The sequence below is a fragment of the Acartia tonsa genome, chromosome 11 (genome assembly GCF_053477335.1).
Source record: "Acartia tonsa isolate MP-2025a chromosome 11, ASM5347733v1, whole genome shotgun sequence".
NCBI lineage: Eukaryota > Metazoa > Arthropoda > Copepoda > Calanoida > Acartiidae > Acartia > Acartia tonsa.
In genome coordinates, this window is record NC_137270.1 from 19,020,990 (window position 1) to 19,142,885 (window position 121,896).

The following is a 121,896-nucleotide window of genomic DNA, read 5'->3' on the forward strand; positions in this document are numbered from 1 at the left end:
GTTGGACAAATATTACCAACATAGTGCAAGCCATGGTATTGTCTCTTTAATTGTTAGTGGGACAAATATTACCAACATAGTGCAAGCCACGATATTGTCTCTTTAATTGTTAGTGGGACAAATATTACCAACATAGTGCAAGCCACGGTAGTGTATCTATAATTGTTAGTGGGACAAATATTACTAATATAGTGCCAGCCACGGTATTGTCTCTATAATTGTTAGTGGGACAAATATTATCAATATAGTGCAAGCCATGGTATTGTCTATATAATTGTTAGTGGGACAAATATTACCAATATAGTGGAAGCCATGGTATTGTCTATATAATTGTTAGTGTGACAAATATTACTAATATAGTGCAAGCCACGGTATTGTCTATATAATTGTTAGGGGGACAAATATTACTAATATAGTGCAAGCCATGGTATTGTCTTTATAATTGTTAGTGGGACAAATATTACCAACATAGTGCAAGCCATGGTATTGTCTTTATAATTGTTAGTGGGACAAATATTACCAACATAGTGCAAGCCATGGTATTGTCTCTATAATTGTTAGTGGAACAAATATTACCAACATAGTGCAAGCCATAGTATTGTCTCTATAATTGTTAGTGGGACAAATATTACTAACATAGTGCAAGCCACGGTATTGTCTCTATAATTGATAGTGGGGCAAATATTACCAACATAGTGCAAGCCACGGTATTGTCTCTATAATTGTTAGTGGGACAAATATTATCAATATAGTGCAAGCCATGGTATTGTCTATATAATTGTTAGTGGGACAAATATTACCAATATAGTGGAAGCCATGGTATTGTCTATATAATTGTTAGTGTGACAAATATTACTAATATAGTGCAAGCCACGGTATTGTCTATATAATTGTTAGGGGGACAAATATTACTAATATAGTGCAAGCCATGGTATTGTCTCTATAATTGTTAGTGGGACAAATATTATCAATATAGTGCAAGCCACGGTATTGTCTCTATAATTGTTAGTGGGACAAATATTATCAATATAGTGCAAGCCATGGTATTGTCTCTATAATTGCTAGTGGGACAAATATTATCAATATAGTGCAAGCCACGGTATTGTCTCTATAATTGTTAGTGGGACAAATATTATCAATATAGTGCAAGCCATGGTATTGTCTATATAATTGTTAGTGGGACAAATATTACCAATATAGTGGAAGCCATGGTATTGTCTATATAATTGTTAGGGGGACAAATATTACTAATATAGTGCAAGCCATGGTATTGTCTCTATAATTGTTAGTTGGACAAATATTTCAAACCTCTTTTCTAGCATTTTAATTAATTGTGATGCTCAACCGTCTTTGGGAGGGGGGGGGGGGGGACTTTAGGGATTTTTCTCATTTTTTAATGAAGTGGGAGGGTTGTAATTAATTGACTTTTAAATTGGTTATTATACATTACTGATAGTTGAATTTTTCTGATGTCTTTATCCTGGCGGGCACAATATGCCAGCAAACATGGCATCGTCACGTAATCTAGGTAAAAAGCAAAAGTTGATTTTTGACAAAAATCTACCTTACATCTGGAATTTTTAAGTGAAAGAAAAGTATTTAGGCGGTTTAAGCTTTTTCTCGACCCACCTTTGAAAAAAAAGTAAGATAATAAAGTAACAAGGGGGGGGGGCAGGAGTGGAAGTTAATTTTAGTGATTCTGCCAAGCAACTACATCATTCACACAAACTAACACAGAAAATATAAAAAAGTGTTTTTGCATTTTAAAAATAAAAGTTTTTGATGTGTTATTATTTTGAAAAAAATATTTATATAAATGTGTTCTGTTAAAAGTGTCTTCGGCATTATCTGTGTTCAAATTGGTAGGAAGGTGGCAGAAAATAGCACAACAAAAGATCCAGACTTAAATTTAGCCCAAAACCATTTCAGAAGCTAGGTGTAGCTTCCCAAAAAACAAAAATTAGAAATTTTATTAATTTTATATATTTATCTTAGATTAGTAAATTTTTCTTTTTAAGGACTAAAAGAGAACTTTAAAAATGTATTATTAATTGGTATTTATTAAAGACCTCAGATATTTTTTTTAACTTAAATATTTTTTAATGGTTTCTAACCTTGATTTTACTTTTCCCATCTCTCTTTAATTTTCTTTAATTTTTCATCAATGTTCTTTTGGTGATAAAGAGGGGGGGGGGGGTGTGGTGATGGTGTAATTCATGGTCCAATTTTATACAATACTTAATTTGTATCTCGTGTTTTAAAAAATATCATAAGATTTATTTCATGTAAAAATACAAAAAAACAAGGATGACAACATCCATAAAAGCGAAGCACTGAAATGGTAGGACAAACGGACATTAACACTTGTATAGTGTCAGAACTGAATAATAATAATATAAATGTATAAGAGTCAAAGCAAAATTGTAAGTAAATTTGTTGAAAAACTGCTTGATTCAGGATAATGTTTATAGACATACTTACATTTTTAGGACTGATTATAGAGTTACTTCGCTTATCACATTATACTTTGTTGTCCCAGGAATCAACATACCAAAAATCAGATAAATCGGATGATTATATCACATAAAAATTAGTTGTTAAAAAATTTTAAAAATCAACATGTTTAAAATAGATGTACGGACATTTTGGTGATGATTATAGAGTTACGCTTTCTAAATCGTACCTAACTATTAAAGGAATCACCATGCAAAATTTGAAATCGATAGGACAATTCTAACATGCCTAAATTAACGAAAAGAGCTATCCGTTACGGACGGACGTACGGACGGACGGACATACGGACGTACGGACGGACCGATCCTAATTATAGAAAAGCTTCGCTTTTAAAAAATAAAATTAACTATTAAGAAAAAAAAATTATAAGCTGTATTTCAGGGGTTATAATGTTGTGTACTTTATAAACTTGCGTATATTCTTAGTCTACTGTGTACCTGTCATCCTTTTTAATATCAGCCCGTCTTTACCAGGAAGGAAGGGGACAATGGGCTGATTATTACACTACTCACCAAAGTTTTATTATAACGTTTTTATATTCGTTGGCTTAACAATTTAGGGGACTTTTATTTGAATTTTGTTTGTTCATTAAATTGAGTGTCAAAAAAGAGAAGTTAAGAGAGAATTTGGTGTATCATCATTGGGGATGTACATCAATTTATCGGTCATTGTCTTATCCCTTTAGAACCTTGCTGTCTTTATTATCCCGGAATTTTCTAAATAGGTTGAGAAATATAATTTTCAAAGTATTTACAAGTGTTGTGTTGAACGTACAAGAATGTCAAAATCCATAAAACCAAAACTCATCAAATAAGGCCGTCACACGAACATTGATATTTGAAATCAGATAATTTTTATATCTTAAATATAGAAAAAAAAGTACGGCATAAAACATAACATTTATTCGATAACATGGTTATATACATAAATAAAAAGAAATCACATTATCAGCTAAGTCTAAGAAGGTAGGACAAACGAACATTAAAACTTGATCTCTCCGGTTTTTTCTTTAAAATTTTAAGAAATATAATTTTCAAAGTATTTACAGGTGTTTTTTATCATTTAACAAGGTGGTCAACATCCATAATACCGAAACTCATCAAATACTGCTGTCATACGAACTTTAATATTTAACAAGGTTGTCAACATCCATAAAATTGAACCTCAACAAATAATTCAGACAAATCAAGCTTTGAATTTAGATGGTAGGACAAACGAACATTAAAATTTGTGTCAGACCTTAATAAGGAGGATATTAATCTAAAGATATACACAGTAATGCATATAAACTGCTGCAAAATTACAGAAATTTCGGATTATGTTTAATTAATTTGATTATAGGGATGCTTTGCTTTAAATATTGTACCTTGTTGTTATAGAATTTATTGTTTCAAACGTGAGATAAATAGGATTATTATACCACATTTTTGTTGCAAAATCAGAATGTTTTAAATGGCTGTACAGACTTTATGTTAGCAATTAAGAAGTTGTTACGCTTTTTAAATCGTACCTAACTGTTATAGCATTCATCTGCAAAGTTTGAAATCTATAGGTCAATTCTAAATTAATCATAAGAGCTGTCCCTTATGTATTAATTATGGAAAAGCTTTGCTTAAAATGGACAAACATAAAATAATACAATATTGAGTTTGCACGTTTCATAAATCATATCTAAACTTTTCAAGAATCATCACCCAAGGTTTGGAATTTATTATTTATCATGCCAATTACGGACAGTTGGACGGTTGGAATTTGATAGAGTGGCTGCGCTGTGTTAATAAGTATCTTTTATAAGCCTTAATGTTAACATTGGCAATACTTGGGTTTTGGCTTCCCCCAACTTTCTTGCACATTCTTGGTAGTCTTACATTCTCGCCAATATTTTCATATTCGAATAGCTATTCAATATAAAAAAAAAGTTTTAAAAAAAGCAACATGATGTACGTTTGTGCATGTAGCGAAGGATTTTGCTTATCGCTTAACCGATAAAGTTCTCCTTTAAGGCTAGGTTTTTCTAGGGGTGAAGCCGCTAGAAACCAATAATATATCGAAAATATAATGCCTCGGAAATTGCTGATAAAGTTATGTTATATACTAGTTTTATCGTATTCATTCGAATCCGGTGGATAGGAACCGGTTCTCATCCTTACGAAAAAACTATGTCTAGCATCGTATTATATCCAGCTTTCTACGAATATGTTTATAATACGATGCGAGATAACTATTATCATATTCATTGGCTCTGTTCCTACAAGTTGTTTTATTTTGTTAAACTCTTTGATTTTACGACTATAGCCTGGATGTTCTATCTATTAGGGTAAGTACATTTATTGAATTTTGACCAGGACATTCGAATTGTCCTATCGATTTTAAACTTTGCATGGTGATTCCTTTAGTAGTTAGGTACAATTTAGAAAGCGTAGCAACTCTATAATCATTACCAGAATGTCCATACGTCCATTTTTTTTTACTTTTTTAACAACAAATTTTTATGTGATCTAATTATCCGTTTGATCTGATTTTTGGTATATTGATTCCTGGGACAACAAAGAACAATATTATAAGCGAAGCAACTCTATAATCAAGTCCTAAAAATGTAAGTATGTCCATAAACATTATCCTGTATTAAGCAGTTTTTCAACAAATTTATTTACAATTTTGCTTTAACTCTTATACTTTTATATTCTGATTATTCAATTCTGACATTATACAAGGGCTAATGTCCGTTTGTCCTACCGTTTCAGTGCTGCGCTTTTATGGATGTTGTCATCCTTGTTACTATAAATATCTAGCATATAAGTAGTTTAACGAAACTTTGGTTTAAATGGGACCTCAAAGGATAAGATAATGGCATGAAATTATGTAAATCCCAATGATGATTAACAGTATGAACCATTCAAATCATTTATTGAAAATATTTTAATATGAATCCACCTACTAAGTTTTTAAGCTAATAAATTTGGGAACTTTTTCCAAAAAGACTTTGTATAAAAGATTTTTGAAAGTCTCTTCCTCCCTGGCTAAAAAGAAGATAAATATGTTTTATAAAAGTACCAGTACGTCAGTCTGTCTGTTAATATTAATTGATGACTCAAAACACTGGACCGATATGGTCCTCTACGGTCCTCCTTTTCTGTTTAACATCTTATAGTTCAAAGAAAGATTTATAATTTTTTTTGTGGAGGGTACCTCGACCTTGTAAGAAACATCACCCCTGGGAAAAAAATAACCCCACCCCCAAAATAAAGAAAAAAATCTTTTTAATTAACTTTAAATTTTTAATTTTAGAGTCGAATTATATCCCTAGAGACATCTAGGGTTCGTATCCGCTAGTAAAGGAAAATTACAATTTTGTGGGAGCTTTGACATTGGCCTGGTGCGCTGTAATTACCACATTTTTCACACAAATTATACAACATTAAACCTTTAATTAAACAAAGTAAGATACAGATGAGATAATAGAACCAGAGAGTAAGGGGACATTGGGCTGTTTAATCCACGTATCCACAAAGTTAAATAATAACGTTTTCTTATTAGTTTGCTTGACAACTTTGGGGAGTTTTATTGAATTTGTATTGGATGGTTCATTTAGCAGAGTGTAGACCAAGCATTTCAAATTCTAGTTGTAATCAACAGAAGGGGTAATTTTGTGTAACATCACTAGGATGTATATCAATTTATCGGCCATTGTCTTATCCCTTTAGATCTCTGGATGATATTAGCACAATACCTCTGAAAAAATCAAATAATTTAAACAAATTTTCAACATAAGGTATTTTAAAGTCTAAACAAAATTTTGATAAAAATTATCCCAAGATTACTTTAATACGATACTTAATATTGCTTTTATTTTAAGAATTTATATGAGACCTATGAAAGGCTATATTGTAAAGGAGAACCATATCAAATCAGCGATTAGCAAGACCCTTCGGTACAGACAAACACACACACACACTTTCACAGCCATTCTGTTACTTTTATATAAGGAAAATGAAATCTAACAATTTGCTATAACTAAATATTCTCTACATTTCAAAAACTTACCAAAGGAAGAAAAGTATAATAAAGAGAGGGGGGGGGGGGGGAGGAAAAACAATTAGACTGTTCCAAAAAATTGTTTTTATCTTTATAAAAATGTGGCAGGATGTGTTTCTGTTTCTGATTTCTGTAACTATTTTTGCACCGTAAGATCTCGCTATCTGCATTACACTTATGGTTCTCCTAAATTTTCCTTCCTTAGAATACAGAGCTCCTAAATGCTAGGGGCGTAGCTACTAGTATGTATTGTCAGGTTAGAAAAAAGATAGAAAAATTAGCAAGAAAATTAAAATATTAGTAGTAGATTAAGTAACCCTATATTTAACAAGGATGACAACATCCTTTCAATCGAAGCTCAGATGCGGGTGGACATATGAACATGAACACTTGTAGAGTGTCAAAGCTAGATATCTAGGTATGAATTTGTTGCGAAATTGCGTAAATCCTTATACTAAAGTAACGGGATCTTTGTTTGGTTATGTGTTTGTGTGTCTGTGTGTTTGTACCGAAGGATCTCGCTAACCGCTGAACCGATCGGGTTCTCCAAAACAGGGTAGCTTCTCATAGGTCCCGGGAAGGTTTATAACTATTTTCTTGGAGGGTGGGACACCCCCAAACCCCCCCCCCCCAAAAAAAAAAAAAAAAAAAATACCCCCCCCCCAAAATAAACAAAAAAAACTCAACCCCCCAAAAATTTTTTTTTACTTTTTCTTTTAAAATCTAAAATAAGAAATTAGGTTATCAAATTCGACTACCCCCTCCACAAGTGCCCCTAGAAGCCTCTAAGTGCGTAGCCGCTAGTACAGGATAAAGTAAAAAGACATACTTTCTTTTTAAGATTTTGATTGTTGTCCTAAAAATTATTATTCTACAAATCAAATGAACAAAATATTTTTATGATATAAAAAGTTGTTGCCAAAAAAGGTAAAATCAGCATGTTTTAAATGTGAGTACATACTTTCAAGTGACGATTATAGAGTTCCTAGAAAAAAATTAGTATAAGCAAAAATGCAATGAATTATTTAGAAGTTTTATTTATAACACATTGAAAACAGTATAATCTAGAGTCCAATGTCCCATCCCTTCCTGCGTTTGTAATATGTGACATATATGTATGCTGATGTAAATATAATGAGTTGGAATCGATAGATTATTACTTGGATTACTTTAATAAAGTGATACTATCAGCTGGCAAAAGTAACTATACCCTTTACCCCATCCCTTTCTCTCCTACTGGGTGAACGAACTGACCAATAAATCAAGTCTATATTAGCAAATTAACCAAAAACATTTCCGCTGTCAATATATCCATGTATATCATATCCATTAGAGTTTGTGTCTGCTGACACAATATTAATGAATTTATACCAATATCTTATTTATTATCTTACAAGATAACAATAGATATGCAATGTCTAGATGATCAAACTCTGATTTGAATCAACCAATAGGAACAATCTGACCATGTTATTGGTTAGAACATTAACATAGTGGACTTTGTCGTGCAAAGCACATTGTCTAGGAAAGGGGGGAGGGTTCGCATTTTGGACATTTTAACTTATTTAACCCCCCCCCCCTTACATTTTGATTATCTACAGAGATTTTTAAATGAGGAGGGGCATTTGCCCCAAATGCCCCCTTCGGTTCGCATGCCACTGATATTGGAATATGTGTCGTTCAAAATGTCAAAGCTCGTATAATTGGGTTAAATGATATATGACTAATATAGACAAAAAATCATCGTCTCCTTTAAAATATTTATTTTCTCTAACCCGTGTTTTGTTTGCTTTAAATGACCGTTTAAGTTGGACGAATTATTGTGTAATGATCTGAACATCTAGGGTTATAAATCTATTAAGAAAATAGAAAACCATCTTCATCTAATATTTATAACATCGTTGTTATCATTGTTCTTTATACAAATGTACAAAATATCTTATTATAAAGTAACAGGCAGTTTTTCTGTGTGTCTTTTTGTAGCTCAAGATCCTGCTAACCACAGAACCGATATGGTTCTTCTTTACAGTGAAGCTTATTTTATTTAAAGAATATTGTTTTGGCGACAATTGTTGGATTAAAAGCTTTTGGTTGGCTTTAACTTAAAACTATTTTAAGGAAAATTTGATTACAGAGAAGGGGGTAATTTGTTTATTATAATTTGGGATATACATCTGAATTTATCATCCATTGTCTTATCCCTTAAGATCAATAATTTTGAAAGGAAACAAAGAGCATGCTGTAAAATTCTGACAATAGCAAACAATATATAACATAATATGCAATAACAATCGACATATTACTACTTGGATGTTGCACTAGATTTTCTCCGATCAAGTATTACTCGCAGCTGACTCTCTGTCCACTCCCTTTACCCCATCCCCTTCCCTTCTATTAGATGACCAATAAATGAGGTACCTATTAGCATCCTATATTGACGCCAAATTTTCCCCTTTCAATATATCCACGTATATCCTATATCCATTGCATTAACATTAATATTTCTCCTGTCAATACTATATCCACGTATATCCTACATCCATTCGATAACATTAATATTTCCACACTTTTACATGATAAGACAATACCACATACGATTATAACACAGGGAGTAAGGGAGGGGTCAATGGATCGAATATTCAATTTTTAGGAGTCTCAGACTTTGGGTATCATTGCCGCTAACTCACTGAGTTAATTTTAAATATAGCAGACGAGTATCAATAAACTTAAATTCTAGCAGACGATGGGGTTTTTTCTTCCAAAAATATCATTTCATTGATAAAACTTTACTGTGATATTTGTTTAATAATGGGAGATAATTAATTACAGAATGGTTACGTCAGTCTGAAAACTGATGTAATCTAATTTTCAAATGAATGCTTTTTTTCTTATAACGTTTTCTTATTTTATAGTTTTTCTAGGTTTGATTAACATACCTTTTACAATTTTTTAAAAAATTTTCTGGATAAATCTGGATTTCATGGCCTTTCAGCGAAAACTATAAAATTGAATTAATTGCCCATTTTCCCCTCCCTTACTGCCTTATTTCATGATTAAAACAAGTATTACAATAATAACCAATAACATTTTGTATATAAGTAGCGCATCTATAATAATTTCTAATGGGTAAGTTGTAGTGATATGTTAGCTTGTCAAATAATCTTTAGTATTTGCTACTTATCCATGGATTTTTAGGGATAAATCAATTTTGGGAAAGTTAGAAAATTACTAATCTGTAACTACTAATTAATATTTCATTTTATCCCAGGGTTTTTAAACTATAAAACTACAATAGGTACAATTTACAGTCCTTGCTTTTCAAAAGACTTTTTTTCACTTTTCACATAGTGTGTCTGATGTCATTCATTTTGATTTATTCTCCTTCATTATATAGATTAAAAATATCATAGGTACTTAATATATCGACGTACTAAAGTATTTTGAACTTTATTTAGAAATACTTCATTTTTCCTAATCGACTTAGAATTCCCCATTAAAAAATCATTTAAATATGAAAACTTAAATACCAACCACATCGATTAAAAATCTTGTAATCATGTTCAAAATAGAATTACAGGCTTTATGACAAAGATTTTAGAGTTTCTACTTTGTCCTAAAAGTTTACCTAAGTATTTGAGGAATCATCCTAAAAAGTTTGAAATTGATTAGCCCATTCTAACATGCCTAAGTTCATATTCTGGTTATACGTTCCGGACGGTTGAATGTAAGTGCTTGTCCTAAATTTTGGTTAGCATCGTCATAAAAAATATATGGTTTATGTGTATATATTTTTAATATAAAACAATATTATCATAAACATTCATATTGAGACAAAAAATATAAGAAATGTGTTAACACAGACTGAGATATTTAATAAGGAAATTATTTTTTTTGTTTGTATATTGTTACTTCTTAGATATCAAAATAATTAGTTCAAATGTTTCTACACCACTAGGTGGAACCAATCAATAACAATTCATTAATTTTTTTGAGCCAATTAATAAGATAACGTTGCAATAAAAGTTTGGGTGCCAGTGTAATTAACAGTCCATTTCCCCCCTTCTCTTTGGATCTTAGTAGTTGTTTTCTAGATTGAAGAAAAAACATCGAAGAAATACCCAAAATTGAAGGTTGGGTAGAAACGGTCACTGGATTGTAAATTACACCAGTACCCAAGATTTATAAACACCCTCTCTTAGTCCTTGGCTTAACAAGGATGACAACATCCATAAAAGCGAAGCACTGAAACAATAGGACAAACGGACATTATCACGTGTATACTTTCAGAACTGAATAATCAGAATACAAATGTATAAGAATCGAAGCAAAATTGTAAGTAATTTTTTTGAAAAACTGCTTGATACAGGATAATGTTTATGGACATACTTACATTTTTAGGACTTGATTATAGAGTTGCTTCGCTTATAATATTATACTTTGTTGTCCCAGGAATCGATATACTAAAAATCAGATCAATCGGATGATTAGATCACATAAAAATTATTGAAAAGTAAAAAAATCAACATGTTTAAAGTGGACGTACGGACATTCTGGTAATGATTATAGAGTTGCTACACTTTCTAAATCTTACCTAACTACTAAAGGACAATGCAAAGTTTGATATCGATAGGACAATTCTAACATGCCTAAATTAACGAAAAAAGCTATCCGTTACGGACGGACGGACGGACCGACCGACCATAATTATAGAAAAGCTTCGCTTTTAAAAAACTTTACCAACTCTTTTCAAATCTTGATTGGTTGGTACAAATTGACAATGTAAAAACTTTTCAACCAATATTTTAATATTCCAAACGGTTAGTTGTTTATTGTTTCAATAGTGTAGAATATTTGTATATATATTGACAGGGGAAAAATTGTATTTAATTTAGCTTGCTAATGTGGCCCTCATTATTGGTCATTTTATATATCCAGTAGGAGGGGAGAGGATATGGTAATGGGGGTGGATGGTGGGTATCATTTTTTAGCCAGCTGCGATATAATAATATATCTATTGGTTTTCCGAAACTCTATTTATTTCCCTGGAACGTAAGAAAGCAATATTATTTTGCTGACAGATAATAGTTTTCATATGCTTATAATGTCTAGAGGTATTATAAGGATACATTTATATCCACTAGAACATATACTAGAGAGATAATGAGAAAGAGCGATAGATAGATAAAATAAGAGTGAGAGAAATAGATAATTTAAAGGGGAAATTATTTTAAATATTAGGTAATATCCTCTTAGAAATATTTTTTTAAATTTTGAAAATTATATACCCCCCCCCCCCCACACAGAACTAGGAACTCTGGCCGCGGCGCTCTACATCCTTGCCTGCTTAGCCGCAGCGCTCGGTTCCTAGCCTAAAACCTAACCTAAAATAAAATAGTTGTTCTGTCGGGGGGGGGGGGGGGGGGGGGGTATAGAAATTTTGAAAATTGAAAAAAAACGGAGAACGCCGAGTTTTATAGTTTTTACATTTATTTTAACTACATCGTAATACTTATATAAAAGTAATAAGATGTCGTCTATCTTTTAGTATCCAAAATTTTAATTAATTATTTTATTTATCGAAATTGAGGGTGAAAATACATTAATTTATCACCCATTGTCTTACCCCTTATAATATCTGGTATTTTTTTTATCATTGTTATCATACAAATGATAGCTGCATTTTTTCTTATAGAATCAAAATCAGCCACAAAAAATCCCTAAATGCCTATATATTAAGATCTCAGAACGACTGTAATAATGTTATTATTGTTTATTGTTTATTATTGTTTGTTTAAAAAAAAAATTCCTAGAAACCAGTTCAGCTCTTGTTAATTTCAATTGCGAATGATAGATAAAGATTTACTTAAATTTTTGGGTGGCTCCTGTGTCTGCAAGCATGTATTAAAATTTTGTTGTTGTTGTTGGGGGTGTTGGTTTAATAGAGACCCCCCCCTTCCAAACATGAATAGGGTACATCTGACTCTGTTCCTGCATGGTATGCCAATGGATTTATTATTACCTGGATCTTACACCAGATTATTATTGACTCTTATAAAGTGAAACTAGTAGCTGGCGAAAATAACTATCAGTACCCCCTTTACCTCATTCCCTCAGCACTGACCAGTAAATGATGTCCATGTTAGCAACCAAATTCGACCAAAATTTTCCCCCTGACATAATATCCAAGTATATTCAATATCTATTGATATGCCATGAATACTAGTATTATACATTTCTAGATGTAGCTTTACTCAGAGACAATAACCAGTTGAGAGCTTGAAAAGGGTTTTAAAGTCATTTTATTGCAAGAAAACTATTTCGGTCATTTATACTAGAAGCGGCTGTGTTCCTAGTGTCTAGGTGCAGGGGCGTCCAAACTTTTTATTTTGAAGGGGGGTAAACATTTTTTAAGGGGGGGGTAATTTGTTTTTCGCGCCGCAAATTCCCCCCCCCCCTCCAAAAAAAAAAGTTTTACTCCGGGGGTAAAATTTGCTTGGGGGGGGGGGGGTAATTACCCCCCCTGAAATCTGTTGGCAGGGGTAAATTTTGGTTACCCCCAGGGTAAAATATTTTGGGGGGGTTATTTACCTCCCTCAAATTGTTTTTTGGGGGAAAATACCCCCCCCAAAATCGTTTTGGGGGGGTAAATCGCCCCTCCTAAATGTTTGGGGTTGCCTATGATGATAAGACACAGTGTTATACGTTGAGAAAATGTATTTAGACATATAAAGAATAATTTTTAACCCTTAGTGGTCGGGTGGGGGGTCGTTGAAGGTTTTTTTTATCTCATTTTCTTTGTGTGAAAGATAGAGGGCTATAACTGAGTGACTTTTTAAATATAGGTATGACACATAACTGATAAATATATTTTTTTTAATATCTCCATCCTGGCGGGCACAGGATGCCAGCATACCTGGCTGAACATGCAGACATACAAAAACAAAAGCATTTTTCAACTATCATGAGTTGTCATTTCCCCAACTGTTTAAGACAATTATCAAGGAGGAAGGAGACGTTGGGCTGTTTATTTCACAAGTCTCCAAAGTTTTATAATAATGATTTCTAATTCGTTGGCTTAACAACTTTGGGGACTTTGATTGTATTTTGTGTGTTAAAACGGTTCAACCGTAATCTACTTTAGGGGCAAATTTTGTGTATCATCATGGGGGATGAACATCAATTTATCGGTCATTGTCCTATCCCTTTGGATCCCAGGACAATTAACCTTGCTATTGTACTAAAAGAACAAAAAAAAGAGGTACATAATTTTTTCTGACCACTTTTATAAAGGACAGACGAAGGCATTTTTAAAAGCGAAGCCTTACAATAATTAGTGTTGGTCCGTCTGTCCATTACGGACTGACGGATGGACAGGTAAAGTGAATTATAGAAAATTATTGCAAACAATAAATTTTATTTCGCCTATAGTTCAAAGCACTAAAGTTAAAACTTTATAAATATGTCAAATGTTTTGTTAAAGTCTAACCAACACAAATTATGTAAATTTTTTTATGAATTATTTAACGCTAAATTTCTACTTTTAGTATATCTTCGAAACCGATTAATATTCGCTGGATTATAAGCAGTTCTCAGACATACTGAAAAATCACGTATCGCATTACAGACAAATTTTCAGGAAGGATAAAATAAAAATTATAAAAATAATGTTAATTTTGGCCTTCGGCCCCTGAGGGTCAACAAAACTGATTCGAATCTTATAATTATTTGATATCCGCGGAAAAAAAAAAAACATTGCGAAAATCCTGATTATTCTTTTAAAAATACAGAAAATACAAAAATCAACCAAAAGGAAAATGTTCCAAAGAAAATGATAATATCCATGTTTTGTAGACATTAATTTATTTATATATTTATTATCCCAAAATAGAAACAATAAAAAACAAACATATTTTCTTTTGTGTCTGTCGCCAGGGATATAAAGAGATAAGACAAGAAGCATGCTTTTAAAACTTTTTAAAATATGAAATTGTGTACAATAACATTGTTTTATGAATCGATACATAATAACTTGGATGTTGCACCAGACTTTCATGTACCCTAATGAAGTAATACTCCAAGCTGGTTAAAATAACTATAACCCTCAGTCATCCACTTTACCTATCCACCCCCTTCTACTGAACGAACTGACAGATACATGAGGTCCATATTAGTCCATTTTTACTACAAATTTTCTCTTGTTAATATATCCACCTATTATATATCCATTACTGTAAGACTGTTATGCAATTCTTTCAACATAAATTATATATACAAACATACATACACACACAAACACACAACCACAAACATACTCACACACACAAACACACACTAACATTTTTTCAGGTAGAAAGGTAACAATGATTGTTAGTTTATAGTCTAGAAAATTGACCTATTACTATAATTTATTGCTAATAACGTCAGAATTTTTGAACACTTATTGGTTCCCTCCCCACCCACCTCTTATCTTTTAAATAAGTGGTTAAATTGTTTTTTTTTGACAAGATCCTATCGCTGTATCCTTGAACTTAAGACACAAATACCTCGGAGAAACAAGAGATAAAAGATATAAATGGAGGTGTAGTAGATAGTTGTGGTAAATGGGAGGTCTTCCAAGGGTTCACAATGAAAAAAAACCATATGAAGTAATAATGCTTATACACAAAATGTTAATAGTATGGAAAATTTTTGGAGAGCTCAATAGTAGTTGAGTATTACGTGGATATTCAACTACAATTGGGGTCATTTTTGGATATTCAACCACTACTGGGAAAATATGTGGATATTCAACCACTATTGGGAAAAACAAAATTTTAAAACATTTCTTTTGGATTTTGTAACAAAAGTTAAATATTTCCTATAAAATGTTCGTACCTTACATATTAAATAATCATGCCTATGTTAACATTTAGTTGTAAATCTCTATAAAGGCTAAATGATATGGATGCATTGCTTGCATAAGTATGCTTTATTGTCTTGGTATTCAGCGGATTAGCATTGCGAAAGGGGAAAAAGAAAGTAAAAAAAATATTCAAATTATGGGGTCACAAATCCTAACACATCAAAGAGTTTTAAAAAAACCTGATGAGAGCGATGTTTGCTTATAACACTATACTTAATCGTTTTAGAATCTATATTTTAAAAATTATAATCTACAAAAGTTTTAAATCTATAGGACACATCTAACACTTTCAATGCCTAATCCCAAAATTTTATTTCCATTGTGAATTTTGAAATGTAAGAAAAGATTAAAGCAGAGTGAGAAATATTATCAAAAATATGGATACAGATTCTTAGAAATACAATGTACATTGTTTTTAAATAATCAGGGATCTAAAGGGATAAGACAATGGCTGATGAATCGATGTACATCCCTAATTGTGATACTCAAAATTACAACTTCTGTAGACTTCAATTACTGGTTGAAACGTTTTGACGCTCAATTAAATGAACCAACCCATCAAAATTTAATAAAGGTCCACAAGGTTGACAAGCCAACGAACAAGGAAACCTTAATATAAGATTTTGGGACAAGTGTAATAAAAAGCCCAATGTCCCCTCCTTCACTGATTAATAATGTCTACCATTCTCTGGCTTAAAATCTTTAATTTTATTTTAGTTTAAAAAAATATATCATCTAGTTTTCGAACATTTTTACTAAAATTTTGGAAGATTTGAATTTTATAATCTTTTAGGAGGTTTAATCAAAGAGATGTCGCATTAGGACGTTTGTCCTTTAGGGGGTTTGTCGCATTAGATCCCCTAAATCTAAAACTCCCACAGTTTTTTTTACTAGTTATAGTTATTTATCACATAGTATTTTAAACTGTTTTTCGTGGATATTAAAATAAAAAAAAATTTTAATTTATTATTCAAAGAAAATTGTCTGTAATACATATTTATACATGATTTTAAAAAATGGCTGAGAACCAATTCTAATCCTGCAGATATTGATCAGTTTTGAAGCCAAACTAGAAATTATTCTGGTAATGTGAATACCTGTCCATATGTTTGTGGTGCTGTCTGCTACACCAGAATAAATTGATAGTTTCAGGTAAACATATAGATAACACATGCTATATCATACAACTTATAGATAGATAGATAGATAGATAGATAGATAGATAGATAGATAGATAGATAGATAGATAGATAGATAGATAGACAGATAGATAGATAGATAGATAGATAGATAGATAGATATATAGATAGATAGATAGATATATAGATAGATAGAGAGATTGATAGATAGATAGATAGATATATAGATAGATAGATAGATAGATAGATAGATAGATAGATAGATAGATAGATAGATAGATAGATAGATAGATAGATAGATAGATAGATAGATAGATAGATAGATAGATAGATATATAGATAGATAGATAGATAGATAGATAGATAGATAGATAGATAGATAGATAGATAGATATATAGATAGATAGATAGATAGATAGATAGATAGATAGATAGATAGATAGATAGATAGATAGATAGATAGATAGATAGATAGATAGATAGATATATAGATATATAGATAGATAGATAAAAAGATAGATAAAAAGATAGATAGAAAGATAGATGGAATGATATATAGATGATTTTGTTTATCATAATTGAGTAAATATATTACATTTATATCTGATATCAAATTTTATTCAGTAAAGTTATTCATCTTGATAAATATTTGTTTTAGAATGAAAAACAGTACTTATTTACTTTATTAGAAAAAGTCCATTTTAGTAATGCAAATAGACGACAAATTTGCCACTGTCAATATATCCGCGTTTACTATTTCCATTACTATCTAGGTAATTATAAGGAATGAATAAATAACACATAGATAGCAACAATTAAGAAAAAACATCAATAACAATTGGTAATAGGAAAGTAAAACTAAGAGCGATAATTACAGTTTCTAAATGACTGTTTTCTTCTGTTTTTTTTTATGGCTGGTTGATGTTCCATCCCTTGGACGTCCTTAATGAAATTTGATTATCCAATGACTTTTTTGTTGTTGAAATTTTATTCCTGTAACGATTAGACACAATATTATAGGCTTGGCTTATCCATAATTACTTAAAGATATGGTTATATCTATACGTTCTAACTGACGGACCAAGTGATATTAGATTTTCTGAATAGACACAAATTCATAGGTACAGGGTGTTTTTTTAATAGGACAAAAGTAGTAGAAAAATTTTACGCATACCGTTCAAATTAACAAAAACTCTAGTTTTTGGAAATATATGTATCATATTCATGCTATTTGTAGTATAGAAGCTACATTGGAAAATGTGAGAAAGGTTGAAAAGTCTGAAGTAAGTTGGGACATTTCACCACAAAGTTCCTAAACTATACGTAGCACAGGAATATTTCTTAAACACCCAAAAAATAGAGTTTATGACGATTCTAACGATATGCATAACATTTTTCTACTATTAACACAAGCCGCGAAATTTGAATTTTAAAAATATACGCATTTTTGCTCTTTCTTTAAAATGGTCATGATCCAAAAATTTCTAAAAATAGGTACTTTGGAAAACCGGTTTTTAAGGCATAATTTATTGAAAATCACTAAATATTTTTTTCTTATACAAATTGCCCCAACCCAATAAAGAAATTAAGATATAGATTTTTAATTTCTGTCAATGGCAAGTGGGTTATATTAAGCAATACTTTTGTCCTATTAAAAAAACACCCTGTACCTATGAATTTGTGTCTATTGAGAAAATCTAAATATTGATAGATTTGACATTTATGATTTTGACAATATTGTGTTGCAATATAATACTTACAATTATTGGAATATTGACTCAAAATTACAGGGACCTAAAGGGATCTTTGAAAAAATGAAGACAACAACCCTCTACTATTTTTCTGAAATCGAAATTTTGATATAAATAAAATCCATATACATCTCCACCCCCCCCTCTCTGAATGAAATAAAAAAATATAATTGTCTAACAACCACCCCAGGAACTTTATATAATAGGATACTGACAGAACGAATAAATAAATTAAGATTACCTTAACAAAATCCTAAAATAAAAATATGATTGTTGTTGTTACAATAAATACAAAGTTGTAAATATATAAGCACAATAAAATACTTAGCTTTTCTTACCCAACTAGTCTTACAGCGGATATTTTGAACAAAATGAAACTTTTTTATTGTGTTTTGAATTCATTTCCAACAATAGTTTAATATAGAAAAGAGTTTTACAGAATTTTATTCAATTTAATTAATTGGGTTGAAAAAAGATGATATCTAAAAAAAGATTTTCTTTGGTATTTAAGATTTATAAACTTATTTTAAATTCTTATCATCAAAGAAGAGTAGATACAAAAATCATTGGGGGGAAGGGGGCATCCCCCCACCCCTGCCTGTTATATTTCTGAAACTATGAGAGATATCAAGACACACTTAGCAAAGTTGTTCATTTTTAGAATTCAGGAAGATTTAAATTGATTTTAACGCCAAGGCACAGTTACTTAATGGCGGAAGGGGGGTTAAAGTGTTAAACATACTAACCCCCCCTAAAAAAAAGGGTTAAAGTTCTTTGTTTCCCGAAATAATCAATGACAGCAACATTTTACTGTGAACTGAACCAATGGATGTAGTAACGTGGATATATTATACAGACACTGGAAAATTTGTTGTCAATATATGTTGAAGGGTATCGATGCAAATATCACAATATTGGAGTATATGAAAATCTGATGCAACAATCAAGTAATAATATATCAAATTCTAAACCAGATCAGAAAACCTGGCACAAGCCTACTGGCGGCCATTAAGAATAGCATTACTCGAGGAAGTGGAAAGAAATATGATGAATTATAATATGATTATATAATAATAATACATACACCACAATATTGCAATAATTTTATATTGAACCATCCCTATATAATACAGGAATAAAAATGGAAAAGACAATGGCCGATGAATTGATGTACACAGAATTACCCACCTTCTGTAGATTATAATTAGTAGCCTTGAAACGTTTGGACGCTCAACTTAATAAACCAACCAATCAAAATTAAAAAAAAAATCCCAATTTTTTAGGCGAATAAGAAAGCGTTATTATAAAACTTTGGGGACTAGTGTAATCATCACATGATAGATTTAGCTGCTACACCCCTAGCGTCTAGTGGATCTGCATTCAAAGGGAAGAGAAAAAAGCTTAAAACCTCACCAAGACTTAAAATAATATAGCCTAAACACCATATATAACCTATATGAAGCTTCACTAAAGACTAAGGCCTTACTACTTTAAATAGGATAGATATATAGTAATCTATCTATCTTCATGGAGATGGGGGGGGGGGGGATAAGACCAATGTAAAAAAAATTGGGAAATGAGAAAAATAATACATCTATATATTGTTGGTGAATTGTAAATAAATATAATATAAAACTATGTAACAATATATAATCATCATATTATATCAACAAATAACACAATGCTAAATGCCACAATGTGCTAATAATATTGGCAATAGGCTAATCACTACATTAACAACAAAATGTGATAAAAGTTAAATTGATTGTTCAGATTATTTTTCGAATAATGTGAAAAACTGGAATCATTTTTTGAGGGTGTGTGTGGGGGGGGGGGGGGTAACTGCCCTCCTCCAAAATTGGTTTCAAAATAACTTATCCAGGGCAAATCAAAAACATTTTATTTAAGGACCTTTGGCTTCGTCCCTAGAGGCTTCTAGGAGAAAATTAAAGAGTTACAGGGTGCGTTACATATCCTCGGACTTTCTTTAAACGGCCATAGCGTCAAAACTACTTGATCAATCAGGACGTTTGACCCCACTATAAAAACCTTAGGTAATGACCTTTGAGCAGAAACAAATCTTTGGACGAAGATGGGCTTGTACTCCGATGTGGCCGTGCTTATGTTCAACAAGGCAGATTCGAATTGCGCCGATGGTATAATCTGGATTCTCGACTAGGACCCAATAAATCAGTCCATCTGTAGATGAGGTAGAGTTATGCAACTTGCTGGGGATACTGTTAGATACATAAGTAAGACACTAGAAAAGACTAGAGCTCTCTATCTAAAATGGCTTGGCTGTAGTACTCCGGCAAAGTGAAACGTGACAGATTTAGAAATGTCAAAAACGTCAAAAATTGTGTAATATCGTGAAAATTTCTCGGTTCTCGACTTTAGAGACCCATATGGAACTTAAAAACTCATTTTAGACTATGGATTGCGCTATTTGAATCTTCATGCCATTTCTAAAAAGGTATAGAACGTCGTTCTAGCTAAACTGTGGTCTATATAAAGGCCTTCGTGTCAAATGGTAGCTTGAAAGTTGGGTGAATTAGGATCCTGCGGTTACTCACATTCCTAAGAAAATGGGGCCTCCCAGCAGCCCGATTTTAATTCAATGGACTTTTGGGCCTAGGTCTACTTTGAAGCATGCACCAATAGACGTGCCCATGCCACAAAGACCTCCCCCATTGCCACTATCAAGGAGAACTTCGCCATTTTGGACAGGTACATTTTGACCTGGGCCTGCCGGCGGTTGTGGAGGCGGGTAAAGGCGGTGATTGAGGCGGTAAAGTAAGGGAGTAAATTAATTTAATCCCTCTTTCCCTATCCCTTCCTGAATTAGTATGAATCTATATGCACCTATTCAAATATAATTTCTTAGCCAAGCAAAACATTCAAAAGGTTTTTACAAGTATGCCAAAAAAAACCTGTAACCCTTTTTTTTTATATATTTCGGAATAATAGAATAGCCCTGCAGAGGGGATAGGATTATATAATTTATAATTTAAATATTGGGGGAGGGGGGGGGGAGGTAGAATTTTCAGAAATAACTTTATATCATGCAAAAGTAAAAAAACTATATTTATAATACAAAGTAGAACCATGTCTGTCTGTCTATTTGTTTGTCTGTCTGTTTCTTTGTAGGATTTCGCTAACCGCTGAACCGATCGGGTTCTCCTTTACAGGGTAGCTTCTCATAGGTCCCGGGAAGGTTTATAACTATTTTCTTGGGGGTGGGACACCCCCAACCCCCCTAAAAAATAACCCCCCCCCCAAAAAAAAATGATTTTTTTAAAAACTAAAATTAAAATAGTGGGGTGGACTACCTCCCCCCCCCAAATTTTACATTCTTATTTTAAATACGAAAATTTGGTTTGATCAAACTTCTTGGGGCCAAGCCCCTAGAGGCTAGGGGCGAAACCGCTAGTTTATATAAAAGTAACAAAGATGTATGTTGGTTTGTCTGTTTGTAACATGCAAAAGTAAAAATTCCCCTCTTATAAAAGTAACAGGTTGATTGTGGGCTTGGCTGTTTGTTCCAAAGGATCTTGTTAACTGCTCACATAGCGATTCTAGAGCAAGAAACTTTAACTTTCAGCAATCAACAAACGAAAACTTCAGTCCTATGTAATTTTGGGTCCAGAATCATAATCTGTTAAAACTAAAATCCTATGTCTTCCTATTTGCAATAAAATCGCATTAACATTGCAACAAATATTTGCGATACCTTATTTTCATCTTATAAGAAACAATAATCCATTTTGCTAAAATAAAAATTAAAGTTAACCATTTATTAAATACTTTCATATCTTTAAATTTGCAAAAAAGATATTTTTTTGCAGAATAATGCCATTTATGTCAGCGATATAAAAAGTCTCCTTAAAAACAGATTGTTAGAAAAAAAAGTAAATGTAAGTATTATAATATGTTTTTCTGAAGTCATTTAATAAATTTATACAGTAAAAACCAGAATTGTGCAACTTATTTCAATGAAAAGCCAAAAAACGTAATTTGCAAAAAAATTGCAACCCCTAAATCACCTAGAAAAATAAACTTTTAACCAAACTAAAGTAATATGTTTTAAAAAACATTAAAAAATATTAATCTTTTATAAAAGAAAGTTTGTTAGAAAAGTTCTAATCAAATAGAACAGGGCAAAATTATTTTTTCAAAATGTAAACAAACACTTAACTTTGAATATTTCTATACTTTTTCTAAAACTTAAAAATCAAATCGTACTTAAAATCAATGTTTTGTTTGTTAAATCTTCTTGTGGCGAGATTTTTAAATGTTATTTTTTCATATGTATTGAATAATCATAAAAAAAAGAAAAAAAATGCATTAAGCCGATTCAAATATATTAAATATTTCCTTATAAAGGCAGCAAAATAAAAAAAGGTGTTAAATAAAAATTATTTATATTTATTTCTTAAGCTGTATAACTTTTAAAAAAATTTTAAAACATGATTTTTGCTAAAATAGATATTTTTTCATTAAAAGGAAATATTGTTTAATAAATCAGCTGTTATCAAAGAATATATCGTTTTCTTATGTTGGGCTACGAATAGTAATTTCAAGGGATCGACAGCCGCGCACAAGCCTAAAATTCCGCAGGTGTGCAAAATAAGATTTTAATAAGGAGAATTGTCTGTTAAGAAACAAGTTTAGATTTCCAGCTTAATTTTAAAGATATAATATGACGATTTAACTGAGGCTTACCCGCGGCTGTTGAACCCTGTTAATTTAAATTAAAAACTATATATCTTTAACAGTCTTTAACCCTCAAAAGTAGGACCCCTTTCCGCATCTTAACCAGTTGTACTTAGCAGCTCCGCCGCAGATGGTGGTTGGCGGGAAAACTTTTTCATGAAATTTTTTTCATGAAGCTTTAGTTTAAAATTTTTAGTTTCCAGCCTAAAATATAAGAAGTAGGATGTCCTCCTTATTGAACAAAACTCAAATAAAAGTTGGGTACGATTTAGGAAGCGAAAAAGCTATTCTAACAGCTTTTGTTGATATAATTATCATATTCATCTGATTTTTAGATTACTCACAACAATTTTATAAGCGAAGCATCTCTATATTCAAATGTATGTTCTTCAACAGTATTTACGTAATTTTGCAACTTTATGTACAATTTTGTTTAATAACTACAAATTAATTGCCTGCTTATAAAGTTCTCACATTCTACTTTTGCACGCATCTGGGCCCTATTTTTTCATTTGCAAATTGAATACATGTTTGCGGGAGATAATTTAAATTTCGTCTTGGTTACCGCAAAATAATGCGGCACTGCTTTGATTGTAATAAAAAAAACTCCAATGCTAATTGCCTAATAACACGTTTTTTTATAGTATTATTTCTTATAAAATCAAATATGAACGCTAATGCATTAAAAATCTGTTATAAATTACAACAAATTAATATTATTATTTTTTACCACTGGGAGTTATTTATATGAACATTTATGTTATGTTGTGAACATTTTAGCAGACAATTATTTATTTTAAATTTATAAAGGTAAAATTTTCAGGGATATAAAAAAAAGTTTAGATTTTTTTTCATTTTAAAAGATAATTTAATTAATTGTCAATAATCGTATTTCAATATAATATATTTTTGATAGGCAATATATTAGTCCTAAAAATTGAAAGTCGTCGTACTGATTTTATGATAAGGTTTTTAATTTAAAAAAAAAAACTTAAATATCTCTGAAGAAGGGGAAAGAAGGATTTAACTGTAAATGAAAACATGAAATATAGGCCTTAATTTTATCGCCACACTTTGCGGATTCTTGCGGAGAGGTGTGGATAGTATAATTCGCCTCTGACTCGATGTGTGCTGGTTCTCCTTTACAATATAGCTTCTCAAAGGTCCTGGTAAGGTTTATAACTATTTTGATGTAGATAAATCATATATAAAAAAACATGACCCAGCCCCCCACCAAGAAAAAATTGAGCAGCTGAGCTGCTTTGGATTAACTAATTCCTTAAAGAATTAATTTAAGGTTATAAAAGGTACTAGAGCTAACAGTCTCTCTCCAATATTGGTATACGGAGATCATACTAAAAAGTGTCCATCCAAAACAGGGAATATTTTGCCAATGGATATAGAATATACGTGGATATATTGAAAGGGAAAAATTTGTTGTCAATTATTGGTCAGTTCGTTAATCTAGTAGGATGGGAGGTGATGGGGTAAAAGAGGTGGATGGGAGGGTATCTCCACCCACTAAAGAGAAATCAACCCTAGAAAAAATGAATCCCTTTCCCCCACAAAAACAAAACAAAATAGTTTTATTTTTTAAAACTAAAATTTTAAGTAGAGTGCCAACTTCCAAATTACCTCAAGTATCCCTAGAGGCCTCTAAAGGCCTAGCTGCTAGTTATCTGAAAGCTAATTTTCTAAAATATTGTATGCCCACTAATACTATAGAATTGGCACTCTGCGTAGGTAAAATCCAGGAAAAATATAAAATTCAACATTTTAATTAAAAGGTTTATGTAAATTAAGTAGGTTTAACCTACATTTATATATATTTTTATACACTTGTAAAAATAAATTACTTTTCTTGATAAATAATGCAATTTGCAAATTTTAGTTCATTATTATCATTTTCATTTTTTAAAAGCGAAGCTTTTCTATATTTAGTGTCGGTCCGTCCGTCCGTCCGTCCGTAACGGATAGCTTTTTTCGTTGATTTAGGCATGTTAGAATTGTCCTATCGACTTCAAACTTTGAATGATTATTCCTGTAGTAGTTAGGTACGATTTAGAAAGCGTAGCAACTCTATAATCATTACCAGAATGTCCGTTAATCCATTTTAAACATGTTGATTTTTCTACTTTTTTAACAACAAATTTTTATGTGATCTAATTATCCTTTTGATCTGATTTTTGGTTTATTGATTCACGGTACAACAAAGAACAACATTATAAGCGAAGCAACTCTATAATCAAGTCCTAAAAATGTAAGTATGTCCATAAACATTATCCTGTATCAAGCAGTTCAATTAGAGTTTAATGTTTGAACCAACCAATCAAGATTAAACAAAAAGTTCCAAACGGTTATAAGCTAAAGAATTTTTTAAAATATTTAGTCAGACTTGTACTTATTACTTTATTATAGGCTAGCGGCTTTGCCCCAAGAGGTTTGATCAAACCAATTTTTCGTATTTTAGATTTAAAGGAAAATTAAAAAAAAATTGGAGGGGGGAGAATTTTTTTTTCAATTTTAGTTTTAAAAAGAAAAGAAAAAATATTTTTTTTTTTTTGGGGGGGGTTTGGGGTTGGGGGGTTGGGGGTATCTCACCCCCCAAGAAAATAGTTATAAACCTTCCAGGGACCTATGAGAAGCTACCCTGTAAAGGAGAACCCGATCGGTTCAGCGGTTAGCGAGATCCTTTGCTACAAACAAACAGACAGACAAACAAACAGACAGACAAACAGACAGACAGACAAACAGACAGACATCGTTCTACTTTGCATTATAGATAATGATTTTCCCCTCAATAAATCATCTCCGTCATAATTAGATAAAGCTCCAGAGTACAATTAATAATGTCCAAATGTTTGGTACAATACAGGGAGGGAGGGGACATTATTACACTAGTCCCCAAAGTTTTATAAAAATGTTTTCTTATTCTTCGTTCGCTTAACAACTTTGGGGACTTTTAATGAATTTTGATTAGTTGGTTCATTAAGTTAGTGTTGAAACGTTTCAACCATTAATTGTAATCTACAGAAGAAAAAATTTTGAGCATCAATTTATCGGCCATTGTCTTATACCATTAGATCCCTGGGTAAGAGCAAGCAAGGAAGAATGCATTATAAGGTGGAATGAGGATAACTTTTTCTCACAAACTTTACTGTTAGCACAATTAACCATAAAACTACTTAATTCCATCGAATTAAATTACAGTTTAGTAACTAATTTTATAGATTTTGTTTTAGGATATAATGACAATACAATATATTTTAGTTGTTAGATAACGTCCGATCTCCATTCTTTAAAAAAAAGTAATATGATATCAATATAAATCAAAATATAACATTATGTTTTAACATGTATATATATAAATATATAAATATGTTTATAATATGTAATATTATCATGTTTAATTTATCTATGATTTGTTGAATAAGAAGAATAAATCATTTAAACACACAATTACTACCTGTTAAAATTTTTCCTAGCGGCTGCGTCTATAAATTTCTGCGGAGGTCACATATGAAATAGCCTTAAACCATACGAGAGCCTATGTGAAGCTTCCTTAATGTTGAAAATATAATGTTAAGTTTTAGCAAGATCTTAAAGAACAAAAATTATGTGATGGGATTTACTTTTATTTTGTCATATACTTACAACTGATAAACATAAATATAAATGATCATTTTTTAATTTTTATAATGTATAGATTAAAATTAATATTGAAATTGTTACTGTATTACAATCTTTTGTCTTTTGTAATAATCTTGAATTTGTTAATATATGATTACTGCGATACTTATCAGCAAAATTATTCTTGTTTCTTTATTTTATGGGTTTTGTGTTAATAGTCTGAATGTATAATTATAAAAGGCACACAAAAAAATCATCAAAAACAGAATAGAAATAATAAGCTATACAAATTTGAAAGAATTTTAATGAATATAATAGATTTGAAATCTGCATAAAATTTAAAGGAATTTTTATAAAATACGTTTTTTGTATAATTCTTTATCTATAAGCGCAAATACAAATTAAGTTAAATAATTTTGACATCTGTGATTGGTAAATTGAAAACTATCTACGCCCTGATTGGAGAAGCTTAAGTGACGTACATCATTCAACCAATTAGAGCGCAGGTAGTTTCCAATCTACCTATCCTATTGGTCAAAATTTATGAACTTAAATTGGATTTGCGCTTTTAAATAATGAGTTATATAAAAACGAATTAAAAAAAAAATCCCGTGCCCGCCAGGATGGAGATATTCAAAAAATTCCAACTTTCAGTTACGTGTAATACCCATACTTAAAAAGTCACACAGTTTGGCCTATTATCTTTCACACACAGAAAATGAGATAGAAAACTCCGGAGGAGGGCGTTCAACGTCCCCCCCCCCTCCCCTCCGACCGTTAAGGGTTAAGTGTCACCCCTTTAGGATTGACATAGTAGATTAAAGGATATAAAATTCGTGGATATATTGATAGGGGAAATAAATTTGTCGTCAATTTAAGTTCCTAATATGGACTTCATTTAATGGTCAGTTGATCATCCAGTAAGAGGGAGTATTACTGGTGCAACATCCAAGTAATAATATATCGATTAGTGGACTTAAAAAAGAAAGAATTAAGCAATTTAAAAAAGATAAGATAAAGTATTGGAATAAAATACGTAAAATATTATAAAAAAAGGTCAGTGAAAGTAAAAATTGTTCCTATAGAGTATTTAAAGTTAATGGTGTAAGAAGTAAATGGAGAAAAAAAGTGTTTTAACGAAGAGCTTCAAACAAAATAGCAAATGAAATATTTAAAACGTACTCTAGCGGGAAAAATACAGTTAACAACCCTTTCTTGGTCAAAGACCGCGTCATAACTAAAGACAGTAAATGATGTACCTACTGCTGCTATGTCAGATGCATGACAATTATAGTGAGAGGAGTATAACCATGCAAATTTAGAACTTTCAAACAAAGGTCATGCAGTCAAAATATTGTCTGCAAAAATGTTGCGGGGTCTTTACCTGCTGTGTCTTAATAATTCAGTGCCGAATGTAACATACAGTTTGAAACAGTTATTTATCACATTGTATTATGGACAGCTTGTTGCGGATATAAAAAAAAAATATGTTCTACGTAAGATTGAATCATATTTGAGAAAAATATTGGTCTACTAGAAAGTTACACAAATAATTTTGTTTGATTAACCATATATGGTAATAGATCTATACTATATTCATACTAAAGTCTTTTTTTTGTTTAATTGTATTAATACCCGTATAGAGCCAGGCCCCAGAGAGGAAATGAACATTGGACTGCTTATTACATGCATTAGTCCCCAAAGTTTTATAATTACCTTTTCGTATTCGATAGGCTTAACAACGTTAAAGACTTTAATTGAATTTTAGTTGATTGGTTCATTAATTTGAGTGCCCAACCACCAATTGTAATCTACAGAAGTGGTATGTACAACAATTTATCGGTCATTGTCTTATCCCTTTATATCCCTTGCTAGGCTCTGAACATTGGGGCAAAAATTATGCGGTTCAATTCTCCAACAATTTTAGTCTCACAACATAAATCAAGAAATTATATTTTTTTTACACAAAATGGAAATTTCTTTTTAGATGGAGAATTTTCATCCTCCAAATTTCTTGTTTTTTTACTGGATGGGAGGGCCAATTGACTTTAAATTTTTAAGCATTGTAAAGAAAATAAACTATACCCAACCCTCTTTAAGCCTTTATATACGACGAACTCCCTTCTCCAATTAAAAAAGTTTCTAGTTTCTTCAGCAAGCTCGTGGCTTATAAGACATTTTTAATTAAACTAATCCAAACCAAAATTAAGCATTAGAAAAAAAATCTTTATGATGTCATTAAAATAGCCTCAATTTTGTTACGTCTTTAGCACAGTTTTAAAAAGGTCATGATTTGAGGGACCCATGTTTTTAAAAAGGCCAAGATTTAAGTAAAGCTTTGCCTTTATGATGAAAATTGATGTTAATGTTTAATAGGGCAGTTATGCAAATGTTACGCTGAGAGGAGCCATGATAAACGACGTGCAATACAGAAAAATTTAAATATTTCCACAAAAACTGCAACAAAAATAAGTTCCTCATGAATATATATATTGTTGACAGAGATACATAATCTCAAGATTAAATATTATGTATATTAATCTGTTACATCTGTTACCCAAATTTCCCTGTCATCCATTGGCTCTGTCTTAACCTCTTTTCGAGGAAGCTTTGTGTTTATCAAGTGCAAATTAATATTCTATCCATTCCTTATTCTAACTCAGAAAGAATGTCGTCTTTGTGAGTGTACACTTGAGAGCTTGATTGGAGACGGTTTGGTGCGGTCTGTTTACAAGCCACTTCTGTTGATATATTGAGAGAATGAAGATATGCGGAGACAAAAGTAGGGCCTAACATTGATCATAGAGCGCGGATTGATACCACTAGTGTATTGGGGGCTTTACCTTATAGCACATCAGGTACATTTAGGTTCCTTTTGTATGAAAGTGCGTGGTATGATAAGGAATTAAGTAGGTTTCTTAAGGCATTAGCCAGCTAAATAAAGGATTTAATTATGGTTCCAGAAAATTGTGTTTCTATTTTCATATGCTTATTTTGATACATTTTTACCTGACTTATTAATCCAATTTATTTTCCTTTATCGCAAAGTACCCAAAGATTCTTTCTTTTAAATAGTCAAGATTCACAGAAGTGCTCAAACAAAGTTATTTAAACTATAAATGATATTGATACTATAAATATTAATGTTTCTAATTATTAATTGATTTTGTATTTTCAGGACAGTAGAAATAGACTAAAGTCAATAAATCTATATTCGCATCCTGCTGTTGATTGGTCCCAATACTGAGTGGTTGCCTCGAAACTTAAGATCTCTAGAACTTCCCTCGATTTTGGAAGTCATACTTAACCTAAATGCTATATGGTCAAGACAGGCTCAAAACACTTTAAGTACTTTTATTAAATCTTGATTGATTAGTTCAAAAAAAGCCGTGTCCAAACTTTTAAAACAATTATATCAAGATGCAGAAGGGATGATTTTTTTCTTTCTCCATTTTAGGGATATACATCAATTCATTGTCTTTTGTCTTATCCTATAAGATCCTTGGGTAAAATCTGTCTTTAACCAGCCAAATAGAATGTCGGATGAAGTAAATTGCAAGGTAGATTTCTATTAATATATTTTTTATTCACAAGTAATTTTGGACATCTACCCATAAAGCCAGCTGATAAAATAAAATTAATTCTGTAAAATTATCTTTTTTTTGGATGGAAAAAGCCCCCATAGCCATTGGTTTTAGGTCCTCTCCCTCCTGATATGAATACTAGAAGCTAGGGATGCAGGTGGTAGTAGTCTCATATTCTTTAAAAAAATATATATGTAGAATAAGCAGATATATTGACAGGGGTAAATTTGTCGACAATTTGGTTTGCTAATATGGACATTATTTATTGGTTAGTTCGTTCATCTATTAGGAGGGAAGGGGACAGGGTTAAGGAGTTGGATGAGAAAAATCATAATTTTAGCCAGCTGCAAGTGTCACTTTATTAGAGTACATGAAAATCTGGCACAACATTCAAGTAATAATATATTAATTTTTAGGATTCTTTTCTCAGTTACTTATTCAAATACAGCAAAAAATACACACACACACACACACAAACACACACACACACACACACACACACCCATACATGCATGTATAACAAATCCATAAAACTGAAACTTTATAGCCATTTTCCTTCTCGTATTTCATGTTAAATAATGGACAAATTTTTGAAGAAAAAAAATATTTTTGGTTTAGATAATTAACAAGTTTGCAAAAACAAAAAAAAAACTTAAAGCATATATAGATATAAACGCATCATTTAAAGGAAATATTTGACAGGGCTCGGCAGCAGCGTGTCAGCCGAAATTATGCCTCCAATTTAAGCCCGTTTGGGTGAATTGGATTTTTTTAAATGAGGGATTCCCATATTTTGTCAGGTTTAGACTTCCAGCTGATTTTTATGATTGTAAAAGATAGATTTCCCTGTGGCTTACAGGCGGCTGACGCGCGGCTGCCGAGACCTGATATTTAACTTTTTTTGTACAAACATTCAGCTTCGCCTCTAACTTGTAGTAGCTATGTATGCGAAGTGCAGGGATGAGAAGAAAAATAGCCTAAAACTATCCCGAGAAAAGTAAAAAAATATTAAACCATCCCACATATATGAAGCTTTCCTAACATGTAGTACTCAATTGATTTTGTGGTTAAAAGATCTTATTACAAACACCAAAAAAATGTATAATTGATATTTTAAAGTAAAGTCATCACATGTGGAGTAGCTTTGCTTTACAAGTATAATTTATTTTGTATATTTCATCTACATGCATACATCAAGGTCTGAGATAGAATTAGTTTTATATTATAACAAGAACAATCAGATTAAAAATAAGCTTAGCTTTTTTCCACATGTAAAAAAGCACTCATTTATTACGAAGGTTTAATAGAAGGCTGGAAAAGTAATGGGATCTTATATATTTGAAAATGGATGGAGATTGCATAAAGATTTTTCTCGTATTCATTCGAATCCGTTGGATAGGAACCGGTTCTCATCCATACGAAAAAACTATGTTTAGCATCGTATTATATCCAGCTTTCTACGAATATAAAAATGTACAATCATAAGATTAAAACCAGTTTTTGAGCCCGTGCCTTTGGCATCTCGTGCTAAGAAAACTGGTTTTAATCTTATAATTTTATTTTCTATATCCGAGGAAAGCTGTTTATAATACAATGCGAGAAATAACTATTAAAAATGTTTGAGGTATGCTTATGATGGGAAACTTTTCGAAATTATTAAGATATGCATAAAATAGAAAGGCTATAATGTCTGTCCACAAAGATTTAACCAACTTCTGAACCGATTAAGTTCTCCTTCATATTGGTCCTTGGGAGTTTTTCATATTTTCTTCAATACTCTAGAGGCTAAGCAGCCACTAGCAAGTTTAAAAGTAGCTAGGTTATTGTAATAATACTAGAATTACAGCAGGCTTTAAGGTCCTGTATAATAAATGTATTTCATTACCTAGCAAAACTTCTCTCGAAAATTATTTGTCTGGTTGTCTACTAGTCGCTTTCCAAAGTATCTTAACTAATAATGTACATGATTCTAATTTTTACTACCTTATCAAAATTTTATAAAAGTAACTTTTTTAAGCCAACAAATGAGACAATGAGTTTTTCCATCTCCGAAACCGATTAATATCAGCTGCTTTAGAACTGGTTCTTAACTTCTTAGCCATGCTAAAAATCATGTATAGCATCGTATTACAAAATTTTTTCACGAATATTCTAAAAAAATCATAAAAAGGTATTAATTCTATGATTTTTCATTTTATTATCCGAGGAAATTATTCTGCATGTAATTCAATTAGATAATAAATAGCAAAAACGTTCATACAATAGTAAAGTTAAAGGTGTGTTTTCCCTCCTCAAACATTGGAACCCCTCAATTTAGCCATCTCAAAATTTAAGAAAAAAACATTAGATTATCCCCCTCAAACATTTGAAATCCCACATTCAACCCCTCCTCAAAAAAAGCTTGGGCGTCCTTGGTTGCTTTGAAAACAGTAAAAGTGTCTAACTATGACGTCAGAAAAAATTAACAATTAACCAATGAGAGGCCGCTATATATTTTACCATTTTGTGAATACTGGCTTCTCATTATTTATTTGTTAATTTTTTCTGACGTCATAGTTCGACACTTTTACTGTTTTCGTTGCTTGTAAAGTAAACACTCTTGTTTTTTTCCCCAAAAAAGGTTGTGACTAATGTAAAGAAGCACAATGCAGATGTAAAATGATATCTCTTACTCATCTATAAGAAACTCAGGGAGGGAGGGTACATTGGACTGTAAATTATACTGGTGCCCTAAGATTTATAAACATTATCTGTTTTTCATTGTCTTAGACACTATGGACACTTTTATTAAATCTCAATTGGTTGATATAAACCACAAGTGTTCAAATTTATCAACCAATAATTTGAATTCACGAATTAGTTATATATCAATTTTGGGGTTGTACATAAATTTTCATTCATTGCATTGCCTTATCCCTGTAGATTCCTGAAGAAACAAGATAGCTACACAGTAATGGTATAAATATACTTTTGGTAGGGAGCTTTTTTACATGCCTTTTAATGAACGAACAAACAATAAAAAGCTACAAACTATAACAATAAAAACTACACTTTTGTATGAAAAAATACCTCAATTTAATATTTTAAAAGCTTTGCTATATAATTACGCTTGTCCTTAACGGATAGCTCTTATCGTTACTTTAGGCATGTTAGAATTTTCCTATCAATTTCAAACTTGGCATGGGGATTCCTTTTAACGGCAAGGTAAAAGGTAGAAAAGGGCGATTTTCTTGAGAGGATAGCTGTATCCTCAATCAAAATGATTATAAACCTTCTGAGAATCTGTATTGTAAAGGAGAACCATATTGGTTCAGCGGTTAGCGAGATCCTTCAGTACACACAGACACAGATCCTCTTACTTTAATATATCATATAATTCTGAATTTTGGAATAGGTATTTATCGCAACGTATTATAGACAGCTTTCCACGTATATTAAAATTATATAAAAAAGTATAAGATTAGAAGTAGTTTTGTTAGCGCCGAGGGGCTGAAGGCCCGGGTTAACAAAACTGGTATCAGTTCTATGATTTCTATCTTGGTATTTGTTAATTATGTCTGTAATATAATGGTATACGTGATATTTTTAGAACCGGTTCAAATCCAGCTAATCGGTTTGGAAGCTATACTGGAATAGTTATTTCTCGTATCGTATTATAAACGGCTTTCCGCGGATATAGAATGTACAATTATTAGATTAAAACTAGTTTTTTTAGCCCCATGGTGCCGGAGGCTAAAAAACTGGTTTTAATCTCATAATTGTACATTCTATATCCGCGGAAAGCTGTTTATAATACGATGCGAGAAATAACTATTCTTGTATTGGAAAATAAAAATAAGGATTAATCCTGTTTTTTTTATATATATTCTTCAAAGAGGCTAAGAACCGGTTTTGAACCAGTTAAAATTAGTCGAATTCGGAGCAAAACCGGTCCATGAGAAAAGTATATAAATAATCTATAAAAGGAAAAGACTAAATAAAAGTAAGATAATTTTTGACTGGCGATTTATATTCTCACTTTCTTTTACATTTATTTCAAACATAGAAAAAGAAATAGAAAAAGGGAAAGGTAGGTTGCGGGTAAAATCCGTAAAAGTGTGTGTTTTAGGGCCTAAAAATGGTATTAGAACGATAATATTCACTAAATATGTATATTTGTTATTGAAAAGGACTATAGACAACAGTTTTTTTTAAAGTTAACATAAATTTTTATCTTTCTACTACTGTTTTTAACTTAAAACACACAACGTTTACGGATTTTACCCGCAACCTATTTTTTAGGGAGCCTATACAGAAATGACTTTGTACTGGGCTACCATTGGTCAATTAAAATGTATACTGACCTGCCATTGGTAAATTGGTATGTGTATCGGCCAATTATATTGGTAAATTGAATGACGTCATTTTTTAGAGGGAAGTCCATTCAGCTTCATTTGTCTTTTCTTTCGTTTCTTTTGTATAAAATTGTTGTGCTTTCCCTCGAAGTACCTGTTGACCACTAAAACCCCTCCCTTATTTTCTTTATAAAGAATTTTTTTGGTTTCTTGGGAAGGACCACAGCAAAGGTTAGGCTACCACTTGTTATTTACAATTTATAAAAAAAAATAGAAAAGAGGGCAGGGGGGTGCTGAAAGCACCAGTTTTTGGACAATTTTCGATCTATATGAATTAAATCTAAAGACATAGTTTTCCAGTAAGTCATGTTTAGCATCATAATGCAAAAAAATTCCAATGATATTAAAATATAAATCATAAATTAATACTATTTTTGTTAGCCAAAGGATAGCAAAACTGTTTTAAAGCTCCTAAAACTGTCATCGATGTACATCAATTTATTATCCATTGTATTATCCCTTAACAACCCTTGATAATTATACATTATCTTATCTTAGGAAACTTAACAACTAAAAATCTAAATCCATTATTCTATGTAAATCCTAAAAAAAATACAAATGCATTGCAATCAGGGAGGGAGGGGACATTGGGCTGTTTATTACACTAGTCCCAAAAGTTTTAGAATACAGATTTATATTCGTTAGCTTTACAAGTTTGGGGACTTTTCTTTAATTTTAATTTGTTTGTTCTTTAAGATGAGTGTCCCACTGTTTCTACCACTAGTTGCAATCTACAAAAGTGGTAATATTGTATATCATCTTTGGGGAATTACATAAATTATTCGTTGGGTTTGTTACTTTGGGGACTTTTATTGATTGGTTGGTTCAGAGAAAGCCCAATCTGTCCCGATTTTGTATCACTTTGAAAAGTGCTATTCCAGTTACGTCATATACGTTTCGGGAAAGAAAAAGGGAAGGGGGGAAGAAAATCTCTTCAAAAGAGATGGGAGAAAAGGGAAGAGATTTTCTTCCCCCCTTCCCTTTTTATATGACGTCACAGGTTTCGCACTTTTCAAAAGTGATACAAAATTGGGACAGATTGGGCTTTCTCATTGGTTCATTAAGCTTAGTTCCAAACTTTTCAACCACTAATTGTAATCTCCTAAAGGGGTAATTTTGTATATCATCATTTGGAATTTACATAAATTTATCAGCCATTGTCTTATCCCTTTGGTTTCCTGTACTGCAATAGACTTTCCGTTTAGCTTCGCTTTGCACCAATCAAAAAAAGAAAGATGTAAACTCAAATTTGATGCAGAGCTATATATACGTGTGTAGAGGGGTGTAGGCAGGGATATAAAGGGATAAGACAATGGACGATAACTTGTTGTGCATCCCCAAAAATGTAAAAGTAGAATGGTTTTTAAGCCAACAAACAAGATAACGTGTTTACAAAACTTGGATTGTAGGGTAGCCCAGAAGTTAAATATTTGATCCTTATATAAAAGTAACAGAATATATGTCTGTCTCTCGCTAACTGGTGAACCGATATGGTTCTCCTTTACAATGTATCCTCTCTTATGTCATAATAAAGATTTTTGTCAATTTTGAGGCAGGGTACCGTGTCACCCTTCCAAGATAAATCGCCCGTAGAAAAATAACCTCATCCCAAAAATCTGTTTTACTTTTTTCTGTTTAAAAGCTAAATGGTGGGGGGGGGGGGGTGGTTGGTTGGTAGCTTCCTAAACACCCTCTCCCTCACCCTCAATTGCCCCTAGAGACTCTATAATTACATGGTAGGATTATTAAAAATAAATCACCAAATCTAACCTTCACTTTCTCAAAAAAAGTAAAAATAAAAAAAAGGAAGAATGAATAAATTAATCCCATATTATTTTTATTATAAAAAGCTGTCTGGAAATATTTTTCCATTATGGCTTAGTATCCGATTGATATCCGCTGGATTAGAGCCAGCTCTCAGCCATACTAAAAACTCATGTATAGCATCGTATAACATAATATTGAAAGGGAAATCATAAGATTAATGCAAGTTTTGATAGCCTGAGGCTTTGACCTTTCGGGTTAACAAAACTGGTTTTAATTCTATAACCATAAATTTTAATATCCGCGGAAAGCTGTCTATAATACGATGCAATGAATGATTTTTATTGTGGTGTGAAGGAATCCCCCCAGCCTTAAGTTATTCATAATTGATTAAATATTATAGATTACTATTTTTACCCCACTACATTGTAATGTGCCGAGAATGGATATAATAAGTATAGATGTATAACCCAGAGACCTTTTTGCGTCTGCTAGCAATTAGCTGTATGCTCTTTTGTAGCGACTTGGCTGTGTTGATATTTACGATGTTATTTGCTGATGTTCAAATTGAAAGTCGGCACAGGGTCCACGGGGTGGGGACATACAGATTCAATGCCAGCTGCTTCACCATACGTAATAATTCAAAAGTTTATTATTTTGTCAATGTTCTATATTCTTGTCTTACAACAAATTAATGTTACATTATAAGAAATAATATTGAAGTTAAAAATCAATCTTGCCCAAGAGCAATAGGATTAAACCAAACAATGTATATCTTTTTGTTTTTATATCTATTATTATTTATGAAATGTTGTGATTATTGGAATAATTCTTACAGGCAAAGTGGTCTCGGCTAGGAAAACAACCCACTAAAATATATTTTTTTTGATGGGCTCAGAGAAAATGCAGGATCTCACTAAACACTTGTAGAGTATCAGAACTTGATAAGCAGAATATTAGATTAAAAGTATAAGCAAATTTGTATATGAATGTGTTGCAAAATTAATTAAATGAAGGATTCTGTTTTAAGAAATTTTGTGCCTTGATTTCTTAAATGCTTTGCTTAATATATCTTGTTGTCCTAGGAATCATTGCTCCAAAAATCAGTAAAAGATAAACATGTTTTAAATGTGGAAAAAGGGATTTTCGGGTAACGTTTATATAGTTGATATGCTTTATAAATCGTATCTAATTGTTACAGAAATCAACCTTCAAAGTTTGAAATCGACAGGACAGATATGCAATTTATATGTATAAACATAACATCCTTATATAAAAGTAACATAATCTCACTAACCGCCAAACCAATGTGGTTCTCCTGTACAATAAAGCGTCTCAATAAAGGTCCTGGGAATAATTATTTTGGGAGAAAGTACCAATACTCTCCAAAAGAAATCGCCATTAGAAAAAAAAACGAACAACACCCACCCCCCCAAAGAATCTTTTTATAAATTATAAAATTGTAGCATTGACTTCCCCTCCCCGTCCCACCCACTTCCAGGGTTCTAGAGGCCTCTTGTGTAGTAGCCGGCTAATAAAACTGCCATTTTCACAACAATATATATTTTTTAATTGTATATTTAGCCGCAACAAAGGCGGAATATTGGAATTATTATCCTTTTATTGACAGAATCTTTCATATATCATAAACCATACTATACCATGGATAAGCAAAAGGGATTTATCATTACTTGGATCTTACAACAGACTATCCAAACCAAACGTGCATTGCTATATTACTGAGGTATAGGTCTTTTGTAGGATTAGGTCTTTTGTAGGATCAGGTCTTTTGTAAGATTAGGTATTTTGTAATATTAGATCTTTTGTAGGATTAGGTCTTTTGTCTGATTAGGTCTTTTGTAGGATCAGGTTTTTTGTCTAATTAGATCTCTTGTAGGATTAGGTCCTTTGTCTGATTAGGTCTTTTGTATGATTAGGTTTTTTGTAGGATCAGGTCTTTTGTAGGATTAGGTCTTTTGTAGGATTAGGTCTTTTGTAGCACTAGGTCTTTTGTCTGATTAGGTCTTTTTTAGGATCTTTTTTTTGTCTGATTAAATCTCTTGCAGGATTAGGTCCTTTGTCTGATTAGGTGTTTTATAGCATCAGGTTTTTTGTCTGATTAGGTCTTTTATAGGATCAGGTTTTTTGTCTGATTAGATCTCTTGTAGGATTAGGTCCTTTGTCTGATTAGGTCTTTGTAGGATTAGGTGTTTTGTAGGATCAGGTTTTTTGTCTGATTATAATAATAATAATATTTATTTGGAAATCAACAAATGAGATACAATATTGCATTGATTAGATCTCTTGTAGGATTAGGTCCTTTGTCTGATTAGGTCTTTTGTAGGATTAGGTCTTTTGTAGGATCAGATCTTTTGAGGGATTAGGTATTTTGTAGGATTAGGTCTTTTGTAGGATTAGGTCTTTTGTCAGATAAGGTCTTTTGTAGGATCAGGTTTTTTGTCTGATTAGATCTATTGTAGGATTAGGTCTTTTGTCTGATTAAGTCTTTTGTATGATTAGGTCTTTTGTAGGATTAGGTATGTTGTAGGATTAGGTATTTTGTAGGATTAGGTGTATTGTCTTTAGTAGCAACGCTGTTAATAAGGGGATACATATATATTTTATGCTTGACAATAAAGATGTGCCGCATATTTTTTGTCTTCTTTTTAAAGCGAAGCTTTTCTATAATTAGGGTAGGTCCGTCCGTCCGTTCGTCTGTAACGGATAGCTTTTTTCGTTAATTCAGGCAAGTTAGAATTGTCCTATTGATTTCAAACTTTGCATGGTGATTCCTGTAGTAGTTAGGTACGATTTAAAAAGCGTAGCAACTCTATAATCGGTACCAGAATGTCCATACGTCCATTTTAAACATGTTGATTTTTCTTACTTTTTTAACAACAAATTTTTTGTGAAGCATCTCTATAATCAAGTCCTAAGAACGTAAGTATGTTCTGAAAAATTATCCTGTATTTAAGCAGTTTTTCAACCACTTTAATTAAAATTTTAATTCGACATTTATACATTTATGTTCTGATTTTTTCAGTTCTGACACACTACAAGTATTAATGTTCGTTTGTCCTACCGTTTCAGAGCTTCGCTTTTATGGATGTTGTCATCCTTGTTCTTCCTAGAAATCATCATTGTAAAACTCAAGATACTTGGATAATCATATTGTGTTTACAGATTCTGTGAAATGGATAAAAATCAAGTTGTTGAAAATTGATCTACTAACATTTTATTATAAAGTTGTTACGCTCTATGAAATATATTATCATAAAAATCATCAAGTTTGAATCTGTTGGAATTGACAGATAGATGATCTACCCTTTAATTGTAACTCTTTTCAATTAATTTCGAAAAAATAGATTTCCATTCATCTAGGGCCTAACATTTGAATGCTAAAGAAATGATATATATATTAAATCAGAGGCGTGCGAAAGAAGGGTGCAGTAATAAAAAGGTTTCTCCGTTTTATGGAAGCTTCAAATTGATTATGGGATAGTTTTTAGGCCATTTCAGAATAAGATTTAAGTCTCTGGGTGGTTTCAGGCTATTCTTCTTAGAATACAAATTCAAATGGGAGAAGATGCTAGTTTTATATATTAAAGGAATTAATGAATCTTTAATAGTATAGGATGAAAATAGGTTTTAGGAGGGTGGGGGGGGGACCTTGATCCAAAATCCATTGTATGCTCCTGTGTTAAATATTTTTGTGTATTGATATCCTCACATTGATATTTATTTATTGGACAAAATATAATATATTGCTTCTCAGATAACTCAGAGTTCTAAAGGGATAAGACAATGGCCGATAAATTGATGTACATAGCCAATGATGATATACAAAATTACCCCGTTAGTTCATTACAATTAGTTTTGAAATGCTTAGACAGTAAGCTTAATTAGCCAACCAATCAAAATTCAATAAAAGTCCCTAAAAACGTTAAGCAAACGAAAGAGTGATCGTCATTATAAACTTTGGGGAATAGTTCAATAAACAGACCAATGTCATCTTCCTCCCTGCAGAAAACTACTTTTTTTTCTTTTTCAAGATGCAAGAAGGAAAATTTTATAAGCTTATATTCTATTTAAGTTAATCAAAACTTGACATTGCCTGATTGAAGATAGACACCAAGTAGATTAAATATTCACACAATTTCAAAAAGTAAAAGAAGAAATATGTAACTACTGAAATACTTTCCAACATGGCTCGGAACCGATTAATATCCGCTATACAAATATACCAAAAATAAAGATAAACTTGGTCAGTTGGTCAAACTTACAAGCAGTGTTTTAGTGTTTCTTTGATCTTGTACTTTGAAAATCTGTGTACATTTTCTGTCTACTTGGTGTCATTTATCCTATTTTCTTCAAGACTTCTCTGTGTGTCTTTGACGGTATTCCTGTAAACCAGTAAATTAAACCAGTGTATCCCCCCTCGAACTTTAAAACCGCTAATTGTACCCCCCCCCCTCTCCACAAAATTGTGTAAATACAGGATACAGTAAAAAGGACATTTTTATGATTTGATTATAAAGATACCTCGCTTAAAACATTGTTTTCTTAGGAATCATTAAAAAAAAGTTAAAAATTAAAAATGTTTTAAATGGACGAACGGACATTCTGGTAAATATTGACGAGTTGCTACGTTTAATAAATCATACCTAACTTTTATGAGAATCATCATGCAAAGTTTAAATTCAGTATGACGATTCTAACAAGTCTAAATTAACGATCTTATGGACGTACAGATGTACCGAACATAATTCTAGAAAAGCTCAGTTTTAAAAAAAGTTTAGCTGTTTTGTGAGTGTATATTATTTGGCAGAGAAAGTAATTAAACTCCAAGTTTGACACATCCATGAAACTTTTTATACTAAAGCATACTAGAAGCCTGAGTGTTACATCACTTACACTCATTTTAATCTATGGCGTGAACAGTGTTTTGCTAGGGGTGTGCGCGAAGCACACCAAAAATTATGCGTCTTCCCCCAAACCAAAATTAATGGGTGTGCACTGGGTATTACAGAGAACAAGTATAGGTGTTATTTGGTTCCAGGACAAACGCAAAGGTCCCAAAAGTCGGAGTGGACAAACGCAGAAGTGTTAAAATATTAATTTATGAAGTATTTCTATACAGATTAGGTTAGGTTTAGATATGAATGAACAAATAAGCCCCCCGCAGGGGTTAGGAATTTAAAAAACCTATAAGATGGTCTAAAATAGGTAAGGTTAGGTTAAGTGTCCACTCGACGTTTGGGATTCCTGCGTTTGTCGTAGGACCTGTTATTTTTTTTCAGGTGGATTTATATACCCCGCAAGGTGTCTACTCCCCTAGATAATCAATGTACTCAAAAGTCTTCTTGTTGGCCAATTTGGAGTGCGAATTTAAAAGGTGTGTGTCGTTTTATACATCCCTCTTAAAACTTTGTTTTGCTTTTAATAGCTTTTCTAATGTATTGCATTTTAGAAAACATTAAAAGTTATCTTTGAAAAAAGGTTTTATAAGTTATTTTTATTTGTTTCAGAATTTTCATAAATTGAGCTAAAACTTCCCTCAGTAATTTTATTATGTCTCTGTTGAAACCATACATTGTAAAGATATTTATTATCGATGTCCTCTAGGTGGAAGTTATATCACACCTTTTAGAAGCTGGTCCTAATTCTATTGGATTCACGGAATCACAATTGTATTTCCTGCGTTAAACCCATGTTATTTATTGTGATTGTAATGTTTAAAAATATTTTTAGAAACAGCATTGAAATCAAAGTCAAGTAATGATACAAAAGTACATCCTATACTATAATGCAAAGTAGTAAGTTTTTTTTAAGTCTGTAGCTTAAAAACTTCTGGACCTATTGACTTCTCCATTTTAGGGAAACTCCACATAGGTGCTCAAAATGGTTTTAGGCTATTCTATTTTTAGTTCTCTGTCATGTGATAGTTTTAGGCTATTTTTCTTTACTTCCCTACCCTAAAAATACATATTCCTTAGATGCTAGGAGCGCAGCTGTTAGTTGCATGTAAAGTTGTAAGGATTTATGTTTGTCAGTAAGGATCTTATTTAACACTGAACTGGAAGAGGTATTAATGTTAGGAAAGCTTTAAATATGCCCAAGGATGGTTTTATACTATTTTATTTTGAATTCAAGGTGGTTTTATGCTATTTTTATACCATCTCTACATCCCTTTGAGTACTAGATGCTAGAAGTACAGCTGTTTTTTCTTAAATATAGGGAGGTATATTTTGAATACAAAATTTTGTCAATAATTAGGTTATGTCTGTGTCCGTCCGTGTGATTCCTGAAACAATATGGTATTATCTTACACGTTATATTGGTCAAGTCAATATTGTATATTTTGTAACCCACCCAATAAAAGAGCGAAGCACAAATATATATTTGCACTTTTACTTTTCATTCACAGAATCAATATTTGGGAGCCAACTTTGAAATTTCACCAAGGATATAAAGGGATAAGACAATGGTTGATAAATTGATGATTATCCCTAATTATGATACACAAAATTGTCCCTTCTGTTGAATACAATTCGTGGTTGAAACGTTTGGACATCAACTTAATGTACCAATCAATAAAAAATAAAAATTAAATAAAAGTCCCCAAAGTTGGTAAGCCAACGAATAAGAAAACGTCATTATAATACTTTTTGAAATATTGTATTAAAAAACAGCACAATGTCCCATCCCTCCCAAAATTAGGGGTTTATTATAATTCATTATACATTTTTTGTTCATTGTCTTATCCCTTAAGATCCCTGATTTCCATAAACTTTGAATGTTGAAATCACATGGCTATTTAGTGTGTGATTGGATTTCTTTACAAAATTTATTACATATTGTAAACCTAAAGCAAGTTTTTTTTAGGAAACGGGCATTGTTTCATATCAAACCTTTCTAGAGACGTTGCAAAATTGTCTAAAACCTTACTAACGCATCTTATAATTTTTATATATTGGATTTTTAATGATTTATGTGAAAAAAAATCATTCCAACAACACTATTATACACATATTATACAATTTGATAAGCGTTCATAAAAAAAACATCATCATAAAACAGTTACTATTTCACACGATATTATACGCGGGAAAATAGAAGATTATTTTTACTTAAGTTGTCCTATCCATAAAATTATAATTTGGTACTAAAATTAAAAATTTGAAATACCTAGGTCCAAATTAGTATTGTACATATTTTTCAACCACTTTTTTCAATCAACAATTCATCCATCATTGTTCGTGAACAAGGATGACAATATCCATAAAAGTGAAGCTCTGAAATTGAATGACAAACGAACATTAACACTTGTAGGGTGTCAGAACTGATAAGCAGATCATTATTGCATAAGTACAAAATTGTAAGTAAATTTGTTACAAAACTGCATAAATACATAATACCATTTAAGGACATACTTACAATTTTAGGATTTAATTATAAAGATGCTTCGCTTATAACATTTTACCTTGTTGTAATAGGAATCAGTATTCCAAAAATCTGATGGATCGCATAATTCTAACATACAAAAATTTGATGTCAAAAAAGAAAAAAAATCAACATGTTTAAAATGGACATACGGACATTTTGGTAATGACTATAGAGTTGCTACGCTTTCTAAATAGTACCTAACTACTCAGGAATCACCATGCAAAGTTTGAAATCGATAGGATAATTCTAACATGCCTAAATTAACGAAAAGAGCTAACCGTGACGGACTGACGGTCGATCTGACGGACGGATGGACGGACCGACCCTAATTATAGAAAAGCTTTGCTTTTAAAAGTAACAAATCATAATTATTTAAAAATCAGTTTGACGTTATTAAGTTTAAATAAGTCAAAATATATTTTTATCTTATTTACCCAGGCTTAAGTTTGTCTACTCATCATTCATCCTTCGCCAGGGATTTCAAGGGATAAGACAATGGGAGGAAAATTTATGTATATCCCCAATTATGATAATCAAAATAACTCCTTCTTAAGATTGAAATGATTGTCAGAAAACTTTTGTACCACCTTATAAAAATCTATTAAAAGTCTTCAAACTTTTTAATGCCAGTGAATAAGCAAACGTGATCATAAAACTTTGGGGACCTTTATAATTTACAGTTTAATGTCCCCTTCCTCTCTGACACTTACCTAAATATAAAGTAAAAGTAAGCAAAGTGTTCTATTAAAATTGAAGAAATATAAATTCAGAAATGTTGAAGATTTTAATAAAAAGACATTTTAAAAAGACTTTATGCTGTTTTAACAAATACTCTTTTTTGCTTTGAATATTTGAAAATTGGATAGTGTAAACTTTTTTGCCCTTCTACTTTTGGAATAATAGTCATTTTAGGTCCAAATTTGAAATGAAATAATTTTCTGTAAATTCGTGCATTTTAATCATCAGTGCTCAGAAGCCACTAGTCAGCCGCTAATAAGAATCACATTTCAAATCGTTTAGAAACTTCAAAAAATAAAAAAAGAATGATTGCTATATTTTTGTCTGACTAAGACTTCAGCTGGATATGTCGCTATGATTACACGCGGCTGACGCGCAGCTGCCGTGCCTTGCTTATTATATACGTAAGATATGAGTATATGCACTGATAGTTATTTCTCGCATCGTATTATAAACAGCTTTCCGCGAATATAGAATTTACAATTATAAGATTAAAACCAGCTTTTTTAGCACCGAGGTTCCGAAGGCACGGGCTAAAAAAAACTGGTTTTAATCTTATGATTGTACATTTTTATATTCGTAGAAAGCTGGATATAATTCGATGCTAGACATAATTTTTTTTGTATGGATGTGAACCGGTTTCTATCCACCGGATTCGAATTAATACGAGAAATAAAATTACCTCTTCTAAAGTACTTTGGGAACCAATATGATATCTAGCTCTCTCATCAATGTATGAACACCATTTATTTCCTAACCAGGAAAGAAGGGGACACTAGTCCCCAAAGTATTGTAATAATGTTTTCTTATTCGTTGGCTTAATAACTTTGAGGACTTTTGTTCAATTTTGGTTTTACGTTGAGTGTCCAAACATTTTAACCATTAATTGTAATCTACAGAAGGTGTAATTTAGTGCATCATCATTGGGGTTGTATGTAAATATATCTGCCATTGTCTTATCCCTTTAGATTACTGCTTACTAACACCTTCTTTGATAGTTCCTTTTTAGAGAAACAAAAACTGACATTTAACCAAATCATTTATTTAAGATAAAGTTGAGACCGTCACCTTGGGGATGGAGGATAGATTTACCAAAAATTTATTTTAAGAACAGTTCTTAATCTCATCGTATTATAGACAGCTTTCCAAGGATATTAAAATACAAAAGTATAAGATTAACACAAGTTTTGTTTGCCCCGAAGAGCTGATAGCCCGTCAAAGATGATTTTATATTTCTTATTTTAATGATCATATTTTTTTTGTAATTCGATGCTATACATGATCTTTTAGTATGGTTGAGAACCGCTTCTAATACAGTGCAGTGGATATTAATCGGTTTCGAAGCCATACTGGAAAATAAATATCTCGCCATGACTCTCATAATCTTTTCTTAACCTAAACTAACTTAAAATAGTTAAAAAAGCTTTTTTTCTGTGACATCTCTAATAGTTTTGATTTGTTATTGCTGTGCTATTTACTAAGTATATTAGCGATTACTTTTATTTAATGAAATCTTCCAATTTTTAACATTTACAAAACAGCCTGCTTTATTGCATCAAGATCCATGACAGATCTATATAGGAAATAAACGTCTATAAACAAGCTCGAATCTTCCAAACGTATATCGTTCAAAACTCATAGTGCTTCAATGATCACTATTAAACTCTCATTGCCCAGAACGATAATACCAATTATTCTACTTTTTGCATCATAAATGCATTTTTTATATTCATGTTGCTATTTAATTAACAGAAAACTTAAGTTAATAATATAGTAAACATAGGAAAACTTAGTTTTATAATGAATTGATTCGTGCGACACTCCCCGTAATGCGGTCAGATATTAAACTAATCATTTTAACCCTTTCAGGACGAAAATTTTAAATGAAAAATATTACAATTTTAATCTTTAAAAAAATATATAAATATGAAGCAAAACGTTAAATCGTGTATTGTTACATTGGGTGTAAATATAAAACAAATTACTGAATAAATAAGTTAACAGATATTCGAAGACGTTAAAGTTGTAAATTATTATTTTGTTGAGTATGAAGAGAGGGTAGTGAGAGTGAGAAGCAAGAGAAAGAGAGAGAGAGCGAAAGAGAGAGATTGGGGGAAGGAGAGAAAGAGAACGGAAGGAGAAAGAGGGACAGAGCGAGAGAGACAGAGAGAGAAAGGGGGGGGAAAGAGAACGGGGGGGAGAGAAAGAGAGACAGAGAGAGAGAGAGAGAGAGAATGGGGAGTGGGAGAAAGAAAGAAGTAGAGAGACAGAGAGAGGAGGGGAGGTTATATCGCTCGATCATTTATTTCCTTGAGATTTAAATATTCATTTATGCTAAATTTTGTTTGATTAAATTAAATAACTCATTTAATTGAAGAAAAAGAGAATAAAATTTGTAAGGCAAAGAGCGAGAGTAATTATTAATTATTAATTAAAAAGAGTAATTATCTCTGATAATTAATAAGAATAACAAGAATGACAAAATCCTTAAAAGAGAAACTCGATCAATTCTATATAAGAAAATAATAAGTAACTACACTTAAGATGAAATATCTAGATTTACCAAAAATAGTAACTATATCATTTAATAGCTTAATTACAAGATATTTTATTTGGACATTGTCATGGTGATAGCGCAACTATGTAAAGCAATGGTAAAAAAAAAATTTTACTTTGACTTCGAAGCAGGACATAACAGTTTCAAGAATTTTATTGTCGAGTTTGAATTCAATAGGACAATTCTAATATGCCTAAATTAACAATCAGAACTATCTGTTAGAGACGTACGGATGGACAGACAAACCCCCACTGTAAAAAAGTTTTGCTTTTAATAAGAAATAGATCATTAACAACATTATACAACCCTTTTACCCCATTTCCTTCCCTCTTACTGGATGAATGAACTGACCAATAAATGAGGCCCATACTGGAAAGCTATGTAGGGAGTATTTACACAACTTTTCAGCCATTGAATAGCAAATGAGAAAATCACATTTTCCTCTAATCATAGCAAACAGACGAACGGAAGGACATTTTGAATTAAAGATAATCTTTGCTACTAAATGAAAATGAATTTTGCAAATGTGTCATTATAATCTTGATTAAAAATTTAAACCATCTAATTTTGATAGCAGCTGAGAAAACAAATATTTTAGCTATTAAAATATGAAATCTCGATCCAAGAGACTAATGGACCATGTGAATTATAGAGTAAGAAGGATAGTGTCAATTCCAGAATTTCTTTTGCTCAGGGAAGGAGGGAACATTTGACTGTAAATTACACTGTAAACCGAAGTTTAGTAACCACTTTGACTAAAAAACTTGATCTGTGTTTCGTCAGTTCTAAACAAGAAGTGTCCAAACTTTTTTAATCAACAGAAGGCTTACCTTTATTTATCATCATGGGGGATGTAAAATAAATATAGTACATTATCTCCTAAGATCCATGAGTTTAAAAATCATCAACAAGGATGATAATATATCCACATGTAGCAACGTTCCTAATTGTAAAAGTAAAAACACAAAAGCAAAAAGAAGGAAAAGGGGCATAACTGACAGAATGACGAACAATGATCAGTGCAGTGGTCATACAAATCTTCAAACAAAATATTAGCGGTCTTTGACATCAGAAAAAAAAGTTGTGTTTATGCAGTACTGATTGATCGACGGTTATGCGGGCAGAAGTGCATTGGTCTCAAAAAAATAAATCTTCTATGTTAAATAGCAGAGGGGAAAATAAACATTTTCCCTACAGTAATTTTAATAATTTCAAAGCACTATAGACAGAATAACGAAGAAGGTGAGAAATAAAACTTTTAACAAATAAATAAGGATGACAACATCCATAACTATAGAAGCTCTTGAATTTAAAAAAATAAAAGGCAAAGCAAATGAACGCAAAAACAGACAGACATAGTAAGTAATGATGCTTAGTGGTATTTGAATATTTACACAACATTTAAAAAGATTATCATTGATAAAAGCTGAAAAAAAATATTTTAGAGCATTAACGATAAATCGCCGGACAATGTTATTCATAGAGTAGAGGTGCATGGGTCAGCAAACATAAAAATGCCTTCTGTCTTATCCCTGAAAGATCAGGCCCTAAACGAATTCTTAATTACCGGATTTTATACTCTTATAATTACATCAGCATTATACCCTTTCCCTACAGATATTTAATGTTCTCAATAGCATTACAGACCAGCGAACAACGTGAGCTGTAGGCTAGTATGTATATGTACTTTGGGTTATATAAGTTTACTTTATATTATACTAGCGACTAACCCCCTATAGGCCTCTAAAATTTTAAAATTAAAAAAAATATTTGTGTGAGAGGGATTTTTGTTCTAGGGGCGATTTCTCTTGGGATAGTGGCGGTACCCTCAACCAAAATATTTATAAACCTTCCCGGGACCTCTGAGAAGCTACCCTGTTACAGACAAACAGGCAGACAGACAAAGACAGACAAACATCCTGTTACTTTATAATGAGGATTTTATTTTTTGTAGCTAGTAAACATAAGGATCTTAGAGAACAAGACAATAAATGATAAACTTATGTAAATCCACAATTATAATAAACAAAATTATCCCTTTTGTATAATACAACATACTCCTCATACTTTCTAACTATGATAATTTAGTGTTTCGCTTTTTTTTAGTATTTTGCACGTAATAATTATTGATTATAATGAATTAATTATGAAGAAAACAAAGTACTTAAAATTTGGCATAGAAACAATTATCTAATATTTATTTTGCAATGTAATTATTTACTAAGTATATTTGCGATAACTTTTATTTAATGAAATCTTCCAATTTTTAACATTTACAAAACAACCTGCTTTATTGCATCAAGATCCATGACAGATCTATATAGGAAATAAATGTCTATATATAAGCTCAAGTTTTCCAAGCGATAAATGTTTAAAACTCATAATGCTCCAATAATCTGTAATAAACTCTCATTGCCCAGAACGATAAGACCCATTATTTTACTGTATGAAGAAGAAATTCATTTTTTTATTTCATGTTGCTATTTGAATTATATTGAAGTATTAAATTTCTATCCATAAAACAGAAAATTTCAATTTATAATATAGTAAATAAAAGAAAACTTAGTTTTAAAATAATTTGATACGAGCAATACGTGCGTAATGTGGTCAGATATTGAACTAAAATTTAACAGTTAACTAAATATTTTAACCCTTTCAGGACGATAATTTGAAATAAAAAATATTAAGATCCTAAAATAGTTTAAAGAAAGAAATCGTCAGGGAGAAGATAATGGAAGAATAGGGTTAATAGTCAGAATTCAGATAACCAAAAGAAAGTAAATAAAACATTGAATTAACCTAGCCATTTGCGAGATAATTATATCGAGCCAAACTCTAGTACTGTATATAATTTGTGCTTTAAATAGCAGAAACTGTTTTTGCATAAACTTTATTTAGATATCCAACAATTCTTTTTAAATCTTCTAAATTTTAATTTTAAAATCCGCTAAATCAAATTTAGTAATTAAAAAATCATTGTAATTTACAAAATAAAATTTTCTAATTTATTTTAATCAAAGTTATAAAATGTCTATTTGTATTAAGAACTTTTGATTTATTAATTTAGTTATATAAAAATGAATTTATAGAATACATGGATATACAGACAGGGGAAAATTTGTCGTCAATTTAGGTTGCTAACATGGAACTCGTTTAATTATCAGTTCTTTCATCCTGTAGGAGGGAAGAAAATGGATTAATGAATAAAGATTTTAGCCAGTTGGAATTGCCACTTTAATAAAGTACGTGAAGATCTAGTGCAATATCCAAGTAATTATATATTTATATATATAAACAAGGATGACAACATCCATAAAAGCGAAGTTCTAAAGCGGTAGACGAACATTAAAGATTTTCAGAATTGATTAATCAGAATATAAATGTATGAAAGACGATACAAAATTATCAGGATTAAATACAGGATGATGTTTAAGGACATTGTACTTTGTTGTCCTAAGAATTAGTATTTCAAAAATGAAATCAATAGAATAATTATATCATATAAAAACTTGTTGTTAAAAAAATCTGCTTGTTTAAAATGGATGTACAGACATTCTGGTAACGATTATAGAGTAGCTACGCTTTCTATATGGTACCTAACTACTACAGGAATCACCATGCAAAGTTTGAAATCCTTAACATGCCTAAATTAACGAAAAAAGACGGACCTACCCTAATTATAGAAAAGCTTTGCTTTTAAAAACAAACAAAAATCGTGTAAATCATTTTTTATCTTTTCCATGGCTAAACAACAAACAAACAAACGTGATCGTTATGCAAGTTTAAGTAAATTTCTGAAGAACAAGGAAGACATCATCCAAAAGAAAACAGGTTACTAGTATTTTTCAAATGTACTAAATTTCTAAAAGTTTAAGAGAATCATTTAAATACTTTTGGAGTACAAAGTTTTATAATAATGTTTTCTTGTATTCATTCGAATCCGGTGGATAGGAACCGGTTCTCATCCATACGAAAAAACTATGTCTAGCATCGTATTATATCCAGCTTTCTACGAATATAAAAATGTACAATCATAAGATTAAAACCAGTTCTTTTAGCCGGTGCCTTATAATTGTACATTCTATATCCGCGGAAAGCCGTTTATAATACGATGCGAGAAATAACTATTATTATAATGTTTGCTGAACAATTTTTGGGACCTTTATTGAATTTGGATTGGTTGGCTCATTAAGTTGAGAGTCTAAACGTTTCAACCTCTGATTGCAATCAACAAAAAGGGTAATTTTGTATATCGGCCATAGTCTTATCCCTCTAAATCCTTGAAAAAACTACTTCTCAAATTGAATTAATGTTTAGTTTAAAAATAAACTCTTTTTTTCAACAATATCTTGCTAAAAATTAGGTGGGGATAATTTTGCATCACTGCGAGCCTCACTAATTATAGTGAGGCAGTGAGCCAAAAAGTTTTTTAGGAATTCACCTCAGGTCTTGAATTTAAGTTTTCCTGGCGCAAATCTATTAAAATAAAGCTTGACAAATAAGCCAAAGAACAAACAAGAAATAAAAATTACACAATGGAATACCTTTTAAAATTTTTGAAAATTAGAATTAATATAAAAGAAGGTTAACAATTGTCAAAGATAAATAATAGAATTTCTCGTATTCATTCGAATCCGGTGGATAGGAACCGGTTCTCATCCATAAGAAAAAACTTCGTCTAGCATCGTATTATATCCAGCTTTCTACGAATTTAAAAATGTACAATCATAAGATTAAAACCAGTTTTTTAGCCCCAAGGTGCCGAAGGAAAGCCGTTTATAATACGACGCGAGAAATAACTATTCTGTTGATTATGTTGACGATAACAAAATACATAGATAGTTATAGTAGAGAAAATACCATGGCCAAAAACAGGCGCAATTCATTACAATTCAGAGTCAGGACTTCCAAACAAAGGTTGTGCAATCAAAAGGCTTGTTCTCTGAAGGCCGTTTGACAGCATAATCATGCACTAAATATTACATTATAAATTAAGCAGATAACAAATGAACCTAGTAATAGTGTCTGACTGATTATGACGTAAGAAAAAAAAATAGCCAATGAGAGGTCATTATTGACCAATGGTAAAATTTATAGTGGTCTCTCATTGGCTAATTTTTTTTCTTACGTCATAATCAGTCAGACACTATTACTAGGTTCAAACAAATCATAAACATTAATTTTAGACTGCTAGATTTTCTGAGAAATATTTAAGTACAATTGTAAGTGTTTTTATTAGAACAAATAAAATATTTACACAAAATTGTTATATCATTGGTCAATGTTCATTTTTATTGTTATTTGTATATTGTTAATCTTTTTTTGTCCCTTGAAATGACGAGTTGATAAAAAAAAACTCAATCTTTTTAAACCTAAAAAAATAATAGTGTCAAAGAAGCAATGCCCTGCGAGCTTATACTTTATGGGAGCATCTAACCCTTTCTTTAGCCAACCTAACCTTAATTAAGTGCAATATTTTTTTTCAATATGTTTGTTTATTGTTCACTTTCAGTTTTAAGGAAATTGTCTACTGCAGTGGCGTGTACAGAGTTTTGCTAAGGAGGTGCGCGAAGTGCATCTGGAAAATGTGAAAGGTTTAGACAGCTTTTGAGGGGTATTATAGTATCTCCAAGGAGAGGGAAAGGGGGGTACAATGAAAATATTCATCATAAACAAGAATAGCCAGTATGTTAACGAAAGAATTTTTTTGAAGGATTTTACCTGTAGGCATGTTTAGAATATTGTTTAGGTGTTGGAAGGGGGGGGGGATGTTGGTGACTTTATGTGAACACCCCCCTTCTGCACGCTTCTTGTCTTCTTATTTAACATTTATTTATCAAAGATAAGGAAGTATTTAAAAGCTGAGATTAACTTATTTGTTTGTTAGTATAATCAGGACAGGATGCTGCTACATACTCTTCTACTTTTTGGAGGGGTTGGCCTTCTCAATGCACAGGTATTTTTTTTAAAAGCGAAGCTTTTCTATAATTAGGGTCGGTCCGTACTTCCGTCCACCGTCACAGATGGATTGCTTTTTTTTGTTGATTTATATATTTATTTGAATTGATATATCAATTTCAAACTTTGCATGATGATTCCTATAACGGTTAGGTAGGATTTAGGAAGCGTAGCAGCTCTTTTGTCGTTACCAGAAAGTTCATACGTCCATTTAAAACAAGCTCATTTGTTTACTTTTTGAAAACAACTTTTTGTATGATATTAAAATTTTGGCATTTAAGGCAAAGATAATTTTACTTTGTTAATCATTTTTTTGTTGATATTCTGAAATGTGTAGGGTACCTGTGATGTGGCCAACTCAGACAAGTTAGACTGTGGCTACAGTGGTATTGATCAGTCCAAGTGTGAAGCTGATGGTTGCTGCTGGCAACCTGTGCAGGCCAGGTAAACAAGAAACAAAGACAATTATAAATGACTTTTAGTTCTGGTATGTCAGATAAATGTCAGATTTATTGGAATGCTTTCATCTATAAACAGGCCAAACTCATTTCCATGAACATTAGGACTTCCAGTCTAAGATCTGATAAATGATCTGAGTAAACAGGATATCTGGCAATGTGAGCATATGTTTTTCATAATGCTGGTTCTGGTATACTAATTAAGACTGTATTAACAAAGAATATATTTGACTAGGAATGGATCCTTGAGGGACACCCCATGGTGTTTCTACAAGAGTGATCATCCTAACCCCTGCACTGGAGTCAACTGGGCTGGTTCTGGTCCTGGATTTACTCAGGTAAAAAACCTCAATTAAAAAAATACGTATATTGTATAATTCATCTGATTTCTAATTTAATCAACAATAGTTTTACGTCCAGAGTATTTATTGCATAATAGTAAATTATAGCCAAGAGGAAAAACTTAAATATTAAGACTAGCTTTAAGAACAGGGGGGATACATACACATATTTATTTGATCTCTTATTTAGGAGTACTATAACACTATGTACAGCAACTACGAGGCTAACCTGAACATTGATGGCTCTGGAGCTGTGGTGGCTGCACCTGACCAGAACACACCTGGTGGCTCATACTACTATCACTGGATGAGAGATGCTGGTCTCAGTATCAAGGCCTGGATGGATATCAATGATAATGATTATGGCAAGGTAAGTTGTTAAAGTCACTGGTCATCATACTATTTGTTACTACTGCTGCCATTTTTGGTAGGAGTAGGAATTTTACATTGACCTATGACCAGTCAAAACTCATAACTGCACAATTACATTAACTTAAATTTTCAGACAAACTTAAAGAAATTATGTGAAAAATAAATTTCAGTTTCAAATTATCTTATAGAAGAATTTAACCTTCCGGAATGCTTTATATACATATACTAAATAACTGTAAATAAACCTAGTAAACTTTGAACAGGTAGCCCCTGCAGTAGGTGCTTATGCTGACTGGGTGAAGAAGGTACAACACAAGACAGATCCCAATGGTATTGATGTCAGGATTGAGCCCAAGTTTGAGATTCCCAGTGGAGAGCCTTACTCTGGAGGTTGGTGCAGACCTCAGACTGATGGACCTGCCCTTAGGTGATAGTAATTTTCTTGAATATTTTAACATTTTTGCTTTTTTTGATTGATCAATAAGCAATTGTTTCTTAACCTAATTCATAATGGGGTAGTCTGGAAATATCTACTTGGGTAATTTCATGCCTCATGTCCATGACCATTTGACTTAACTAGCTCCTTGTTATGACTTGTATCATACCTCCATCTATCTTCCATCCTAATACCACCATGAAACTCAAAGATCTATTTCTTAGAGCCATGGCCTTGTCCAAGTGGGGTATGCTGTTGAAGAACACCGGTAATGGAGACCCAAATGCCATCTGGGAGATTGTCTCCTACGACATGGCCTGGGTGCAGGAGCACTGGACAGAGAATGGTTGTGACCTGTGGGAGGAGGTCAGGTCTGAGGACTTCTACTTCAACAGGATGGCCTATATCTACTCTCTGAATGTGGCTGCTGACTTTGCTGATGCCATTGGACAGAGTGGGTCTGCTTACAGGTACATAATTAAAATTATGTAGTGTAGAATCTAACACTCTTAATCTAATATTGTGGCTGTACTAAATTTGACAGGGCCTGTACTAATCCAGTATATGATTTACATGGTCCATGGACCATTGGTCTGTTAGTCATGTTAGAAAAAAAATATTTGTATTCTTATATATAAAGGTTTTTTTTAAATTTTGATATTCTATATATTTTTTATGACTGACTTTGTTTGTCTACCCTCTATTTTTTGCTTTGCAAGTTATGGATTTTTTCATTCCTGTTTAAATTATATAATGATTAAAAAATATTTGTAGGTCTCTTGCTGAAGAAATCAAGACTGCTACTCAAGGTCACTGGAAAGATGGTTTCCTCTATGAATCTACAAACAGGTAGAAAATATTTCTTCTTGTAGAAGTCAATCTCAAATTAGCTGTAAATATTACATTTCCCATAATGCAGTAAAGACAAAGCAATCTAAAATGCTCTTGTGTAATTTTAAGTAATAATTGCATTGACTATTCCAGACTTTTTGAAGGCCAGCCTCTGCTGTTTAAAACAACTATTGCCTCGCCCCTAGCTTTCAGGGAAGGGTAGGAGAGAAAATAAATTAGCTAAATATCGTCCTAAAACAGGTATAGAGCAAGAGCTGCCCTGTAAAGTACAACCAATTCGAACCTGCAATTTTTGAGTTATTAAGCTTCAGACAAAAAAACCTTAATACTTTATATAATAGGATATACCAATATATCATGTATCTTCATGTTCAACCATTTATCCTTTAAAGTACAATTCAATTTTATAATAAATAATCAACACAAGATAAACTATGCTAAATTACTCATTTGCAATGGCTATATGGTCAAACATGGTAAAATAAATAGTAGGTAGGGGGAGAATGTCACTCCAAAATCAGCCACACAAAGTCATAAAAATGAGGGATTATCCATCTATTTTTTAAGGGGTTTCTTTCCCACTTCTCCTCTCATCTCCCTCATTTTTATGACGTCACGTGGCTAATTTTGAGTGACTTTCTTCCCCTACATTAATGTAAAGAGAATACATTTTTATAAATGTGTGTCTATAAAGATATAATAATAGAATAATAGTTTTTATTTATTGTCAATTAGGATTTACTTGCATCATTCTTCATTCTTTTCATAATCAAATATTTCTCTAGAATAGTTTTATATTTTGGTTGCCTTTTAAAGTGAACCTTAAGTCGAATGCTTTAGATTATGAAGATTATTAAATTTATGAATAAAGTTGTATTTTAATCAATTTTATACTAAATGCTTTAGTGGCCAACTAGCAAAATTTCAGATGTTTAATCCCTTGATTTACCAATAGCAAAACAGTGTTAGAAACAATCAAATCCCATTAATGTTTACACCTTTTTTGTACCAAAGGATAGTTATTTTTTCGTAACTAATCATAAAATATTTAAGCTACAGGTAGTTAAATATCTAAGGAGAAATTTACATCAATTAAAAAGCCATTGCTTTTCTAAAGGACTGAATTAAATCGAAACAGGTTATAATGCCTTCAAAAAAGACTTCATTCAATACAAATGACTAATGCTAGGCCAGTATACATTTTGCCATTGGCCAATTAAAATGTATACTGTCCTATCATTGTTATTTTGTATTGTATGACGTCATTTTTTATAGGCACTAGAAGCTGCTAGTCTATTAAATCTTACTAAATTAATACAAAAATATCAATTCCTTTTGAATTAAAAGGACAATTATTGTATGATTGACTATCTAGTGTAATATACCTTTTTTCTTCTTTATTTAGACCTTATGATGGAGCTGTGATCCATTCAATTGCCACCTTTGGTGAATTCCTGTATCCTCCAGAATCTCAAGAGGCTGCCTCCACAATTAATGTCCTGACCAAGGCTTTCTGCCAGGTAAGATAATTCAATCAAATGTTAATTACTTGGATGTTGCACCAGATTTTCATGTACTCTAATTAAGTGGTACTAATTAAGCTAGCTAAAATAATGATACCCCCCATTGATCACAAACCCTCTCCTCCTGGGTAAACAAACTGTCTAATAAATGAGATGAGGTCAATATCAGCAACCTAAATTGACGACAAATTTTCCACTGTCAATGTATCACGTTTACTATATTGTTTGATGATTAAAACCCACAAAATAAGTGGTCATGAATATTTCTAAACATCCCGGGGATTGTTGGAATTTTTATTTCCAGTATGGCTTGGAAATGAATGAAAGTATTTAGCCTGGGCCTTCGGCCACTCAGGGCTAAAAAGAGTGGTTTTAATCAATTATACACGGATTATAGTATTTTGTCTTTAGCCGGGTATGTTCTACTTAATTCTTATTGTTATTGGATCAAGACTGTCGTTTCAAACCCTAAATATCATAATGTTGACTTTTGAACTGTTTTTACAAGAAAACAATGTTGTACTACTTATGAAGAAGTGGAAATCTTTAATTTGCATAAATCTAAAATGCAGAACCTCAAAATTCTTGAACACACACGCACATACACATACACACACACAAACACACACACACACACACATGCATACAAAAATAAATGGATAAGTCCTACTTATCAAATCTAACATTGGCATAAATGATGGCTTGCCAGCTTGTTGTCGTGGAAGTGTCTGATTTGAGTCTGATAAAGACATTAAAAATTATACCAAACCTACTTATGCTTTGTCTGGTACTTTGAAGAGTAGGTAAAACCTTAGCTCCTAAACAGGTGCAACTCATTACCATGCACAGTTATGACTTCCAGACAAAGGTGCATTCAAAGGCTTTGTTTTCTGTTGGATGTTACTTAACATAATAGTAGTCAATAATTTTTTTTTTATTATGGGTTGGACTTACAATGCAATGTGAGTCTTCCCTTTTACGTTACAATCAATTTCAAATTCCTAACAAAAGCCAAAACATAAAGCATTGTAAAGTTACTATTCCTACACTACTGCACTCAGACCCACAAAATACACAGACTTTATCTTTTTTTTATTATAATACACACATAACTATCTATCTATCAATATTTCTTTATTATAATACACACATAACTATCTATCTATCAATATTTCTTTATTATAATACACACATAACTATCTATCTATCAATATTTCTTTATTATAATACACACATAACTATCTGTCTATCATTCTTCAGCCGCATTCTCTTAAACTGCATATAGAGTGCAAATAGCCCGTACTTTGAATTTTAAAGATTTGGTATATTGCCTCAAATCCTCTATCAAACACTAACCCCCTCCCCCCACCTATGTTTAAAATAAATTGAAAATAAGAGGGGGATATTTTTTTATATGCTCAACTACTATAACCTATAACTATAACCCAAGCCAACCTAATCTACCCTGAAGCAATTAACAATCAAACAAACAACCCCCCCCCCCCACCTTTAATTCACATTTTTCAAAACAAAAGTAAAGGGGATTTCTGTGTTTGACTCGGCACTTTCAGGGTAACCACCAAATAAACTTTATGTTATGTTCTTGTTATTTTCGGCAAATGTTTTTGTAGATGTTAGGGAGGATTTTTTGTGATCCTCTTGAATTATATGGGATTATACCATCTATCTTTTTTCCTTCTGTTAAGAAAAATAGGCCATGTTGTAAATTTGACTGAAAAAGAACATCATATAACATATACACATACATAAGAAAAATGTATTTAATCTTAAACATTGGAAAATTTTAAAATTTGAATTATTTATTAAATTGTCTGTACTGAAGGATCTTGATTACCACTGGACCGATATGGTTCTCCTTAAGATTGAAGCTTTTGATAGGTCCAGGGGAGGTTTACAACTATATTAGGGTAGGGTACCTTCATCCTCCCAAGAAAAAAATCGACACCCCTCCATTCTTCCTAAAGTATCCATATAGACCTCTAGGGGCGTAGCCGAAAGTATAACCATAAGATATTGTTCAACTGCACAGAGTATGTTCTTGACTATCATTCATCAGCTGTTTTGTCCTATGCCTGTCTTGTCCTACTACCTTTTTTTATTTGCTGGTTCTTGAATATGTTGTGTTTATGTTCTTTCTAATTCATAAGAACATTCAGAGATGTTAAACAAATAAACCTCAGGCGGTGTTACCATAAAACTGTCAAAATTAAAGATCTAAGCCCTAAATTGATATGTATGTGTTATTTATTAAAGTTAAGTGTTTTATTGATGTAGAGGTGTTGGGTTTGTGTCTTAACCCATTGTGTCATACTTGAAACATAAGACGCGTTACACTTACAGATGTAAGAGTGAGAGGGAATACCATGACTCATAAACTGGTGCATTACCATGCACAGTTAACTTAGAACCTAAAGACAATTGTCTTGCAATAAAAGAGTTGGTGTTCTACGGGGTGTGTCGTGACATAAAAATCAAGTAGTTTAAATAGAAAATAAGTCTATTAAAAATTAATGCAAAAGCTAGCATAAGCTATGGTTTACATGCGATAATGTAATCTGTTTTAGAATAAAAAAATAAATTGAGTTATAGTACCAATAGAACGAACAAATCATGTTTGTACCTGTAATAAATCCTTATTAAAATAGCCTAAAACCATCCCGGGACATAAAGGGTGTTAAAAAAATAACCGATCGCTCACAATTTGAACCACCATAAGTACTTCAAATCTTGGAGATAGACCCCATAATTTTAGAGTTTTTGATGGGACATGTAAAAACCTTTCTTTAGACACCTTAACAAGGTTTCTAACTCAATCTATGCCAATTTGACATAAAAAAGACATTCCCATCCAACTTTGAGGCATAACGGCTCTGTCTATTCCTAGTTCTTGATGATTGCCAGGTCGATCTGTTTGATGCCAAATTGGCTAAGATTGTGTTAGAAACATTGTTAAGGTGTCTAAAGAAAGGTCTTTACATGCCCCATCAAAAACTCCATTCATTATGGGGTCTATCTACAAGATTTTAAGTACTTATGGTGGTTCATATTGTGAGCGATTGGTTTTTAAAAAGACAAATTTGTAATAAAATATGCACTTTCGGCGTAGGGCAAATTTCTCTGCAAGGGCTAGGTCTTAAGCTCTAGGGCTCTGGAAGGGTAAGTAGATTCAAAATTCAATATTGTTTTCTCATTGTCATTGCTTGGGCATGAATTGTATTATTTTTTATTAGTTTTGGACCAAAACTGTAAGGTTTATATTGAAAAAAGTGAAGCGATTGGTTTTTATTTTAACACCCTTTATACGAAGCTTATATGTAAAGGAGAACCATATTGATCAGGTTTTAACGAGATCCTTCGATACAGACAAAAAAAGCTTACTGCTTTATACAATAGGATGCACATCCTTAAAATCTGCAGCAATGTTAGAACACCCATGAAGGCAGAAGATTTGTTTTTATGCAGCTTCAAAGTTCAGAGCATTTGAATAGAATTAAGAAATGCAAACATTTTTCATTTTACTCTTTTTATACCATAAACTAAATAAGAGCAACATACTTTCTTTTTCATAGAAATAAAGGCTTCCTGCCTAGTCTTTAGGAGCTATGTATCTGTATTAGTATCTACTTTCTATTTTTAGAAAAGTGAATTAATGAAAAAATTGTCGAGGGTTGTGAATAGTTCCCCACCCCTTTCGTGGTATATCATTTGATCTACTATGGTTTAATACTAAGTTATTCATAACATGGTTGAGATATCGGTCTGGCCGTTTACGATTTATCTAGAAAAGAGGCACTCAAAAGTTGGATGTATTCACCCATTAGGCAAAAATAAGGTGGCTTGACACATCCCCTTACTCTTTAATAAGGGTCTACAGTACACCTCCATGATACACCCTCCTAAAATAGCCAAAGGGGGTGTCAATGTCACAACCCCCAATGCACTGTGCACAAGTAAGTTTGAGTTTGTTGATTATGTAGTGGTTTGGACACATTCATGGGGGCGGGGCGTTTATCCACCACCCTGATACTGAAATAATATCCATGTACTACAAATATACAGTGCTAACAATCAGTTCAGTGGTTAGAGAGATCTTAAAAGACAGACAGAAAAATAACTTTTAATGAATGAACAATATATTGAGTAAAATACTGTTTGTCAAACACTTTGTTGAGTTCAAGGTGATATAAATATTAATCCTTTCAGGAGTACCCAATTAACCAGGATGAAATCTCTGCTGGTATGGAAGGTATCCTTATTGGCCGTTATCCTGGGGATTCCTATGCTGGTGGCAACCCATGGCAGTTGTTGACGGCTGTTCTTGGTAAGTTAGTAGAAACTATCGGCTGCGCCCCTAGCATCATCATTGTGGGAAACAGGCATTGAACTCAGAGAAAGTGGGGAAAATGGGTTGTTTATTACCTACTAGAAATTTTATTCGTTGTTTCATTACGTTAAGTGTTCAAACGTTTTAACCACTAATTATAATATATGTAAGGGGAAATTTTGTGTATCATCATTGGGGAGGTTCATCAGTTTATCGGCTATTGTCTTATCCCTTTAGATCTCTGCATTAAATTGCAAATTTTACTTAATTTCATGAAACGTCTTTTTATTGAATAATTATATCATTCAACTTTACAGAATATAATATCAAATCTTTCTACCCTTACAGTTTTCCTATAAAATTAGCACCTACAAAAACAAGCCACTCCCTTTTGACCTCTGTTTAGCTTTCTGTTTTAACTTTTTATAAAAACTCTGCATGACAGGAATCTTTAAAGAAACAAGGCTTTTTTGGTCAGAAAATAAATAAGTTGGAAAATATTGGTCCGAAGTGGTTGTACTTTTCAGGGAAGTACTATGTATTTCTAAGCAAGTTAAAGGCTATTTTCATGATTTCCCCAGTCAGCCCCCTATGGCCAGAGGTTAAGTAGTTAGTAATAGAACACTTACATATAAGTATTGAACGAAAATAATGAATATTTGATGCTTCAGGTGAGCTGTTCTATCTTGGTGGTCAAGCCACATACAAACAGGTAATAAGAAAAACGAAAATTATTTAAACAATAAATATTGAAAGTCTAGATGACCAATCCTTTTGTTAGACCAATAGTAACACAGTGTTGAAAATACAACATCATGATTGGTCAGAAAGTCTACACATTTTGGATGAACTATTTTTTTCATTTCATCCTTGTAATAAGACAGCTGTAAATAGTTAAATGTCTTAAAAAATGCTTCGCTTGGTGAAACTTAACTTTTATACAAGAAATTTGTCATTTATAACAATTTTGTATAATTGACCATCTAAGGAAATACACCATTTGTTTAAATCTTTACCATACTTAGTAAAATGATTTTATCAAAGTCTTACCTTTCAATGTATGTTAAAAGGCTTTTCATTGAAAATAAGAATTTACTTAATAATATTATTTCTATGTTTAATAAGCGAGGCTTCTTTACTGTCTTCAACTATCAGAAACGCGGCTATTTTTCAGTACGGCTTATAAAGGGTTCTAATCCAGCGGATATTAATAGGTTTCGAAGCCATGCTGGAAATCAATATTCTTGTATTATTATGTTTAGGTGAAAGCCCTGGGTGACTACACTTTGAACTACGAGGAGAACTACGCCTGGATGGATCTGTTGAAGCTGCCAGTTGGCTCAACTGCCAGGGACTTGGCGGCTGCCCAGATGGGAGCTGGTGATGCTACTATGACAGCTTTATGGAGACATGTTCAGGTGAGTTTATATATCTTTGTCTTTCTTGTAAAAATAATTGTTTGCAGATTTTTTTTGCAAAGTATCCGTTTTCCCTTTCATTAGAAAAATATAGAAAGGGGGGAAGGGTAAGATTTTAAGGTGAGGTAAGATTAAGTTTGCGCGGTTGCGGTGCCCCCACGTTGGTTAGAATTAGGATGAAAATACTACCATTACAAATTAAATTGTTTGTTAATAGGGGGATAAAGTGTTTTCAATGCTAGACGTTTACATGAACTCGAGAGAAAGTAATGGATTTAATTAAAAAAAAAAACATGCTAAGCTACAGACTACCAACCCTTTGTTATTTGTCTGTTATTTTGTAAATTAAAGGACTAAGGCATTATTTTTTAAATTTTCATGCGACTATTATTATTATTACGTATTATTATTCGGCTTTACATTCTAATACTTGAATGGAATTAAAGCTTTATAATTGACTCTATGGCTAGAAATCAACCTTATTAGACAATTACTCAAAGCCCAAAAATAATGGACTTAAAAGTGTATTAAACTGTATATAAGACATTTGCGGATATATTGATACCATTAATTTGCCTATTAGATAAAAAAAAGTATGTTTTTTTAATATTTTTCTCTTGCTACAAATCAAATTTCAAATTTGAGTCACCAAAAATGCTTAACTAATTTTTGCTCTAGAAGAATCATTTTTTGGAGTTAGAAAGTGCTTAATACCTCATTTTAATCGCCTGACATTGCTTTATAATATACAGGTAATGACTTGGTTGTTTATAGAACAGCTGACTAAAAAACCGAGGTTTTGTGATAACCCCACTTTTGTTGTTGCTCCATAAATGATATTTTTTTTCTTAATTTTTTTGGCTGTAAAGAAGCTTTATATATTCATATAACATCCACCTAAATTTGACTTTTGATATATTATTTATAACATCACCAGAAGGAATTGAATTTTAGAAAAAAATATCAATTTATATTTTACACTGTTATGCATTGTTCTTGTTCTTGTTTCTAAAAAATATTTATATTATTAAAAAGAGAATTATTTAACGCTTCTATAGGTATGTTTATCATTTTTCTAGGCTAAATATAACTATAATTACACCATTTTAAAGTTAAACATCATAACATATAAACTCACTTATTGAATCGGTCTGTATTATTGAGCTGCCAATCCTTAAAACAGCTGCATTTCATTATTCTATTATATAAAGTAGTCAGCTTTTTTGTCTGTAGCTTAAGATTTTGATAACTAATGTACCTATTGACTTCTCTGTTTTATGGAAGCTTCTTATAGGTCCCGGATAGTTTTAAAATATTGAAAAAAAATATCAATTTATATTTTACACTGCTATGCATTGTTCTTGTTCTTGTTTCTAAAAGATATTTTTATAATTAAAAAGAGAATTATTTAACGCTTCTATAGGTATGTTTATCATTTTTCTAGTCTAAATATAACTATAATTTCAGCATTTTTTAAACATCATCATATTCAAGTTATTGTAATTTTTTAAAAAAATATCAATATCAAGAACTATTGGAACAATTTTTACCATGCAAAACAAGGTGTTAGAAAGTGTAGGATCCCTCACAATATCTATATGTCTGTCTATAATGCATTACACATGTAATGCTAATAGAGATCATAGACATACAAGCTTTTTTTTTTTGGGGGGGGGGTAATTCGGTTTGGGGGGGGGGGTTAAAATGGCGCGCGAAGCATGTTGCAAATTTCCCCCCCCCCCAAAAAAAAATTTTACCCTGGGGGTAAAATTTGCTTTTTGGGGGTAATTCCCCCTCCAGAAATCTGTTGGCAGGAGAAATTTTGTTTACCCCACCCAAAATTTACCTTTGGGGTAAAATTTTTGAGGGGGAGAAATTTAAATTTAATTAAATAATTAGTAAATGCGCGAAGCGTGCAAAAAAATTTTTATTTTGGGGGAGGTATTTACCCCCCAAAAATTGTTTGGGGGGAGGTAATAATAATTATTTTTTGGGGGGGGGTAAATACCCCCTCTTAAATGGTTGGGGGTACAGGTAAATATTAAATGAGGGGGGGGTAAATGAAAAATTCGTTTTGGGGTAATCGCCACTTTACCCTCCCCCCTTGGACGTCTATGATAGAGTGGATGCTATAAGAGTGCTCTTATAATGTGAACTTCTTATAACTGAATGGGCTTCCAGAGACCATGAAGTTGGCCTAGTCACTACAAGGGAGAGTGCAGAGATATCCAGGGGGGGGGGGTTCCTGTAAAAGTGTAATTTTTTGGGGGGATAGGGGTAATCACCCCCATTAATATATTATGTGTGGTATAAACCCAGCCTCTTTAAATTTTTTTAATAGGAGTAAAGAAAATCAGGAAAACTTAACAATCTAGAAATCAAACTAGCACCCCAACCAATAATCGGTTCCATGCCAAATGTAGGAGTCCCAAACGGAGGAGTGAAAAAACATTGGAGTGGACAAACGCATGAGTCCCCAACTTCAGAGTGGAACAAATGTAGGAGTGGGACAAACGTTGGAGTAGACAAACGCAGGATTTTTGGGACAAATGTTGGAGTGGACAAACACAGGAGTCCCAAACTATTTTTTAAATTTTGAATTCTCATTTCAATTTTGATTTTTTTTTATATAAACCCAGCCCCCCCCCCCCCCTTCCTCCAGTTACTTTTCTTAGTTAGGTTAGGTTAGGCCAGGGGGCTGAGCGCTGTGGCCATAGTCATTATTTTATAGACAGGGGGTATAAAAAGATTCAAAATTGTCATATTATTAAAATAGCAGACACTCCTAGGTTTTATTTAAGCAATGTCCACTCTAACATTTGTCCACTCCAACATTTGTCCACCTCTGATGTTTGTCCCATTCCTACATTTTACTCCGATGTTTAGGACTCCTGCGTTTGTCCACTCCAACATTTGGGACTCCTACGTTTGGGGTAGGACTCCAATAAGTAAATCTCAATAAAACTTGATAAAATTATGCAGAATATCAAAGTTTTCAATCCCTGAAAATTTCAACCATCTATCTTAAATAGGAGTAGAGAAAATCATGAAAACTTGAAATGTAGGAATTGATATAGCCCACCCCAGTTTATTGAAAAATCCTAATAAAACTTGATGAAAATATGGAGTATCGATAGAAAGAGAGAGAATATTCAATCCATGAAAATTTCAGCCTTCTATATTCTAGCGTTAATTAATTCTCTTTTTAATTATAAAAATATCTTTTAGAAACAAGAACAAGAACAATGCATAGCAGTGTAAAATATAAATTAATATTTTTTTTCAATATTCTAAAACTATCCGGGACCTATAAGAAGCTTCCATAAAACAGAGAAGTCAATAGGTACATTAGTTTCAAAATCTTAAGCTACAGACAAAAAAGCTTACTACTTTATATAATAGAATAATGAAATGCAGCTGTTTAAAGGATTGGCAGCTTAATAATACAGACCGATTCAATAAGTGAGTTTATATGTTATGATGTTTAACTTTAAAATGGTGTAATTATAGTTATATTTAGCCTAGAAAAATGATAAACATACCTATAGAAGCGTTAAATAATTCTCTTTTTAATAATATAAATATTTTTTAGAAACAAGAACAAGAACAATGCATGACAGTGTAAAATATAAATTGATATTTTTTTTCCAAAATTCAATTCCTTCTGGTGATGTTATAAATAATATATCAAAAGTCAAATTTAGGTGGATGTTATATGAATATATAAAGCTTCTTTACAGCCAAAAAAATTAAGAAAAAAAATATCATTTATGGAGCAACAACAAAAGTGGGATTATCACAAAACCTCGGTTTTTTAGTCAGCTGTTCTATAAACAACCAAGTCATTACCTGTATATTATAAAGCAATGTCAGGCGATTAAAATGAGGTATTAAGCACTTTCTAACTCCAAAAAATGATTCTTCTAGAGCAAAAATTAGTTAAGCATTTTTGGTGACTCAAATTTGAAATTTGATTTGTAGCAAGAGAAAAATATTAAAAAAACATACTTTTTTTTATCTAATAGGCAAATTAATGGTATCAATATATCCACAAATGTCTTATATACAGTTTAATACACTTTTAAGTCCATTATTTTTGGGCTTTGAGTAATTGTCTAATAAGGTTGATTTCTAGCCCTCTATGTTCATTCACCTAAAGCTGTAAGTTAGAATTTGACCTCTGTTTAAACAAAAGAAATAATTTAGAGTGTTCATTAATTACTAATTTTTACAAAGGGCTCGCCTAGAAGTTATAAGCCAGTATTAAACTTAAACTTACCACTCTAAAAATGACAATGAGATCTAAGGTGGATTCTAAAAAAAATTGGCCTTACTAATCGCTTAGCAGGGCAAAATTGGGAAAACAATTTTGCCCCACTAAGCGATTAGTGGGGCAATTTTTTAAAAATAATCCACCACTAATTTACATCATTTACGTTAAAGGTTTTAACTTTTAACTCTGGAATCCTAAAAATCTCTATTGTTTACATAAAGATTATATAAAAAACTAGAGTTGGCTCGATATAATTATCTCCCTATTGGCTAGTTTTCTATATGCATATCTATTTCTCACCCGGCATTACTATCTAAAAGAAAGTAAATATTTAATAATTTAAATGATTTTTAAAAGATTTTTTTAAATTATATTTTTTTCTTTACATTACCATCACCAAAGGGTTAATGATGATGATTACAATTTTAGTTTAATATTTGAACACACAAAATGTCGCCACAATCGAATTCTTTTAAAACATAGTTTTCTTAAATTTATCATATTATAAATTTAAATTTTCTTTTTTATGATTAGAAATTAAATACATCAATATTTGGTAAATAGCAACATGAAATGAAAAAAATGAATTTATTTTTAATAAAGTAAAATAATGGGTCTTATCGTTCTGGGCAATGAGAGTTTATTATGGATTATTGGAGCACTATGAGTTTTAATCATGTATTCCTTGGAAAACTTGAGCTCGTTTATAGACATTTATTTCCTATATAGATCTGACATGGATCTTGAAGCAATTAAGCAGGCCGTTTTGTACATGTTAAAAATTGGAAGATTTCATTAAATAAAAGTAATCGCAAATATACATAGTAAATAATGAAAATCCTTACATGAAGATACATTTGGTTAGAACCCTAACACTCTAGAAATCTCTATTATTTATGGAGGGTTTAGATCTCATTGATCTAATTTACACGCTTTTGGGGAAATATTCAATATTTGATAATACCATTTTTGCACCTTACCATTCTAAAAATCTCTATTATCTACATAGAGTCCATAACCTTACCACTCTAAAAATCTCTATAATCTACAGAGAGTCCATAACCTTACCATTCTAAAAATCTCTATTATCTACAGAGAGTTTCAAACAATGAGATCTAATTTACATCTTTATAAATAGAATTGCAGAACTAAACAATGCTAGAAAAGTGTACATATAGATCAGCTAATTTGTTTTGGAAAAAGAAAAAAAAATTAGAATATTTGCTTAATGCATCGTATTATAGACAGCTGTCTCTGGATATTAAAATAAAACATTTTAAGATTTAAACCAGTTTGGTTCTGGGCCCGTGCTAACGAAACTATAATACGATGCTATTCATGATTTTCAGTATGGCTTAGAACTGGTTTTAGTACAGTGCATTGCATATTAATCGATTTCAAAGCCACTCTGTAAAAATGCTTCCATTTGCGGGAAAAAATGTTCAGTTTTCGATTTTGCTTTTTTCTAAAGCATTTCTGTGTTATCTTTAGTATTTTATTAATTTACATCATTTGCTGTTTTGAAAAGATAGCTAGGATTGACCCTTTTCTCTCAGGGTGGAAGGAGACATTGGGCTGTCTATTGCACCAGTCCCCAAGGTTTTTTTAATAAATATATCTTATTCATGGACCTAACAACTCTTAGTGAATTTTTATTGGTTGGTTCAAAAGTTGAGTGTCTAAACGTTTCAACCTCTAATTGTAATCTACAGAAGGGGGATTCTTTTGTAACATCATTGGGGATGTACATCAGTTTACCTCCATTGTCTTATCCCTTTTTATCCTGGCTTTTCCATTCCAGGGAAGCAAGGGACTATGAAATTCATTAGTTGTCTTAAAAACTTTGGGGACTTTTATCACAATTTGAATGGGTTGTAGAAACTATGTAGCATTGCCTGAACATTCCCATTGCAATGATTTGTTTTTCATAATTGGGATTGTACAATATCCCTTAAGATCCCTGCGATCATTCATTCATTTTCTTTAACATTCTACGAAATAAGATATTAGATTAGAATTTAAAAAAAACCTTTAATTAAATGATATTGTCTAATTTTTTTTATGAAAAGTGGTTTTATTATAGACACTACATTGGTGGCGTGTACAGTGATTCCCCAGAGGGGGTAAAGAATAGATCGAGTGAAAGAAGGGAAAGGAAGTTCTTCCTAAATTATTGTTTATGGGGGGGGGGGGGTTAATATCCCCATAAATCCTACATTTTTACACCATATTATGATTCTTACCCGAAACCCAAAAAAATTAATAAAAAGAAATACATTAAACTAGTTTAATATTTTGACTACTTGATTCAAATATCGCGATAATGACATATGTAAATTATAATACTTTGGTGGTTGCTATGGGACCCCCTTATTATGATTCAAATATCGCGATAGGGACATATGGAAATTATAATACTTTGGTGGTAATTATGGGACTCCCTTATTATCATTCATTCAAACTTTATCAACTTAGAGGGGAGCAGGGATTTTAAGGGATAAGACAGTTTAGATGAACAAAACTACCCAATTATTACCAAATTTTACTACAATTATTGTTTGAAAGTTTGGACTATAGCTCGAACAAACCATTCAAGATCTAATAAAAGTACGAAAAATTTCAATCCAACGAATTCGAGGATGTGTTTATAAAAACTTTGGTTACCAGTATGATATATAGTCAAACGTCCTCTCTTTCTTTTGTTTTATTTCCTGTGTGACCCTTAAATTTTGTGATTTATAGTTTTAAATCCAATTGTTTTAATGTAAATTTGTAAATTAGAATTTCATACATAGAGAAAACTTCATATTAACAAGGATGACAACATCCATAAAAGCAAAGCTCTAAAATTAGAAGGAGGAACAAACGAACAATAACTCTAGTAGAGTGTCAGAACAATATTTAAATTCAGGATACCGTGAAAAAATATATTTTTATTTTTAGTATTTTTATAGAGATGCTTCGCTTATAATATTTTACATTGTTGTCAAAGGAATCATTATTCCAAAAATTATATGAATAAAATGAGTAGAGCATTTAAAAAGTTGTTGCCAAAAAGTTAAAATGAGCATGTTTTAGTACGATATTATGTGCAAACGAATAGACAATCACACATTCTGTTACTTGTATATAAGGCTGTAGTTCATAGGTGATTTGAAAATAAATCTCATAATTCTTATTTTTAGGATGCCAACGGCCGTATTGACGAGCAGATTGATAAATTTACCGGTGCCCAGGCCTCTGCTGAGGGTCTGACCTGGAGCTATGCCAACATCCTGCACGCCCTTCATGTCAGGGAACAAGTACAAAAACTGATCAAAGATTTGTAGATTGTTGTTTTGTTGAATTAGATATGAACTAAATAGTTATAGTAAAAAGATTTCTTTTATTTTTAGCAAAACTACTCTAAATCCTACATATATTACTAACCCAGAGGGGCTTTTATAGCCTTTATTTAACCTGACATAAACAATTATTACAAATTCTTTAATGAAGTCCTATACTAAACTTTGTAGAATATGCAGTGCACGTAAAATAAGATAAAAAAGAATTATGGATGAAAACATACATAAAAGCCATGCTCCGAAATTAAGCGGTAGAACAAACAAATATGAACACTTGTAAAGTGTCAATATTTGAATATATTATTTTAAAAAAATAAACTAAATTATATAAACTTGTTTTAAAAGACTTGCATTTTTAAAACTTGATTAAAAAGATGGACTTATAACGCTTATAAAGTTGGAACGCTTTCTAACTCGCACCTTACAGGAAGAATAATAAGGAAGTTTGAACTCGATAGGACAACTCTAACAACCGTTACGTACAAACCCTAATTATAGAAAAACGTCGCTTAAAAAGAACTTCTACTACAATGATCATCATATATTTGAATATAAAAGAAGTGATCAGAACTGAGATGTAAATTTGGACATAATATTTGCTAAGGACTGAACCAAGAGGAGGCTCACAAACAGCAAGCCAACACAAACTCCTTGGCCCTGAAAACAAAAAATAATTGAATAATTTGTTAACTGTATGACCCCACCCCGTGGACCCTGTGCCGACTTTGAATTGGGTCTTTGAATATCAGCCAATAGCGTAGCAAATATTAAAACAGGCAAGTCGCTAGAAAAAACAGAAAAAGATAAAAATGACTCCAATTTAGATTCAGGGAGCTATCTGGATAATATATCTGTACTTTTACATTTATTCTTTGGCCATAAACATATTTTTATATTCTCTAATAAAGTGAAACTTGTAGCCAGCTAAAATAACGATTCAACCACCCCCTTATCCCACCCTACTGGATGAACGAAAACGAAGTTGCAGACGCTAACGATCCGACATACATACAAGTAAACCCTAGTTTTAGAGTAAACATGCTGTTTATAGAGGCATTGGATGTATGTATCTATAACACAAAGTAGAATGATGTCTGTCCGTCTGAATTTCTGTCCCTTAAGATCTCGGTAACCACTGAACCGATCGGATTCATCTCTTCAGGGTATATACCTATTGGTCCTGTGGTGGTTTTAAGCTATTTTTTCAGGGGGTGGGACACCCCCAATCCCCCCCCCCCCCAAAAAAAAATCCCCCTCCATTTTTTGGTTTATGGGGAAGTTAGTTTACATAAAACTACTGGCAGCACCAGTAGTACTTAATTTTATTTTTTATTTTTTTAATTACCTCTTGGGACAAAGCCCCTAGAGGCTAGGGGCGAAGCCGCTAGTATGAATATAAAGGTTCAAAGACACTGATACACAGACACATAGATAGATAGACATACATACGAATACATATATGTACATATAAATAGATAATTGTCTGTATAAGTTTTTTTTTAAAGATTTCATTTACGTTAGCAAAAAACTCAGATGGATAGACAGACATATAGAAAGATAGATATATACCTGTATTGAGATAGATAGATTAACAGATAGACAGACAGACATAGAAACAGATAGAAAGATAGATAGATACATGTATTGAGGCAGTATTACAAAGATTAAAGCTACAAAAACATTCTAGATAGATAGATTAACAGATGGACAGACAGACAGACATAGAAACAGATACATAGATAGATAGATAGATACCTGTATTGAGGTATTATTAAAAAGATTAAAGCTACAATAACATAATAGATATAATATTAACAGACAGACAGACATAGAAACACATAGAAAGATAGATAGATACATTTATTGAGAAAGTATTACTGAATGATTAAAGCTACAATAAAACACTAGATAGATAGACAGACAGATGGACAGACAGACAGACATAGAAACAGATAGAAAGATAGATATATACCTGTATTGAGGCAGTATTACAAAGATTAAAGCTACAATAACATACTAGATAGATAGACAGACAGACAGACATAGAAACAGATAGAAAGATAGATAAATACTATATTGAGAAGTATTACAAAGATTAAAGTTACAATAACACACTAGATAGATAGATAGATAGATAGACAGATAGACAGACAGACATACAGACAGACAGACATAGAAACAGATAGAAAGATAGATAGATACCTGTATTGAGGCAGTATTACAAAGATTAAAGTTATAATAACACACTAGATAGATAGATAGATAGATAGACAGATAGACAGACAGACATACATACAGACAGACATAGAAATAGATAGAAAGAAAGATAGATATATACCTATATTGAGGCAGTATTACAAAGATTAAAGTTTCAATAACACACTAGATAGATAGATTAACAGATAGACAGACAGACAGACAGACATAGAAACAGATAGAAAGATAGATAAATACTGTATTGAGAAAGTATTACAAAGATTAAAGCTACACTAACATACTAGATAGATAGATTAACAGATGGACAGACAGACAGATAGATAGATGCCTGTATTGAGAAAGTATTACAAAGAATAAAGCTACAATAACATACTAAATATAATATTAACAGACATAGAAACAGGTAGAAAACCATATGTATATTCACCTGTATTGAGGCAGTATTACAGAGATTAAAGCTACAACAACACACTAGATAGATAAATGAGGATGGACAGACATACAGATAGAAAGAAAGATAGATAAATACTGTATTGAGGCAGTATTACAAAGATTAAAGCTACAATAGCACACAAGATAGATAGACAGACAAACAGACAGACAGACAAACAAACAGATAGAAAGATAGATAGATAGATACCTGTATTGAGGCAGTATTACAAAGATTAAAGCTACAAAAACATTCTAGATAGATTGATAGATTAACAGACAGACAGACATAGAAACAGATAAAAAGATAGATAGTTACCTGTACAGGGTGGGGCAAATAAGACCGGACAAACTTTAAACGGCCATAGCGCCAAAACTACTTGACCAATCAGGATGTTTGACCCCACTATAAAAAGCGTAGGTAATGACCTTTTAGCAAAAAAAATCTTTGGACGTAGTTGGACGTGTACAACGAGATACCCGCGTATATGTTCAACAAGGCAGATTCCAAATGCGCCGGTGGTTTAATCTGGATTCTCGACAAGAGCCCACTAAATATGACCTCAGCCCATCTGTAGATGAGGTAGAGTTATGCAAATTGCTGAGGATACTGTTAGATACATAATTAAGACACTAGAAGAGACTAGAGCTCTCTATCTGAAATGGCTTGGCCGTAGTACTCCAGCAAAATGAACAAGGCAGATTTTGAGATGTAAAAAACATAAAAAATCGTGAAAATTTTCTCGGTGCTTGACTTTAGGGACCCATATTGAACTTTAAAACTCATTTTAGACTATAGGTTGCGCTAACAACCCTAGCTTAAACTTCATGCCATTTCTAAAAAGGTAAAGAACGTCGTTCTAGCTCAACTGTGGTCCAAATAAGAGCCTCTGTGTATAAGGCTAGCTTGAAAGTTGGGCGAATTTGGATCCTGCGGTTACTCACGTTCCTAAGGAAATGTGGCCTCCCAGCTGCTTGATCTTAATTCAATGGACTTTTTGGCCTAGGGCTACTTTGAAGCATGCACCAATAGACGTGCCCATACCACAAAGACCTCCCTCATTGCCACTATCAAGGAGAAATACGCCAGCTTGGACAGGTACATTTTGACCTGAACCTGCCGGCGGTTGGGGAGGCGGGTAGAGGCGGTAATTAAGGCTGGCGGCGATTTTATTGAATAATCTAATAGTCATATACCTATTTTGCTTGCCAATTTTTAAAATTCAATAAAATCTTTAAAATTGACGATTTTATGTTAATTTGTTTAGAAGTTAGAATTTGTCCGGTCTTATTTGCCCCACCCTGTATTGAGGCAGTATTACAAAGATTAAAGCTACACTAACACACAAGATAGATAGACAGACAGATGGACAGACAGACAGACAGACAAACAGGTAGAAAACTATATGTATATTCACCTGTATTGAGGCAGTATTACAAAGATTAAAGCTACAATAACAAACTCTTTCTACCAAACCCTGTATAATTTTTAGAATTATCATATTTGTTTTATTTTAAAAATAACAATAATAATCTTTAAGAAAAATCCCTTTTAGTCCGACAATTAAAGAGTAGGTGCTCAAAAGTGAGTAAAATTTTAACAGACCAAAGGACTGTAATTGCTAATCCTCAAATCAGACCCTTAAATAAATGCAGAATAAATCTCCTACAGCGTTCAGACTAACAGACTGACAAAGAGACAAATTGGAGTAGATTCTCTTCTAACAAGTCTTATTAAAGAAATTTAAGAGTTATTAGACAATAACTTTAAACTAAAGTTTTTTTAAATAGTCAAGCGTTCAATTTTACATTATTAATCATGAAGATGAAGTAAATTATTTCAGGGATAAATTAAACACCTATTTACCCCTCCCCCATTGATCGCCCTTGACTTCAGATTTAGCACCAGACGAACGGTCATACTGCAGATTCTAGAAGCAGAAAAGCCTCGCTTTAAAATTTTTTTCTTTATGAATATGATAATTCTTCCCTCCATTTCATGATTTTCACAGTGCTCATAATAAAGCTTCTCTCTACTGGCGCAGCCTTTGCCGGTCACCTCACCCACTAGAATTGATAAATATATATATAGATATAGATAGATAGATAGATAGATAGATAGATAGATAGATAGATAGATAGATAGATAGATAGATATATATATAGATAGATAGATAGATAAATAAATAGATAGATAGATAGATAGATAGATAGATATATAGATAGATATATAGATAGATAAATATATAGATAGATAGGTAGATAGATAGATAGATAGATAGATAGATAGATAGATAGATAGATAGATAGATAGATAGATAGATAAATAGATAGATAGATAGATAGATAGATAGATAGATAGATAGATAGATAGATAGATAGATAGATAAATAGATAGATAGATAGATAGATAGATAGATAGATAGATAGATAGATAGATAGATAGATAGATAGATAGATAGATAGATAGATAGATAGATAGATAGATAGTTAGATAGATAGATAGATAGATAGATAAATAGACAAAAAAGTTTAGAAATAATACCAAAGTAATCTTAATTCTATAATTTTGCCTACTTAAATAAAATAATTTCCCCCTCCTCTAGCATTGTTTCTTTTAATTTATATGTTCTTACAAAAATGTAGATTTGCCATAGCAATACCTATATAAAAGTAACAAGATATTTTTATGTACCAAATCATCTCGCTAACCGCTGAACCGATATGGTTCTCCTTTACCATGTAGCTTATCATAGGTTTTGGGAAGATTTTTTTCTTCTTAAAACTAAATTCAACCCCTCAACTAGAAGCCTAACGTGGCGTAAACGCAGATGAAATATAATTAGATTTATATATAGAATAATAGATAAATAGATAGATGGCAGATAGATAGCTAGATAGTTGGATAGCTACATCATAAATTCTAACAAGAAACTTAATAAAGTTTTATATGAATTAAAAGTTAAATTTAGATTTATAAAATTGAGCCTTAAACATATTTAATTTTAAGTAATTTAATAAAAAAAGCGAACAGGCATTATATTATCATAAATATTTTTTCCTCATTAAATGAATGAATCAGCTTATAATGTTTGTAAAAATGACGTCATACAATACAAATGACCAATGATATTTTACCATTGGCCAATTAAATGTATACTGGCCTGTCATTGGTCATTTGTATTGTATGATGTCAATATTTTATAGGCACTATAAGCTGCAAAATTACCAAATGGCAATAAAATAGAGGCTTTGTAGAGACAACCAACATTTAGCCTGGGGGGTTCAAGGGAGTTTCTTTCCAGGGGTGAAGAGGGGGGGGGGGGATCTTTTGTTCTTTTGAGACGGGGGGGGGGGGGGAGAATAGTCCCCAAGAGAAATATTCGGGCACACATCTAATTAACTGGTGAGCACTACCCCGTGGGGTGTTCCATAAATGTTGCAAAAATCACACAACATAAAAGAAGGACATTTTTATAGTATCTTTACTGTTTTGACACTTTTATAATATAATTTTGTCTTTCTTTAAATGGTAAAATCTACTTAAAGTAAGACTTTATTGCATTGTAGTACTTTTTATATAGTACTAGAGGTTGTACCCCTAGCATATATGGCTCTATATTTGAAGGGGTAGGAAAAGCAGCTAAACATAGTCTAAAACCATCTCAAGGCTTAAACCGAGCATGAAATAGCCTAAAAATTATCACAGGAAATAAGTGAAGCTTAAATATAGAGAATCAAATCGGTTCAGTAGTTATTGGGATCAAAAGCTTTAGGCATAAATAAAACTTGTATTCGAAGTGATAGGAAAAGCAGACAAGGGGTCTAAAACCATCCCTATCCCAAGACTTAACCAAAAAATAGCCTAAAACCATTCAAGGTCCTTTCTGGAGCTTCCATAGAATGGAGAACTTAATCGGTTCAGTTATCATAAAAACAATAGGCTACATATAAACAAGGATGACAACATCCATAAAAGCGAAGCCCTGAAACGGTAGGACAAACGGACATTAACATTTGTATAGTGTCAGAACTGAATAATAAGAATATAAATGTATAAGAGTCGAAGCAAAATTGTAAGTAAATTTGTTTTAAAACAGGATAATGTTTATGGACATACTTACATTTTTAGGACTTGATTATAGAGTTGCATCGCCTATAACATTATACTGTGTTGTCCAAGGAATCAATATACCAAAAATCAGATCAATCGGATGATTATATCACATAAAAATTTGAAATCGATAGGACATGCCTAAATTAACGAAAAAAGCTATCCGTTACGGACGGACGGACGGACCGACCCTAATTATAGAAAAGCTTCGCTTTTAAAAATATTACTAATGCTTTATAGTAGGTGAAGCCTTTAAAAAGTTTACTTATATAAACCATAATCATCATTTTGTTTTGTGTTTTATTGTATGTGAACCGATAAAGCAGAGATATATACATCAATTAACAACATACATATGTGGGATAAAAACATAATACACACACACACACACTCACACTCACAAACACACACACACATACACACACACACTCACACACACACATACACACACACACACGAATACGATCATATACAGGGTCTTTTAAAAATACTAATGATATACATTTTACTGGATAAACCATAATATGCACACCTATAAACAGAAAATACAGGGACATTGACAATTTATATTTACATGAAAAATGATAAAATGAGATCTAACACCAATATTTTAAATCCTTAGTTATAAAAAAGTTAAAGCTTTTTATAATCAAAACTTTTCTATGATAAGGGTCTATACATTTGTTTTTAGCTCTTTTCGTTAAAATAGGACGTTAGAATGGTCCTATCGATTTCAATCATATAACATGATTACTGTAATAGGTACAATTTATATTTTTTAACTAACTTTTTTGTATGCTTTAATTGTCTATTCATTTGATATTTGGAATAATGATTCCTAGACAACAAGGTGCAATCTTTTTATAAGAATGCCAATCCTGCTTTTTCGCAGTTAAGCTATAAATTGATATATTATTTTATTCATAACTTAAGTTAATATTCCCATTATTAAATGCAAAAAGATTTCATATGTTGTTTCTTTAATGCCAATTAGCTGGCCTTTCACTTTACTTTAAAATCATTTATTGGTTTTGTCTAAACATTCAGAAAAATAACTATAAATAAGCAAACATAGGAATGTAAAATGACTGAACCTTCCTTATTCATTAGACAATTTTAGTAGTATATATTTTTTAAGTTCTCTTACAAAAATATAATTTTCCCAGTAATTTCAAATCACAAATATACAATTTTTAAAATTTATTTTTAATTAACAAATGCATGACTTGTGAATAAATGATGAGCTATCGCTCCATCATGTATTCCCTTGGGCAAAAAATATTCATTCCTAAACAAAAAACTGGATAGGAATATTATTCTCATTTAAACAAAAACTCGTTTTTAAGTTCTCTGACAAAAAAATAATTTTCTAGTAATTTCAAATCACAAATATACAATTTTTTAAATCTATTTTCAATTGACAAATGAATGATTTTTTCAAACGTAAGATTTTCAAATGACAAAAATATTAGTTTTTTTCCCAAGTGTATGTTCCTGTATTTTCATTTGACAAATATACATCTTTTTATGATAAAGAAAATATCTAGAATATATTTTTTGTGAAAATATTAAGCATATTTAGACCTGTTTTTTTTATTACTAAAGGGCTTGTTAACCCCTGCTGTAAAATCCAATCAATACTGAATCTGTTGTATGACCCTGTATTTCACACACACCTCGAAACAATCATCAATAACAGACAAAGCAGAGATTATATGATTATATGCAGATATAAACATTTAGATACAATTATCATTAACATTAAAAAGAGAAAAAATAAATGTGAATATTTGTTTTTTATTGGCGAAAAAAATCATTAGGTTATAAGTCTGAGCGGGCATGATCTGTACGTTCAGCCGTTTGGCAGCTAGCAGCCTTTAAAATTCATAGATTTTTTACAATATTCGTTACCAGCAATATTTTACCGTGAACTGCAGTAGATCCAAAAATTCTTTATGTAGAATAAAATAATTGGTAAAAAGTTTAGACAATCATTGTTCCAAAAATCAGATGAATGGGATAATTATATCATACAAAAAAGTTGTTGTCTGAATTAACAAAAAAGAGCTATCTGTACAAACGGACGGTCCGACTTAAATTATAGAAAAGCTTCGCTTAAAAAGACAAAAGTATGTATGTCGTATAAAAGTAGTAGTGGTACTGCAATGTAATAAATCACTTTTTGTTGAGATATGTTTAATTTTGTGCACCCTGACATCAACAAAGAGTTTGATGTATTCCTTTCCTTTAGTATGATAATCCAGAGAGGGATAAGACAATGGCCGATAAATTGATATACATTCCCAATGATCATACTCGATGATTACCCCTTCTGTAGGTTACATTAAGTGGTCGAAAAGTTTGGGCCCTTAACTAAATAAACCTACTATTCATTATTCAATAAAAGTCTCCAAAGCCAACGAATAAGAAAACGAAAGGCTAGCTGGCTAAAATAAGGACACCATCTTGCCTCTTTTATCAAGAAATTATATAAAATTATCTTATACTTGTCTAAAGAAAACTTAAGAAAAATGTAGAAGTATATGAGTAACAATTAAAAAGAATATTATGAGGATTTCTAATAGTTAGAACAGCTCTATTACACACAAAATTAACTAATTTTGCTTGTAACTAAGAAATAACACAAGAATGAAAACATCCTTAAATACCAACCAGCTTAACAGACAAAAGGACTAAGTAATGTGAATCATATGAATCTAACAAAAAAATATTTCCATGTATAGCTTTCAAACTGATTAATATCCACTGGATCCAGCCTTACTGAAAAAATCTATAACAGCGTATATAAGACAATTTTTCACATATCTAATATCCACGTTTGTCTATAATATGATGCGATAAAAAACTATTCTAGTTAACAGTCAGTCCTTGTGAATCATAGAATAGTTTTGCTGCCAAAAAAAAAGAGGCGAAGCTAGAGAGAAGGCAAGTTGTAAAAAATAACTATCCAAAAAGGGTTTATATTCAGGGAGGGAGGGGATATTAGGCTGTTTACTACACTAGTCTCCAAAGTTTTATGATTTTTTATTCATTGAAAACTTTTACTGACTTTTGATTGGTTGGTTCATTAGGTTAAGTGCCCAAATGTTTCAACCACTAATTGTATCATAAGAAGGGTTAATAATGTGTATCTTAATTAGGGAAGTATATCAATTTATCGGACATTATCTTATCCTTTTAGATCCCTGTGTTATATTGCTGTATTTAGATGGGTAGGAGAAAGATATCAAAAACCAATGCAATCGAAAAGAGAGGGATAGGTGTTCTAAAAATAAAATGACTTTGAATATCATGCTAATCGCTAGATAACCTTTTGGTGAATTAATATTACTGTCATAGACACTTAAATTGCTCGAACTTTATCTAAAAGTACAATTGTAATATTAATGGGTCAATATTTAATCCAGCTAAAAACATGCTTGCTTTCACATTAAATGAGCACTGATGACTCACATCCCTCTTTACAAATTTTCAAATAATGTTTTTGTGGGGCCTATACTTGCGGTGCCATAATACTGCTGGGCTACCCATTACCTAACATAGCCTAACCTAAGTTGACCTAAAAAACAATCGAAAAACTACCCTTCCCCCCATTATTTTCAATTATTTCAAAATAAGATATGTGAGTTTTGGGGCTCAACAAAGTGCTTTGCGTGAAGCGCCTACGACCTACAGACACAATTGTTTATCAAAATAACCTTCTCCCTCCTGCTATGCAATTTATTTTCTTAATTATTTCCCTCTGTGCATGCTTTTTGCCCCCAAAGAAAGGGAAAAAACTGCAGGGGGCCTTTTAGCAGGAACAAGGATGACAACATCCATAAAAGCGAAGCACTGAAACGGTAGGACAAACAGACATTAACACTTGTACAGTGTCAGAACTGAATAATAATAATATAAATTTATAAGAGTCAAAGCAAAATTGTAAGTAAATTTGTTATAAAAACTGCTTGATTCAGGATAATGTTTATGGACATACTTACATTTTTAGGACTTGATTATAGAGTTGCTTCGCTTATTACATGGACGTACGGACATTTTGGTGATTATTATAGAGTTGCTACGATTTCTAAATCGTACCTAACTATTAAAGGAATCGATAGGACAATTCTAACATGCCTAAATTAACGAAAAGAGCTATCCGTTACGGACGGACGTACGGACGGACGAACCGACCCTAATTATAGAAAAGCTTCGCTTTTAAAAAGGCAGAGTTGTTCAGAAAACAGAATTAGTTTTTTTTTGAAAACTTTCGACTTTTGTATTGGAAAAGGCTAACTGTCCTTTCATGTATAAATGTATAAAACACATTGAAAACAAGAATTTGATTCTCAGACCTCGCTAACCATTGATCTGATTGAGTTCTCCATTTTAAGGAAGCTTTAAGGAAGTCCCAGGATGATTTCATGCTATTTAATGAATTTTAATGCCTTTGAATTATGTATTATTCCTAGTGGCGCAGAAGCTAGTATACTAAATTGTTTTTTAAGGTTAAACATTTAAAGAACTACTCTAGTCAAAATACAATTCCTTAATACATATATTATTTAAGAAGCAAATAAAAAGAAGGGTTGAAAATAAGACTATGAAAAACTTTTATTAAAATAGTAATGAGAGAAAGTCTAATTTTCATTTTAAAATTCTTTTTGGTAATATTGTTGGATTTTACATAAGGTAGATTCGAGAAAACTGCTCGTTTTTCTACCTAATTAAGATTTAATAACAGTACCAAAAGTTTCTAAGCCAACGAATGAGGAAATGTGTTAATTTGACCTGCTTAATTTCTCCTACCGTTCCATTAGCCTAGTGCCAATAATATAGCTAATTTGCTTTAAAGTTCCACATTGCTTGAACACCTCTAGCTAAAATGTCCCATCAACTGAATCTATGTTTAATTCTTTCCATCCAAAGTATAGACGGCTTCTGGCGTTTTCAAACTAGTATAATAACAACATATTTTATGACTTTTTTGGTAAATTAATCTACTGTTATTTGGCTATGTGTACATCTTTAGGATCGGACGTTTTGGGGTGTATCTATCCATCTATGTTTAATTTCTTGTGGTTTTAGTTTTGCGCAGTAATTGACTACCCTTCCCTTAGTTGACATTTACAAGCAGTTTCCCTTTAACTGATATTGGACCACTTAAACCCCCCTACACCCCTGTATTGTATTTTGTAAGAAACATAAACATGACTAAAATAACGATACCCCCATACTCTACTTTTAAACCCCTGTTACTGGATGAAAGAAACTGGCCAATAAATGAGGTCATATTAGCTAACTAAATTGACTATTTTGTTAATATATCCAAGTATATCCTACCTCCCTCCCTTTTTAAATGAACTTTTCGTCTGCAAGCAAATTGTTTTCTGCTATGGCTGTGTTAATATTCACAACACCATTGGTTGATTTTCAATGACTCAATTGACAGTCGGGAAATGGACAAGGATGGGGGAGATCCAGTTATCTAACCCTTTCTCCCTCTAGTGTTTTACACTAATATGAAAGCGAAAGAAAATATATTTCTTATATTTGGAGAGGCGTTTTATGAACCAGTAATGTTTCTTTGGAAAGTGCCCATCCCTCACCCTTCCCTCACTGGGTTTTTATGTGTTACCCTTGAACCCAGCAAGCAGTATAAACCAAAGATGTCATATCTCAACCAGGATAACATACAACCAATAGACTAAGAATGTACACTAAACCAAAAATAACCACTAAAATACTGATTCTAAACTTTTTATATTTTGTATTAAATAAACCGTTCAAAAATATTTAGTTTTTAAATAATTTAACTAAATTGTATAAAGGTTGCTCATTGTTAAAGAAAATCTTTACATCTATCTTGAATAGCAGCTGAAAAATCACTATAAAAAATAATCTGGATGCCAAAACGTGTTCTAATTTAGCATTACGTCTATTCTATAAAACTTTTAGAAAGCACAGGATGGGTTTAAATTGACTCTCAGTGCTTATGCGCGGCTGCCGAGCCCTGATTTCAATACAAAATATTTTCCAGTATGGCTTCGAAACAAAAGAATTCCAGCGTTTTAGAACCTGTTCTCATCCATGCTAAAAAATCATGTATAGAACCGTATTAGAGACAATTTTCCACGATCATTAAAATAATAATCTTAAAATTAATACCAGATTTGTTAGACCTGGCCTTCGGCCAACTCGGTGCTAACAAAACTGGTTTTAATCTTATATTTCACTTTGATATCCTTGAAATCTGTTTATAATATGATGCGATAAATAACTATTACATGCAAAAAAAAGAACGAACATAAATAAAGAAATTAGCGAAGCTACTGTATACTTACAGTGATTATGTTTAGTATAACAGGTTCTATAGCCTCGTCTAAGATCACATTGCACCCAACGACTGCTAAAATAATGGAAAAAATTAGACAAATAAGACAAATTTATGTCCACCTGCTTGTCAAAATTACTGGTAGTTTTTATTCATTGTCAGACTTTAGTAGGGGTCTTAAGAGATAAAACAATGGGCGATAAATGTATCTACATTCCCAAAATAACAAAACTACTCCTTCTGTAGATTAAAAGTTTAAACACTAATTTTAAACCAAAGAAAATTCAATATAAAAGTGCACTCAAAGTTTTTGAGCCAATGAATTAGATAAAATTTTGGTTACAAGCTAATTTAAAGTCAAATATCTCTGGAGTTAGAAAAGGGGTAAGCCTAAAATTGCTTCGCTTATCACAGACATTTTCATTATCTTAAAATTATTTTGAATCTTAATACAAAATTTAGGGCCGTCAGCTAAAAGTTACCTTTCACGTTGGATACCATTGTAACATTTTAGCCCTGAAGACTCTAGGATCAGTTCTAAAAATATTATTGAGTTCAGTCACCACAAATGATAAAAAAGAACTTAAAATAATTTCCAGTATGGCTTCGAAACTGATTAATATCCGCTGGACTAAGACCGGTTCTTAGTCATACTAAAAAATCATGTATAGCACCGTATTACAGAAAAATTTTCACATTGATAAAAATAAAATCATAAAATTTATACCATTTTTGTTAGCTATGACTGGCAGAAAATTAAAAATCTAAATATTATATTTATTAACTTTAGTATCCGTGGAAAGCTGTCTATAATACGATGTGATAAATAACTATCAAAGACACCACAAAATAAGTTAAAGCAGTCTAACATAGAGATTTCAATTATGGACAGCGACAAATTTATTTTGAAAATCCTATCATATAAAAAAAGTAGTTTTTTGTATGTTAAAAGCTTGGTAACCATTGAACCGATCGTTTTTCTTATTTAGGGAAACTTCACATTTTAGAGAAACAACAAAACATAAAAATAAACCTTTTTTGTATCAACTAAAACGAAAAATAAAAAAGCAAAGCAAAAAAAGGGAAGTGGTATCTTACACCGTTTACCTTGAGGTTTTACAATGTTCGGGCTCACTGTGCTACTACGACTTTTTACAATGTTTTGTCCCAGTGTGCGCCCAGCCGCACAGTGTGTCTCACAAACTAAGTGCAAATAGAAAAACATGGACAGAAATAATTAGACAAGCAAAAGTTTAATTTACAATAAAAAATCTAAAAAGACTTTGACTCAATGTACAATTTTATTAAACAGAAAACGGAAAAGATATATTATAGAGTATCTTTTGCTTTTATAGAGGGAAGCAAACGGTCATAACACGCAAAAAAAATATTTTTTGCATCTTCAGTAAATAAAAATATAGCTAATCAGTATTTTGTTTGTAACTAGCGGCTACGCCCTTAGAGGCTTCTAGGGGTACTTGAGGTGGGGGAAGGGGGGAGGGAGGTGAAACTACCTATTTCAAATTGTAATTTAAAAGTAAAATTTTTGGCACCCTTGTACGAAGTCCAGTAAGTCATACAGTGGCGCCGAGTTGCGGCACTTTTTTAGGGGAAATTTGTCTTGGTGTTTCCTTCTCCCAAAATAGTTATGAGCCTTACTAAAACCTAGGAGAAGATCCTAACAAAAATAAAGTGAACACTTTTTGATTCTAAAGGTAATTTTTTAAAACTATATTTTATAATAAATTTGCTGGTATTATCGCGAGATTTGAGGGTATCTGACAAAATATCACCCAAAAAGCAACCAAGAATTTAAATTAATACTTCATCTAGAAGTTCAATGTGCATTGTAAATACAATAAGCCTTTTTAAGAACCAAGGAATTATCTTAACCCTTAACGGTCGGGGAAGAGGGGGGGCGTTGAACGCCCCCCCTCCCACTCCGTTTTTTTCTATCACATTTTCTGTGTGTGAAAGAGCCCAAACTTCGTGACTTTTTAAGTAAGTATGGGTAAAATACATAGCTCTAATAGGAACTGAGATAATAGAGGGGGGGAGGCGTTGAACGCCCACCCCAACCGATTAAGATGCGGCAGGGGGCCCGACTGTTAAGGGTTAATAATGCGCAAATGCAGCTTAAATAATTACTATGTAAATGTCTCTAAACGTACAGGGGTGTTTGAAACCCTCATTTTACCTCCCCTCGAAAGATTTTAAATACATTATATTAGCCCCTCAAACCTTTGAAACTCCTTTTTTACCAAAATCAAAATAGAAAAATAAAAACTTTGACGTCCTGAGTAACAAATAATAAAATACCTAAATTTTCAATTTAAGCTTGATAGAACGCGCCTTGCGAGTTAAAATAAAATATAACCTGAGCACATAATAAATATTAGGATCTTGTATTCTATACATCTATACGCAATTATACAATAATCATAATTATAATCAAATACTAAATCTTTATTATTAAATTTTAAAATAAGAAAAGGAGTATTTTTAAATGCGAAGCTTTTCTATGATAAGTTTTGGTCCGTCCATCTGTAACGAATATCTCTTATCGTCAATTTAGGCATTTTTATTTGAGACTTTGCTATTATTTTGATTATCAAATGCTTTGTTACAGTATACTTGTTAATGTTCTAATGTATGACTGTCTAAATTGTTGACCTTCGCTACTTATGAATATTGGCATCCTTGTTATATGCTAGTCTAGCAAGATATATCAAAATTAAATTTCTTTAGAAAAATACTGAATTTTTCTATGAAAAAAAAATTCAATGATAAAGCAACTTTTAATAAAAAAAATCAATCTATAAGCTTTTTCATAAAGGATTAAAGGTACATGTATAACTAAAAATATATTCATAAAAATTGCTTGTTAATAATATTTTAGATTAAAGTGTATTTTACAAAATGAAGTGTTTTTTGATCTAGCAATTGTGACAAATATCAACCATAGCTAAAAAGATAAATAAAAAAAATAATCTGAACTCTTGGTAATCTACACAAGAAATTTCAGAATTTCATATGAAGGAAGCATAAAGAGAGATCCTTGGATGGTTTTAGGCTATATTATTTTAAAATCTAATTCTCGGAATGGTTGTAGGCTATCATCTTCATTCCCAATCAATTACTAAGACCAATTACGCTAGGGGCGCTGCTGTCGCTAGATCTGAATAACCCAAAAAGTGTTTGAAAAATTGGCCTAATATAGGGAAAATTGTCCCATAAAGGAATATATAGATAGATAGACGGAGATGGTTGACAAATATATTGATGTAGAAATATATTTCCAGTATAGTAAAGCCTTTCTAAAGTCTACCACCATAACTTTGTCAGTCTAGATCATAAACATAGAATAATGCAGTTTACAGAATTTTATCAGCAATGAGTATATAATGGAACGTAAGCTCATCATTTAAAATAAAAAAGTATACATTGTAAATATTGTAAGTCGCCTATCAAAGCTAAAAGAATTTTATAAAATATTATTGTCATGTCGAAATAAGAACTTAATCAAAGTCCCCAACGATTTAGAGTCAACGAATCGGAATCCTAAAACTTTTGGGACCAGTATAATTTACAGTTCAATGTCTTCTCCCTCCCTTTTTAGTAGCGAAGCTACTCTATAATTTTAAATGTCCTCTGTATGTATGTATGTCTGAAACGTTTTGGGGGAAACGTGATTTACTCGGCTCCTATAAAAGATACACAGCTGAAATTTTTAGTGATTAAATAAGTTATCTTTTTTTATATTTTCACCAAGTTTAATTGAGATATGTCAATTAATTGGGGTGCTAGATCGATTCCTAGATTTTTAGGTTTTCATGATTTTCTCGATTCCTATTAAAGATAGAAGTCTAAAACTTTCAAGGATCAAATAAATTCAAATTCTGCACACTTCTATAAAGTTTTGGTGAGATTTGCTTGATCGATTCCTAGTTTTTTAAGTGTTCAAGTTTTTTTTCAACTCCTAGTCCAGATAGATGGATGAAATTTTTAGGGATTAAAAAAGTTTACATTTTACATAATTCCACAAAGTTTCATTAAGATTTACACATTGGTTGTGGTGCTAAATCGATTCCTAGATTTCCACATTATAAATCATGAAAGGTTTCGTGATTTTATATAAATTTTTATTTTGTGTTTAAATACTTTATAGTTCATTCTGGATGTTCTTCCATGATTTTTGAGCTGCACTACTTATGGATGTTGTCATCCTTGTTTTTATTTAAAGAACCTTTTTTTGAAAATAATAACTGAACATTTTTTTCTTTATTTACAGCTCATGAGACCACAGAAATTTAAGCTTTTTTTTCGGGTGGAGGGGGTAGAGCTGGGTAAAACAAAGGGTTTAGAATATTTGAGGGGGGTAATATAATGTATTTCTTAATATTGTTAGAGAGGTAAACTGGAGGATTCAAAAGTTTGAGGGGGGTAAACACCCCTTTATTCCACCAACCTTGGACGTCTATGTATGATACATAGAATAATGCTAAAACAACTCCGTTTACACTCTAATGTATTTATTCTCTGTCCTCTTCTCAACTATTTCTATCCTTTTATCTTTTATGAAATATCTATGGGGTCCTTTATCCATTTCTGAATGGTGTTTACACAAAAACAAAGATGACAACATCCTTAAGTAGCAAAATACTGCAAAACTGAGTAAGAATTTGCGATATATCAAACAAATGGATATTATGACGGTGGGAAAATGTCGTTCATTTAGGTTGATAATTTATTTGATAATTTATTTATTGGTCAGTTGTTCAAACTGTAGGGAGGGATGGGAAGGAGTAAAGCGTGTAGATGGGGGTATTTTAGCCCGCTGCAAGTATCAATTTATTAAATCAAATGAAAATCTCAAGAAATAATATATCCAGTATCATACGAAATCATAAAATCTCTATTTCTATAAATATTTATGTTTTTTAAAGCATGACACACTGACGGATGAATTGAATTATATTCTTGAATATTCACCAAATACTTGATCTCTTTATCTCCAATAGCATCCAAGAAAATCACATTTCCCCACATCAAACTTTTATGTGGTTTTCTATGAACAACTTTTTGTGAACTGTTAGTTTACTGTTTCAACTACTCCAGGCACTAAAAGTGGGGCTAGGTTTACATTCAATTATAACAAAAGGCCTATTTTACAATAAAAATACTTGATTTATTGGGGGAAAGAAAGTATTGTTGATTTTAGTAGCAAAGCTACTCTTTAATGTCTGTCTGTCAGTCCTTCCGTGAAGCTTTGAGGTACCAAGATTTACTTAGCTGCTATAAAAGCTAGACTCTGATTCTTTTGTCAACATTCCCATCATTATGGGGCATATTTGAATAATTAACATCCAGCTTTTAGCCGCTTTTATTTTTGTTCCTACTTTTAAGTTTTTGTGGGTAATCAAAATAAAATATCCCGTAGTTTTTGTGTTTATAGATGAAAGAACAAGTAGTTTTATTTTTCATTTTTTTACAATTTAAACCACTCTATACTATAATGGGTTTGGGTTTTGATCCTATTTTCAATAAAAGGCCAAGATTTTACATGGCCTGTTTATTATAAATAAAAATGTATCAGTAGCAAAGCTATTCTATAACTCATAATGAATGTTCTTCCTTCTTGACAGTCTTATGATCATAATAAAACTCTACAACATGTCTGTTCGTTTGTCTATTTAGCCTTATTTAATATTTACGTTTTTCTTCTGTTGTTTAAAAACTGAACTTGATCAAAATTGCTGCCTTTTGTATGAAAGTGTAATGTAATCTAACCTTTAAGTTTAGGCCACTTGAACCATATCAATGGAATATGAACTCATTCACAATACATTTGACTAGGTAAAATATAATTTGAGGATTTATAATAGTTATTTATCCCATCGTATTATAGACATCTTTCCGTTGATTAAAACAAGTTTTGTTAAACCGAGGGACTGAAGGCGCGGCTCAACAATACTTCCATGATTTTTATTGTAAGATTCGTCAAAATTTATCTATAGTACGATGCTATGGTTTTTTATTATGACTGAGAACCGGTTGTAATCCAGCGGATATTCATCGGTTACGAAGCCATACTGAAAAATGGATTAATCTGAGTACAGTAACAAGGCCGAAAAAGGCAAGTGTGAAAAATATATTCTCAAATTTTAAAGTAAATATTATCTCTTTCATTGAAACTTTACCAGAAAATTTGATTAAATATAGGATCAAAATTATAATTATACCCTCAAGAAATACCATATATCCCATCTCTTTTCTAGGGGGTTTCTTTCCCCCTTCTCGTTCTCTTTCCCTCTACGACGACGTCAAAAGAATAGGTAACAGGTAAGCCAAAAGCAGTAACATCCCCATTTTCCTAGGGCACTAAACACCACTTCTCTTTAAAGTATTTTGTATTTTTAAAATTGCAATACTACAAGATTCTCAAGTATAATATTGCATAAAGTATATTACAATTGATTCAATTTGAAATGAAATATAGGTCAAATAAAATAATGGAATACATCTAAAGGCTTTTATGTTACCTAACCATACAGAACTAACAAAATAACAAGTATAAATGGATGTATTAGTACTTGGATATTACACCAGATTATCATGTACTATTATAAAGTGAAACTCGTAGCCCGTGCCTTCAGCACATCGGGGCTAAAAAACTGGTTTTAGTCTTATAATTGTACATTCTATATCCGCGGAAAGTTGTTTATAATACGATGCGAGAAATAACTATTACAGTTTCAGTATGTCCGTTATTTCCTATTAATTTAAAATAACCTTATTAACCAGATTATTATCGATATGTGACCTACGAACCAAGGATGATAACATCCACAAAAGCAAAGCTGTAAAATCATGTGGAAGGACAAACGAACAATAACCCTTGTAGAGTGTCAGAACTTAAAAGTAGAACAATCTTTTGTCAAGTCTAATCAAAATGGTAGATAAATTTGTTGTAAAACTTGCGTAAATACAGGATCCAGTAAAAAAGATATGTTTTTATTTTAAAATACGTCATATAAATGCCTTGTACCTTGTTGTTATGGGAATCAACATTCCAAAATCACATGAATAGGATAAAATTATCATACACAATTTTATTGTTTTAAGAAGACGTAGGACTTTCTAGAGTTGTTACGCTTTCTAAATCGTATCTAACTGTTATAGGAATCAGATTGTAAAGTTTGAAATAGATAGGACAATTCTAACATGTCTAAATTAATTAAAAGAGCTAACCGTTACGGACCCTAATTATAGAAAAAACTTAGCTTTTAAAAATTGATTAATAATCAATAATCAACTTCTTACTAAGTAAAGATAAAATTAATTACTTTTTTATCTTTTGATAATTAATTTATGTTAAGTGAATAAAATTATTCAAGAAACCTTATACAAACAATTATTATACATGTCATATATAATCCTTATATAAAATTAGCAGGATGTGTGTCAGTCTATGCCGTAGGATCTTGCTGACCGTGAACCAATATGGTTATTGGTTCTCTCTTACAATGTAGCTTCTCATAGTTTGAAACACGGTTTATTACTATTTTGATGGATGGTACCACGGCCTCCCAAGAGAAATCGCCCGTAAAAAAATGTACCCAAATTTTTTTTTCTAACTTTTTCTTTTTTTTCAAATCAATAGGGTAGGGTCCCCCTTCATTCCTTCAAATGCCCCTAGAGACCTATAGAGGCGTAACGACAAGTAATTAAATAGAATAACTAGTGGCTCCGCCCTTAGCATCTAGGGGCTTTGCCCCAAGAGGTATGATTACAACTTTTATTACCTGGAGAGCCCCCACTCCACTACTATTCTTTAAAAAATTGTGGGGGGATTTTTTGTTTTTTTTGAACGGAGGGGGGTGTCCCACCCCCCAAAAAATAGCCTAAAGCCATCACAGGACAGTAGACATCCCTGAAGAGTAGAACCCAATCGGTTCAGTGGTTACCGAGATCTTAAGCTTCAGACGGACAGACGGAAGGACAGACAGACTTCATTCTTCTTTGTATTATAGATATAATATTCATAGTAGGAAGTATAATAGATAATGTGAACATTATAACTTTTTAAAAATGTGTTGAAATAGCCATTTCTGTGCGGTATATGCTTTTTAAAAGCGAAGCTTTTCTATAATTAGGGTCGGTCCGTCCGTCCGTCCGTCCGTACGTCCGTCCGTCCGTCCGTCCGTCCGTACGTCCGTCCGAGATAGTTAGCTTTTATTCGTTAATTTAAGCATGTTAGAATTGTCCTATCGATTTCAAACTTTGCATGGTGATTTCTGTAGTAGTTAGGTACGATTTAGAAAGCGTAGCAACTCTATAATCATTACCAAAAAGTCCGTACGTCCATTTTAAACATGTTGATTTTTCTACTTTTTTAACAACAAATTTTTATATGATCTAATTATCCGTTTGATCTGATATTTGGTATATTGATTCCTGGGACAACAAATAACAATATTTTAAGCGAAGCAACTCTATAATCAAGCCGTAAAGATGTAAGTATGTCCATAAACATTATCCTGTATCAAGCAGTTTTTCAAAAAATTTACTTACAATTTTGCTTCGAATCTTATACTTTTATATTCTGATTATTCAGTTCAGACACTATACAAGTATTAATGTCCGTTTGTCCTACCGTTTCAGTGCTTCGCTTTTATGGATGTTGTCATCCTTGTTATATAAAATATTCTCATTAGGATGAATGTAGTTGTAGAGAATCTTTGCACCTTATATAATAATAATGGAATATAGATTGAATAATTGCCATACTTGGAATGGTTGTATCAAAATGAATACAGTATACATGGATATATTTTCATGGAAAAATATGTCGTCAATTAAGGTTGCTAATATAAACCACTTTATTGAAAAGGTCGTTCATCCTGTACATTGGTGGATTTTATTGTTCTTTCAGCCAACATCGAGTATAACTCTAGTAGAGTACATATTAATCTGGTGCAACATCCAAGTAATGATATATCGATTAATAGTTGTATCAAGGACTCAAACTACAGGAAGTAAGGGAATAACACATTAGATAAAAACTGTAATAGCTATTAGTCCAGAGGGTGTCAGTTTTAAATCTAGAACACTCTTGGCTATAGTACCATCTTTGCTAAATAAATATAATATGCTGATTGTTTTCATACATATATGTGTTTGTTTGTTACTTTACTTTATGCCAAATTAAGTGTAGGGTTAGGACTCCCCATAAAGAATTTGCAAAAAATATGTCCACCACCCCCCCCCCTCTCTCATAAATAAATTTATATTAAATATAAAGAGGTGGGGTCAGTGCTGTCTCTAATACGATGCGATAAATGACTTTTATTAAGCCTATTTAGAATTGTAAATAAAATAGTTGCTGTACCATGTTTCCCTGTGGTTCTCTTGGAGGGTGGATAATAAAAATATGGTTTATATTAGATTGAGACATTCTAGCATAATTTACCAGGGAGGGAGGGGATATTTGACTGATTATTATACTAGTCCCCAAAGTTTTATAATTCATATTCGTTGCCTCAATAACTTTGGGGATTTTTGGTGTTCAAACGTTGTAACCACTACAGAAGGGGTGATTTTTAGTATCATTATAAGGGATGTACATTAATTTATCGGCCATTGTCTTATCCCTTCGGCTCCCTGGATATGTGCACTTAATTGAATTAACTAATTAATACAGATGACACACATATACAATACAAACATGTTTTCTTAAGCAGAATCTTAAAGAGATAAGACAATGGCCGATAAATTGATGTCCATCCCCAATGATGATACTCAAACTTACCCCTTCTGTAGATAATAAAGATTTATTGTAAATACTCAAAGTTTTTATGCAATTGTCCCTTCCTACCTGAAGTTCCTCTTTGACTGCATAATTGTATTTATAATTGAGTATGAAGTAATTAATTAATTTGTTTTAATCACAATTTGTCTTTAGCACACCTGTTACTTAATAGCTCGGTGTTATATCAATCTCCCATGTTTTCATATCCGCAAAATGTATTTTTCATTCGCTAAAAAATAGCAATTAAACTAGGCTTTTAAACCCATGACTGTTGCGTAACACGTATATTAGCACAACCTTCAGTTAATAGGTGCTAATTTTGGCCCATTTCAAAATCTGGTGTAGTATCCAAGTAATAATAAATTCAATGTTGAATGTGAAGCAAAGTGGAAGTGATTAGATTTGCGAAAGTGAAAGCACACCTTTTAGGTCATCAGGATAAATTAAATAAATGGATGTATAATACGTGGATATATAGACAGGGAGAAATTTGTCGTCAGTTTAGCATGCCAATATTAACCTCATTTATTAGTCAGTTTGTTCATCCAGTAGGAAGGGAATAAAGGGGTTGGGCGAGAGGTATCGTTCATTTAGCCAGCTGCTATTTCACTATATAACGGTGCATGGAAATCTGGTGCATCATCCAATTAATAATATATCTATTAAACAAATGAAATACAGGTATCTTGAGGGATAAGACAATGGAGCAAAAATTTATGTACATTACCATTGAGGATAAACAAAATATCCCATCAATTTATGATGTTTTTTTTGTAGTTTCATCCAACTAATCCAAAATCTATAAAAGTACCCAAAGTTTTTCAGCCAAAGAAAGAGAACGTGTTTATAATGCTTTGGGTACCAATACAATTTACTGTTCAATGTCCCATTCATCCTGAATTTAATACATAAAAATAGTTAAAATTTAAATAAAAATTTAGTGTTCTTTTTTTCTAATGTTTAATATTTAAAATGTCGTGTAAAGAATTTTAGAAGGTAAGATAAGATAAAATCACTAAAGATATTACATAATTTGTAATATTAAAGAATCAGCATATATATTGAAAAAAATATTATTTGTGATAAATAAAAAAAACAACTTCCATAAGTAGCAGAGAATACAAAATCTTTTAATAGAAAACAGGACGACAAAAAGTGCTCTTATTAATGCTTATTGGTAAATATTTTCCTAACACAGTGATACAAATTACAGTTCTTTTCATATAAAGTTTAACATTACCTTAAATAGTTTTTTTAGAAACAATCGGACTAAGTAAGTATTAATTTGTGATATAGATTTTTCTTTTTTATGGAATGTTCAAGAGAAGAATTTAAATTCCGATATGTTAGCCGTGACTAAGCCACAAACTTAAACCCATTTAGATGATTTGAATTTTTTTTCAAAAAGTGGGATTGCAATATTTGAGTCAGGTTTAGAGAGGTAAACAGACATTGACAAGTATAAAGTAGTCTCGGTAACATGGAGACAAAATAAGAAAATACAATTTGATTTAAAGATTATTTAATTTTTCTAGGGTTTCACTTATTCTACCTAATTCTAACATATTTTATTACTACATACACTTATTCCAAGTGCAGCTACTTTATAATTAATGTATTTAGCATGTCCCTTGTAATTTTAGGCCTGTTATCGATTTCAAACTTATTTTGGTGATTCCTGTAGCAACTAGGTAGGTGTGACAACTCTAAAATTGTTACAAGAAAGTCCTTACGTCCATTCAAAATATAATAAGTTTTAACATTTTTTACAACAATTTTCCGTATGATATAAATTTCCTATTCATCTGATAAAATAATCATTCCTTGAACAACAAGGTACAGTACTCTAAGCAAAGGGTTTCTTAAATTAAGACCTAAAAATGTAAGTTCTTAAACTATATCCTGTATTTAAAATTTCTCGCAACTATCTAAAATTATGATTTTATACAATTTTGTTTAGAATGTTAAATTAATATTTTGATGTGAAAGTTCTGACACTACAAGTATTAATGTTCGTTTGTCCAACTGTCTTTTTTTAGAGCTTCACTTGTATTGATGTTGTCATCCTTGCATTTTATTAACTATTCTATAAATTGAATATTCATATATTTTATAGGGATAAAACAATTACTGGTGGATAAGGTTTCATTTATTTGAATAAGTAATTTTTAACATTACCAAAGCATTTGATTATCTTTATTTAGAGATAATCTTACGAATAGAATATTCATTTTTCATCAGTATAAGTTATTTAATCATGTACTTAAACACTTATAATGTGGTAAGGTTTCATTTTTGCATAAATTTGACTTGTAATTATATTTTGTGACTTATCTAAAGCATCTGAATGTGGTTTTCACAAAATAACAACAAATTTCATTTTGAACCTATAATCTGATTAAATATTTTTGATTCTTCATCAATAGTTTTTATTAAGAATTTAAGATAGACTATCATTTTAGTTACTAAAGATGATTTATCTATCTTTTATTTTTAACCCCTATAAGAGCTAGAGAGCCAAACAAATTTGTGTAGCTCCCCTGTTTGATAAATAAATTATGACTATAGGTCAGTAAAAGTAATATTTTGTTTTTTATTAGCTCCCCTTTTTGATAAAGAATTTACGACTAAAGGTCAGTCTAAGTCATATTTGGTTTTATAATTATTGTATGTTCCTGAATCTAACTGTCATGATATATATGTAAAGACAAGGGGATAGGATCCCAGACCAAGTCTGCACATTACTCTACCTGAAAAAAGAGGTTATTAATGTTCAATAGAAGCAGCATTTCAAGGTAAAACTGATATTGTAAGAGGTGTTAAAGAGAAATTAAACTGGTTCATATACCACAAAACTTAATTTGCATACGTGTTTCTATTAATGTATCTGCAATTTGCTGTCTATATATAAGGGGGGGGATAAATCATTTAACAAACCTAAAGATGTTGGAAATGCATAGTTTTAGGAACCCCTTCCCTCAGATATATAAAGGCAAGGCTGAAATAATTTGAATGCTTTAACAATTTATAAGATGGAACAACAAACTTAAATTTCACCAGGGCTAAAAGAACTATAGGCTGACGCAGGTAGTGTTTGACGTGGTCAGATTTGAATGTAGTATTCAATTTGCTTATCAGTGCTTGACGTGGTCTGATTTGGACATAGTGCCAAATTTACTTATCAGTGTTTGACGTGGTCAGATTTGGACGTAGTACCAAATTTACTTATCTTTTGAAATATTATATAAGTTGTAAACAACAAACTTGAAATAATTTAGTTCATTCTGATTTTGTCTCATAGAAAGTTATTGTTTGTTATCAAAGATTTATCTGAAAATTTATGTTCTATGGAACTATCCTGACCTTGCTACTTTTGTATTATCTAACTTTAAAATATCCTAAGGTTCTATTACTTTTTCTTTAGAACCCCTATATTGGGTGAACCCCAAAAATTCTATTTAACTTCTCCCCACCAAATTTTTTCAGAATATTAAAATAATTTTACTGCTGATAGCAAAGAAGTGGTGTTAGGTATTAGATTTATGATAATACCACTATTTAGAACCATCACTACCTCCAATTAGTCCATGGTCCATTAGTCCACAGTAATATTAACTATTTTAACTTCATTATATTAAGTACATGATTATAGATACTAAAATGTTATTGTTCATGATAACAGGCCTAATAATTCTGGACAAAGGATGGGCTTCAGCCATCGAGTCACCTGCCCCAGAATTTTTTGCCTTGTGTCCTGTTACGTAAGTGTTATTTTCAATATTCAGTACACCCTTCTCATCACAATTAATATGTAGATAAAATTAATATTTACATCCCAAGGTTTTTAAAGATCAAGCAATATCTTATTTAATATATTTTCTATTTAAATCCATTGGGATAAATATTTCTTATAAAACCAATCCCCTATCCCTGCCTTAAAACTATAATGATGTATTAATTTTTTTCAGCTTTGATGAGAAGACAAACGAAAGAGCAATGATTTGTTATTTTACATTTGCTCCAGATGATGATGTCACAGAAGTGACTGAAGATATCTTTGCTCAATTTGATGAAACCAATAATCAATTTGATCTTGTTCAAATAATATTTTTGGGAGGGTCACCAGCTAACTTTGCCATGAATGAAAAGACCACTGGTAAACTTAAGATCCGGAATTTTGTGATCTGGAGCTTGTGTGCTGATGAACTAACTGGTACTAAGCTGTTTACAGACAATGGTTTGATGAATTCAAAAGAAACTCTAGAATCTTTAGAATCTACTGCAGTTGACCCCTTCTGTCCTTACTACAGCTTTGCCCCAAATTTCTTAACAGGGGCAGATAAATTGAACACAGTCAAACTCTTTGGATATAATTATGATGAACAGCCTCTTCCTGAATCTATGCCAGGCATGAGATTGCTCAGTCTGGAGTCACCAAACCTTTCAAATTTGACACCAAACATTCTGCCCAGCATGCCTAATCTTCAAGTTTTACAGATAGATGCAAGCAACGTTGAAACACTATCAGCTGGAATACTTGATAAATACCCAATTTTAGAGGAACTTTACTTTAGTAATGGGTATTTGGAGACTGTTGAACCTGACTTCTTCCAATCCCAGCATGCAACATATATCTACATGGCCAACAACAGAATTAACAGCATAGATCTCAGCAGTCTTGCTCCATCTAACTTTAGCACTATATTTGTTGACTTGGAAAATAATGCCATTGCCCAGTTGATTGAGCAGAACTTCAGACCTTTTGTGGAAAGGGTCTTAGAAACTGGTCTCTATAATTGGGGCATGATCAATCTACTGGACAATCCTTTGGAGTGCTCTTGTGATGTAAAGTGGTTGGTATCTGATGTGAAAGGTGCTCATTTGTTTGATGCTGTATGTCCTGATGGCACAATGCTTAGAGATGTTAATCCAGAAGTCATAAATGCCCAGTGTCCTGATGTCTAAACTTAACCCTATACATTTTGTTACATTCCATTCTTAAACCATTGCTTAAAACTTTGTATTATTATATTAATTACTTTTTTACTTAAACTTTGATATATATTATGCAATTTTATTTTGTTCTTTAGTGTTTTTAATGTTATTATTCAAGTTAAAGTAGAGATAAGGAACATGAATAAAAATTAATGCTAAGAGTTCATGTGTAATAAATCAAGGAGAATATTATAAACCTAAGGTTGTGTAGAGAGGATGATTTTTTTTCCGAAAATGGGCATACATTAACTTCCTAAGACTTGACCTCAGATTGGATAGGTATGAGTTAGAATTTTGTCTATTTTGTTTGTAAAGGTGTTTATAGAAGCGTCATGACATATTTTACAAATAACCTAGCACAATCTAGGGTCTATCTCTGATATTTCAAATACTTTGTATGAGTGCTTATATATGAATAAAACGTCTGAAAATTTAGATTAAACAAACAAAATACTCGAAAAAGAACAAACAGACAAAGTTAGTTATTGAGCAGATGTTTAATTCTAATAACACAGAAAAAAAGGGAGATAATATGCAAAAACTCCAAGAAAATCATGAAAAAATCAGCTGTCTATATCTTATCTTATATCACCTAAGAAAATCATATTTTCCTATGGTGTTACTGACGGACAGATAAAGTGAATTATAAGTTAGCTTTGCTACTAAAAAATGGACTATCGATTGAGACAGACTGGTTGAAAAACTTAAAGATATTTTCTATTAAATACTGTACCTTTACTTAATTCTTTTCTAAGTCATTCTTGCTTTTCGAGGAACACATAGGAGCATTAACAATTTTATATCTGAAAAAAATTAATACAAAATGAAACAGAAGAAAAATAACATAAAACCATCCGAATAATTTAAAATAAATATTCTTAAACTACCTTGGGACTTTCTTATTTTTGGCTCAAAAAAATGGGTACTTTAAAATTTGATTGGTTGGTTCCAAACTAGCAGTTTCCAATCTTTTAATCCAATAATTTCAATCCACAGAAGGGATAAATATTTTAATCATTATTGGGGGTGAAAATTAAATTATCGTCAACTTAATGAGTATAATTGTTATTTATCCCATACTATTATGGACAGCTTTCCGCATTAAACGATTAAAACCAGTTTTGTTCGCCCCGAAAGGCCTAGTGCCCAAACTAAGAAATCTGGAATAAATTTCATGATTTTTATCAAAAATTTCTTGGAAAATTGACTGTAATACGATGCTATACATGATTTTTCAATATGGCTGAGAATCGGTTCTAATCCACCGAATATTAATCCGTTTGGTAGGCATACTGGAAATCTAATTATATTAAGTATGAATGACCTATTTGGTTCTTTTGTTATTAATCATTTTGAACATAACCTCTAAGAATGAATTCTCTGATTATTAAATCCTCTAAAATCACACCAAAAAATCCTCCAAAGTGCAAAGAGCCCCAGTAATGTGATACTCATGTAATAAATGACTTTTGTAATACTATTAGGTTTGTATTAAGGTGGAGATTTCAAAGGGAAAATGTGGTTTTGCATATTGTGGTTATAACAGTACAACAAAATATTTAAATATATCATAAAATAGCAGTCCTAATGTACACCTAATGAAGATTTAAAAGAAAGAAATATTCACAAACTTTAATCATAGAATTGTACTTTAGTGTTTTAGAAATTATTATTCCAAATGCCATACCAAAAGTTGTTACCAAAAAAGCAGCCTGTTCAAAATGGATATACTAACTTTCTGAAATTATAGAGCTGCCACGCTTTCTAAATCGTACCTAACTATTTGACCATAAGAGATTTTCTTCACGGTCAGACGGACCAATCCTAATTTTTGAAAAGCTTCGGTTTTAAAAAAAAACTCTTGGGCTGACCATAAAGTTTCACAAAAATTATAAAAAGTACTTTTAGGGGATAAAAATCAATTAAGACACTAGTGGCGGCTGTGCATTTAGCATCTAGGGTTTTCTGTCTTTTAAGTGATAATTGGAGCAGAAAAGTAGATTAAAACAATCCCAAGGCTTTAATTGAAAAATAAAATAGCCCTAAACTCTTCTGGAACCTATGTGAAGCTTCCCTTTAATGGAAAACTCAATCAATTTTTTAGGTATGGAAATCTAAATTTGAAGGCTCAGACAAAAACCTTACTACTTTATTTAATAGGATAGGAAGATCCAAGATATAAATTGTGTTGCTAAAAATATAATTTTATTGTAATTGACAAATTATTTAATTTGAGTCACCACTACCTGGTTTGGTTTCCTTTTGTGGGCTTGCTGCGGTGTAGCTATCTAAATTCTATCATTCAAATTCATCGTGTATGTACAATATCATATACATATGTACAAGGAAGCTACCTACAAACTTTTACAGAGGTAAAATATGGGTTTGGATTTATGCAGTAAATCTAATATATTTCTTAAAAGTGAATCTTTTCTATAATTAGGGTCGGTTGGTCCGTCCGTAATGGATAGCTCTTGTCGTTGAGTAAGGCATGAAAGAACTGTCGTATCTATTAAGATTTTACAACTATTTTTTTGTGCGCTATTATTATGCTATTCATCTGACTTTTGAAATACTAATTCTTAGGACAACAAAGTTGAAAGTACAATATTATAAACAAAGCATCTCTATAATCAAGTCCTAAAAATCCAAGTATGCCAAGTAAACAGTATTCTGTATTTACAGTTTTTCAAAAAATTTACTAACAATTTTGTTTAGACTTAAACATAGATATATTCTGTTTTTTTAGTTCTGACAATCTATAACATTAAATGTTAGTTTAACTTACCATATAAAGCTTTTATGGTTGTTGTCATCCTTATTTTTAATTATTTGTTGATGAATAGTTTGATAATCAATTTCCGACTTTTGGCCAGTCATATTTATAGTTTGCTTCCTTAATCTATTTTATTTAACAACCATTGCTTTTAGGGACTCATTTACTTAAAAATTTATAACAGATGTAATTTTCTTAGCTTTGAAGCAAAAACACATGTTTTTGAAGAAATCTTTCTTTTTTTTTACTTTTTAGAGTAAGGATGTACATTGCAGTATGATAATTTGACAAATTATTCCTTGTAAATAAGTATTTATTTTCATAATTGTCTTAGAAGAATTTTGTGAAAAAATATAGGAGTAACATTTTTAATTTTAAGTATATCTTATGAGCAAAGCTTTCTCTGCATTAAAGTGTTTCTGTTAAAAAATCTTCATAGATTTTCAGCTGATTATCTTCAACAGGAACTATGAAAATCACATTTCCCACAAAGCAATACGTACTGACTGACTTACAGACAGTAAAAACGAATTATATAGAAGCTTCATTACCAATAAATGTTAATGTTGTTAATGAATGTTTTTTACTAAAAGTTAAAAATAAGTATAATTTTCAGCAAAACATTTAATCCATACATATCTTTTTCCTCAATGTCCCTTTTTTGCCCATCCAAAAAGTTAGTTACATAAAAAGTTTGATAATATTATGTAGATTCAATTGTGTTTTATCCCAATAAGCGTAGCTGCTCTATATCAAAAACCCTTAGGTTTAAAATAAAAAAAAGAAATTGCCTTATAATTATAGAAAAACTTTTAGATATAAAGATTGATAGATAAATTGATAAAATAAAAGTATACTGTATAGATAGATGAATAGAAAGAGAATCTATTGTCCCTTTCGTGACATCGCCACTTAATGGGCGTTTCGTTATACTTTTACAGTAGCTTTTGATAAGTTTATTTAGGTTAGGTGATTGCCCTGCAGGGTTAGAGCTCCCGCTGGGAGTAGAAATATAAAAAAAGCTACTGTGAAAATACAACAAAACGCCTAATAAGGGGCGATGTCACGAAAGGGACATACCCGAAAAATATATCTATAATACAAAGTAGCTTGATGTCTGTAAGTCTGTCTGTCCGTCTGAAGCTTAAGATCTCAGTAACCACTGAACCGATTGAATTCTACTCTTCAGGGTATATACCCATTGGTCCTGTGGTGGGTTTAAGCTATTTTTTGGGGGGTGGGACACCCCCAACACCCCAAAAATGAAAATTCCCCCCCTCCTAAAAAAATTGTTTTCTGGGGAAACTACTTTAAAATAAATGGCAGCACCAGAAATACTTAAATTTAAAAACAATTTAAATAACCTCTTAATTGGGGCAAAGCTCCTTGAGTCTAGGGGGGAAGCCACTAGTAGATAGATAAAGCCAATAAAGCCAAAGAGTAGATATATAGATAGATAGCTAAATCAAAGAGTAGATAGATAGAAATATATATAAATTGATTGATATGCAAATGAAGAATATAAAGATTGTTAGATGGAGGGATAAACCCTAAGAGTATATATATAGATAAAACTAAAGATATATTAGATAGATAGATGGTATAAAAATAATGAAATAATCAATTACAAGAATGCAAAAACTGTTCACGTCCGTCCCTCAAGTGTTTACACAAAACGGTCATTTAATGGGGAGCCGAATTAAGTATATTCCAGTATGGCTTGGAAAACGAGTAATATCCGCTGGATTAGAACCGGTTCTCGTCCATGCTGAATAATTATATAAAACATCGTTTTATAAAAGACAATTTTCCACGTATATTAAAATATAAGTCAGAAAAAGTAATAACAGTTTTGTTATCCAGTTTAATAAAACTAGTTTTTATCTGAAACTTTTTCAAGATGAACATTCTAAGCTTTTTACATTCTCAGTAAAAGTGTTGGACTTAAAATGCTGTACTTCTTAATGTGGCTAGGTTTAAAATTTTGGTGAGAATGTGAACTGAACTCGTCCATCGTTGCCTCCTTATTTTGCATAAAATTCCGCTTCACTATTAAACTACGAGAAAAGAGGAATTTAGGCTTTTATTTTTAGAAAAATGTCCAATAAATTTTTTGCAAGCAATGCTTTTTATACATAAGTTATTGTAATTTTATAATATACAGTAGTATTTTTTTTTGTCAGAACTTTTCTGGTCCGATTAACTTTTACTTTTGAGGAAAGCTTTATAATTGTCTTGGGTGATTTAAACTATTTTCTAAATCTCATCCGCAATTCGTTAGAGGCTAGATTGGTCTTTTATATATTCCTAAATAAATATTAATATCTAGAGAGTGTGTGACTAAGAATTTTGCCAATGTCTTTTCCATTAAATGTAGAAAACAAGGATGACAACATCCATAAAAGCGAAGCACTGAAACAGTAGGACAAACGGACATTAAATCTTGTAGCTTGTCAGAACTGAATAAGGAGAATATTATTGAATAAGTTTATACAAATTTTAAGGATTTGATTCGCGTATAACATTAAACCTTGTTGTATAAGGAATCAGTATTGCTAAATTCAGATGAATAGGATATTTATAGCATGCAAAGTTTGAAATCGATAAGACAATTCTAACCTGTTTAAAACGACGAAAAGAGCTAGCCGTTACGGATTTACAGACCTACCCTAATTATTGTAAAGCTTCGCTCTTAATAAGGATGACAACAACAGCCATAAGTAGCTAGCACAAAAGAACATGGATAAACAGACAGACAAAGGGAGTTATAGAGCATGTGTTGAGTCGTCAATTAATATATGGGATACATTGCAGGGAAAAACAAGCAGTTTGTATTTTGGAGCATGATTGACAGACGGACGGACCAAGTAAATAATATAAGAGATGCTCAATTTTAAAGGGAATCTTCACTAAATAGTTCAGCTGTCTATCTTAACTATTAGCCGAGAAAATTACAATTCTTCAATTGCGATTCTGACGGACGGACGGACATACAGACAAAGTGAATTATGGAGATGCTTAGCATCTAAAAAGGTGTGTTGGTCCAAGATAAGAAAATGTTAAGTTAACCCTTAACGGTCGGGGGGGGGGGGGCGTTGAACGCCCCCCCCATCCGGTTTTTTCTATCTCATTTTCTGTGTGTGAAAGATAAAGAGCCCAAACTGCTTGACTTTTTAAGTATGGGTATGACACATAACTGAGAGTTGGAATTTTTTGAATATCTCCATCCTGGCGGGCACAGGATGCCAGCAAACCTGGCAGGGTCATCCAGGTAAAGAGCAAAAATATTTTTTTGACTAAAACAAAGCATTTTATCATACCAAAATACTAAAAAATCCTCTAGTAGTACATCCTTATATGAAATACAGGTGTTCAAGTCACTTTCAGGTTCCAGGTATGATCCTGCAGGTCCTGATCCTCCAGGTCTCCAGAAATCTTTAAAAGGCTCCTGTGGCCGCAATTTTTGACTTAGAGACTTCAAATCTTAAACTTAAGCTTTTCTTACATGTCTACATAACGTATTAAAATTTCATGAAGATCCGCCGCCGTTTTCCCGCCGACCGCCGACTGCGGCGGCTGGCAGCTGCCAAGTACAGCTGCGGCCGCTGAAATTTATATTTTGATATTTCTAATGTAAAATTTACATAAAAATAAACATTTTCTGGGAAAAAATTTTTCTTCTAGCTTCAAAAATAAGAAAATTACAGCCGTTTGAAATTTTTAAATAAAAAAAGACCTAAAAACAAAGGTTGTTAAATAAAAGGGTGAAGGAAGCGAAAATTGACTTAGACTTATAAAAGGTCGGAAATTCATTATCAAACAGGGGACTTGCACAAAAAAATTTAGCCCTCTAGCTCTAATAGGAACTGAGATAAGTAGGGGGGGCGTTGAACGCCCCCCCCCCCCCCCGACCGATTAAGGTGCGGCAAGGGGCCCGACTGTAAAGGGTTAATATCACCATTTTTACCATGGATTCTAAGGGATAAGACAATAAGCGATAAAATTGATGTAAATCCCCAATTATGATATACAAAATTACCCCTTCTGTATACATTATTATTACTGGTTGAAACGTTTGTACACTCAACTTAATAAACCAAGCAATCAAAATCCTATAAGCAAACGAATAATAACACGTTATTATAAACCTTTGGGGACTAGACTAATTAATAGGCCAATGTCCTCTCCCTCCCTGTCATTTTTCTGTGTTTATGTTGGACTAAAAGAAATATATATTCATATGAAAGGGAAAAGTAAAAGAATGTTTTTATTTGGGCTGCCATACATTATGGCAAAAAAAAGAAAAATGTTAACATTGCATTGCTTGAACCTGAAACTGCTCTATTCAAGATAGCTGATTTTTGAAAATTTTTCTGATTAAGTAAAAACTCCTCTAATGTTTTTGTAAAAAATCCTTGAAACTTTTAATTTTATTGACAGTAACAAAATGTTTTAAGTATTATCACTAAACACAGTGTATTTATTACTCATTCTATGCTAAATTTTTAACATAGATTGATAGATTGATTTCTATAATACAAAATAGAACGAAGTCGGCCTGAAGCTTAAAATCTAAGTAACCACTGAACCGATTGGGCTCTACTCTTTAGGGAATATACCTACTGGTCCTGTGATGCTATTTTCTTGGGGGGGGGGGGGATGTAAAAAAATGAAAAATAATCCCCCCCCCATTTATAAAAAAAATCTCATTTAAAATTTTAAAAAGTGGTCTACCAACCCCCCCTCCCCAATTTGTTTTTATCTTTTTCTTTTTAGATTTTAAATACGAAGAATTACGTTGATCAAACCTCTTGGAGCACAGTCCCTAGAGGGTAGTGACGAAGCCGCTAGTATTGATATATTGATAGATAGATAGATAGAGAGAGAGAGAGAGAGAGAGAGAGAGAGAGAGAGAGAGAGAGAGAGAGAGAAGAGAGATGGATAGATAGATAGATATGTAATATATCTAGATTTTGTGTCAGAGTATGGACACTTTTATCATTCTGGTATAAACTAGGGTTGGGCCGGATATCCGGTGAGGCCGGATATCCGGCCGGATATCCGGCCATTTTCAATATCCGGCCGGATACCGGATATTGAAACTATCCGGCCGGATATCCGGCAATATAATATTTTATATTTTACAACAAATATTTCTGCTTTTTTTTCTTATAAATGGCTGTAATTTTCTTATTATTGAAGCTATAAGAACAATTTTTTTGAATATGTTTATCTTTATGTAAATTTTATATTAGAAATCTCAAAACATAAATTTTGGCGGGGGCAGCAGTTCTTGGCAGCTGCCAGCCTCAAACTGGCAGTCGGCAGGTAAACAGCAACGGATTTCATGAAATTGTAATATGTCATGAAGACATATAAAAAGCCTAAATTTAAAATTTGAAGTGTCTAAGTCAAAAATTGCTGTCACAGGAACTGTTTAAAGATTTCTGGAGACCTGTAGGTTCAGGACTTGCAGGACTATACCTGGAACCTGAAATCGACTTGAACACCTTTATATCTTGTAAGGATGTACGACTTTAGAATATTTAAGTATTTGATAACATGAAATGCTTTGTTTAAGTAAAAAAATGTTTTTACTTTTTACCTGAATGACCTTGCCAGGTTTGCTGGCATCCTGTGCCCGCCAGGAAGGAGGTATTAAAAAAATTTCAACTCTCAGTTATGTGTCATACCCATATTTCGAAAGTCATTTAGTTATAGCCCTCTACCTTTTATACAGAGAAAATGCACACGGGTGGGGGGGGGGCGGGGGGGGGGGACATGCGTTCAATGAAACCTCCCCGCCCATCCTCCAACAGGGATTAATATTACAGATTGAGGGTAGTAATAGTTTATTAGATTAATTGTTTAGAAGAAAAATCATTTAATAGTTACATAAATTTTAAGTTTTAACCTGAATCCTTATAATAAAGTAACAGGATGTCCATAAGTTTGTCTTTCTGTCTGTACTGAAGGATCTCGCTAACCGCTGAACCGATCGGGTTCTCCTTTACAGGGTAACTTCTCATAGGCCCTGGGAAGGTTTATAACTATTTTGGGTGAGGGTACCACCACTCTCCCAAGAGAAATTGCCCCTAGAAAAAAATACCCCCCCCCCAAAAAAAAAATATTTTTATTTAATTTTTCAACTAAATATAAAAATAAGTCAGCCCCCCCCCCCCCAAAATTCAACTCCCCTCCGCCCTCAAGTGCCCCTAGAGGCTTCTAACGGCGTAGCCGCCAGTTTTATATAATAAGACGCCAGTAATTTGGCCGGTTATCCGGCCGGATATCCGGCAATTTGGCCGGATATCCGGTAGTTTGCCGGATATCCGGTGTTGGCCGGATATCCGGCCGGATACCGGATATCCGGCATTTGAAATCGGCCGGATATCCGGTATCCGGTATCCGGCCAAAAAACTATCCGGCCCAACCCTAATAAACACAATAAATATAATATAGTCCCACATATGACAGGCATAAGATACAAACTATAAAGAGGCATACTTCTACAAAGAATACTAAATATCAAAGGTTTAAACATAGAAAAACTAATTTAAAGATTTACTAGTAGGTATTGAAACCTCCAACTAAGAAAGATAATAATTAGAACAAAAGACAGGTATAAACTTTCATAGGATAAAAAGTATTGTGATACTGTTTTATTAACCTATTTTTAAAGAATATATTATAGAAAGCTTTGATGACAATTGAGTACCTAATCAACCAGGGAATCACAAGCACAAAAATATGGCTTAACTATTCAATTTGATCTTTCTATGTAGGCATACAATATTGTAAAAAAAATATTATTCTATTCAAACCATCTAAGTGCTACTCTAAAGGAGCTTTAGCTTTCTATATATGGTGCAATACAAATTTTTGGTATAGTCCCTTTGTGGCAATGCCTCTTAAGGGGCGTTTCGTCATATATTCACAGTAGCTTTTGATGGGTTATTTTAGGTTATGTTAGGTTAGGTGATTGCCCTGCAGGGTTAGGCAATTGGCACGCAAGTTTAGAGCCCCCAGCAGGGGCTAAAAATAGGAGAAAATCTACTATGAAAATACAACGTTGCCATGAAAGAGACCATACCCAAAATTTTCAATAATTTGGTATATAAGATTATTTAATGATAGATAATCTTTATGATTATTCCATGCTTATCTGACAATCAAAATTTGCTAGAGATATCTTTATATATTGTAAAAGAATAAATTCTAAATACCTATCTATTCTATGTAATTTGTACAGAAAGTATTCCATGCCAATCTATCTATCTATCTATCTAAAGATGCTTGAGTTATCCTTATATGTTATCCAAGAGACGAAGTTCCCAGAAATCTAATCATCAATTCTATGTTATTTCATATTTGTACTGAGGGTATTCTAAAATTAATATTCCAAGCCAACTATCTATCTATCTAAAGCTGCTTGAGTTATCTGTATGTTGCAATAGACATAATGATTAATGATGTCACCCTCCATATATTTTGAAACCCGCATCATTATCACACATATTTTTCTCTCTCACAGATATTTTATTTTTGTTTTTCTTTAGACACTTTAGTAAATTTGACAACAGCAATTATGGCTCGGCAGCCGAGCACCATCCATGCAAAAAATCACCTAGATGTCTAAACTTGTCTAAACCTGTTCATAATGTGGTCAGAAGCCTATTCAATGATTTCTTTTAAGCAGAGAGTGTTTCAAGCTGAGGCTTACGCGCGGCTGCCGAGCCCTGAGCTAGTCAAAAAAGTAAAAAATTATTCTTAAAAAATAATATTTTTCTTTACCTGTTCTGCTAGTCTAAACAAATTAATATCAATCATTTTCTTTGGACTTTAATTGTAAAAGTTATACAAAAATAGATTAAAGGACCACCCTCAACGTCACAAAAAATTGTTTTGGATATTATAGCTGCCATAGGGCCTATATGAAATATTGAAGACCACTTTCTCCAACAATTTGGGGTCGGAGATTCCGAATCTGGCGTCCATTTTGATCCAGCTGACCTCCTTCATTGTGAAAAATGGCGCCAAAGTTGACTACCCTTCGAAAAATCCGCGAACGACAATTTTAGCAAAAAAAAAAATCCACCCAATTATTTTTATCATAAGATAGATAGATAGTAAGATTAAAATCTATAATTAATTTAATTTCTTTCTTAAACGTCGAGAAAAAGAGAAAGAGTGAGAGAGAGAGAGGGAAAAAAAGAAATAGATGGATAATTATAAAGAGAAAGAAAAATACCTTTTTGCAAATAATATTGTAGGACCTTACGAATAATATATAGAAAGAGAGAGAGGGAGAGAGAGAGAGAGAATGAAAAGGAGAAAGCGAGAGAGAAAGAAAAAAAGAATTAAAGAGATAGAGAGAGAGAAAAGGATAAAGAGAGAGAGAGAAAGAAAAGATGAAATAAAGAGAGAGAGAGAGAGAGAGGGAAAGAAAGAAAAAAAGGAGAAAGTGAGGGAGAAAAAAGATAGAGAGAGAGAATGAGAAAGAAAGAGAGAGAGAGAGAGGGAAAGAAATGAAGAAAAGGAGAAAAATAGAGAGAATGAAAAGAAGAAATAAAGAGAGAGAGAGAGAGAGAGAGAGAGAAAGTAAGGGAGAAAAAAGATAGAGAGAGAAAATGAGAAAGAAAGACAGAAACCAGGAGAAAGAAAGAGAGAAACCAGGAGAAAGAAAGAGAGAGAGAGAAGGAGAATAAGAGAGATATAAAAAGGAGAGAGAGAGAGAATTATAAATTTAGAGAAAGAAACGGAGAAAGAGAGAGAGAGAGAAAGAGAAAGAAAGAAAGAGATAAAAAAAAAGAAAGAAAGAGTGAGAGAAGGAGAAAGAAATATGGAGAGAGAGAGAGAGAGATAGAGTAAGAGAGATAGAAAAAGAGAGAGAGAGACAGAGATAGAGAGATAGAGAGAAGGGGAGAGGGAGAAAGAGAGAGAGAAAGGAGATAGAAAGAAAGAGAGAGAGAGATAAAAAGAGAGAAAAAATGAGAAAGAAAGAGAGAAAAAAGGAGAAAGAAAGAGAGAAAAAAGGAGAAAGAAAAAGAGAGAGAGAGAGAGAGAGAGGGAGAGAGAGAGAGAGAGAGAGGGAGAGAAAGGGAAAGAGCGAGAGAGAGAAAAGATCCCTTTTCTAAGAAATAGAAAACGCAACAAAAAGATTCAATAAATAAAACCTTACCAGGGTCTTTGAGAAGCTACCATGTACAGGAGAACCATATCAGTTAATGCAGTGGTTAGTGCGATCCCTTAGTACACACAGATACACGTAGAATGTATTTAGATCCTGTTACTGTATTATAAGGATACATAAAACAGATACTCTACAGTGTCTGTCTGTACGTCAATTCGTTTGTATAAAAACAATTCAGAATATAATTATATAAGAAATATGATTTTGTCGACAATTATATTGAACAACCCGATTGATGACAAACCCTCCCCGCCCCCCTGTTAGTCCCCAAAGTTTTATATTAACTTTTTCTTATTCGTTGTGAATTGTATTTGTATTTTGATTGGTCGGTTTATTAAGTTGAGTGTCCAAATGTTTCAACCACTAAATGTAATCTACAGAAAGATTGGGAATAGTCCCTTTCGTAATATCGCCCCATAAGGGGTGATTCGTCATATTTTTAAAATGGCTTTTTAAAGGTTATTTTAGGTTAGGTTAGGTTGTATTGGGTTAGGTGATTGCCCCACGGAGTTAGGTAATTGGCCCCGCAGGGTTAGAGCCCCCCGTAGGGGCTAGAAATAGGAGAAAAGCTACTGTGAAAAATACGAAGAATCGCCCCATAAGGTGCGATGTCACGAAAGGGACTATACCCGAAAGATTTTATGGTATAATATACCTGAGTAAGTACATCAATTTAACGGCCATTGACTTATTACTTTAGATCCATAACAAATACATTTCTTAGTTGTAGGGTAGTTGTTAATCATTTGGATGCAATTATGGATATACAGACAAACGGATGTACAGAGAGACCATAATTGTAGAGTATCTGCGCTATATTAATGAATCCCTTAACAGCTAGTATAAACATATTTACAGTGTAATAGTGTAATATTGGTATTTATAGTTTATTATGGTTAAAAGAATAGATTTTCTAAGGGTTAGTTCGTATATTTAAATATTAATCAACTTATTTATTTAAAACTTTTACAAGATTCCTGTAGCTATGGATACAATTTGATATAGAATACGTCGATATATTCTCAAATACCCTGGTAAAATGTTTCTCCCCGCTGGCTAATCAGTGGCGTGCAAAGCACTTTGTCAATGGGGGGGGGGGGGAATTTTAAACACTTTGCAAAATTAGGGGGTATTAGGGGAGGGGGACAATTGCCCCAAATGCACCCTTTGGTCCGCACGCCACTGTTGCTAACATAGCGATATCCCCAATCCCCTCTTATATCTTTACCTCATCACCTTCCATGACAATGGAGGAAGGTATTAGACTTTTAACTGAGGACTATATTAGCAACCTAAATTAGAGAAAATTCCACTGTCTCAATATTCTATATCCATTCGTGTAACAGGCATAATAGCAACTCTGATTACTGCTAGTTTTACCTATTTATGTGAAATAAAGATCTTGCTTATAGACCCTACGACAATTTTGAATATTGATAAAGCAAGGATTCAATGGATTAAATTGTTGTACAACGTATCTATGTATGAAGAAAGTCACAATGGTTTTTAGATCTGCGAATGAGTGACTTTCAAACTTAAGGGATCTTAAGGGATAATACTTTTCCCCTGTAGATAAGACAATAGGTCCTAAATAAATATACATCCCCAATTTTTATAAATAAAATTTCCCTGTCAGTATATTAAAATAATTGATTTAAAGTTTGCACAGTATTAGTTTGGAACCAACCAATCACAATTTATATCAGTACCTAAAGCTTTTGTGAAGATAAGATAACTTTACTTTAACTTAATACAATGCCCTTAATTTTGTTGAGCTTCGCATTTATGGATGCTATCACCCTTGTTTATTAAATATTTTACCTGAGTTAATTCTTAATATATTTTCATTACCTGAACTTATGAGAAACAACCCTGTAAAGAAGAACCCTAACGGTTCAGCGGTTAGCGAGATCCTTCAGTTTAGACAGACAAACACTCTCTTTTTCTCACTCTTTCTCTTTCTCTCTTTATATACTATATTATTTGTAAGGTCCTACAACATTCTATACATAAAGGTATTTTTCTTTCTCTCAGTTTATAATTATCTCCCTCTTTCTTTCATTCTTTCTTTCCCTTTTCTTCCTCTCAACGTTTAAGAAAGAAATTAAATTAATTATAGATTTTAATCTTACTATCTATCTATCTTATGATCAAAATAATTTGGTGGATTTTATTTTTGCTAAAATTGTTGTTCGCGGATTTTTCGAAGGGTAGTCAACTTTGGCGCCGTTTTTAACCATGAAGGAGGTCAGCTAGACCAAAATGGACGCCAGATTCGGAATCTCTGACCCCAAATTGTTGGAGAAAGTGGTCTTCAATATTTCATATAGGACCTATGGAAGCTATAATATGTAAAACCATTTTTTGTGACGTTGAGGGTGGTCCTTTGGAAAAAAAAACCTACTGTTTAAAAAGATGATTTCAGTTTTTTCCATATTTTGCTGTTTTGTTTCATAAATTGGTATCAAATGTTTGTATTTTTGCTAAATCTCTTTTGGATGGAACTATTCTTGATAGGGTGGGGGGGGGGGGGGTCTTGAATCCCCCTAAAATAGTTATACACCTTCCAAGGATCTATGAGTACATCGGTACATACAGACGGACAAAGATCTTTTTACTTTCATATAAGGATAAAATAATATTTTATGTAAATATAATATTGGTTTTTTTTTGTTTGATTTTAATATAATGGAAAATTGTGATGGTTTTTGTTGTCCTTGTTTTTACAATATTCTAAACTTGAGGAAAATTGTAGATGAAAGTTGATCTCATTACATAGAATAAAAACAGAAGAATACAAAAAATTTTTATGATTCATAATTGGAAATATGATTTGCTCGGCTGATATTAAAGATTGATTGTAAAACTTCTGCTCATTAATCCACTTGCAATCAAGGAGAAAGACTAAACTACATAACTTTTGTGTCACTTTTGAGGAAGACGATTCCCTTTGCTCCCATCATTTTTGAAGAGACCCTTCCCTCTTTCTTTTCCCTTTATATGACGTCATATAGGAATCGTCTTCCTCAAAAGTGACACAAAAGTTATGTAGTTTAGTCTTTCTCTATAGCAAGATATGTGTTAATATTTTTTTTGCCTACAGAAATACCTAAACCTTCATCTATTATATTCTATGAGTTATTTAGATTTATATTTTATTTGGATTTATTTGCCGGAAAAGTTTTAGGACAACACAAGGGTAGATCTAAATCTTTTTGGTATGTAACCAATAAAGGTAATGACTAGAGGAATAAAACAGAAACACATATCAGTATCCAAGGAATCAATATTTGATTTTAAAATATCTCAGCTTTCCGTGGATATTAAAATAGAAACTGGAATTAATTTTTATGATTTTCATAATTTTTTTTGGTGGAAAATTGTCTGTAATTCAATACAATACATAATTTTTCAGTATGGCTGAAAAACGCTTCTAATCCAGCAGATATGAATCGGTTTCTAAGCCATACTTGAAAAACTGAAATTAAAAACAAGAAAGATTATTTTCTCGTGCTTTTAAAAAAGAAGTGGGCAAATATATGAGCCACTAAACTTATTTTTCACCTTTTAACGGAGAAAATTTTCTGTGGGGACAAAGGTCGACCTGACAAATATTTCCAAGAACTAATACAAAGATGTCCTACATAACATTAACAAGATTTTAAAGCAGTCGATTTTTTATCTATCTATCTTATATATCTATTTTGTATAACATATTACATTTGTATGTACTTTATATGCAAAATAAAAACATTTTTTACTTCCTTACAAATAAATATACAACTGCAGGACAGACAAAAATAATTTTGTATGTTCAGTAAGTTTTCCTAAACGGCTGATTTGTTGAGTTTACTAATATTAAAATACAAAACAGTTCATCATATGATATTGTAAAACATATTTTGAATGTCGATACACATCAAACCATTTTCTCCCTTGTCAGATCATTCTACAGGGTGTTGAATTTTGGCACTAATTTTTAAAAGCGAAGCTTTTCTATAATTAGAGTCGGTCCGTACGTCCGTCCGTACGTCTGAGACAGATAGCTTTTTTCGTTAATTTAGGCATGTTAGAATTGTCCTATCGATTTTAAACTTTAAATGGTGATTCCTGTAGTAGTTAGATATGATTTAGAAAGCGTAGCAACTCTATAATCATTACCAGAATGTCCGTACGTCCATTTTTTTACTTTTTTAACAAAATTTTTTTATGTGGTCTAATTATCCGAATGATCTGATTTTTGGTATATTGATTCCTGGGACAACAAAGTATAATGTAATCAGCGAAGCAACTCTATAATCAAGTCCTAAAAATGTAAGTATGTTCATAAATATTATCCTGAATAAAGCAGTTTTTCAACAAATTAACTTACAATTTTGCTTTGACTCTTATACATTTATATTATGATTATTCAGTTCTGACACTATACAAGTGTTAATGTCCGTTTGTCCTACCGTTTCAGTGCTTCGCTTTTATGGATGTTGCATTTATACATTTATACAACTACACAAATTAGCGCTCACAGTGCTTGTTATTGTACTTGTAAATCAACATACATCCCCAATAATGATAAAAAAATACCTCTATTGTTAACTAAAAGTTTAGAAGTAACCAATCAAATTTCAATTAAGTTCCCAAAGTATTAATTACCAAATGAATAAGGTAACGTGTTTTTAGATGTAATTAATAGTCAAATGTCCCCTTTCTTAATGGGATTTACGGTAAGTTATTTTGGCTTCTACCAGGAACATCCAAGCTATTTATTTTGATGGAGTTAAAATGAGGGGTTTCAAAGGTTTGAACCACTTTACGTCTATGGCTTATTATTAAATGTTAGTGATCGGAAATTTTAGCAGTTTTAAGAAAATTCCGCAAATATGATTGACAACCCTGTATCCTAAATCTGTAGACTAAAAATAGTTTAATTCAAAGGAATTTATTCATGTTAAAAATGGTATATTCTCAAGCACTACAAAAGAAACTTGAATTCATAAGTTTTAACACTGCATACATTTAAGCAAAAATTGTTGATATAGAGAAATTAAGTATGTTTAAATGATCCGTAAATTAGTGCATGGAGATTTGAATATTTTGGGGGTTAGAAACTTAAACTTTACTATTATATAAATTAGTAAGGTTTTTTGTCTGAAGCTTAAGATTTCAACTGCTGAATTGATTAATTCTCATTTTTAGCGAAGCTTCACATAGGTCCCGTGTTAGTTTTAGGCCTCCACCACACAAAAATTCTAGAACAATAAAGCATCATAATATAAATATGAATCAAGTAGTCAAAATGATTGACAAATTTTATAAGATTATCTAAAAAAACTGTTTTTTTGGTTGAATTAGATAAACAACAATGTTTGATATAATACGAAGCAAATGATTTCAATGCTTATATTCCTTATATAACATTTATATATCATAAGTTTTATGCAGTTAATCTTTTTTTCAAATTAAAAGAGAAAAATATGAAAGAGCAGCTTTTGCAAAATTTTGTCTGTACGTCCAACAACAATTACCACCTATTAAATGGACATATGGACTTTCTGGTAATGATTATATAGTTGCCATGCTTCTTTAATCATACCTTACTTTTAAAAGAATCATATTATGAACCTAGTAATACTGTCTAACTTTTTATCTTTGTGACGTAACAAAAATCGAAGGATGAGAGGGGAGATGGGAAAGGAAACCCCTAAAAAAGAGATGGATTTTTGTTACGTCACAAATATAAAAAGTTAGACACTATTACTAGGTTCTATGTAATGGACGGACCTATCCTAATCGTAGAATAGTTATTTCTCGCATCGTATTGTAAACGGCTTTCCGCGGATATAGAATGTACAATCAAGAGATTAAAACTAGTGTTTTTAGCTCTGAGGTGCCGAAGGCACCGGCTAAAAAAACTGTTTTTAATCTTATGATTGTACATTTTTATATTCGTAGAAAGCTGGATATAATACGATGCTAGACATAGTTTTTTCGTATGGATGAGAACCGGTTTCTATCCACCGGATTCGAATGAATACGAGAAAAGCTTTGCTTTAAACATTAAACTGAGAGCTACTCCAGGAAACTGATCATTTCAAAAACTAAATTTGATGATTTTTCCGAGGAGTAGGGAAAGCGTCAGGGATTTAAAGGGATAAGACAATGGACAATAAATTAATGAACATCCCAGGTTTGATAAACAAAATTGTCCCCTCTGTAAACAAAAGGATAGTCAAAAGTTTGAAAACTGCTAGTTTCGATTAACCAGTCAAAGATTTTAAGGTAACGAATAAGATAGTAAGTTTATAACACGTTGGGTATCAGCATAATTTACAGTCCAATGTCCCCTCCCTCCTTGGGAAAGTGTAGACTCGAGGTGTAAAATACCAGGAGGGGGGGGGGGGGTCATTTGAGAGTCATCATTGGGGATGAACATTAATTTATCGGCCACTGGCTTATCCCTTTAGATCTCTGATAGACTCGAGGTGTAAAATACAATAAAATATCAGGAATCCATGGATATGAAGTAAAAAATTCTCCAATATTTTAGGATTTATAAAAAAATAAGAAGTAATCCAGGAATAAAGTATTTCCAACAACAACCGAAATAAATAAAGATTTGGGTGGTAGATAAAGAAATCACCACTATGACACAAAAATGCTAAAATCACGAAATATTTTTTTTTCTCGAATAAATTTAGTTATTTGGTTACAGCTTGATGAATATAAGAACAACTGGAGGGCAGAAAAATAGCCTAAAGTCACTCAAACACTTAAATCATGAAATAACATTGCCCAAAACAACCACGTAACCAACTGGAAAATTCTCTAAAATGGAGAATCCAATCGGTTCAGTAGTTAATTAGCTCTTAAGCTACAGACAAAATACCGTACTACTTTATATAATAGTATATTGGGGAAGAATAAAGAAAAAAGAAAAAAAAGAAAAATAATACGTCTTGTATTTTGAAGGTATATTATAGCAATAAGTAGCAAAATTAATCAGAGTTAACAATGAAATACAATTTTAATTATATTACGTGATGTCGTTTTTAATACTTCATTAAATGATTTTTTAAAACCTAAATTTTACTTATTATGCCCTATCCCTCGCAATCCTGGTCGAAAATATGCCAGTCAGGAATATCAAGTCAAAGTTTGAATCTTCAAAGCACAAGAGAAACACTTTTCTAGCTAAATATTTCCTGTTCAGAAGTCAAGAAAAAGTTGCTTTTCATTCTTCATTTCATTATTAAAAGCGAAGCTTTTTATAATTAATGTTAGTTTGTGCTTTCGTACATCCATCCATAAGTAACTTATTGTTGTTAATTTAGGCATGTTAGAATTGTTTTAACGATTTTAAACTTGATATGATGATTCATGTAATAGTTAAGTATAACGTAGCAACTCTGTATGTCTATTAAAAACGTGAATTTAGTTTTTCAAAGCAATATTTTATGTATTATTAGCGGCTACACTCCTAGCATCTAGGAATTCTCTATTCGGAGGAAAAAGGAAAATAGCCCTAAACCAAACTTAGACATAAAAATCATTTAGCCTAAAACCATCCCGAGACCTATAAGAAGCTTTACTGTAAAGGAGAACCATATCGGTGCAGCGGTTAGCGAGATCCTTCGCTACAGACAAAAAAAGCTTACTACTATATAAAATAGGATAATCATCCTATATACCCCAATTTTGGAATATGATAAATATGTTAATACTCTAAATTTGTTAATGTTTTTAAGTCTAACCTCTTAATAAGTAAGATTTGACTTTATGGATATTGCCATCAATGTGAAATTATGATATAAGTAGCGCAGCTACTATCATATAATAGTAATATAAATCTATAGAAATGATGATACCTCACAATTATTAAAAAATTAAACAAGACGTTTTCGTCTTAAAAAATTTATTTTATAATGTTAGAAATCTGATATTTCAGTTTAATTTTATTTTATAAAATTACTATTTAACAAATGCTTTGTTTAGTTCAAACTAACAAAAATTCAAAAAAAAAGTGTCAAGTAACAAACACAATTTTCTTAATTTAATTAAAAATATCATCTTTAAAAGCGACTATTTTCTACATTACGTGTGTGCTCGTCGATCCGATCCATCCTCATTTTTGACCCCCCCCCCCCTCCTCTGTTATCTCAGCTTCTATTAGAGCTAGGTGGAAAAAAATTTTGTGCATATCCCCTGTTTGATAAAGATTTTACTTTAGGTCATTCAAAGTCATAGTTTACTTCCTTCGCACTTTTACTTAAAAAACTTTGTTTTAGGTCTGTTTACTATAATTTTTTCAATAAAAAGCATTGCATCTTAGTAATTTTATATTATTCTAGCATCTTATCAAAAAAAGTCAATGAAAATTGATTTTAAATATTTTTTATGATTCCTGTAAAACAGTTCGAGGGAACCGGGAATTTTTTATGATCCATTTAAAAATAACTTATAAAGACTATGTTTTAGAAATTTTAGGACTTTGAAATAAATCTTATTATAAAATATTCGTTTTATTTGTAGAACTTCTTTTTATGGAAGCTGTCATTTCTTTTAAATAAAAAGATTTGTTTCAGATAAAAAAATCTAATTATTTTTAAAATTCTAATTGGGAGAACAATAACATATTTTTATTGTATAAAGGGAATAGTAGCTTATGCAATAATTCGTAAAATTGTGAGCAAGCTTCCAGTCAAATGTGCTTATTAAGTCTAACTGTTCTTAATGTTGACCAAACTTAAAGTATAATCAAAGGCATATTTAAAAGCAGTTTGATCTAATAAGCGCATTAGACTGGAAGCTTGCTTACAATTTTACGGACTATTGCGTAAGCTACTATTCCCTTTATATAAATTGATAGGTAACTAAAAGCTAAAAATTAATAATACTTTTTTATACTTGTATAAGTAAATAAAAAAATTTTTATTGTAAATTTAATTAATAGGCGCATTTATTCTATAATTAAGATGTTATGAAAACTGGTACAAAAATTTTCAAAATTGAAAAAGAATCTTAAGAGTTTAAAATCAAAAGAACAATTCTAACATGCTTATATTACGAAAAGAGCTAATAATGACTTAAGGACGGACGTTCGAAACCTTATTAAAACCTTCGCTATTAAAAAGAAAAATAAAATTGCTAAGAAAAATAACATAAAAGAAAGATTATCCCAAAACATAAAAACATAAGTTTGCAGTCTCTAATACTTTTAGCGGTATTATTATTATTAAACTATTATACCAAATCCTCACCCCCTTTTCCCCCCATATTATATATCTTCTCCTTCTGTCCACCTTCAAAGATAATTCATTATTAAAAGCAAAGCATCTTTAAATTAGGGCCTTTCTGTAGGTTTCAGTATGTTTATGCTTTCAATTATTAGATAATATATAAAAATATGTCGTTAATTACATAGCTTAAATGCAGGATATTTGATATTGATATGATTTATTAACGAGATTCTACCCAGGGATCTAGAGGGATAAGACAATAGCGGATATATTGATGTACATTCCAAATGAAGACACACAAAATTACTCCTTTTGTATTATACAATATACAATTAGTGGTTGAAATGTTTGGTCACTGAACTTAATAATGAAACAACTAATTAAAATTAATTAAAAGTCCCCAAATGTATTATTCCAACGAATAAAAAAAAACGTCAATAAAAAACTTTGTGAACTAGTGTAATAAATAGTCAAATGTCCCCTCCCTTTCTGGATACTTCCCCAGTTTCTTGGTACCAAATCGTCACACGAATCACCATTACAAAAATATTTAATTGCAAAGCTATTTAAAACTATGCCTTCAAAAATGTGTTGAATGTTTTCATTCTTGTAACATATGAATTGAAGAATATTGTATGAACAATGTGCTCAATGCCCCGTGCTACATTCAAACATTCTCATAACTATACTTCAAAACTATTTTTATGGCTTAAGTTTTCTCGCCCCCTCCACCCACTCTCCCCACTCTCTTTATACTAATATTTTCTTCTTATTAAACGTTTTTTTAGTGTACATACATTAGAGTGTCCTTAATTTCTTTATTATTTGAATATATTTTTGTTTATAAACCTTTAGTTTTTACCAATTGATAAGACAGTAAGCAAGAATTGTATTAAAACCACTATTATGATAAACAAAACTGCCCCTTCTGTGAATTAAGCCATTAAATGAAAGAACATTATTAACTATTTTGCAAAGTTTTTTTTTAATTTCAAATGCTTTCAATTATGAAAACGGGAATAAAATCATTGAGGAACCCAGTCAACTAACCTTAAGAAGGAAAGACATGAAACGGAAGTCCTACTAACTTTGTACAAGACATATTCTAAAATGTGAAACATTGTATTTCCAAACATGACACCCTATCAAACATGTGTATAAATGGTCAGGAATCAAAGAGATAAGACAATGGTCAATAAATTGATGAATATTCCTTATGATGATATGCAAAATTACCCTGTAGATTACAATTAGTTGTTAAAAAATTTGGACACTCACCTAAATGCGCCAATGAATCAAAATTCATCAAAGTCGTTAAGGCATCGAATAGGAAAACGTTCTTTGGGGATTAGTGTAATAAACAGCCGAATGTCCCCTCCCTCCCTGTTAAATGTTCCTTCCTACTTATCGACGGCGCCGGATATAATATTAGAATTTTCCTTCTTAAGGATTACTACATGGAGAGTTTTATAAAATCTGTGAAATCATTTTCGCACTTAATCAGAATTATCAGAATCGCATATTGTTACAACAGTAATACTTATTTATCGTAATGTATTATAGACAGCCTTCTCCGGATATCAAAATGAAAACTTATAACCCATTATGTTAGCTAAAGGCCCCTTGGGGCTAACAAAACTGGAATTAATATCATTTTTTTCTAATCTTTGTAAAAACTGGCTAAAATCCAATGCATTTTTAGAATGGATTAAAACAGGTTCTAATCCAGATGATATTCGTCGGTATCAAGGCTTTACTGGAAAATCTCTTCATTTATGCTTCGATTTTTAAAAGCTAAGCTTTTCTACAACTAGGGTTGGTCCGTACCTCCAAAAGTCCGTACGTCTGTACGTAACGGATAGCTCTTTTCGTTCATTTACGCATATTAGAATTGTCCTATCGATTTCAAACTTTGCATAATGATTTCCATAGGAGATAGGTACGAGTTAGAAAGCAAAGCAACTCTATAATCTTTAACAGAAAGTCCGTACGTCTATTTTAAATATGTAGCTTTTTAACTTTTTAACAACAAATTTTTTCTTGATAAAATTATCCAATGGTCTGATTTTTGAAATACTGATTCATAGGACAACAAAGTGCAATGTTATCAGCGAAGCATCTCTATAATCAAGTCCTAAAATGTAAGTATGTCCATAAAACTTATTTGTATTTAAGAACCCTTTCAACAAATTAACTTAAAAATTTGTTTCGAAATTATAAATTATATTTCTGATCATTCAGTTCTGACACTCTACAAGTGTCAATATTCGTTTGCCTTACCGTTTCAGAGCTTCGCTTGTATGG

General features: G+C 31.8%; 3 protein-coding genes across 4 annotated transcripts; 2 read left to right on the forward strand and 1 right to left on the reverse strand.

Moving 5' to 3' along the window:
- Nucleotides 1-52,994: 52,994 nt before the first annotated feature.
- LOC145331648 (uncharacterized) lies at nt 52,995-70,520 on the forward strand. The gene is made up of 12 exons (XM_080176425.1): nt 52,995-53,123; nt 53,463-53,569; nt 53,819-53,921; nt 54,115-54,294; nt 54,560-54,723; nt 54,957-55,202; nt 55,507-55,581; nt 56,990-57,104; nt 61,332-61,449; nt 62,124-62,164; nt 62,715-62,870; nt 70,329-70,520. Exons 1-12 carry the CDS (start codon nt 53,070-53,072, stop codon nt 70,470-70,472), a joined length of 1,503 nt encoding a protein of 500 aa, XP_080032551.1. The 5' UTR covers nt 52,995-53,069; the 3' UTR covers nt 70,473-70,520.
- A 493-nt stretch (nt 70,521-71,013) lies between these two features.
- LOC145331902 (uncharacterized) lies at nt 71,014-99,195 on the reverse strand. Of its 2 annotated transcripts, XM_080176774.1 has the most exons (9): nt 99,124-99,195; nt 96,071-96,145; nt 85,962-86,002; nt 84,692-84,787; nt 84,067-84,121; nt 83,595-83,659; nt 75,122-75,200; nt 74,552-74,609; nt 71,014-71,144 (listed from the first exon to the last, which is right to left on the reverse strand). In XM_080176774.1, exons 2-9 carry the CDS (start codon nt 96,085-96,087, stop codon nt 71,052-71,054), a joined length of 504 nt encoding a protein of 167 aa, XP_080032900.1. In that variant the 5' UTR covers nt 96,088-96,145; nt 99,124-99,195; the 3' UTR covers nt 71,014-71,051. The 2 variants fall into 2 exon arrangements, with proteins under 2 accessions (XP_080032900.1, XP_080032901.1); XM_080176775.1 differs by lacking the exon at nt 84,692-84,787.
- LOC145332224 (uncharacterized) lies at nt 97,021-98,472 on the forward strand. Its single transcript, XM_080177179.1, has 2 exons — nt 97,021-97,156; nt 97,364-98,472. Exons 1-2 carry the CDS (start codon nt 97,038-97,040, stop codon nt 98,358-98,360), a joined length of 1,116 nt encoding a protein of 371 aa, XP_080033305.1. The 5' UTR covers nt 97,021-97,037; the 3' UTR covers nt 98,361-98,472.
- Nucleotides 99,196-121,896: the final 22,701 nt, after the last annotated feature.

Excerpts from the sequence above, each read along its gene's own strand:
- LOC145332224 (XM_080177179.1), top strand. The coding sequence starts at position 97,038 with ATGATTATAGATACTAAAATGTTATTGTTCATGATAACAGGCCTAATA. Across the intron at positions 97,157-97,363 it reads TTTGCCTTGTGTCCTGTTAC|CTTTGATGAGAAGACAAACG; the intron begins GTAAGTGTTATT and ends AATTTTTTTCAG.
- LOC145331648 (XM_080176425.1), top strand. The coding sequence starts at position 53,070 with ATGCTGCTACATACTCTTCTACTTTTTGGAGGGGTTGGCCTTCTCAAT. Across the intron at positions 54,295-54,559 it reads ATGATAATGATTATGGCAAG|GTAGCCCCTGCAGTAGGTGC; the intron begins GTAAGTTGTTAA and ends AACTTTGAACAG. Across the intron at positions 55,582-56,989 it reads CTCTATGAATCTACAAACAG|ACCTTATGATGGAGCTGTGA; the intron begins GTAGAAAATATT and ends TTCTTTATTTAG.
- LOC145331902 (XM_080176774.1), bottom strand. Across the intron at positions 84,122-84,691 it reads GAACATTGTAAAACCTCAAG|AACTGATCCTAGAGTCTTCA; the intron begins GTAAACGGTGTA and ends TAATATTTTTAG. Across the intron at positions 83,660-84,066 it reads AATGGTATCCAACGTGAAAG|CAGTCGTTGGGTGCAATGTG; the intron begins GTAACTTTTAGC and ends CCATTATTTTAG.